General features: G+C 39.1%; 4 protein-coding genes and 1 pseudogene across 10 annotated transcripts in view; 2 read left to right on the top strand and 3 right to left on the bottom strand.

Moving 5' to 3' along the window:
* Popdc2 (popeye domain containing 2) overlaps nucleotides 1–1,516 on the bottom strand; it is a 19,210-nt gene extending 17,694 nt beyond the window's left edge. Inside the window, exon 1 of one of the 2 annotated variants that reach the window (XM_015478471.2) lies at nucleotides 614–1,516. In XM_015478471.2, coding sequence (XP_015333957.1) covers nucleotides 614–1,104 — 491 coding nt within the window. In that variant the 5' untranslated portion in view covers nucleotides 1,105–1,516. The remainder of the gene's footprint in view (nucleotides 1–613) is intronic. The other variant, XM_015478474.2, reaches the window with a different exon arrangement.
* LOC107136027 lies at nucleotides 1,315–9,537 on the bottom strand (annotated as a pseudogene).
* Nucleotides 9,538–11,004: 1,467 nt separating this feature from the next.
* LOC107136286 (cytochrome c oxidase copper chaperone) lies at nucleotides 11,005–17,681 on the bottom strand. Its single transcript, XM_015478470.2, has 3 exons — nucleotides 17,481–17,681; nucleotides 15,566–15,654; nucleotides 11,005–11,130 (listed from the first exon to the last, which is right to left on the bottom strand). Exons 1-2 carry the CDS (start codon nucleotides 17,585–17,587, stop codon nucleotides 15,570–15,572), a joined length of 192 nt encoding a protein of 63 aa, XP_015333956.1. The 5' UTR covers nucleotides 17,588–17,681; the 3' UTR covers nucleotides 11,005–11,130; nucleotides 15,566–15,569.
* Nucleotides 17,682–26,785: 9,104 nt separating this feature from the next.
* Cfap91 (cilia and flagella associated protein 91) lies at nucleotides 26,786–95,708 on the top strand. Of its 2 annotated transcripts, none has more exons than XM_015478469.2 (18): nucleotides 26,786–27,021; nucleotides 30,395–30,471; nucleotides 30,944–31,098; nucleotides 32,257–32,340; nucleotides 34,145–34,201; nucleotides 39,671–39,852; nucleotides 45,278–45,455; nucleotides 49,314–49,471; nucleotides 51,355–51,537; nucleotides 52,446–52,588; nucleotides 59,625–59,741; nucleotides 61,234–61,305; nucleotides 62,964–63,110; nucleotides 65,738–65,959; nucleotides 68,617–68,765; nucleotides 69,331–69,422; nucleotides 72,309–72,470; nucleotides 92,620–95,708. In XM_015478469.2, exons 1-17 carry the CDS (start codon nucleotides 26,904–26,906, stop codon nucleotides 72,467–72,469), a joined length of 2,295 nt encoding a protein of 764 aa, XP_015333955.1. In that variant the 5' UTR covers nucleotides 26,786–26,903; the 3' UTR covers nucleotide 72,470; nucleotides 92,620–95,708. The 2 variants fall into 2 exon arrangements, with proteins under 2 accessions (XP_015333955.1, XP_048659216.1); XM_048803259.1 differs by lacking the exon at nucleotides 92,620–95,708 and adding an exon at nucleotides 74,936–76,159.
* Nucleotides 95,709–105,930: 10,222 nt separating this feature from the next.
* On the top strand, nucleotides 105,931–143,808 carry Nr1i2 (nuclear receptor subfamily 1 group I member 2). Of its 5 annotated transcripts, none has more exons than XM_015478465.2 (9): nucleotides 105,931–106,267; nucleotides 133,232–133,453; nucleotides 136,373–136,506; nucleotides 136,976–137,163; nucleotides 137,970–138,244; nucleotides 140,304–140,446; nucleotides 140,649–140,727; nucleotides 141,081–141,186; nucleotides 142,678–143,808. In XM_015478465.2, the coding sequence occupies exons 2-8, from the start codon at nucleotides 133,320–133,322 to the stop codon at nucleotides 141,157–141,159; spliced, it is 1,032 nt and encodes a 343-aa protein (XP_015333951.1). In that variant the 5' UTR covers nucleotides 105,931–106,267; nucleotides 133,232–133,319; the 3' UTR covers nucleotides 141,160–141,186; nucleotides 142,678–143,808. The 5 variants fall into 5 exon arrangements, with proteins under 5 accessions (XP_015333951.1, XP_015333949.1, XP_015333952.1 ...); XM_015478463.2 differs by having other exon boundaries at nucleotides 140,649–140,765; XM_015478466.2 differs by lacking the exon at nucleotides 142,678–143,808 and adding an exon at nucleotides 141,271–141,659.
* The last annotated feature ends 371 nt before the right edge of the window (nucleotides 143,809–144,179 follow it).

Below are 144,179 nucleotides of genomic sequence, written 5' to 3'. Positions count from 1 at the left end.
ACCAATCCTGACTGAGAACATTGCTGCCAATGTCCATTGTTAGTCTTCTTCAAAGGAGCAGATGTCTCCACCAAATCCCTGATGACACATACGTGGGCATCACTAATATTTTGTCAGCCTAAGGTGCTCAGATTTACAGTACTTGACTTCTTGGTCTGCAAGAATCTCAGTTGAACAACAGGGTATTGAAGAGTGGACAAAGGGTATTCTTGCTCCTTACCTGGCTGTACACAGACTAGAGTTGGTATAGAATATTCCAAACACAAGTGGGGCTGTTCCCTTGATGCCCTGGCAGAGAATAGGGGTACAGGAACCCCCTCCATTTCTGGCCTTGTTCCCTATGCCTAGTTAATGCTTAGCAAATATCGAATGTATACAGAAGGAAAAATTAATCTTTCTTTCCAACCAAGAAGATGCCTCATGATCTAGTTTCCTCTTGGAACATGTTTTTAAAAAAGGAAGCAAACTCACTCCTAGAAAAATCTATTTTGGGTTACTCACCACATCCTTCCCTCAGTGAAAGGGAACATGAAATGGAAAGGGACACTAGGGAAATGAGAAGTGTGGGCTGGGGAAAGAAGTTCTGGGCAATGACAATGACAGAATAGCTTACCGGCCAGAGAGCAACAGGGACAGGCGGTTGATGGGTGTCTCACCCTCTACAGCATAGGTCTGGTCTGTGGCCAGAGTCAAGACCTGCTCTTGGCAGCAGTGAACAATCTCCTTGTAGGTCTGCAGGGGCACCTGCAGGGGCAGGCACAGCGTCTTGTAGAGGAGGTCAAACTCCTCAGGCAGGGTGTTCATGCGCAGGCGGTACACCAGGTGTGCCAGCTGGAGCAGGCAGGCCACTGCCAGTAGGACGTTCCAAAGGACAATGTCTAGCCCACAGGCATCAAGCCAACCCCATAGCACACAACACAGGTAACCAGTACCCAGGAAGCCAAAAAGGTAGAAGCATCCATATACCCCACTGCCTCCCATGAATCCCAGGAGCAAGAAGCAGTTGGCTAGGTGGTAGACAGCCCCTTCCGGATCCTGTTTCCAGCTAATGCACACTGGCCCTCGCCAGAGGAGCTGTCCCACCATGCTGCTGTTGGCGCTCATCTTTGAGGTGTCACAAAGACTTGCTGGACTCTGATATTGTCCCACACAGGAAACTCAGGAAATGAATTAATCTGTCCTCCCAGGTATCTTTTCACCCCCAGCTTCTCACCACCTACTCTACCTTTGCTGGGAGGAACGCTTCCAGTGGCGTAGAGAATGAATGCCAGAACATAGTACACTTCATGGAGAATTTTAGAATTTTCTTTTCTCTTTCTCTTTCTCCCTCAGCAAGGCTCTGGCTCTTTCTGTAGAGCTCTGGCAAGCTTCCTTGGCTTCAAGTTTCTGAGGACAGTCTTCATATTTGGTTCTTAGCCCAAAGCCTAAGTTGTCCCAAGAGAAAGGACCACGAGACTGAAAACTTCAGCGAGGGATGAAGTGGCCACATCCTGCTCTCTGCTGTTCCCAAGCAGAATGAGGAGAGCCCAGCATGGGAGGCACACTTGTGTTCCATTTGGAATGTGTTGTCTCTTGGCACCGGAAGAAAGGGTGACCCCAGAGGGATACCATGTTTGGAATTGGAATCTAAGAGGTACTGGCAGTGAGAAAAAACAGGCCAGGCATTCAGGCAGGCTGGCAGAGCACTTAGCATACCTCTCAAAGGACAAGATAAGACCTGGGACAAGACAGGCAGGCAAGGAGGGATGAAGGAAAAGTGAGCATGGAATTTACCTCAAAGCCAAGCAGAACACTGTCCCTAGCTCCCTGGGGAGAGGGATAAAAAAAATCAGTGGTGGGGCTGGGGTTGTAGCTTAGCGGTAGAGGTGGAGGACACATCAAAGGAGAAAAGGGTGGGTGTATTATCTGAAAAAGTCCTAGCAGTGAAAGCTGGAAAACCCCTTGAAAGTTTTTATTAAGTCACACTTAGATATGATTAGATGTATGACATGCATTCAGCAAAAATAGCTCTGTAAAGCAACTTTTTCAATTCTAAGTTGACTCTCTCATGTCTGTATCTGGATCTAGTAATAGTTTAAAAATGGTAATAAATTGCCCAGATCACCATTCCACTCACCCCAGCATTTTTCAAATTATAAATATATACCTATTTGCCTATTTACTGGCCAGAGAGCAGTAGGGTCAGGTGGTTAATGGGTGTTTACCAATTAAACACCCATTAAGTGCCAAACCTACATTAGACATTTTATATATTTATTATTCAGTCACAAAAACAATCTTCCTTCTATATCTGAAAAAAATGAGGCTCAGGGAGGTAATACATACCCTCAGGGAGTTAAGAGGCAGAGCTAGGATTTGAACCCAAGACTATCAGACTGAATACTGTGTCCCAAAAGGTTTGCACAGTAAGTGGACATGCAGGAGTAGATACACATCTCCCAGCCCAAACTTCCTATAAGTCTGATGACTTTTGAGAACTTCTAGGTGAATTTGGGGATTTACTATGGGCTTCCAAGAAATAAATCTGGAATATGTAAACATTAAACTAAGAAATGTGACTGTCTTCCAAATGACTCTTGATTCTTTGTCCTGGCTACTAGGTTGGTAGTATCATTTTTTAAAGCCCCTGAAGTACATGTCGTGGTGCTCAATGACCTCCCAGAACTATCCAAGTGCTCAATCCACACAGACTTGTACTATACTGCTGTAATCTAACATTGAGAAGAAATGTCAAATATGCTGAGTAGAAGTTTTCAGCTCAACAAATATTTATTGAGTGACGACCTTGAGTCACGTTTCACTCTATTAAGGGAAAGAGGCCTCAAAAAACAATGGCAATTCAGGGTGTGGAGTACAGTGACTGCCTGTGTTAAGTTTAAAGAATAGTGGCAGCTCAGAAGGAAGGGTGGCATTGGGAGAGAAGACTTACTAGCCAGTGTTTGATTTGAGGTGCAGGAGTTAAGGTAGGCAGAGAGAAAACAGCATTGCTAGTGGTGTGAAAATGTATGGCATGTTGAAAGAAGCCAGTTTTTAATTTAATTAAAATCAACTGACCAGTAAATGTGTATCACATTTCCTTCTTTCTGAAGTAAAGAGGGATAAAAAAAAAATCAGTAGTGGGGCTGGGGTTGTAGCTTAGTGGTAAAGCAGTTGCCTAGCATGTGTGAGGCACTGGTTCGATCCACAGGACTAAATAAAATAAACAAATAAAATAAAGTTATTGTGTCCATCTACAACTAAAAACAAAAATTAAAATAAAATTGCTGGTAAAGGAAAAGGCCTGGAGTGCTGGAAAAGGATATGCCCCCATGCTCCCCCCTTGTGGAAATGACTTGGACCCATGATGTCATTTGAGCAGTGGAGTTTAGGGATTTCCATTTGTTACTTTTATGTCACTTGTCTGCCTCCCAACCACCCCACCTACTTTAATGAGTAGCAGCTGCTCATCTGTCTACCTTAGTCATGCACCCCCTGAGCTTCCAGAGTAGGTGTCCCGGCCAGCTGTAAGCAAGGAAGTCAGAGCACAGAAACAGAGAAGAAACCAAGGCTCTACCCAGATGGAATTTCAAATCGGGTCATCTTTCCCAGCTTGCCCAATGGTTTGGCCCTGACCCTTTAAAGAAACAGACAGACCCAAGGCTGAACTCAGTCTGCTTCCTTGTCAATCTGCATGCACTTATCTCAGCAGAGGCTACTAACCTTTATCAAGCAGCTGTGGTTTCCTCATGTCATCCCAAGATATGTTTTTTTTGTTTTTGTTTTTAATGGAAGAAACAGTTTCCTTAGGCTAAGGAATTTTCCCAAGGTCACAGAGCTAGTATGTGAATAGGGATGAAAACCTAGGTCAGTGTGAGTCTAAATTAGATATTCTCTGTGCTATACCATCCTACCAGGTTTTTATTATTATTGCCACAGGGTCTTGGAGTATGGGCGGCATACATACTAGAGAATCATGCTTGCAGTGATAGTAACATTAATACCCATAGAATAGGACCAGTGATGAGATCACAGCAATGTAAAGTTGTATCTTATTTGTTTTTAGAACTAGCTTGGGGCCAGGTATGGTGGTACACCCCTGTAATCCCAGCTACTTGGGAGGCTGAAGCAGGAGAATTACAAGTTTGAGGCCAACCTCAGCAACTTGGCCAGACCCTGTCTCAAAATTAAAAAAAAAAAAAAATGCCGGAGACAGAGCTCAGTGGCTCAGCACCCCTGGGTCCAATCTCCTGTGTCAAAAAGGTATATTATTATTAAGTAATTCACAAACATGCAAGCAGGAAGTATAGTGGGAAATATTTGGGTAAAAAGAAAAGAAATAAGTAAGTCACATCATTTGTTGAGTTGGCTCAATTAGTAAGCATTTATTCAGGACAAACTGTGCTGGTAACAGGGGATATAAAGATGAACAAGCAATTACCACCTTTAAGGAACTTTTGATCTAGTAGGAGAGCCTGACACATTAAAAAGTAGATCCAGGATTCAAAGGAAAAACACGGATGGAGGCATGAAGAATTTGGGAGACAAATACAGGTCTAAAAATATGGTGGGTGTTCTCTAGCTAGGGGAGGGCATTCCAGAAGGTGTAACAGAAGTCAAGTCCAGGAATAAAACAAAACAAAAACAAAATGCATATTCTATATCAGAGAATAGCTTGTCATAGATAGATAGATCCAAAGGAGCATCAAGCAGGACACAAAGCAGAAGAGGCAGGCTAGGGTCAGATTATGAAGTCAGCTGGCTACACAGTGCCTCACAAATGTGGCCTCCCCATTGGTTACTGGTCCATACTGAGATAAGGGCAGAAACTTAGTGTGTTTAGATATTCTTGTATTGTTCTAACAGAAACATATACCTGTTAATTAGTATCAAAAACTATGGGCTTGTGCAGTGTGTGCCTCTTTGAAGTGTATTTTTTAAAATTCATTTTTCTACTATGGGTCTGTGATGAAATTGGGGAAAAAAACCTAGTTCTTCACCACATACAGTTTGAAAAACACTGGATTTGAGATTAATGCTTTCCTAATACAAATGTTAAAATAGAACAGAGACATGATTTTTGGCTTTGGACATGTATTTCCAAGTTGATCTTAAGCAGACACACAGGTTATATTCCCATATCTATTTCCCCTTTTTCTTTAGTTTATGGAACTCTGATTTTACTTGGGCAATATGGTAAGGAAAGTGGGCTTTTCTCCCAGTTACCAGGACCTACAAAAAGATTGATAGACACCAAGCACAATATATCTTTACCGTGATGGCTTACGGGTGGGCATGTGTCCAATGAGATGAAAAAGGAAGGATGCAGGGAACTCCTGGGAAAAACCATATACCCTTACAGGCAATAAGGGGGCCTATGACTGTTCATCCTGCTTGAATACAACTTTGTGACAAATGTGACACTTGAAGTTACCATGGCCACAAGAGATGATATGCCTAAGGATGAAAAGCATGAAGAGTGGAAAAACAGAACAAGCCTAGGTTCTTGGAAGCATCACTGAGCCAGAACTGACACAAACCCAGAACTGACAATCTCCAGACTTCACAACAGGAATAAATTACATTTCTGTACTGCTTATGTTGGTGTAGTTGGGCATTTTGGTACTTGGAAGTAAGTAAATCCATTCTGACTCAGATCCCCCTAAGGATCTCCATAAGGACTCTCTTCAGGGAACTGTTGTCTGAACATTTGCCAATTGTCTTATTCTATAAAAACTAAAATCAGACAATTCATGATGTTCTACCAATTTCCCCTTTATAGTTTGAATATACTATGAGAGGACTCGCTCCTATAAACTCAATTTGACTATTCAGGATGACCTGGTTGTTAGGTGGACAAGACAGTGTAATGGAAAACTGGTTACATACTCAAGATCCATTTACTTCTTCTTAAGACAGTTTTAGTTCTGTCCAGGTAGCTAAGATCAGTGGGAGGTTGGATCTTGTTTATACCAATTAGCATAAGATATGCTGCTGTCAACTATGATTACATAAAAATGCATGTAATCTGATATGGCTCAGACTAAAAAAAGAGACTAAAGAGTCCATGTCTAGGGAATGGTTTTTGTGTCTTCTGTTGGACAAGAAAGCCTGTGTTTAGCCTCATCAGTCCTGGAGGGGAGAGCTCTAAGATGAAAATAACTTGGATCTTGGATGGCATCACTGAGCCTATGAATACAACTGCATCCAGAGGTTGCCCTAACCCTTGACTTTCCGTTATCTCAGAGTCTTCCTTGGTGAGAATTTTAATAGCAAATATTATTTGCTATTAAAAGCACCATAATTGACATAGATGGAACTATCTCCTAAGTTTTAAACAGCTAAAGAAACAGTGGGCAGTCACACCTGAACTCTTCTGAGAAAAGTTATCTTGAAATATCCATCATAGCACTGAACATTCAATTTTATATTTTTATGGTTTATATTCATATATCACCAGACCATAGTTCTTTGAGAGCAGTCCATGTCATATAAATCTTTGTATGCTACTTAGCACATGGCTGGCATATACTGTGCCCTCAGTAAATGTTGAACCAAAGAGCCTTATCTCCTGGAGGACAATATATATATATATATATTTTTTTTCCACAATACCCAGGGCCATTTTTGCATGTAATCAGTTTTCCCTAAATATGTACTGAATGAATAAAAAACTATAAATATGTGGTGCTTATACTACAAGTCTAATATACACCATTAATAACTTTGAGCTTGAAAAAAAAAATTTGATCTTGAACTCTAGTGACCTAAATTCCCAGATTGATCATTCCCTTGGCTTCTCTGCACACCTATACTCATCATAAAATGGGGATTATAATATCTCCATCAGCCTCACATCCTACCTGTGAAAGTAATCCTAGGCTACTTTTTACCTTTGAACATGGCAAGTTAAATAGTTTAAGATTAGAGAAAGGGAACTATTAGAGACAAAGTGTGACTATATCTATACTAAGTTTAGGAATCATTATACATAACAGAGACATAGCAAAGAGATGTGTTAGAATGTAGTTTTGCCTACTGGGAGGTCAAGTTCTTCATTACTTGGTAATGAAGATGTTCCTGTGGTAACATCTTTTTAATATTATTACTGAAATGCTGCTCATCATCTTTGGGTAGACTTACACACTAGGAAGGACTAACAGTTTGTGAGATCTATTTTCAACAGTGGCAGAGGTCAAGAAGGGTGCTTTCGTTCTTTACAAATCAGTTAAGCATAACAAACTTGCAAAGGTTAAAAAAAAAAACTCTATCTGTTGCTAAGTAATATGGGGAATAGGCACCTTAAGATATTAAGGTACAGAAAGATACCTCCTTTCTGGAGGCCAACCAGGCAGTACTCATCCAAAACCCTGAAAACATGTATAGCTTCTGGTCCATCCTTAGTTGACTTTTACACTTGCAACTACTTTCCTATGCAGTCTTCCATTATAGTGTCATTATAAAGTAGTCAAAAGGCAGGGTCGGTAGAAATATTATGGAGTACTCAAAAGGCAGGTTGGTAAAGTGTATATGTGCAGGCACAGATGTATGAAAAGGTCACCAAAAAGCAAGTGATTTCTTCTTTATGTTTCCATAAAACCAAGCAGAAAGCCAAAATACAGAATTTTAATCAGAAAAATAATCAGAATTTAGTGATTTGGTATGTATCCTGTCCCAGAATGAGATATATACAATTCCTGGAGAGGCATCCAACATAGATGGCACCTTACAAAATATTATGGTAAACCAAAGAATGAAGAAATACAAATGCCATTGTAGAACTACACTCACAGATGATAAAATTCGATAAGGGGAAAAGACAATATTATACTGTAATTGAAAGTATGTAGCATAGGAAAAAGATCTCATTTTTTGTTTAAAAATGTATTAATGAGGGGTTGAGGTTGTGGCTCAGTAGTAGAGCGTTTGCCTAGCACATGCGAGGCACTCACTGGGTTAGATCCTCAGCATCACATAAAAAATAAACAAATAAAATAAAGATATGGTGTCCATCTATAACTAAAAAATATTTTCAAAAAATGTATTAATAAAACTTTAGAACAGCATAAATCAAAATTAGCATTAGGTGATAAGGTTATGAATTTTTATTTTCTTTTTTGTAGTCCCAGGGCATATTAAAGTAGAATTTGTACTGGGTGGGAAGTTAGTTTATACTTGACTTGGGAATCTTAAGATTCAAAAAAAATATATTTTTTTGCAACAAAAGATGTTTCTTCAGGATCAATCCCTTAATATACCATATTAATATTAATATACCTTATATGTCATATATGTAATAAATGTAATCCCTTAATATACCATATATGTAAAAACAAGCATGTTGGTGTGACCTCCTTTTCTTCCCTTAGGTGAAGCATTCACACTGACCTCCTTTTCAGATGTTTCCTTCAAACTCCTAGAATGCAGAAGGCAGGGGTCACTTCTTGGCAGCTTCTGCCTAGGCTGCCAAATCTGCCTCCCTTCTGACAGCCAGGAATGTGGCTTGTTCCTTCTGAAAGACTGCCAGTTCTTCCACATGGGGGTGAATGCTCAGGGAATAAACAGGCAGAGTCGGGATGGAGCTAACAACAGAGGATGTGGTACATCCTGCAGGGCAAATGCATCATCCTAAGCTTTGACATGGGCAATCTCATGTGTTTCATCAAAGTCATCAAGCCTGCCACCTCTTTTCCTGGCAGGCTCCCTTCTCAATCCTAGCAGCTGCCTTCAAGAAGTAGGAAACAATGATTTTCCAATCTTGATTTCAAAGATCCTGTCAGGCTTCACAAAAATTTTTATAGGCAGAGGAATGCCTTCTTTGATGCCTTTTATCTTCTCATTGAATTCTTTTTTGGGGGTGGATACCAGGGATTGAACTCTGGGGCACTCAACCACTGAGCTACGTACCCAGCCCTATTTTGCATTTTATTTAGAGACAGGATCTCACTGAATTGCTTAGCAGCCTTGCCATTGCTGATGGTGACTTTGAACTCCTTCTGCTCAGCCTTCTGAGCTGCTGGGATTACAGGCGTGCGCCACTGTGCCCGGCATTGCTTGAACTCTTTTACAAAACTGGTTGATAGAAATGTCCTGTTGACCCGGAATGGGGCAAGTGGGGGCTGGGCACGGCCTGGTCCGTGAGCAGGATGGCCCAGATTACTCCACTTCGAGCTTCCTGAAAGGCTTGAGTGGCCCAGCTCAACTTTTGACAGGATGCAGGGCTTTCGGTCTTAGTTCACCTCAGGGCAGCACTAAGAGCCAAGATTCTATTTTTTTTAAGATATTAATGAACCTTTATTTTATTCATTTATTTATATGTAGTGCTGAGGATCAAACCCAGTGCCACACACGTTAGGCAAGTGCTCTACCATTGAGCCACAACTCCAGCCCCATGATTCTATTCTTCATGTAGAAGAATTCTCTGTAAACTATACAATGCTGACTAAAATTATTATATCCAAATGAATATTCAAGTAAAATCATTAATACAGTATCAATAGAGAAATGCAAATATAACACTAAGTGCTAGATGCTAAGTGTTTTATTTACATCATTTTTCATCAGTACTCACAATCTTTTTTTTTTAAATATGTATTTTTTAGTTGTAGTTGGACACAACACCTTTATTTCACTTTTTATTTTTTTATGTGGTGCTGAGGATCGAATCCAGGGTCTCGCATGCTCCATCGCTGAGCCACAACCCCAGCCCTCATAATATTTTTTAAAAATATTTTTTCAGTTACCGATGAACACAGTATCTTTATTTTATTTATTTATTTTTTAATGTGGTGCTGAGGATCGAACTCAGTGCCTCATATGTGCTAGGCAAGCACTCTACCACTGAGCCACAACCTTAGCCCTAGTACTCACAATCTTTTAAGTTAGCTATTACTTGTTTCCTTTTTTCAGATGAGACACTATGACTTATTTCACATCTCATAGCCAGCTGTTCAACCCAAGAATGTCATACTTCAAAGCCATTTTCTTAATCAATTAATTAAGTAGGAATCCTAAGTAATTACTTAGTTTGGTTCTTTTATAAAGGAGAGAATTTTCCCATCCCATATCATATGAACTTTACATATCTTCTTAGTTATGTTCTTCAGTTATCTTTTCAGTTTGTTTTGAGGTTTTTAAACTCAATGTTATCAACTGCTTCATTAGCAATTAAGCAGCTAAGAGGACCACAAGGTTGCTATACCAACTGATATTCAGCCTTATTCAGGCCCAGAGTACTGGAGTTGGCTGACTATGGGCTGAACCTCTGAAATAGTGAGTTCAAAATAACTTTTCCTCCTCTAAATTGTTCAAATCAGGTATTTTGGTCACAGGGACAAAAAGCTAACACAATAACAGATAATTTTCTGGTCCTGAGGCACTTAACTCCTGATCCTAATCCATGCTACAATGTAACTGGTCACACACATATTAATTATGCCAAACAGTTGAGATTTCTCAAGCCAAACCATCCTAACTTGGTCTAAAATTTAACATACTTTTCCAAAAGATGTTACTGTAGTAAAGAACAATAACAAACAGGTGTGGTGGTACACACTTGTAATGCCAGCTACTTGGAAGGCTAAGTAAGACAGCAGAATCACCATAAGTTTGAGGTCAGCATGGACAATTTAGCAAGACATGTCTTAAAATTGTAAAAGGCTCTAGCTCAGTATAATTCAGTGATAGAGCACTTGTCTAGCATGTACAAAGCCCTGGATTCAATCCCCAGTGCCATAAATAAATAAATAAATAATAAAATCAATCTAAAAATACAAAATATAAGCCTTGAATGAGATAATATGGCTAACATACTCATTCTGAATTGGTAAAGTGAATTTCTTACTTGCATGTAATTTTGAAGATTTCACTAACAAAGAGAAGTATCTGTTTTCTCTTAACAAACATCCCACGGTTCCCAGAATGACAAAATAATAAGAACAAAAGAAACCCATATCACAAAATTTGTTACTAGAGGAAAAACAAAATGCAGCTGTATGTATGGAACACAAAAAGAAACACACCTGAAAATCTTTGACCTTTTTTTTTAATAAATTATAAATACTTTATCCATTTATCAAAGTTCATCAAAGAACTTTCAAGAACTGTTTAATCTTCTTCATTCTTCAGGGATTATTCATTCACAGAGCAGGCCACCTACAGAAGAGATTTATTTTAGAAAGTCAGATTTCAAACACCACACCAGATCTATGGTTTTAGGGAATTATGACCACTAAAAATGAATGCTTCAGTCAAGTATTATCAATTAATTGCCACAATTATTCTAAATCAGTCACAGAATAAAATAAAGATCTACATTACAAGATTCTAGTTGAGCCTAACTAAAAACATCACTGAAACTATTCAATTCATAACATCACTTAATCTTTAGAAGCTTTTGTTGAAGTCAAAACAATAACTTTTTCCTCAAAATTATCTTCCAAACAAGGTTAGCATTTTATTTTTATAGATATTCAACATGAGAGATCTACAAACCCCTCTTTTTGCTGATTCAAGAATGTTTGGCAAAGACTCACAAAGTGGAAGGCAGAAGGTTAGCTTAGTACACAAGGCACTTCCTGTGGAAAATTACTTACTTAATCCCAAGGGCAAAATAAGGGCAACTCTTTAATTAAATCAGGCTAGATAACTCTCCAAGTCTAAAGCCTCATCTAATGGGTCCCTTCATTTGGTTTAGATAAGTAGCTTCAATAAGACACAAACTATAAACTCTTTTCTAAAAATCCCAAAGAAAGAATACATTTAAGGAAAAGTTTGAGCAGGAAAGATAACCAAAAGTGAAGCCAACCATAGCACTGTTTTCTCCCTGATACTGATTATAAATTGGAGGCTTTCCCATAGAATCTCAGTTACATTTCAAGTGTAAAGTCCTGAGAGGAGGGGCCATCTTTCTCATTTTGAAAATTTTTAGGGTCTTAATAAATACCTATTTTTAAAAAATGTTTGTATGATAGAAATAACTTTTTTCTATTATCTTGGAATCATATTTTCATACATAATCAGTTGCTTATTTGTGTGTATGTAAAACTGATGTGTGTAGGTGTGCGTGTGTGTGAGAGAGACAGACAGACACAGACACACACACACTGGAGATGATCCACATCCTCTGCCCTGAAACTGGCATACTTGAAACACCCCAACTATTAAGATCAATTAATAAATACTGAAGATCATCACTACTCAAGTGCTGGTTCTTTAATTTGATTGTAACCTCCAAACTGGGTTCTCCAGGTTTCTTCTGATTTCTTAAGGCAGAAAGATGCTAGCCACCCATTGTTTTACATTTCTACTTAAGTTTAGGGTTTGTCTACTTTCTTTTTTAATTCATATTAAAAAAAAAAAGTGGTCATAAGATAAAATTGTCTGGAATCACTATCATCAAACCTATTTTGTCTTAGTAGTTTTCAAGTCTCTGTCTTTGCTACTATTAAATCATAAAAGATAGTTTATATTTAGCATATTCCCTATTACTTTTTGTAAACTTAGGTCAGTGGGTGTTAAAGAAATCACCTAGGAGTTTCTGAGTCAACAACTGCAGTCCAGGGCCCAGAATTGTGAATTTGGAAAATGTTTGAGGTTCACATCTGAGTAAAACCATTGACTGAAAGAAAGTGGTCATAATTCTTATATTTTCAAAGAAAATATAAGAGGTAAAATATACTTACTATTAATCTACTGAAAAGGTACAATTGAGATCTACTTTATTTAGGAACAATATTAAAATCTACAAAGGTTTTTTAATTAAGCAACTTTTATGATCATTCCTGGAAAGATCTAAGTTTGCAAGATATTTTTTCTTTGATACTATTCTCAGAAAAACACAGTTTAATTAGTCGAAGAGAAATCAATTTAGTTAATCTCAGAGCAATGCAGATGCTACGCTGGATTTTACTCTACAACCAATAGCCCCGTTACTGAGTTGCATGCACCAATGCACTTCAGCAATAGGTTTTTCTAATTAGCATTCATAATGAAGTTTTAAAATTGACAATTAAGATAATGTGAAATCCTAAAAAATGAGTATGTTGGCAATAAAATCTTAACTGGTGCAAAGAATGAAATGTAAAGTGCCTATTAATTGGAGAATATTATAAAAGATCTGGACACTAGCTTTAATTCTACCATTATCTACCCTTCACTTGAACAAGTCTTTTCTGACTTCCCCATGCCTCAGTTTCCCCATGGAGGTTGGGGGAATAAAGACACCTAGGACCAAGTGGGATCCAAATATCTGTTTGTCTTCCAAAAGTATACTTCATTTTCATTACACTGAAAATGAAAACATGACAGTGTGAATCCCTAGTAAGGCCCCCCCATGGATTCAGATTGTTCTTCCACTAACCAGGATTCAAAATTACATAATCAGGTCATACATTCTATAGTCCTAAAATGAATATCTGCTATCCATAACTCCCCAGGTATGAGCTATTCTGTTCTGGTTTCCACTTTATAATTTACAAAGCATACACATACATATATCACTTACTCACTGCAATAGTTCTATAAGGTAGTTTGGGTATGTACATTTATCTCTGGATGACAGATGGGGAAACTAATGTTTAGAAAGTGAAGAACCTATCCAAGACCACATGATCAGTTAAATATTAAGTTTTATTAAGTCCAAAGCTTTTGTATGTTCTTTTACATACAAATGAAGAACATAGCTACTGCTCTTATCTCTGCCCCCAAAACACAAAGAAAACTATAATATCTTCCAGTCTTTCTGAATGTATGCTACTTTTAACAACTGTACAACCTTTATGGTTCACATGAAGTCAAGTGAACTTTTTTTTTTTTTAGTTTTTGATAAGACCTTTATTTTATTCATTTATTATATGTGGTGCTGAGAACGAATGCAGTGCCTCACACATGCAAGGCAAGTGCTCTACCACTGAGCCACAAACCAAGCCCAATTTTTCTCCAACTGTCCTTTGTTATAAAGGCAATAGCTTACACAATTGACCAGTAAAAGAGAATATGAACAAGGAAGCCATATACAATGAGATTCTGTCTTTAAAAGTAGCTAATAGGTATATTTTTTAAGAATACATCTTGCCCCAAATTTACTTATTTTACAAAATGATTTACTATGGGATTTTTAAAAATAATTGTCTAGTCTAAAAGCCTCTTAAGTATATCATATATACACAGTAATAGATTTACTGTACTATCTATAAACACAAAATATATTATGGCTCAAAGTCAGAGAGGATTAATATTTTGACAAAAGTTCAACCAGTTGAAGCAAAAAACATGTTAACCTAGACCTCAGGAGAGTAAAAATGAAGCCTCAGGGCTTTCAGTATAGACTGTTTTCTACTATACAGTCAAACTTTTTATCAACTATTGGAAAGTTCCTTATCCCTCCTTTTTATACATCAAAGAGTAAGACTGGCCATATGTGAAATTCCAATGAGGCAACAAAGAGGTGAAAGGGAAAAAACCCAGGCTCTCTATCACTATTAAGTTGACATGTGGCTCTGGCATTATCTGTCAGCTATCATTATAAAGCTAAAAGTGCCAGTGTGGTGTAGCTGTTAGGGGAGGGGCATAAAGGACAGGGAGTTGGCCTGGGCACCAAGGTTCCAGTTCTGATCCTGCTTAACTACCTCAAGAACCTTCTCATAACTACAAGTCTTAATTTCCTCATTATCCTTTATTAAACACCTCCTATGTGCCAGGCAGTGTTATAGGTGCTGGGGATATGGCAGTGAGTAAAAGAGAAAATTCCTACTTAATTTTCAAGTGATAATATTAAGACAGCCACTAGGCTCATGTGCCTAGTAAATATTTTTAAAGCTAAAAATTCGGTTCCTTAGTCTCTTTAGCCAAAATTCAAGAGCTCAATGGTCACATAAAGCTAGTGGCTAGCATACTTGAGAATGCAGATATAGAACATTTCTGTCATTACAGAAAGTTCCTGTTGGACAGGGATGAGACAGAATGATGGGGAAGGAATGCTAGTTAACTTGAGGTGTTGAGGGAAAGCCTTTCAAATAAAGAGACTTTTAAATAGAGACCTAAATGAAGTGGAGGGGTAAGCAAAGAGCTTCCAAAAAGGAAATCATTTATTTGTAGTATTGTTGAATATTTTATTGAAATATATGGAATCAAAGGTCTTCCAAAAAAAGGTCTAAGGTTTTAGTTTTATTAGAATAAAGCATGTTACAAAAGAAACAGCAACAATTCCATTCTCTTTTGCAGAAAGCAATGCTGCCATTTACTAAAGATCCACATAAGACAAAAGAAATGGATAACATTTTCTGTTTCGTTCATTTAACTAAGAAAATGGAATATTTTGAACTTCCTACAGCCATGAGTTCCTCTAACATAACTAAAAGTTTTTGTGAAACTCTTTCTTGAAAGCTTCAGACTCCCCTTCTCAAATTCACAATATAGCTTTAAATTCATTAGCATCATTTACATTCTACACCAGAAACTGAAAAGTTGTTATTTTTTTAGTGATACTTATGCATTTCTATTAACCAGGTAAACAACCTTTCAAATAGAATGCTGCTCAATGGCTGCTAAATCTGTAAGTTAATACACATATTTGAAGCAATATGCTCACCATTTCATATCTTAAATCCCAGGGCTCTCATGCACTCCTTGTGGGCCTCAATTAGATGTCCACAATGTTCTTCTCCTTTCTCAATGATGCTGTAAAATAAAATGTGCTTGTTATCTAACACAGAAGTTTTTAATCACATGCTAGTTATAAGGCAGAAGATGAGTATGATGAAATGTAGCTGCAATTTTTAAAAAGATGCTATTACACCAAACAGATTTATTTTTATTTGATTTTGTTCCACGATTACAAAGATGTTCCACAGAACTAGTTTTCTGGGGGAATCTAATTAGGAGAAATAATTACAGATATCAAATATCACCATTAGTTCACATCCAAGGAATAACACTACTGTTAAATAAAGAGCAGACTGAACAGTTTACTTTTTCACCTATTATGACAGGGGAATTAAATCTGTTTGTACTCTACATTCAATCACACCTGTTTAATCTTCTAATTGTCAGATACCCAACAACATAAACATAAAAAAAAAAAATCTGGTAGTTGAGAGCAGCAAAATCCCCCTTTTGATGATGAAAGAGCTTTTCACTGGTAAGATTCACAAAGTAAAGACTAGGACCACAAAGTTTAATTTCTAGGGCCTGAAAATGTAATATTATCACATCAAGTTAAGCCAAATTCAATGACAAGAAATAAATGACTCATGACTATAGATATTTAAAGAGAAGCCATAGAAGGCTGAGGTGACCCATTTGAAAGGAAAGTTATAGAAGGAAACAGAGTTCTATTTCATCAAAATCCTACTTCCCAATAGCTCCAGGCCTGCTGCAAATGGGAGAGGCTGTTTAGGAAAATAAATTTCTTATTAAGTGATCATCATTAGCATTCAATGATCATTTTCAAATGTTACATATACTGTGCTTGGCACTTGACCTGACTTGTACCATTAAACCTTACAGTAATCCCAGAGGCAGATATATTAGGCTCAATTTACAGACATACGAAGCAGACATGTTAAAATAATTTGTTCAAGGTCATCAAATTGGTGGATTAAGATTCAAACCCTGACTCTGTATCCCAGACTCCTAATCATGAGGCCAAACTATCCAAAGGTTCCACTGGATCACTTTTAGCATCAGTATATAATCTTTCAATTCTCCATTTAGAGTATTATTTGCAAAGTAGTAGTATTAATCAAAGCAGAGCTCCTGCATTCTTATTATCAATTACGATTATAGTAGTATGTGAATTTTGTCAATTATGATTTCTCTTCTTTTCATATCTACTATCCCTCAACTTTCTGAAGTCAAAAGGGACTACTAGGAGGAGGTTCATATTGGCCGTATCTGTGGACTCTTAATGATATCTATTCTACCAGAGGCTATATGAAGTGTAATGGGGGAGGGGCTTTGGTGAATTGATAACCTAGATTAACTATTCTGAATACTATAATGTCACCTACGTTGTAGACTGGCTGATTTTTAATTTTTGCTTGCTTAAAGGGAGAACGCCTCAGAACTGTAAGGAATGTACCCTTTGTCCTGCTCTTTACATTTTGTAAGAAATACTTGGAGATTACCAGAAACTTTACTCTTCGTTTCTGTCAAATCTACTATAGCTGTTAGCGGGTGGTACAGCTATCACTAACATGCGTCTCCGTATGTTTTTAAAGTCCTCTAAATGATGTAGCATCTTTAGGAATTTCCACATCTCCGGACCTAACGCAGTGCTTAACATGGAAGATGCTCAAAAATAATTTATAGAAAGGAATGTACGGGTGACGGGAGCCTCGGGCCAATTTGACCTCTCTCCTCTCCCGGGACAGAACTGCGGGCTTGGTAAAGAGAGCAAACCGCGAAACCTACGGGGCGCTCTAACTCTCTAGGGAGGGCAGAGGGCTTCGGTGGCGGAAGGTGTGGGCCGCGCGCCGACGCCCCCTCCCCGGCTGCGCACTGACCACGCATCGCGCGCCTTCTTGGTCTCCGGGCAGGCGCAGCAGGGTTTCAGCGGCTTCTTCTCCTGAGACTCAGACGGGGCTGGGCTCGCGGCCGCCAGACCTGGCATCTTCAAAGCTGAAAGCAGCTACAGGAGTAGACAGGCTTAACTCTCCGGCCGTTTCCGATTCGTCCGCAGTCACTTCCGGAGTCGCTCTAAAAAGTACAGGAAGTCCTGCCTCTCTCGGGGTGAGGGGGGCGTGGGGTGCGGTAACAGGAGCGCGCCTGCGCAGGAGGGGCGAGATTAGGGCTTCTGCGAGGCGCGCTGGTCTAGCGCCTGCGCAGAGAGGTTGGTGTGAAGGTCAAGGGTAATGTAGGTCGTCTTGGGTACGACTCGTGACCGCGAGATCTCCCAACCTTTTTATCCCCCAAGAGTGTCTGCACTGAAGCTCAGGACAGTGAAATGACTTGTCCGAGCTAAACAAAAGAAACTATTAAGTGAAAGCCAGTTCCGCTGAGTAACAGACTTCTTTCTCATATTCCTTGCCTGGGCATTCTCTGTCTTATTGAAGTGCCCGCCCTGCTTGTATTGTTTTTCATTGACCTAGAGAAAAATGAGTAGAAGGACATTTGAACAATCCAGTCCACTACTCTTGGGGAAAACAGGCCTTCTAACGCCTTATATCTCCTAAACACACAGACACTAAATCTTCAATTAATTTGCGTTTAGAGTCCCCCTCCAGGTGATTTCAGTTTGAATCAGTCATGTTTATTAGTATACCGATTAGTAAAACTTTCCTTGGCAATTCTTGAATTGTAGTTTTAAAGTAAACTAGTGTCATATTATCTGAAAAAAAAAAAAAAAAGAACATAATCATTTTTTTTCTGCAGAGAATTATTGGAAAAAGGGAATTAATTCACATTTTAAAGGAGGACACCAAGGCATTAAAAGCTGCTTCGTGATATATTTTTGGGGTAATCAAACTTGTAATATTACCTAACCAAAGTTTGTTTCTGTATTTCAGAAACTCAGTCCAAAGAATCTATAAGATGTGTCTGCAAGCTGGTGCTATAAAAATGTAATTCTGCATATGTACTCTCCAAATTATTAAAATTATCCCAATTTGTCATTTTTAATAAGTATAAATAAAATAAATAAATAAACTATCCTACTTAATTTGTCAAATTAGTAAACTTTTAATAAGTATGTTTTTTATTTCATAGTGAATTTATGTGTTTAGTAGAACAACATATTATCCTAATATTCTCCTAACTTCACTTTCATCCACAATCATCAATTCTTTGAACTAGGCATTCACATGATTTAGAATGTTACTACTCAAATAGTGTTTCTTGGACTAGCAATATCAGTATCACTTGGAATGTGGCTCCACAAATCAATGGGGAAAAGAAAATAGGCTAACCATTTGGAGAAAATTAAACACTACATCAAAAGGAAGGGCTCCAAACTGGATGCAGTGGCACACACCCATTATCCCAGCGCCTCAGCAGACTGAGGCAGAAGGATCAGGAATTCAAAGCCAGCCTCAGAAAAATCGAGGCTCTAAATAACTCAGTGAGATCCTGTCTCTAAATAAAATACAAAAAAAAAAAAAAAATAGGGCTGAGGATGTGGTTAAGTGCCCTTGAGTTGAATTCCTGGTACCAAAAAGGGGGGGCCAGAGGAGTGGGGAGCTCCAAAGACACTAAAGGCCTACACTGTGAAAGGTTAAACTAAGAAGTTGAGGTAGATTATTGAAAAGCATGTAACAGTCCCAAGGTATGGGGAACAACTTTACGTTTCAAAAGCACAAATTGTAAATAAAAATATCAATGAAGTTAATTACACCAAAATAAAGGCTTAAAGCTTTATATAGGACACTGCAGACAAAGTTAATAAATAGATGACATATTAGGAGAAAATACTTGAACTTCTAAATATTTTTAAATATTTTAAAAATTAAAAATTTTTAAAAGTTGAGTTAGAAGCCAGGCACAGGGTCTCACACCTATAATCCCAGCAGCTGGGGAGGCTGAGATGGGAGGATTGCGAATTCAGAAGCCAGCCTCAGCAAAAGCGAGGTGCTAAGCAACTCAGTGAGACCCTGTCTCTAAATACAACACAAAATAGGGCTGGAGATGTGGCTCAGTGGTGGAGTGCCCCTAAGTGCAATCCCTGGTACCCCCCTGGCCAAACAAAAAAGCTGAGTTAGAATGCAAATAGTTGAAGCAACATAATCTTCAGCCATAATTGCTTCCTTATATAGGGCTTTTGAGTTTGTGAATCATCATTTGTGGCATAGTATATGGTCTATTTTAGAGAAGGATCCGTGTGCTTCTTCGAAGAAAGTGTATTCTCTCATTGAAGGATGAAATATTCTATATATGTCAGTTAAGTCCAAGTTATTAATTGTATTATCGAGTTCTATAGTTTCTTTGTTCAGCTTTTGTTTGGAAGTTCTATCTAGTGATGAAAGAGGTGTGTTAAAGTCACCCAAAGTTGTGTTGTGGTTTATTTGATTTAATCTTTACAGTCATATAATTTACATTTATGTATGAGAACAAATTAGGGTTCAGAAATGTACATGATTCACTCAAGGTCACATAGCTTTTAAGTGACAATCCTAAAGTTCAATATCTTCTCCTTGTATTCTAGTTACTATCCTACTTAATTTGTCTAAATGCAAATGAATGTTTCTTATTTTAAAATTAATCACTGAACTGTATTTATTTGTGCTACTGAATTTTTTTAATAAATGAAGGAGGAAGGAAAATGAGAGATATGTAAAAGAATTTAAGGGATTAAGAGAACTGAGACAAGTTGTTAACTGAATAGTTTTTATTAGAAATTATTAGAGATTAAATTAAGAGTTCTAGAAGGCAAATGGAGACCAAATAGTAAAAGGTCAACCATTTGTTTCACAAAGGATATCCTGAAGTTAGTTTATTAGTATTGCTTCTCAGTTCTGATTTTAACCAGCAATACTTTACTCTTTCAAATCTTTAGAACTCTTTGCTATTTCTATAATTGCTGAATTAGCAAGCAACAAGCTTCAAATAGTCACTTGAGTGGACTTTTTCATAGCACAGTGAATATGTTTATTGTATGGGATTGAATGGGGCTATGAGCCACAGATAGTACCAAACAGCCATTCTGTGGATGGGAAGACAGCCCTGGTAATATAACAAGCAAGAATGAAGGAAATGCTTTATAAATTGTTTCCATGTATAGGAATTTAACCATTTTTTACACCTAACCAAACACAGGTGTGCTGAATTTACTGAGGGTAGATTCTTATGGAGAGTGGAGAAGGAGTGACACCATATGTTGAGAGAGAAGAACTACAAGGCTTAAATTCTCATTTGCCTAGTATTTACATATCTGCCTTTTGTTGTTGTTGTTGTTGCCTAGTATTTACATATCTGCCTTTGTGGGGGGGAAAGCTTCCCAATTTCCACAAGTAAATATATGCTGCTTCTAACATTCTCTATAACTTTTCAAGTGCCTGAAACTCTGAAATTTTACTTGTCTGCTGCTTTCATGAATGCTAGTAGAAACCATCAAACTACTGGGTCATAGATAAAGGAAAATTTATTACTTACAGCAATAGCAGAAAAGTATCAGCACTTTTGTGCCAGTTCCCTGAGCCCTCATCCTAACAGGGTGATGTGAAAAAGGCCAAATAACTGAGCCTGGTGATGTGTGCCAGTAATCCCAGTGACTTGGGAGGCTGAGGCAGGAGGATTACAAATTTAAGGCCAATCTCAGTAACTTGGTGAGGCCCTAAACAACTTAGCAAGACCTTGTCTCAAAATAAAAAGATAAAAAGAGATGGGGATGTAGCTCAGTGGTAAAGTACCCCTGCCTGAAATCCCCAGTACTCCCACTTCCTGCAAAAGAAAAAAAAAAAAACCACCAAATAATATCTGCATGCAAATTAGGTTGCATACAGGAACACTTAGGTAACCCAAATCTTTAATAATGGGCAGTACAGATGTCTGTTTTATTCTCTTATCTTCCATGGTTATTTCCTACACAAAGAAACAAAGGCAGACCCTTGCCTCCTGCCTCACAAGGCAGAAGGTTCTTGTTCAGAACGCTCATGGAGAACTAGCATGACCAAGTATAACTTCAATATCAAAGTTTCTTTTAAATAAGTAGACTAAATGACATAGAACCTAATTTCAAGAAGATCATGTATCAGTCATTTACGGTTGTTACTACAGACAATGTTTATGGTCCCCTGAAATTCATATATGAAGCCCTGATCCCCAGTGAGATGATATTTTGAGGTGAGGAATTTGGGAGGTAATTAGGTCATAAGAATGGAACTCACACTAAAGAATCAGTACACAAAAAGGGCAAGACCCAAGGTACCCCTACCTCCATAACTCTGCCATATGACACTAAAGCAAGAAGGTAGCCATCTGCAAGCCTGAAAGAGGACTAGATCCCTCACTAGGAACAGAATTGATCAGCACCTTGATTTTAGACTTCCTAGACTCCAGAACTGTGAGAAACAAGTATCTGTTGTTGTTTAAGCCATCCATCTATGGCATTTTGTTATAGCAATCCAAGAAGACTAAGACAGCCATGTAACATTGTTACCACAAACTTAGTGGTAATACACATTTATCATCTCACATTTTCTGTAGGTCCAGAGTCTGGCTTTAGCTTAAGTGGCTCCTCTGATTAAGGTCTTAGAAGATTTCAATCAAGACTATTGGAGGATGTAGTTTCATCTGAGATTCTAGTGGGTAAAAATATGCTTTGAGTCTCTTTCAGTTTGTTGTCAGAATTAATTTTCTTGTTATTGTAGGACCAAGGGCTTTGGCTTTTTGATTGCTATCAGTTGGAGGTCATCTCAGCATTTAAAGGTCACCTGTATAGTTGCCCAACATGTTTACTTCCTTCCTCAAAGCCAGTAAGGGAGAGAAAGAATAACTCAGCAAAATGGGTATTATAGTCTTTGTAAGAGAATCACATAAGAACATATAGTCCATCACATCTGTCATAGTCTGTTGGTTAAAATCAGTCACAATACTCAAGGAATGAGTATCACATCAGAGCATGAACACCAGGAGGACAGATCCTTAGGGCTATCTTAAGAGCCTGTCCACTACAGGTTGACATGTAGAGATAAACCCAAAACAGACTATATGGAACTTATCCACAAATGAAGAGAAGTTGGTGAACTATACAAAAATCAAATGCCTGTCTTTTTGCCTTTGATTCCTGGTTGGAGAGAATTTCCTCATTTCCATACCTGTGAGTCCACAAACCAAAATTCAGAACAAACTCCAATAAAACATTATAACACTAACCAAAATCAAATGCTACTTTAAAAAAACCAAACTATAAATTAAAAATGTCTCTCTAGTGATCCAGTTTAAACTGGAAATATTGTTTTTAGATACCATTTGTTTATTCTTTCTGATTGAACCATGATTTCTGAAATTACTACCATAAGACATGTATCTTGAATATGTATGTAAATATATAAATTATAACTTTACCATCATTCCTTTTCTGTAACCAGCTCTACATTTGTCCCTTGAATGCTCACAGACTTTAAGATGAATATCAAATATTAGCCCTTGGTAACAGGATACTGATGATGTGCAATGACAGAATTGGAGGAATTGGAAAGATAGTTGGATTTAGGAAAGAATGGTATCCAACATTTATTAGGCACTTACTATCTACCATATTCTGTTCTAAATCCTTTGTAGGTATTATCTACTCTAATCTTCCCTGGTATTCTTGCTATGTATCCCCATTTCAGTGAAAAGGAAACTAATGTACATGGATATTACGTGATTGCCAAGGTCATATGAACAGTATGTTTCAGAACCATGATTCAACCTAGGAAGTTGAATTCAAACACTCACACAGTTCACTACTGTACCAGAGTCTCTGCAGTAAAAGGAAATGTTACAATTTTACTCAGGAAAAATTGAGTTTGACTAGTTGACGCTTGGTCATTTGAGAAGAAATGTCCAAAAGATTGTGGAGATATGAAATTGGCAGTGGGGTAGAAATGAGGGTCAATGTTGGCATGCAGATAACTAGATGAACAGTCAAGTAGACCAATCATTCAAATGGTTTCTTTATTCAGCACCTGCTTTATGCCAGGTGCTGACCTAAAAACTAAGGATGGCTCATGGTGAACAGGACATTTGAAATGTCTGATCCTACAGGACTGACATTCTAGTGGGAGAAGATAAAGAAGTATACAAATAAATTTCAGGGCTATAAAAAATCAAGATAATATAATAGTGTCTTCAGATATGTTTGTGGAGAGGCTGGCTGTTGTCTACTTCTGACAATTTATCAGATCAGTGAAAAAAAGTCTCCCTGAGGAGATAGCATTTTAGCTAACCTGCAATGATGAGGAATCTGCCATGAGAAGATGGCAGAGAGGGGCAGGCAGGAATGAGGAGCATTCTGAGAAAAAGGAGCAGCAAGTAGGATTCCCTGAGAAATGTATAGCCAAAGACAGAAAAATGTTATGCCTTTATACAATTGTATTTTCTTTGTTTCAGTATCTCCTTTCTCCAGTATTCAGTGAACTGTACAAATTATCTCAGAATCTTCAACACCATATTATTTAGTAGACACACAGTGTGAATTTGTTCAATACATTAATGGATTGATTCATTTAGCAATCATTTTATTAAGCCTTCATTCATGTACCAGGTACTTCAGAGATACAAAGATGACCATGTGAAAGCCTGAGTCCTCAATGAATTAAAATATGTGGGGAGCAGAGTTGGAAATAATTAAAATTCAAGATGGTCAATACTATTGGTGCTAGCACAGCATTAGAAAAAAGAATGAGCTGGGTGCAACGACACATACCTATAGTTACCAGCAACTTGGGAAGCTGAGGCCGGAAGATTACAAGTTTGAGTCTAGCCTGTGAAACTTAGCAAGACGCTGTCTCAAAATAAAGTAGAAAGTGTTGGGGATGTAGCTCAGTAATGGAATTCTCCTCGGTGCATTCCCCAGTACTGCAAGAAGAAGAAGAAAGAAAAAGACAAAGAAAAAAACAAAAGACAGCTTACTCTTTATTTGGTGGGGGGTGATTTGGGGAAATTGCTTATGCAGTTTCAGATGACAAAGTTACAGCTGTGTCTTGAAGATTAAGATAGTTGGGGGCTGGGTGTAGTGACACACACCTGTAATCCCATCGACTCAAGAGTCTGAGGCAGAAGGATAGCGAGTTCAAAACCAGTCTCAATAAAAGCAAGGTGCTAAGCAACTCAATGAGACCCTGTCTCTAAATAAAATACAAAATAGGGCTGGGGATGTGGCTCAGTGATTGAGTGCCCCAAGTTCAATCTCCAACATTTCCTCACTACCTAAAAAAGGATAAGGGATGTTAAACAAACAAACAAACAAACAAACAAAAACCCAGAGTGTATTCAGTACTACTGTGACAGGTTTCAGAACCATTGCAACAGGGTCTTGCAGTGGGGCAAAGAGATCGAACTCAACTTCAGTTGTGAATACAGCAAAGGCAAGTGGGAATTAATAGCCAAGGAGCAGGGCAGGCATCTGTGGATGAAAAACTATTAAAAAGGAACATCAAGGAGGATTCTGCCTAAACCAGTTTACCCGAATTTTTGCAGGGCAATGTTCAAACTCATTTGAACTGGGGAATGGTGGAGTAATGGACCCAGTCAGATATGGATGGTGATCAGAAAGTGAGGATGAGGGTGAGGGAGGAAGGATCTTGTCAAACTGACTTAGAAGGGCTCTTTACTAAAGCTAGATTTTATAAGAAAGTTCACACATGGGCCTAAGACAAGGTCAGGATGATGCCTAAAGTTCAGCCAAGCAAAGAATCTTAGGGGCGTAAATAAGAAAAGGCATTTTAGGCAAAAGGATCAGCTTGAGCAAACATTTGAAGGTGACAAAGTACATATCTGGTTTCCTAAACCCCAAGAAGTCTAGGAGTAGATACAATAAGTGAAAACTAGTAGTATGTGCAGAAAGAGTAGTAGCAGTCAGCAAGCTTAGTCAATAACTATCTGTAAATCATAACAAACAAAAACACAAAGAAGCCACTTAAAGGAGTGCCACTAGCCTAATGGGATGATTTCAGCATCATAAAGAATCATCATTATAATGGATTAAGACAACAGAAATGTAAAATGCATGCATTCATAATGATACTAAACAAACAAAAAATTTTGTGGTTAATATTGGAGTTTGCTAGGGTACTGACTCATTTCTCTGAATTTTATACTTAAGAGAAAAACACTCAGCATTTATCTAGTCTCTTCTCTATGAGCTTTATTTCAATCCAATGAGTTGGTTTGAGAAAGTTCTTTTTTGGAAGAATCCCCAAGATAAAGAATCATTGAGAGTACTAGAAATCAACTGTTCTAAAATAAAAGACTTAATATAAATACCAAAAAGCAATGTGAGGACTTTTTTGAATCTTGAATAGAACTAACTGTAAATGACATCTTGGACGCAAGCTGGGAAATTTAAATACATAGTATTAAATTACAGGAAGCAATTAGTGTTCATTTAGATACAATAATGGAGCTTAAACATTTTTTTAAAATCTGCATCACTTTGAGATACAGACACGATTTTAAGAGTAAAATAATATTATATCTGAGATTTCTTTTAAAAAGGAGAGAAAGATAAAACTAGACTGGGGAAATGCTAATAAAATTTGATTCTGGGTAATAGATACTTTATTAAAAGTGGGCTCACTTTTGACCATCTTCAAATTTTGCTATTATAGTTTTTAGAAGGCCTACAGCCCTTCCTCCTTGATCTAATAATGCCCAGGCTGAGTAGGGGGCAGCAGTCTGCGGATTAAGTTATGGAACTAGCCCACTCTAAACGCTGATGCGGTGGGGCGATAGCCAAGGCCTAACACTGAGGAGCCTGAATTCCTCATCGCTCTCTCACAATTCCCCTGGAAAGGGACTTTCTGAAATGAAAGCACCCAACCATTCTAGAAGGTTCTGAGACTTCCCAGGGATTTCCGAAAGAGTTTACAGGCTATAACTGGCAAATCGCTGTGAGACTGCCCTTTTCCTTAGCTCCTGGCGTTGACCCTGCGTGGGACGCTAAAAAGCTGCGGGCCACCTCTAGCAAGTTTACTGGGATTGAGGCTGTCCCTCTCCCATCCCTTCCCTCCCCACTCTCCTTTCCTCCTTTAGGTTTTCCGCACTAACCCGGCTCCAGGATCCTCACACCGGCGCCTCGCCTCGCCCCGCCCCTCTAGCGCCTCGCCCCGCCCCTCTAGCGCCTCGCCCCGCCCTGCATCCTTGTCCGGCCCCGCCCCTCCAGAGCCTCGCCCCGCCCCTGACCCGCGCGCGCCTTTTGCAGGGGAGGGGTAGGTTACCATAACTACGGTGCACACAGAAACTGGACCTCCCTAGCTGTCCCTGGCTGGCCCGAGGAAAGAGGCAGCACCATGAGCCGCGTAGTGACCATCGAGAAGTCCTCGACTGACCGTCAATTATCTCAGCAACTGTGTCGGGAGAAGTCGAGGGGCTACTTTTCCTCCAATCGAACGTACGATTTCCTTTATGGTAAGGCTGCCCCAGAACCCGCTCCTGGGCTGTCGATTCTTGGGCCAGATTGACCTTACAGTTGGTAGGACCTTGCCGGGGAATGGTGAACGAAGGATGAACCTCTGGATAGACTCCCTGCCCAAAGTTGTCTATTGTTAGGCTGGGGCAGCTATGAAGCTCTTCAGATGGCCGCTCGCTCAGGTGCGCCATGCCAGGTGCACCGCGCGGGGACACCTTACTCTTTGTCTCTCTCCTGGGATCATTTGCTCAGATCTGAGCTATCTTTCTGAAACCTACTTCGGCGGAAAAGTATGGAGAGATTTGCAGATTTGGGTATTCATGTACACAATGTTCCCACATTCAAACTGCATACAATGCCCAGCAAAAATGATGTTCCAGCTCTCATTTGCTGGGCAGCTTCAAATTCTGCATTATAGATAAAGAGGCTGCAGTTTAATCTCACTTTTGATTTTAGCGTTTTATTTTTCATTAAACGTTTTCTCTTCCATTAAAATACTGTTTAAAAACTATGTTCCTCTAGCGCCAATAAAGCTCCAATTTATTTTAATTCTCCGACTTTCCACTTGTGTTCTAACTCTATTGGACCTCAAAGTCCTGTTCTATATATTCTCAAAATCTATTTCAACGCTGGTACATATGCTAGGTACTTCAAAATGTTAATTCAATTACCAAATTTACTGTTACATTTGTTACAACAGTCAAACATGATTTTATTTTTTTCCAGTTTTGTTCTCAGTATCTCTAGGCTTTGGCCTGAATCTAGCATTGTTTCCAAACATATGGTGTTGCCTTTGGGATGCCCAGAGTCTTCTTTGAATGGGATCCTATAGGGTACCCATTTCCTGGATAGGAGCTATGTAATGATTGCTTACATATTCTGGCCCGGGATCTTTATTCACGCTTGGTTTCATCTTTTAAAATAAATCTAGTAAAGTCCTGTAAACATATCTCTATGTTGCTTTCAAAGGTAATTTGGGAAGGAAGATAAACATCTTCAGTAAAGACAAGCAAAGAATTTATTAAGCTTGTTGGTTGTTTTACCTCTAAGTGTCTCTTTTGCAGAGATTGCTAAATGTTTCCATATCCCTTGGAAAGAACAGAAATCCATTCATAATAGGTCAATTGAAAGTCTGCATTGTTACAATAAAACTGGCAAGCTCATGCAGCTAGTCATGGACAGGAAGCAAGGTATAACCAGGACAGACTAGAACCTGGACAGGAAAATTAAACACTAATGTGACATGCTTTCCTGCTTTCTTTCTTTGACCTTACAGTCTTTTACCCTGTTAATGTTGACAGATTTAGCAAATAAAAATAGAGGATGTACAGTTAAATTTGAATTCCAGATAAAAAAACATAATATTTTAGTATAAATTTTTCATCCCATGCAATATTTGGGACATTTATATTAAAGAATTATTAATGGCTTATTTGAAATTCAGATTTAACTGGCAACTCTAGCTATCTGTATTTTATCTGGCATGTTATTGTTTTCTATGTGTGTGCTTCCTTTTTCCATTTGACAACCACTTGTGTATGGATTTATCTTACTAGAACAGGGGCTGGGGTGGCACTCTACATAACCTCTTAATCCTAAAGCTTACCACCAATTGTATAGAATAGAGTTTCATGTATCTTAGTTGAAGATTTAAAATAAATAACATTGATGCTGACCAGCTGGTAAGTTTGTTGACCTTGGGTCTGGTTTCCATCTGTAGGAAAAAAAAAAAAAAAGAAGTGACGGATTAGGTATGGGGTCAAAGGTACAAATATGAACACCTCTAAGCTCCTTAACTGTTATCTAAGAAGCCCTTGGTTATTTCCTTCACTTTTAATGTATTATTCTTTGCATCATTCTATTTCATTCACCCTGGTCTCTGCTGTTCTCCAACATATCAGTCATGCTTTCATCTTAGGGCCTTTCATCTAGTGATTTGCTCTCCTAAAATGTTCTTCCTCCAGATATTCATATAGCAAATCCCTCACCTTCAAGTTTCCTTACATGTTATGTTGTCATGAATTTAAAATTTGATCCCAGTCTCCCTTACCCTGATATCTTTTTTAATAGCACTTATTATTCTCTAACATATTATATAATTTCTTGTTTATTATTTTTGTTGTTTAATGTGCTTACCATGAAGTCAGTTTTTAAAAATCTTTTTGTTGATGTATGTAGTCCAAGCATATAGGACATAATAGCCAGTCAAAAACACCTTGTTGTGTGAAGGAAAAAGGGAGCCTGAGCCCCTTGCAGCTTTTCAAATGTTGGTGGAAATATCAGATAACTACATCCAGCAGGTTGTTTTTTTGGGGCAACTACAGAGTCGTTAGGTTTTAAGAATTGACTCATTCAAGTTCAAATGAAACTTATTTCTAACATTACAATACCAGTTTACTAATATCTATGAAGAAATATATGTCACTCAGTTGCCTAGACTAGCTGGTCAGGGTATTTGTTTCCCCAGAGATAAGTCTACTTGGGAAATCAAGTGTCTCTCTGAAGACTGTTTATGAGTTCAGTGTCAAATCAGTTCATTTTAATGGGTGATGTAATCAATCACTAATATTCTTCATCATTAAAGATATACCTAATAAATAAGTTCTTATAACAGCAGGTTAATCTTCTATGGAACTTCAGAGAGATAACTTAGGCCCATCATCAATGTACAGTACTTATAAACGTAAGGAGTACATTCTGAAGATAGCTGACCTTATTTATTTCTTATTAGAAATTGAGAGTTCCTTACCATGTCTACCAATTCTGAGGAACTTTGCTATTTGCCTCTTCTTAGTACACTGAATATAGAACTAGTACCTAAATTTATTGTTTCTTTCTCTTGTAACTGGGCATAGTACATATGTATATATAATATCTTTTCTCTTAAAGTATTTTCTGGACTACGAAGGACTTCATAGGAAAGAAGAGAGCTATTTAGGGTATTGTGCTTGTAAAGATGCTGGTCTTTCTTTTTGCATTCCATTTTCATAAACTGACTTGGAATATACAGGAAAGAAATGTATCTAACAAATTCTCACTGGTAGATAGAATCGAATAATAGGGCCATCAGTTGCTGCAGAGTTAGGCAATATCTAAACTTTCTAATTTGTTTTCAAATTGAGAAATTACAAGGCAGACATGGTGTTACATACCTATAGTTCCAGATACTTAGTAGGCTAAGACAGGAGGATGGTTTGAGCCCAGGAGTTTAAGGCTAGTCTGGGTAACATAATGAGACCTCCATTTCAAAAAAAAAAAAAAAAAGAAAAAGAAGAAGAAAGAAGAAAGAAAATTATATTGCTTTGCTAGTGTTCTCACCCTAGGAGAATATTCTTTCTACTCCTTATACTACTTTATTATGTTTTTTCTCAGATCCATTGTTTATTGTGTCAAGCGCAAAAGACCACACACAGGCATATATTCAAGCCACCCTGATTCGAAGCCGACTGGTATGTCTGATTCATCTACTAAGGCAACCTAATGAATCTGAACTGTCTAGCATGGCTAACTGCTTTAATCAGATTGACAATCATCAGATCTCTACTGGATTTTAGGGTCTGCAGAAATTACTTTGCTATGATTACTAGGGGGCAAGGCATCTCAATACTTGTGATACAAGAGCCATTTGTTAATTTACTTTGATGGAAAAGATACTCATGCCTGGGTTGGAAGAATGCAAGCAGTATGAAAGCATATACAATATAAACTAATTCTAGCCCTGCCATGTAAATAGTCACTGTCATCAATTTCCTGAGTGTCCTTTTAGAGATTGTCTATGCATACAACAATTGTTTTCCCAATATTCGTTGTCTTGTTCTATTTTTTTAAAGTTTATAATATAAAGTGCTTTAGAAAATCTGATATTTTATATATGTATATAATTATGTTCTTTTTCTCCATTCATCCCTTTCCTAACATTAGAGAAAAGTTCCCAGATTTAGAAGCATGTTCAGTAACCTGATTCATTATCCAAGATATTCTCAGTATTGGAGCAAGTCCGATCCTCTCCCACCATTTATCAGTCGAGAATGGAGGGGACTTGAGAAGCATAAAGAAGTCCTCTGGCAGCTTTCCACGTAAGTGTCAGATGGCTCCTGACACTAAATATACTTGTGTATTTTTATTTTAAAAAATTTTAATGTATTTACTCTGCATTATTTAAAAAATGTATGGTTATAATGTTTACCTGGACCAAGTTCTCTTGTTAAACCCCTTCTTCCAAAACAAGCTTGATTAAGGAGCAAAGGTTATACATTTATTGGTTAGTAGTTTTCAGAAGGTTGGCATGAAAAAAATATGTAAATTACTAATCCACAAATTATTATTTGTGAGAAACTTCCTTATGGAAATATTTTTATGCTGATTTTTTTTCAGAGAAATGTTAAAATTCTTTGTGTGTGTATGTGTGTATGTGTGTGTGTGTGTGTGTGTGTTTTACGTGGTGATAGAACTTAGGGCCTCACATATGCTAGGCAAGCATTCTACCACTGAGCTCAGTGTCTAAGCTTAGTGTCATATCTAAGAAATGTTAAATTCTTAACTAAAGCATACTCAATTTCTAGATTTTGGGGAAGGATTCTTTAAATTAAATTACTGGGAATTTCAGAATGTCTTAGGAACTGGAGAACTTGCTGGGGCTAATGACCCCTGAAGCCCAAGTAGTTTTTGAAATCATAGCTTGTTTGTCATCTGCAGGGAAGAGACTGGTATGCCTGCTAATAATGACCTGAAGGTTGCAGAATGTGTATACATTTATTGAAAACTTGCCACCAAAGATAGGAATGACTGCGTTTTTGTTACTTTGATCCATCTTTAGAAATTGTAAGTGCTCTTTTCTGCTAGTGTCCAAAATATTTTTTGGAGACTTACAGCCAAATCACCTTACTCTTGAAATCATTTTTTAAACTACAAGTTAATATTTAGTAAATTAACAAATGATAATGCTTTTGGAACTTTGTTATTCTCATGTGCTTTTAATTAAAAGTGGGCATTTTTATATACAGGATTTCACAAATATATTCATTTCTGAACTCTCACTCCCTATTACTAAGTTCTTGTTTCCTGGCTTACAGGAAGTAATCATGCCTAGTTTAAGATGTAGGACAGCTAAATGCATGATAACGAAGACTTCCCTGTTACTATGAGATATTCAGGCTCTATAGATGTAGAAATGTTAAGTAGAAATTAGAGGTGGAAATGATACACTTGAATAATGTTTTCCTGCTTCATTTTAGAATGGGCACTTGTTTTCAGATGCCTAAAGAAGTTTATGAAAATCCCGACGTTACTGGAAAGAATCGCTATAAATACTTTGACAGGTACAAAATGACTAATGAACATTTCAGTCTTGACATTGTTAAAAAATCTCTTTACATCAATGATAACAGCTATCATTTTAAGTGCATGCAATATACCAGGCACCACTTTAAAGTGCTTTGCATACATGCTGTCTAATCTTCACAACAGAAATGTAGCATAAGATACATATTAGCCCCATTTTTCCAATAATGAAGCTGAAACTGAGAGGAAAAGTAGATTACTCAAAATCGATGAGCAAGCTAGCTTGTGACAGAGCTGGAATTCCAACTAAGTCTGCCTAACTTTAGAGGTACTAATTGCAACTAAGAATGTATATTTGCAGAGATATCATGAAATTGTAGAGCAGGGAAAATTGTTAAAAAAGTGTTCAAATGGTCATTTGCTCTCTGTATGAACATTGTCCAAACCAACACATTAAAAAATTTACTTTATTTCATTTGAGACTAATTTCATGTGATAATTATATACCTTATTAAAATGAGATGAGAATTTTCCTGTAGGTGTTATGTAGGTTAGAAAAATAGTCTTGATATCACATCTGCATAAGCTTCCTCGAGAAAGTAAACTTCTAATCCATGTTATTATTTATGAGTAACTGCCTTATGGAGCTTTTCTGATATTAACTCAGGCATATTCAATTCCTAGACTTTTCTGGGGGGAAAAGGGGATGCTTTAAACTTTAAGTCATTGGGATTTTCAAAATGTCTCAGGGAGCTTGAGAACTTACTTTACTTTCATAAACTAAAGAAGTTTATGAAAATCCTGACGTTACTAGAAAGAATCGCTATAAATACTTTGACAGGTACAAAATGACTAATGAACATTTCAGTCTTGACATTGTTAGAAAATCTCTTTACATCAATGATAACAGCTATCATTTTAAGTGCATGCAATACACTTCACAGCTAATGGCTGGTGAAGCCCAAGTGGAGAACAGTTTCTGAAATCATGGCTTGTTTGCTATCACAAAGAAGATACTGGTATGCCTTCTGAAAACGCACATTCATTAGCTGTGTTCTACAGCTATTAAGTCTTCTGGGCCAGACTTGGGAATGTGCATTTTAAACAAGACCTTCCTCCCTCCCCTCAGTGATTTTATATATGCCAAAATTTTAGTATTTTTGTTACATGAGATATTTGTTGTGTGGCAGATCCCTCAGAAAACACACTAAGTCCTAGTTTTGCCCAAATTGAAGAGTATTTAGCCAGCTATACTGCTCCCCACAGGACCCATAACTGTCTCTGCAAGGAATAGCCCCATGCCTGAGCATTTTAGGATATTTAAAAGCAAAAACCACATCCGGGTTGATGTAGCTGCAGGCAAGCAGGTACAGAAGCTGGATTGGGCAATTAGCGAGACAATGCAATGGGTACATTGGTGTTTCCCACAGGATTTTCCAGGTTGGCATAGCAGCAAGGAAGCAGAAGGGAAATTGGTCAAAATGACCCTAGTTCAGTACAAATTAAGAGAATGGTTACTAATGTCTAGACAATCAATCTCTGACAAGGTACATTGCCAAAGTAAAATGGAAACAAAGGAGAACAATTTTACATTGTATAAGAATTGGCTATTTTGTGTTGCCAAGTCTAGGTAACTATTAATGGGTACAGAAGAGGGGCTTTCCCATGGGAGAAGCTTTTCTTACATGATAAGGAGTCTCAGGGAAAATAGAGTCTGTTTGGTCATTGCCCAGATAGCCTGGTCCATAATATATTCAAAGATTTTAAGAAACACATACTAAAATTAGAAGAAATGCAAAATGCAAAAGTCCCACACATCTGTGTTTTTCTTTTTCATCCCAGGCCCTTCCTTCCCTTTTATCAACAGATGCCACTCAGTGTTGTTTTTGCAGCAACCAAGTAAGTGACCATTATTTCAAAACACTCTTTTGATTTGTTATTTCCTTCCATATTTGCTTTTAGAAGATAGTTCTCTAAATCAATATTTTTCAAACTGTGGATCAAAACCAGTAGAAAGTGTGAACTTTTCTAGTGGGTCATGAGCAGCATTTTAAAAAACAAACAACAATAGAAAATAACCAGAGTATCAGACATATTGAGGAAGAGTTGTTTTTTGGTATACCTTTTAAGATGGGTATATGCATGTTTTATGTATATAATGAATTATGATAAAAATGTATTTCTTATTATGAGTTGTCTTAGTCTAAATATTGTAATAAAATACCATAGAATGGGTAATTTATACATAATAGAAATGTGTTTCTCTGGGCTGGGGATGTGGCTCAAGCGGTAACACGCTCACCTGGCATGTGCGGGGCGCTGGGTTCGATCCTCAGAACCACATAAAAATAAAATAAAACCGAAAACTGAAAAATAAATATTTAAAAATTCTCTCTCTCTCTCTCTCTTTCTCTCTCTCTCTCTCTCCCTCTCTCTCCCTCCCTCCCTCCTTNTTAAAAATTCTTTCTCTCTCTCCCTCCTCTCTCTCTCTCTCTTTAAAAAAAAAAGAAATATGTTTCTCATAGTTTTGAAGACTGGGGAGTCCAAGATCAAAGCACTAACACTTGGTGTCTGGTGAAGACCTTACATGGCACGGAGGAGCAAATGCTATGTTTTCACACAGTAAAAGGTGAAAGGGCAAAAAGGGCCTTTTAACTAATTACCTCCAGCCCTTTTGTAAGGCACCAAATGCTCTTATGAGGCTTTATCACTTCCAAAATAGGCCCCACCTCTTAATATTATCAAAATTGGAATTGAGTTCCAACATGAAGTTTGGTTAAGACATATATTCAAACCATAGCAGTTATGATTAAGAGAAAAAAGTTTAATATTCTTTAAATGTCTTCTTTTGCTTCCCTGAAACTCACACTTATTTGATGATGACTCTTCAACATTTTATCCGAAAAACTAATAAATTAAGGAATATTTTGGAATGCTAGAATTTTATAATTTAATAATCATTTAACCTATACAAGGCAATGTGATTTACAAAGATAAGTAAAATATAGTTTTTCTTGCACAAAAAATTGAACCACGATGAGAGAAGTAAAATTCAAGGGCTGAATCTGGTATAAATGTCTTCCATTTTTTAGGGCCAGGCAGCAGTTTATGTAGAGCATTACATTGAAAATCTAGTTTTTTGCAATACGTTTTCCTGTTAACATACCTTAATATTTCTCTGTGATTTCAAGGTATTCATGAAATGTTCAGGAAAAGATGCCTTTTTTAAAGTCTCAAATTCTGAATAGAAATGTGTTTAGGACTGGGTTTCAAACATGCATTTAAATGATGTAGTTATTCTTAATGATATACATATATAGCATCTTGTGAATAAGACATATGTTGTAAAATATCTATAATCCTCAAAATAAATGCCAAATTGGATCTTACTTCTTCCTTGATTTTTTTTTTTTTTAAGGCTTGAGATAGAGAATAGATTCCCTGCTCTTCCCAGATGGAGCAATTTTCTAAGGTGCCAGCTTATCAAGGAGAGATGCAGACTTGTAGGAAATGCTTTGTGTGAGCAAAGGGGGAGCTATGAGATGGGTGGATCCCTACAGATCTCCTGGCAATTCTTTAGAAGCAGGCTCATGGGATTGCCTACTTTGGAGGTCATAGTTACCTCCTGTATAACCATTGTTAAATTATAGGGAGTTCAAGGCCTACAGTGATTAACACCATGCTTCTCCTGCTCCTACCTAAGTAACAATGACATAAGGAATAAAAATTCTCCCCAAAAGTTAGACCATGACATTGGCATGCTACAAGTTTTTACTATGGAAGTTTTGAAAGAATGAATCAGTATTCCTAAGCAAAGCCAACTCTGGAATCCGGTCAGGTTTGCGTTTCTGAGCAGGGAAGAAAGTGCCACCTGTATTAGTGGGAATGGACTGTCTCGGGAGCAGCTGGCCTTCTCCAGCCACAGCCTTTTCATGGCTGGTTGTTGGATCTTTGGATTCTGTGTAAACATCTTGGCATTGAGAAAAAGGAGTTAAAACTCTGAAAACATTCAATGAAATCTCTTTGTATGCAGCTCTGTTGGATGAGGGAGGGAAAATTCAGAAGATGGGTGAGGCAGATAGTGAGGCCCCCTGATACCTGGGCTGTGGCAGAGGGAGAGTATTTGACCATGAGAATGGGCTGGAACAGATCAGGGTCAGGTCTAACAAAAAGTAGGTGGGGAGATTTTGGGTCTGAGTCTTGAAGGAAGAGGTTTGTTCTTTCTCATTCATAGTTTACTCTCCCCTAAAACCAACTGAAATGGGAGGAAAAGCATAGGTTAGAGAAAATAAGTCATGCTTCTCCTGTTCTTTCCGAAGTAACAATGATATAAAGAATAAAAATTATGAATAAGTGTAGGAGTTCTATCAAAGTAGCATTCCTCTTTTGCATCCTTCTCTTGGGCACTTCTTTAAAAAAAAAAAAAGAATACAAACAACAGTAAGTATTGTCAAGGATGTGGGGGAAAAGGCACACAAGTACATAGCTGGTGGGACTGCAAAGTGATGCAGCCAATATGGAGAGCAGTTTGGAGATTCCTTAGAAAACTGGGAATGGAACCACCTTTTGACCCAGCTATCCCACTCCTATAGCATACTATAGGGACACAGCCACATCAATGTTTATAGCAGCACAATTCACAATAGCTAAACTGTGGAACCAATCTAGATGCCCTTCAATAGATGAATGGATAAAGAAAATGTGGTATATATACCCAATGGAATATTATTCAGCAATAAAAGAGAATAAAATCATGGCATTTGCAGGTAAATGGATGGAGCTGGAGAAGATAATGCCAAGTGAATTAGCTAATCCCCAAACCTAAATGCCAAATATTTTCTCTGATATAAGGAGGCTCAGTCATAGTGAGGTTGGGAGGGGAGCAGGGAAGGATTAGAAGAACTCTAGATAGGGCAAAAGGGTGGGAGGGGAAGAGAAGGGATATGGTGGAATGAGATGGACATCATTACCTTAAGTACATGTGTGAAGACAGGAATGGTGTGAATATACTTTGCATACAACAAGAGATATGAACAATTGTGCTCTATACATGTAATATGAACTCTAATGCATTCTGCTGTCATATATAACACATTAGAAGAAAAAAAAAGACACTAATCCATCAGAAAACTTTGTCAGAAGAATTAATTAGACCTTATCATAATCCAAGACATTACCATAATTTGATAAAATGGTTCAAATGAACAATTATTTATTTTGGAATAAACATTCTCTTGATTCAAGCTAATAGTATGATAATATAATAAACTTTAACGTAATCTGGGATGATGTAAAGCTGGTTTGAAGTTATTTTCTCAACTGGAATTTAATAGTAGAATTGTTTCTGCTGAAAACATAAGAAACCATAAATACCTGTATTGTCTACATATGTTAGAAATTCACAGCAACTGCAGTAAAACTGATTTCAAAGTATTTGTTCCATCACAGGTTGAAACTCCAAATAAGCACTCCTTTCTAAACGGCTTGAAATGCATTTTTCTTAATCTGTTGTATATACTGTACTACCTCTGTTCTTTAAAATGGAAATATCTTTTTTTGTTGTTGTTTTATGTGTGTAGTGCTGGAGATTGAGCTCAGGGCCTCGTACGTGCCAGGCAGGCCCTCTACCACTAAGCCATACCCTTAGCCCCTTGCCCTTATCTTTAGTTATTTATTATTTATGTAATTTAACCAGTTCTTCTTCTACCTGGGGGGGCTTTTTTAATAATTAAAGTGGCTATAGTTTTTTTCTTTCTTATTTTAAAACAAATACACACACATGTTCACATATTAAAGAAGAAAATTTAGAAAACTATAAAGATGAAAAAATTCTCTCCGCAATTCTACCAAGAACTAATTACTATTTTTTTGCCATGAAAGCAATTTTTTTGTTCTAATTACTATTATTGTGTTATATTTTCATCTAGTCACTTCTCTGTGTGTAAAATTCCAGTTTTTAAAAACATAAAAATGGAATTCTACTATATACTCTGTTTAATAGTATCCTTTTTCCTGCTTTTAATGAACCACAAATATTTTTGCATATTTATAATTATAGATTGCAGTATTATTTTGAGCAGATGCATAAATTTCATTATGGATGTTCCATAATTTAAAAATAATTTTTCTTTTGCTTGTAATCATTTAGGTTTCTAATTTTTCACTCTTTTATGAAGCTTTATGAACATGTGTGCATATATATCTTTGTATACTTGTACACTTGTCAAATCATTTCCTATAGTAAATTTCTAGGAGTACAATTGCTGAGGCGAAAGGTATTTAAGGGTTTGATATATATTAATAAAGTACCTGTCAGCCCGTTGTACCTGTTTGCATTTCCAACAGTTGTTTTTAAACATGCCCATTTTTCACAACCTCATCAATGCCAGCTACTTTCAAGTTGTTTAAATCTTTGCTTGCATGATAAAATAGCTTCTCTCTGTTTTAATTTACTTTTATTTGATTGCTATTTATGGTTCATTATCTTTTCATCTGCTAAAAGTTTTATTTTTTGTTTTGTTTGTTTACCACTTTTCTATGGAGTATTCAATTTTATTATTGATTCATAAGGGCTTTTTATGCAAAAGGCTGCTTAGCTTTTTATTATGTAGGTTGCAAAACCTATTTCCAAGTTTTTCATTCACCTTTTAAAATTGTGACATTTTGAGATATAGAGGTTTAAACTTACCCTCAGTGCTATGATCATTTCTTGTACAGTTTCTGATGCTTGAACCATGCTTAAAAAAGACCTTTACTGAAGGATGATATAAATATTTTCTTAATCTGTCTATTAGTACTTTTATAGTCTCATTTTAACTTTACATTTTAAAATGATCAGGAGTTAATTTTTTGTGTAGGGGATTAGGTAGTTTTCCCACGTTAGCCAGGTTATCCTGGCATTAATTATTAAGTCATCCATCCAGAAAGAGGCTGACTGGCTAGCTTGCTTCCTTTTTTTCTCAGAAAACATCCCTTCTCTCTCTGTTGCTCCTGTATTTCTAGAGAGAAATAGCTGAGACTGGTGTGTGTGATTGAAAGCAGAGAAGAAACCAGGGAATTTAAATTCTAAATAGGTCTAGAAGTACTGTACAACATCCCAGAATCCACTTCTGATAGTTCTATACAATTTTGTGAGTAGACCAACATGTTTATTCCCACTCAGTTTCTAGGTAGAAGTGAGAATAAGAAGATAACTCTGTCAAGGTTTGGGAGCATAATCCTGGTTTCACTGGATTTATAACTTTGTGCCTATCAGCATTAAAGGGGTAAATGGACTTAGTGAACCTGAAGAATTTATTTCTTCATGATTATATAGTATTTTAAATGATCATATTAAGTCTCAATTTAAAACTATTTTTCTCCTTTTAGGACAGAACCATATATTTTTCCTCCTGTTCCTTCTAAGTACCCAGTCATCCCTTCAAAATCTACTGTGGGCACTCAGACTGACTATAGGGATGCTGATGTTCAAACAGATCCATACTCTCCAGAATATGTAGTATGCCAAGACACGATCCCTGAGCTCTTAACCCTGGCTACTCTGACTTGGGGTAAGTTAGTAATTCTCTTGAATATTTGAAGATGACAGTACAATCACCATTCATACTATTGAGTTCTTGAAAATTACACACATACAGGCAACTCTGGTTTATAGAGTGAAGAGATAACCCACAGGTTGAGAGAAAATATTTATAAATCATATATTGGATAAAGAGCTAATATTCAAAATATACAAGGAACTCAAACTATTTAATAACTAGAAAATAATAACCCTATTAAAAAGTGGGCAAAGAACTCTCTATATATTTCTCAAAAGAAGACATACAAGTGACCAACAGATATGTGAAAAAAATGAAGATGAATTCCAGAATGAAACATGCAGAGGTAAAGCAAGGAAAAAGAGTCATGGGAAATGGCATTATAAGCTTCAGAAAGTGAGAACAGAGGGAATGATAAAGAAGCAATGCAGGAAAAAATAATGGCTCAGAATTTCCCAGAACTGCAGAAAGATATGATCCCTCACAAAGAAAAATTACATTGAGTATTGAGAAGGATAAACATTTAAGAATTCACATCTACTACTTACAGAAGAAAAAAAATACAAAAGCTATTAGAGAAAAAAGAGAGATTATCCACAAAGGGATAAAACCAGGTTGATATTTTGTAATATTAATATTCAAGATATGGTAAGCAGATAATTATAGGTCTAGAACTTTTTACCAACCAAAATATTATTAAGAAATGAAGGTGGAGGGGCTGGGGATGTGGCTCAAGCGGTAGCGCTCTCGCCTGACATGCGTGCGGCCCAGGTTCGATACTCAGCACCACATACAAACAAAGATGTTGTGTCCACCGAAAAACTAAAAAAATAAATATTAAAAAAATTCTCTCTCTCTTAAAAAAAAGAAATGAAGGTGGAATAAAGACTTTTTCATACATAATAAAACTATTTTATAGAGTATTACGAGGATTAAATAAATTCATTTATGGAATATGCTCATGCCTACACCCAGAAATTTCCTAGGTGCTTATCAAAGAAAAGTGAACACATAATTTTAATAGAAATCCATGTGTGTTCACCAAAAGACATGTACCAAAGAGTTCATGGTACACTATTCATAATAACTCCAAAATGAAAACATTCCAAATGTCTGACAACCATAGAATGAATGAATGAATGGATAAAATATAGTACATTCTACACAATGGAATACTATATAGTAATGAGAATAGAAAGTACAATTATATATAACCACCTACGTGAATCTCTTATATATAGTGCTGAACAAAATAAGTAAGATGGAAAAGAGCACCTACATTGTGATTCCATTCACATCAGACTCAAAACCAACCACAACTAAAGTAAGTTGTTAGGCATGAGGATGGCAGTTCTCTTGGGGCAGGTAGATGCTGGGAAGGGGGTCTGATGGGTACTTTATACGGTTTGGGTAATATTGCATTCCTTGATCTGGGTGCTGGTTATATGAGATGCTCATTTTTCACCTTTCTGTACTTGTGATATGCATTAATAAAAAGTTTATAAGAAGATAAATGAAAGAAAACATAGTGAAAAAGGATATCCCTAAGGACAAAAACTGAGTGCTTATTACTATGTACCAAAAACAGTGGCAGGTGCTTTACATTTCTAACTTATTTAATTCTCACGGCTTAAGTAAATAATGAAGTTAAAATCAGAAATTAATAATACAGAGCTTTAAAAAAGGCAAAAGAAATGCTTGTTGGGACCATAAGGGAATTTTTTGATAAAGTCTAATAATATAGCCAAGCCTCTTGTAGGAAGCATCAAGGAAAATACAATGCAAATACAGAGTGTTAGATTTGAAAGGGAGACATTACTACGGAGTAAATGATGTAAGAAATGTAAGATAATAATAGGAATATCTTTTGCTGTGTTTTTAAAAACAGACACAATAATTAAATAAAATATAAATTACTAAGTTGATTTCAAGAATAGATGAGTAACTAAAGAAAATACTTGCTAAGAAGGAAAAAATATATTTTTAAGAGCACCAGGCCCAAAGAGTTTTGCAGGTATTTGCCACTCTTTCAAGGATCACATAAACTCTTGTTCTTGCAGATTCCTCGTCAAAGAGAGAAAGAATAAAAGTTAATTTATTCATTTTATGAAGCTAGTTTAGATTTGATTTGAAAATTGAATAAGGACAGTACTGGAAGGGAAAATTACAGCCAATCTTAGGTATAAAGAAATATGCAGAAAATTCTAGATAACATACCAGCAATCAAATTTTGCTATATTTAGGCAAGGTGTGATGGCACATGCCTGTAATACCAGCAGCTTGTGAGGCAGAGGCAAGAGGAACACAAGTTCAAAGCCAGCCTCAGCAAAAGCGAGGCACTAAGCAACTCAGTGAGACCCTGTCTCTAAAGGAAAAACAAAACAGGGCTGGAGATGTGGCTCAGTGGTCAAGTGCCCCTGAATTCAATCCCTGGTTATACCCACCCCCCCAAATTTTTCTGCTATATTTTAAAAGGGTCACTTCATAACCAAGCAAAATTCAAGTTTTTGCAGTTTCAGAAAACCAACCATATTATTTATAATTTTAATAGAAAATATAGGAAAAATGCTTCATTGGATGCAGAAAAAGTATTTGATGACATTCAGTGCTCATTCATGATGCAAACTCAAAATAAATTGGGAGCAGAGGAAATTTAGAAATGTAATAAAGAGCATCTACTGCAGCCTTTAGTAAACAAAATACCAAAGGCAAAACTCTAGAAGCTTTATTCTCAAAGTAAAGAAAGAGGACACTCTATCTCCACCATTACATAGCAATGTGTAGAGAAGATCCTAGCATACAGTTTAGCGAGCTGGGCTATGATCCCTCCCTACCCAGGGACATTTAGAAGTATGGGTGGCATTTTTTTTAATGTAATAATGATTAGGAAGTGCTGCAGGCATTTAACATATGGAATGGGCTGTAGAAGAAATTTAGCACTAACACTAAACATCCTGTACCTCATGGGATTGTCCCATACAAGAAGTCATTGTCTGCCCAATCTGGCAATAGCACCCTGATTGAGACGCAAGGAGTCAATGCAATAAGGTAAGAGAAAAAAGAAATCAGTTATGAGGATTTGAAAGAAGCAGCAAAACTATTATTTGCAGACAATGTACTTGTTTGGAAACCCTAGTAAAATCAATGATCAGAACAAGAAGAGAGTTCCATGAGGTAGCTGGTTATGAAATCAACATACAAAGACAAGCAAGCTTCCTGTATGAGAATAATATCTAATTGGCAAAATTATTGGGAAAAAATCACATTCATGAGAGAAACAAATGACAATGTACCTAGGAAATTATTTAATAAATATATTAAAGCATTTACAGAGAAAATTATAAATTGTTCTTTAAGCTCAAAAACAAAGATTTGATTACAACAGAGACACACCATGTTTATGAACAGAAAAACTCATGCTCAAATAGATTTGATTTCTTTCTTGAACCATTTATACCTTCAAGAAATTCTAATTCAAATTCCTATTCCCAATATAACTGTAAATGTAAATTTACATTTTTCTCTTCTCTTTCCCTAAATTATATAAAAGCAACAAGGACAACAAAACTCCCACAAACTCTGCTTTCAGTGAAAGTAAAAATTATATATACTCTATGAACTACTAAATATTTGTAAGGACTGCAAAAAGCAACCGAGATTAGGCAGAAGCAATGTGGGAGGAAGTGAGGAACTTGGAGTCGGGGAATCTCAGAAAGCATGAGCAAAAATATACTTCCTGTGGGTAAATTTGGCAGTATCCAGGATTAAAATGCTCATATTTTATGATTTGACTGCCAGACTCTAGCATTTCCACTTCTAAGAATCCTAGAGAAACTCACACGTGGGCACAAGGAGACCAGTAAGGAGTGCTTTCTGTGGCATTGTGCATAATCAAAAAATTAGAAGCAGGGTTGGGGTTGTAGCTAAGTGGTTGAGTGTTTGCCTAGCATAGGCTTCTATCCTCAGCACCACATAAAAACAAATAAATAAAATAAAGGTTAAGTTCTTAAAAAAATAGAAGCAATCTAAATGTCCATCAGCTTAAATTGTAATGAAGTCCTAGATCTCTGTAGATCAGTATGGTTAAGCCCCTAAAACAAAGTTGAATTTAAAAAAAAAAAAACATGTTTCAGAATGATACATCATGTAGTACAAGCTGATGTATATAAAAATTAAATTTAAAAGTAATATAAATTTTATTTATACATAGTTCATTTTTGGCTAATATTTGAGCCAAATCTGGTTTCTGGTTCATATTTGTTTTTTGTTGGAGAAAGAGTGCCCTGGAGTGCGTAAGAACATGAAGCTCACACAAAGCTTAGACTGCCGTCTTCAGATCCTCATTTCTGCTTCTTACCAGCTCTGATCTTGTGCAAGTTACTTCTCCTTTGACCCCTCAGTCTCTTCACTTGTAAGATAGGAGTAATGTATTTATATGATAGGGATTTATGGAGGATTACGTGAATTAAAACAGTGCTTGGTATATTTTAAATGCTTTTATATAGCAAGATATAGATATATAAATCTGAATACAAAATACTAAGATTGACTGGAAGGAGAGTCCCAGATTTCTTTTTGTGTTTACTCTGGGAAAAAGGCATTGGGGCTTGATATGTTGGTAAACTTTATTTTTAATGTCTTTGGCTAAAACAGGTAAAGTATATGAGACAAAATGTGTATGCGGTTGTTAAATCTGAGTATTTAAGGTTTTATTTTCATGCTCTTTATTTTCTAAATTACTAAAGAAAACTCCACACAAAATACACAAATTATATATTATGTGTATTTAAACATGTATATGTATAATTTTGCACATGGGTTTACTAGTTTCTTTATACACACCCATAAAACTAAAAATGAATTGATAATATATATACTCATTGTGATTTCTTCTAGAAATGAAGGGGCAGAAATATAGAACTTTATTATTTTCTATAATATCCTAATTTTAAAACCAAGAGAGAGTAAATTCACATATTACATATATACAAGTATAAATATAACAAAAGATTTGAACAAATAAAGCAGAAATTTTATAATAGTTTATTATATTTAGTAGAAATAGAACTTGTTATTTATTTCTTTATAATTGTTTTTAAATGACAATAAAACAAAGGTTATTGGGGTTCAGTGATCAAATAGGAAACTTGTTCTAGTCTCCATTTTCTTTATCAATTTTTGGTCCCAGAAAGATGATGGAGTAAATCATATTTAGAGGTGCTCTCCACATCTTAGGGCTCTGTTATGAGCAAGAGGCAATGCAGGGTACCAACAGCACAAGCCTAGTGGCACATCTAGAAGGCATTCCTGTGTCATCGGGTCCTGTCATAACCCTTGAATTTAGGGAAGAAGCTAGGAACTGAAAGGGAGTAAATGATACACTGGCAGAGCGTGGGCTTGCTCACTGGTTTCTAAGGTGGGATGTTTCACCCTCCAGGTCGAGGTCTCCCAGCAGGACAGGCTGAGGTGGAGATGATAGAACGAGCCAGGGAGAAGCGTGCTTGGGAGGCCACTCTTCCCCCTCTGGGTGACATCCGCCAGTTTGAGAAGAGGAGGAAGATGATGAATGTGATGGAGAGGAAGGAGTGGGCCTTCAGAGAGCAGGAGATTGAAAAGTATGTTACCTACCATCAGACAGCTACCCTGCACTGATGGAAGTTATGTTTGGACTTCTTTTAATCTGTAAATCGATTTCCCAAATGCCGGCTTCTAGAAGCAATCTCAACCTATGGAGATAAGAAATGGGGTTTCTCATTCTTTCAGGAGCAATCGCTGCCTCCTGATGTGGTGTAGGAGTTCTCTATAAATTTCTCTCCAGTAACATGAAAAGGTCTACCCTCCTGATGTGTGAAGTTCAGCATGGAACTCAGATTTCAGCAACTCCTTCAGAGCATCTCTGATCCTTCTTTCTTTCTTTTATTTACTTTTTTTTCTTTTTTGTATCTATCATCTAGACTGTTACAGAATGCCACTGATTTCTGCAAAGCATCTTTCAAACTATCCCTTTGCGTTCATTCATAGTGCCACTGTCCCTAGGCTTCTGCCCTATTCATATCCACTGACCAGTCTCCCAGGAGTTCTGTCCTATACTCCCCTGACACTGGATTTGCAGTCAGGATGCAAATAGGCTATAGGCATTTCTGATTTGAAAGGAAGAATTGAAATGCTTCTATTAAAAGATGAGCATACATGATGATATGCATAAACAACATTATGCCAAGGCACTTCAGTCATTTTAACTGACATAGTTTTGGTAATGAGGTTATTGCTGACATGTAGAAATGATGAGAAATTATTAGCACCAAACTCCCTAACAAGCAAGAAAGGAAGGGTACTTGCAAGTCAAGGGTGTCCTTCATTGTAAGCCATGCTGAAGCACTTACTGAAGCACTTATTCATAGCGATGCTACCAAGGCCCCTTATGTACAAGGGAGTTAGGGACCAGAAACCTAGGGAATCAGCTTGGTGGTAAACTCAAAATGTGTTGTTTTTTTTTTTTCTTCTGCAACACCTTCTTAATAACCCTGAATCCAGACTATGTGATGTTTTGGTAAAAGCTTGCAATTTAATAGAAAATAGTATTTGGGGGCAAAGTAGGTATCAAACTACCCAATCTTATCTGCAAAAACTTAAATTTATAGCTCTACTTTGGAAAAGAATGTCTTTTCAGAAGAAATTAAAAATATTAAAAATTTATCTGGCCAGAGTAAAGGCATCACTTGAGAGAAGGTAAGTACTTCTGTTATACTGAGGACAGTTTTAATAAACATATTTTGAGTCCCTCCTATGTTCTGGGCACTGTGCTATGAGATGGGGGAACAGAATGACTGGGAAACTGCTGGGCCCAACAGAGCTCCTTATAGTCTCCTGGGGCTAGAGAGGAGGAGTGTGGGCAGAGGATGAGACAAAAGATCTCAGATGGCCGGGCATGGTGGTGCATGCCTGTAATCCCAGCAGCTTGGGACGCTTAGGCAGGAGGATCATGAGTTCAAAGCCAGCCTTGGCAATAGCAAGGCACTAAGCAACTCAGTGAGACCCTGTCTCTAAAGAAAATACAAAATAGGGTTGGGGATGTGGCTCAGTGGTCTAGTGTCCCTGAGTTCATCCCCGGTACCAGGAAAAAAAAAAAAAAAAAAAAAGACCTCAGACCAACACCTCTCAGGTATATTCTACCAGTGATGTGCTTCCCTCTATACCTAGTGCTAGGGGAATCCACGTGAGAGAACAGTTTGTTGTGTTTGAGATGGGTGATTTGGATAAGGTAGCTGCTGAGCTGGGTGTTGAAGGATGAGTAGGAAACCATCAGGTGGATGGTAATGTCGATGATGATGTTGATGATGATAGTTAGAGAGCAAGTAACACTATATGGTATTCTTACAATGGGCCAGGCAGTGTTCTATGTCAGTGGTTCTCAAAGTGTGTTTTATAGATCAGAAACATCAGCATTACTTGGAAGTTTGTTAGAAATGCAGATCCTCAGGCCCCATCCCAGACCTACTGGATCAGAGGTGGGGCCAGCAATGTGAGTCCTACCAAGCCCTCCAAATTATTCTGGAGAACAATTAGGTTTGAGGACTACTCTTCTAGCACTTTGTAAACATTGACTCATTTAAAGCTCACAACAACCTTATGAGCTGGATACTATTATCTCCCTTTTGCACTTGAAGAAACTAGGTAAAGTGGTGAGGTTGAAAAGTGGACCTAATAGCCATGGAGTGCTTCAGTGTGGGAGGTATTCTGAGAAATGTGTGCTTAGGTGACTTCATCCTTGTGTGAACATCACAGACAGTGTTTAGACAAAGCAGATGGCAGGCTCATCACAGTGTGGCTCTTTGATGAAATCAAGAGAGGTGCTAAATGGGAGATGTGTGGGGATGCTTCCTGCATAGCACAGCATACGGTCTTACAGTAAACTGAGTTTTTAGAAGGAGTACACCTTAAACTAATGTTAAAAATATAGTAAGCACATAAATCAGTAACATCGTTGTTTATTGATATTATCAAGTCCTATACATAATTGTATGTGCTGTGCTTCTATATGGCCGATGCACTGTAGGGTTGTTTACACCAGCATCATTTAATATGTCGTGCTGTGATGTCGCGATGTCTGTGGCATCACTGGGTGATAGGCGCTTTTCAGCTCATTATGGTCCCATGGGAGCACCACAGTAAATGGGTTCATCCTTGACTTAAGAGTCGTTATGCAGAACATGACTGTATTTCTCACTCTAGAGAGAAAGGTGGCAGCTGGCGTGTGTCTTATTTTTAAAAGTGTCTGTCTCTCCATACTCATTTGTCATTCCTGCCTCACCCTCCCACATGCACTCACTCTAAGAAGCTCTGCTGGTTGACATGTTTGTGCTCTCTGGGCCTTTTGGCTGAGCCCTAGCTTCTCCCTTATCTACGTGGCAGACCCCAAACCTCATTTATCCCCCGTGCTCTGCTGCTGACTTGATACTTCCACAAGGAAGCCTTCCCATCACCCCTTTCTCGCCCTTGTTTGTCTTTCTTCTCCCCCAGAGGTCTTTTTATTCTTCTAGCCTGGAATTTATCTCCTTGTTGTACATGTTGGTTTCTAGGCCTCTTCTGGAACACAGTGCTTGTTGAACAGAATCTTGTCTTGCACGTCATTGTCTCTGGCCTCCTGTATGATGGGCACTTGTTAAATATTTGACAAATGAATGAAAGAATAATTTAATGCATGAGTTTTTAAGTAGGAGTAAAATGTGCTTTCAGAGCTCTGTTTTAGGAAAGTGAACCTTGACATCTATGTGGGACAAAGTTTGGAAGGAGGAGAGACTAGCTGCAAGGAGTCCCAGTTAGGAGAGAGAATACGAACACGAACAAGGGAATGGATGCAAAAATGGTTGGAGGAGGGATCATTGGCAGAGGGAAGAAGATGTGAGGAAAGGGGTAGATTTCTGGGGGAACAAAATAAGTACCTTTTTTTAAAAAATATAGTCAAGGGACAGCAGGAATTTAAGCAAAGTCTGGTTCAGAAATATCTGAGCAGTCATCTGTACAGAGTTGGACACTCTAGGAGAACACTTACATGCAAAGGGAGGGGAGCAGACTTATTGAGTACCTACTATGTACTGGACATTGGCATTTTCAGATTCGCACCTCATCTTCTCTCCACTCCCCCATTACTTAATCCTCCAGCAATACCACTCAATCTGGAACTGTCCAGACCTCTTGTTCCTGTAGGTCCATCTGCCCGGAGAACCCACCTACCATACTGTTCTTCATCCTTCATAACTATCCCCACGCATTGTGATTAGATTCACTCTTAAGTTCCTCCCCTTTTCCCTCAGGTCATTCATCACACTTTTCTAGAGTGATCTTTTAGAAAAGTCTATGAAGACGATGCCCATGGACAAGATCCCATCTGTGGCAACTGTTCATGTGCTCTCTAGTAGAAACACATATTTGGAATACCATGAACTTATTAATGCTCTGTAATTTATTTGAAGACTGCAGGACTTTCGCCTGGAAGTTTTAAAAGAGCTGCTGAGGAGGCGTGAAGAGCGTCAAAATGAACTGGACATGAAGCACTTGAATGCCCAGTGGAGTAAACTGCAGGAAGCAAAAGAAGCCAAACTAGCCCAAATCCATCGCACACATATATCAAGTAATGGTGTAGTATGAGGACGGGAGAAAATGGAAAGGGGGCTTTGCTCTCTGATTTAGCTATGATAAAGTTCTCTTTGCATCCTAGTGTTATCAGATAGGTAAGGGATGAGAGATGAGTTACATCAAGTGACGACATACTAATAGATAGTTAAGTTGTTGATGTTATAGAGGGGGTGAGTGTTGGTTCCTCATATTGATGTCCAAGGCCCTGGATCGAGAATCCTATTGCTCCACTTTTTTTTGTCATTATTGTCCCCTAAAAATGAACTTTAAGATACATTTTTTCCCTAATCACACCTCTCCAAGAAATTTTAATACCACTGACATCTTGAATATATGTTTATGTTCTACAAATGTATTTGTACTTCATGTACAAAAATAGGAAATGTACACCTTACTCTTTATTCAATGCAGAATTAAGAATTACTTGGGCTGGGGCCATGGCTCAGTGCCTAGCATGCATGAGGCACTGGGTTCTATCTTCAGCACCACATAATAATAAAATAAAGATATTGTGCCCACCTATAACTAAAAACTAAATATTTTAAAAAAAGAATAAAAAATTCAAGTGAAAAATTTTAAATTATTAACATTTAATGGTAAAGCTTTACTTACTGAAAAACTGTTAATGTCATTTATTAAAAATTCTATCACCTCCATATGCAAATTAGCAACTGATATATATATACAAGTAACAATCACATTTTAGAAAATAATTCAAAACTACTAGTTTTCTAACAAAAGTTAAACAATTACAAAAATTAAATTACTGCTTAAAATTATTTTGGTGAATTTAAATTCCTTTTTTTTTTTTTTTTTGTAGTGCTGGGGATTGAACAAGCAAGCACTCGACCAACTGAGCTATATTCCCCAGCCCTTCCCTAATTCCTTTTTTTTATTTTAAAAGAGAGAGTGAGAGAGATAATTTTTTAATATTTATTTTTTAGTTCTCGGTGGACACAACATCTTTGTTTGTATGTGGTGCTGAGGATCGAACCCGGGCCGCACGCATGCCAGACGAGCTCGCTACTGGTTGTGCCACATCCCCAGCCCCCCTAATTCCTTCTTGGATGTGGAAAAGTAACTTTTAAGTTACAACTAGATATTCATTTAGTTATTGTTAACCTTTTGTTCTTTTCAGTACTTGAATAACTAGTGAAGTATTTGACTCATTTTGTAGATAAGTAATAAAATATAAACTATTTTTACTTAATTCTAAAACTCGAAGTCCCACACAAAAGCACTAATGATTAAACAGACAATAAATATGCTCAAGGCAGAGACATCATATGATTTACACCTTGGGAGTGCACCTGGAGCCATTTAAAGGGAGTGGATCTGTGAAGAAAGGAAAAGATCAGGTGGAAGACAGTGAGCATGACCCCTGAGCTGAGAATTCTCCTAATGGGCACCGGTGAAACTTTCCCCTTTGACTGCCAAACAAGTCTGAAAGCTATTAACAGAGTCATCTTCTGGTTATTCTGATGTTAGCTAAGATGAACCTGTAGTCCTCTCTTTTAATTGTCTTGTAGGGGAGAGTAAGTCTCTAGCACTCACTGAACCTCTTTTCCATTTACTTTGGATTTCCCTCATTTAACAAACTTTTATGGAAAACGTCTTGGCCCAAATCTTTTAAAAGCTTGCAGTTATAAAAGATTTTTGATTAGTACGAGTTGACAACTAGCTGATTCGGCTCCTGTCACTCCTGCCTATCTCATGGCAGACCTGTCTTTAGTGTCACATTCTGGCTCTAGTGAATCATCCTGAAATTCATTCAGTTCAGTAGCTTTCCAATGAATAAAACTAGAATAGTTTACTATTTTTCATTTTTAATTCAGAACAATATTTTGGAGAGAGTCATGTAGGTATGTTTTATTTCAGCAATCAGAAAGCTTGAAGGAAAGGGAAAGAATATAGAAGGGAAACTGAAAAAAAGAGATATCATCAAGGATTATTCTGATTATGCATCACAGGTCTATGGACCTCTATCTCGCCTTGGCCGTTTCCCAGACAACAACTCAGAGGACTTTGTAGTAAAAAACTACTATCTCAACACCTATGAAGGTAAACAATTTGCATAATTATAAGTCTATTATAAGAGGGTTATCTTGGACATGTGGATTAAATATATAAATTTAGACTAAAAGCTAAACAATAAAAAAATATTTGTAGGAAACAGCAATGAACAGATTTAATGTGATTATTAATATAAATTTATACAAACCAATAAAAACTCTTAAGACACAAATGAATATATGGACACACTATAGAACATTTTAACAAGGTAAATTCAACTAGCTACTAAATGTTTGAAAATGTTTAATATTGTTAATAATCAAAGTTATGCAAAAATTAACTAGAAAAAAAACTTTTACAGCAGGTTTATGAAACAAACAAGACTTTCATAATGAATCAACCTGTAAGAAAGAAATGTCAGAAAACTAGAGGGCAAAGGGATGGGTAGTCAGGTGGTAAATTCACAGAGAGGATGGTTTCTTTTCTGAAGTTTAAGAGGCTTATTTAAATTGTTTAAATTTGAGTTGACAAGTTGAAGCATCGTGTGGCCAAGATCATGAGTTGATCATCACACTGTTGAACTTTAGCTCTGACTGGCCATTTCCAGAGGAGAATATGACAATGTGAGAGAGATGAACATTCTCTTTAGAGTGGTGGCAACATGTATTTTAGCATTTTTGATTTTCTGTTGATAGTAATGGAATTTATTGTTCCTTTGTAGGGTAACATTGTTATTTTAGAATATATTTCTTATTTTATAGTTCAAGACACTGAGAACATGCGTTAATTACACAGAATCGTGCTTACCATTTCAAGGGCAGTTCATTCTATTATACAAGTACAGCTCATCAACACCTCCAACAAAATCCGTTTTAATTTTACTAAAATTAAAAATATTCATTTGAAATGGTAAATTTAAGCACTAGATACTAAAAACGTGTGCTTCCTTCCCATAGGATTAATTGAACTTGAATCAAGTCTTCCAGATTTTGTGACACAACCGAGAATCAGAACTCCAAAACCAAAAGTCGGTACCACTAAATCTGGTTTTCTGAAGAGGGCAGCAAGACTGGACTATGAGTTGGCAGAGGTTCATAAGGTATCATTGTGATCTGGAAGACAAGAGGCTTCTAGTGAGAATTCTGCAGAAAAATGCTTTAGCCTAATTTGTACTTTGTTTGGGGCGGTGTTGAGCAGGGGGTCTAATGTAGGACCTCATGTTCTTTTCTCCTCGCTAGACTTTTCTCTTCTGGGGGTTTCCCCTGATGTGCCAAACCCATGTGCTTTCCTCCCCTCACTTCAAAATGAAGGAAAACTTAGAAGTTATTCTCCCCATTTAGAGAACTCATGTTCCTTTCTGAAAAATTTCAAATTTGGATCTATAAAACAAAATTTGACACTTTACTGAGGAATAACAAATTTCTAGGATTAGTAATAACTCTTGGTGTTAATAGTTGCAAAAGGCTCCATTTTCTCCACTTTATAATTGTTACCAGGGCATCATGAATATAAGGAGGCATCATGAATAAAAGCAGGCATATTCAACAACTTTCTCATTTAGATGAGAGAGTTTGATGGCCATCAAACTTTAGTATGCATCAGAACCATGTGGGAGGCTTGTTGAAACATGTTGCTGCCCCCCACCCCCCATTTCTGCTAGGTAGGTTGGGGTGAGGCTCCTGGAGTGCTGGCATTTTTTTAAAAAACAAGTTTCCAGTTGATGCTGATGCTCCAGGCCCAGGAAACACACTTTGGGACCCATTGGTTTATGATGTGCACCCATCACTAGTCCATGCATGTTTGTTCCATTGATTTCAGTAATAAGAGTCCATGGGAACCCAGGCTCAACATACAAATAGGACCTTGACAATGATGTATGTATCTATGAGGTTCTTTCTCATCTATTTCCCCTGTCTACTTTTACCTATGTAGAATACTGCGTTCACCATATGCTCACTTTCTATAAGAATGTGTTTTCTTTTATTAGAGCTTAATCATTATACATAGTAGTTGGGTTCATCCTGTCAAACTCATGCGTGCATGGAAATTGATTTCAGCTCATTATCCCCTCTTTTCTTTCCCCCTTTTCCCTCCCGTCCTTTCCCCTCTCCCAGTCTCCTTTCTCTACTATACCAGACTTCCTTTTGTTCATCTATTTATTTGATTGATTCTTTGTGTTATCCTACCCTTCCCTTGTTCTTCCCTTTATTTTACTCTAGCTTCTGCATTTGAGAGAAAATATTCAACTTTTGAGTTTCTGAGTCTGGCTAATTTTTCCTAGTACAATATTCTCCATTTCCATCTACTTACCTGCAAATGCCATAATTTTATTCTTTTATTATGACTGAGTAGAACTCCGTTGTATGCATGTATATATATATATATATATATATATATATATATATATATACACACACATATATATATATCACAGTTTCTTAATTCATCCATCTATCTATTAATGTGCATCTGGGTTGATTCTATAACAGCTATTGTGAATTGTGCTACTATAAATATTGATGTGACTATTTTGCTATATACGCTGATTTTACATCTTTTGGGAAAATAACAAGGAGTGAGACAGCTGGGTCATATGGTGGTTCCATCCCTAGTTTTTTGAGGACTCTCCATACTGATTTCCAGAGTGGTTTTACTAGTCTGCAGTCCCACCAACAACGTACAAGTGTACCATTTCCCCCCACAACCTCACCAGCATTTATTACTGTTTGTTTTCTTGATCATTTTCATTCTGACTAGAATGAGATGAAATTTTAGTTTAGGTTTGATTTGCATTTCCTTGATTGCTAGAGATGTTGAATATTTTTTCACTTATTTGTTAGCTGTATGTGTAGGTCTCTTCTTTTGAGAAGTTTCTGTTTCATTCTTTTGTTCATTTATTGATTGGGTTATTTGGTTTTTTGGTGTTAGGTTTTTTGTAGGTTCTGGATATTAATACCCTATAGGAGGAGTAGCTGGCCAACATTTTCTCCCATACCGTAGGCTCTTTCTTTTTGCTCTTAGTCATTTCCTTTGCTGAACAGAAGCTTTTTAGTTTGATGGCATCCCACTTATTGATTATTGGTTTTATTTCTTGTGCTTTGGGGGTCTGTTGAAGGATGGTTGGTTCCATAGTTTAGCTATTGTGAGTTCAGCTGCTATAAACACTGATGTGGCTGTGTCACTGTAGTATGCCTCAGTTTAGGTATAAACTAAGGAGTGGGATAGCTGGATCAAATAGTGGTTCCATTCCAAGTTTTCTGAGGAATCTCCATATCACATAATGGTTGCTCCCATTTGCAGTCACACCAGCAATGTATGAGTGTACCTTTTTCCCCATATCCTCATCAAGATTTATTGTTGCTTGTATCCTTGATAATTGCCATCTGACTGGAGTGGGATAAAATCTTAAAGTAGTTTTGATACGCATTTCTCTAATTGCTAGAGATGTTGAAAAATTTTTCATATATTTTTTGATTGATTGTATTCCTTCTTCTGTGAAGTGTCTGTTCTGTCCTTGGCCATTTTGTTGATTGAATTATTTGTTCTTTTGGTGTTGAGTTTTTTGAGTTCTTTATATATCCTGGATATTAGCGCTGTATCTGAGGTGTGTGTGGTAAAATTTTCCCCCATTCTATAGTCTCTCTCTTCGAATTATTGATTGTTTCCTTTGCTGAGAAGAGTAAGAATGTTTTTGTGGATGATTTTTGTGAGGTCTCGGAAGCCCCCATTTGTTCTTAATTTACTAAAGGTCTTACTGTGTCTTTGTTGAATTTTTTTCAGGCACTTATCAAATTTACATAGGTATTTTAAGCTAAACACTTCATTTAAAACACTGATTTCTGCTGCATTCCACTAGTTTTGATATGTAGTATTTGTCATTATTCTTATTCTAATATCTAAAAATGTTCAATATTGTTTTTGAACCTGTGAGTATTTAACAGTGTTTTAAAATGTCCAAATATGTAGGAATTTAAACTCATTTTTTTTCAATTAACTTACTCAATTGCACTGTGATTAGAGCTAATAGTCTATGTGATACCTTTTCTTTGAAATTTAGTGAGGGTTGCTTTGTGGACTAGTACATGATTATACATATAACATAATCAAAGTCCACCTTTAGATCCTACTATACCCCTCATGTGTGGGGCAGGTACCTTATAGCAGATAATTCCCATTTCCTGTCTCCCATCCCTGTGGCATTGCTTTGATTCAAAAGCTGTAATCACCCAATACATTTTTACTCTTATTGCTTTAACAGATTGTTATCTTTTAATGCAATTAAAAATTAGAAAAATAAGAAAAGATTTTGTTCTACTTCATTTGTTCTTTCGTTGCCATTCTTCAGTTGTTCATGTATCTACACAGACTTCTAAGTCTCCGACCTGAACAACTGGTTTCATTGTCTCACATGGTGCTCTGGCAAGCAGCTTCAGTGTTTGTCTGTCTCAAGAGTCTTCCTCCTTTACTGTTGTAGAGGGAGGGAGTGTAATAAACACACAACAGAAATCTGCCCATTTAAAATATTCAATTCAGTGTTTTTAGCATGTTAACAAAGTTGTGCCACCATCAACATATTTAATTCTGGAATATTTTCATCGTCCCCTAAACAAATGCCAGACCCACTAGCAGTCACTTCCAATCCCCTCTTCCTCATTCCCTCACAACCACTGCTCTGCTTTTTCATTATGGATTTGCTTATGCTGAGCATATTGTGTAAATTGAATCGTGCATTAAATGGCATTTTTAAATTTGGCTTCTTTCACTTAGCATAGCATTTTAAGGTCAGTCCACATTCCCATACATCTCAGTACTCCATTCTTTTTATGACTGCGTAATATTCCATTGCATAGATATACCACATTTTATTTATCCACTCATCAGCTGATGAATATTTGAATCATATCTAGTATTGGCTATTACAAGTAGTGTTACTGTGTACTTTTATGTTCAAGTTTCTGTGTGGACATGTTTTTAGTTCTCTTGTGCATATCTCTAGGAGTGGGATTGTTGGGTCCTACAGTAACTTATGTTTTACTTTTGAGAAACTGCTAGATTGTTTCCAAAGTGACTGGACTATCTTATATTCACATCAACAATGTATGAGGGTTTCAGTTTCTCCATCATTTATTATTGCCTATCTTTTTTATTATAGTTGTTATTCCAGTATGTGTGATATGATATCTCATTGTGATTTTGATTCACATTTCTCTAATAATTAATAATATCAAGCATCTTTTAAGTACCTGTTACTCATTTATATCTCTTTTTTGAAGATATGTCTATTTAGATCCTTCACCCATTTAAGAATTTTTTTTTTTAATTGTTGAGTTATAAGAGTTCATTGTATATTCTGGAGACTAGACCTTTATTAGATATGTGATTCACAAAATTTTCTCCCATTCTGTGGGTTGTCTTTTTCATCTTCTTAATAATATCCTTTGAAATACAGAGTTTTGATTTATATATATATATATATTTAGTTTCAAAGAGTGATTTTGCTGAGAATAGAATTCTAATTTGCTTTCTTTCCTCTTCCAACTCTTCAAAGATTTTACTCCACTTTCCTCTTGCTTGCATTGTTTCTGACTATAAATCTGCTATAATTCTTATCTTTGTTTCTCCATGGATAAGAGTATTTTAAAAAAATACTTTATGAGCTAAGTCATGAAATCATGGAGGAGAAATATTCAGAAAAGTGTAAAAGCATTGCCAAGTGCAGTATTTTCAGGCCATTTTGGTAGAAATTTAAGCTGGAATATATTTCTGAAGCTTTGTGAAAATGAGTTCTTTAAATTTGCCTTTTGAGCATATTAAAGTGTATTGTTTGATAAGAAGTTTTCTTTAATATTCTCATGTTCATGCATACTCATTCCCTCAGCTCCACTTTTGTAGGCAATTATGAGTCTGAGATTAAAGAAAATTGCATTTTTGTTTATTATTTTAATTGGATTTCCTGACCAAATATTTTTCTTTTAATTGTAACAGTTTTGAGAATTTTTTCTTTTCTTTTTTAAAAAAAACTTTGTATATTTTTCATTTTTTCTTGTATTTAAAATTAATTTGTTGACTAAGCAACATATTACATAGTTCAAAATTCATGAGTTATTTAAGAATATTAACCTAAATGTTTTTCTTACATACTTGTCTCTCAGTCATGTAGTTCTGTCTCTGGATGAAACTCATGTTATTAGATTCATGAATGTACTTTCAGAGAGATTTGATACAAGCAAATATCTGTATATGTTTACATATATGTGAGTGTATTTAAACATATACCTGCACAGAAGCATACATGTTCATGTACATTAGTACATTTTTAAATATGTTCTAGCAAATATGCCTAAACACATATAAGTCTCTTTTAGAATTCTTTATAATTCACATGTAAATAGATAAAGTGTGCTGTTCTATCCTTGCATTTTTACTTAATATATCTCAGAAATCAATTTATGTCAATATTACCAGAAAAACTTTCTTATAATTTTTCACACTTTCATGATATGGTATAAATGTACAAAAATGCATTTTTGATAGATATTTAGATTATAACTAATGCTGCAAACCAAGTATGGTGCCTCACAACTGTAATCCCATCTACCTGGGAGGCTGAGGCAGGAGGTTCAAGGTCCACCTGGGCAACTTAGCCAGACCTTGTCTTAAGATAAAAAGTAAAAAGAGGGGGTGCCCTCAGTGGTAGAGTGCACCTGGGTTCAACCCCAAGTACTGAAAACAAAAACCCAGACAACAACACTACACTGCAGTGAGTGATATTTTTTGCATATAATTTGGCACATGTGTGAACATATCTAGAAGATAAATTCCTTGACTTGGAATTTCTGGACCACAAATGTACGTGTACTTATAATTTTGTGGATATTGCCAAATGCTCTTATGTAAATGATTTATCAATGTTAGCTATATTCAAAAGTGCCATTTTCCCACATCCTTATCTACATAATTAGTTATGGATGATTGGTTTTGAAATAGTTTCATGTGGTATTGTTCAGGACTTTTCCCTCAAGACTTCATAAATTATTAATTGCTTTTAGACTGCTGCTGATTTCTGTGGAGTCCCCAGTTGTGGTTATTGATATATATTTGCTGTCAGTTTTATTTTGGGCAAACTCAGAGGCTCCATTACAACCACAGTTAGATGGTTTTAAATTTTATCCATAATTTGCATTTTTTTTAACCAGTTTCAGGTGTGTGTGTGTGTGGGGGGGTGTGGTGTGTGTGTGTGTGTGTGTGTGTGTGTGTTTTAAAACAGTGTTTATCTATGTTTTTAAGAAAAATATAATTTAAAGTTTATTATATGATGAGAAATTAACTGAAGTATGATTTTAAAATAACAAGCAGAATTTTTCCTTCTTTTAACTTAAAAATATTCCCCTCTGGTCAAAACAGAACCAATGAGCAAGATCTTATATTATGTGTTATTTGAGGACTTTTAGTGGTCAAAAATTTTAAAAAGATATGTCAAAATACAAACACACATACACTCTCTCACTAGGAAACAAGCTAATTTTTTAAGAATCTGAATGTTCAGGTTTCAAGGCCAAAGAAAAGATCTCTTCTCCACTTTGAGATAATTGCCATCAAATGTGCTTCAGTTTCCCTAGTAACAATAAGACATACCAAATATTTAAATCATTTGCTGCATAGCAAAATTTCCTAATGCTCAGACATTCATGTGATACAGCAAATTAGCTCATGTGGAAAAACAGGAGTTGGAGTTTTGCTTGTGTGCACATAAGACAGAACCTTTTAAAAACTCATAATAGATTGGGATTGTAGCTCAGTGGTAGAGCACTTGTCTAGCAAGTGCACGGCCCTGGGTTTGATACCCAGTACCACACACACACACACACACCAAAAAAAATTCTTTAAACCTCCCAAATCTTTTATTAAAATAGATACACTAAGAATATGTGCCATATTTATTCAGTGGTTACCCATTCCTTAGGAGTATCACAGCACCCCGTGGGAAATGCATACACCCCAGTTTGTACTTTCTCAAGCTGACCCAGCATAGCCATAGAAATATTGTTTCTGATTGATATTCAGATCTGCAGCCTCGATCTGTTAGTGGAGGAAAATACAAAGAAAAGGGATGACATTAGTTGGCATTATTTCAGGCACTGTTGGAAAAGAAGAGTAAAGGTCTGGAACCAAAGAAACCTCTGCGCCTCCTTCAAAGAAACCCCATACCTGAGCCTCGGCTTCCAACTCCAACCTTGGAAATGAGTTCCAATGTAAGTTTGAAACTTTTATTTGAAATGCAGAATTCAGTATTGTAATCAGTTCATTTCAGGATAGTTTGGGTTGGAAACAAATCTAATTTAACAGTGTTAGTTTCTCAAGCTCTGATTTTTTAAATTGATATTACATATTTATTAAGGCAAGGAACTATACAGAAAAAACACATTTGTTCTGTCAGTCTCTGATTTAAAGTTGATTTTATTTTTTAAAATTTATTTTATTTATTTATCTTTATTTATTTTACTCTTATATACTAAGCATCAGCTACACATAAAACTAAGCATAGTGAATGAAGTGAAATAAACCCAGTCTTTTTCAAGAATAAAATCAGAAAGAATGAAAGCTCTTCTGATGAAAATAGGAATCAGAAGGTAATCTTTCACATGCCAAGTTGAAAAAGAAGATTGAGAGATGATCAGTTACCCTACTGTCTCTCTTCCCACGTGAGTGGCCGAGGACTGTGGGAGTCAAGGAGGAAGGAAATGCTACAGATATCCTAGGGACAGACGGGCTTCTGGACGAGTCTCCCTAACCAGGACTACTTCTCATTAAACTCAACTTGGGCAAGATACCACAGTTGGTTAAAAAAAACTGCTAGAGATGCCACAGTGCAAAGTTATTTATTGAGAGAAACAGAACTGCCAGGTAGATTGGGCTCTCTCTCTGCTTGGCCAGCACAGAATCTCTGCGTGGAGGGCAAGTCCCCACAAAATGTCCACCTGTGTTCAGAAGGTGTGCTACATCAGGGTAGGGTTGACAAGAGATCTCATGAATGCCTGTCACCACCTGTGATGACCTGTGTGGCCTCCATGGAGGGACTGAAACACTCCCACTGACTGGCCCCTTTCTGGACGTCATGCAGGCCTTTGGTTGCACATCTTTGGGCTCTAGGTGTTTGTGCTCCCATCAGGCTGTTACTTTCTTTGACACTGAAAGGCACCTTGGTTAGATTTCCAGATCCTGATCTTTCTGCTTTTTGCACAGAATTATTTAAGGTGATTTTTGTAGATTAACTTATGCAGTATATTCTGAAATTTACCAGTTTAGCTAAATTCCTGTGAGAAGTACCTCCCTGCAACATGGACAACAGAGTTGTATTCTTTACTAGCTCATGATCAAACATGAAAATACTATGCTGAAAGGTTAATTCAAGCAATACTTGTTGCTTCAAGAAAGTTTTTTTTTTTTTTTCTTTTGGAAATGGCATCATTTGAAGGGACAGCATGGTAGTCTTATCATTTTGGGGCTTTAATATGATCTGGTAATGATGTTTATGATGAAAAAATAATAATGTTAATGATACATTAAGTAACATTGTTTGAAGTACTGCATATTCAATGAGGGCAGAGACTGTGCTTTATTTCTCTTTAAATCCTTCTGGCATCTAGCCTCATTTCTTGCTTGAAATCAATCTTCAAAAAATATTTGATGCTTGGACTGCTGCTCTTCTCAAGCTGCTTGGTTCTTCTCCCTTTGTTCTTTCAGGAAGAAGAAGACATAGAAATGGCTGTGATCTACCTTCAAAGCTTACTCCGGGGTAGAGTCGTTCAGAACATGGTGTGTAGGTCCAACTACAGGCCCTGTGTTTCTCCTTTGAGAATGAGACTTTTAGAATGCATATGTGCTAGGTTTGTTGGAGTGAATTCCCTCTTGCATCCTGCTACCCCGTTCAGCTGTCTTTTAATTCACCTACCCATCTCCTTCTAGTGCTGTTGTTTGTCCAGGTGGGTGACACAGTGTTAAGGAGTGGAAGGACATGACTACTTCTTGCCACAGTTGTAAATAAGGCAGTGTGAAACTTATTTCATCCCTCGAATTACTTATTCAATGAAATTTCTCACCTGAATTTTGACTGTTAAAGTATTACAAATTAAATGGCTTCCCTAATTTTCCACTGACTCATAACAGTTATTTGAATTTGCGTAGTTAACAATACCTGCATTATAAATGACATAGCTCATAGTGATAACTCCCCTTTTAAACTTGTTTCAGTCATTTTTTTATTGCTCTGACCAAAAGACCAATCAAGAACTACATAGAGGAGGCAAGGTATATTTGGGGCTCATGGTTTTATAGGTCTCAGTCCATAGACAGCCAACTCTGTTGCTTTGGGCCCCAGGTAAGGCAGACCATCATGGCAGAAAACTGTGGAGGAAGAAAGCAGCTCAGAACATGGAACCAGGCAGCAGAGAGAGACAGAGAGAGACAGAGACAGAGACAGAGAGACGGGGAGGAACAGAGACAGAGATGAGACAGAAAGAGATAAAGAGAATGAGCTCCCCTCATCATAGACAAAATATAAACCCCAAAGGCCCACCCTCAATGACCCACCTCCTCCAGCCACAACCTACCTGCCTACAGTTACCTCCCAGTTAATCCCCATCAGGACATTGATGCACTGATTAGGTTAAGGCTTTCATAACTCAATCATTTCATTCTAAACTTTCTTGCATTGTCTCACACATGAGCTTTTGGGGTCACCTAGTATCTAAACTATAACAGAACCCCTATTATATTCTGACATTGTATATTTTTTGTTCTGTTTTTGTTTGTTTGTTTTTCTATTAAGAATCTCATTTTACAGTCAAGTAATCTGAGTTTGAGATCGGGTTAGTTCCCTACCAGCCAGTTCACAACTCTGGTCTTCCTGACTGTAAAGGCTTAGCCAGATTATTGTGCAGCTGGAGCAGGCACACTTTACCTTAAAAAAAAAAAATAGGCTGATTTAAAGCTCCAGATAATTTTACCCCTAAAGAACTTTGATCCATGGAGTAACTTCAGGGAAGCTGTATGAGGGAGTGGTCTTGCATTCCATCGTATTCTTTACTCTCCCTTCAGTACTTCCCAGGAGGAGTGCTCCAGGTAAATTCACACTGCAGCCTGTCTTACAAATCAAGGGCACATTTTTGGAAATGAAAACATGACCATGAAAAGTGCTGCCCCCAGGTTTCTTAGGGAAGGAGCACCTGAAGTTGAGGGGAAGGCTCTAGTTTCTTACTGTGACCCTATATTTGTCACCTTGTCTTGCTTGCCTTTCTCTGTTTGAGCCCCTGAAGCATTGAAAAGGGAACCAAATTCTAGCTCTGTGGATCCCATCAGCCCAAAAGCCAGGAAAGAACTCTCTGCTCACAAGTTCCTCACATTTGTGAAGCTCCTAGTGCTGGGAAAAAAGGGATGGTAACCTGCCAGCTTGTCTTTGATTTGATTTGCCACAGATGTTTGAAGGAAAAGAAAAGCGACTGGAGTTGATCCAGGAGCTGCGCACCAGCCACGCACTCCAAGAGGATGAAAAACTGGTAAAGAAAGCCGAGAAGCAAGTGACCCTGGCCTTACAACGGCAGAGAAACTTGCACGAGCACAAGGTTCTTCCTTTTCTTTCTTGTTTTTATTATTGCACAAGTGATATTTTAATAATAATAAATGAAATGTTACAGAATATCCCCTACCACTCTCTCAGCATTTTAAACAATGTTGTTGTAGTTGATAATTTGGGATTATGCTCTCACTGAATTGAATATGGTATTTTTATCTTTATTTGCAAAAAAAGAAAGAAAGAAAGAAAGGGAGAAAGGGGGAGCGGGGGTAAGGAGAGAGAAGATAAATTCCTAAAACAAAGACAAATGCACTTTTTTCAACTTAAAGATTTTTTTCTTTCCTAAATATTGGTAACTACTGTATTTTAGTTGGTGAGGACCAAACAGAATAAATAATAAAAACAACATGAAAAAAGTGAGAAATGGGATTTTAAAATATCAGCACTTATTTTTGCATTTTGTAGCCATATACAGCACATGCCGGTTAAATATGTAACTACCTACTATGGTATTTGGTGACTTTCATCTGACCTGTCTCTCTGACACCTGACACAGCTAAGAACTGCAGCTCTAAACCAACAACTGTCAATTTTTTTCTGTTCTCTTCAGTGTTTGTCTATATACACATTTTTTAATGTCATTGACTTTAATATAGATGCACTTAATTCCCTTTCCCACTTACCTCTGAATCAATCTGAGAATCAATTTGCAAAGTTTAGTGTGGTAAGACTAAAGTTTGTTGTAAGCCAAGTTAACTTGACCCACCCTAGTAATGTACATAACTCTTGTGCTGTGTGGGAATTGAGCACAAATGGCAAACAGTTTGGAAGTGACCACAACTCTACTTCTTTTATATGACATTGGTGCCATAAATGGTTACTGAGCTTGGGAGAGCAGGTGAGGGGATTGGGAGGGAGGAAGTAAGAAAGTCACAAGCTGTGAGACCTCACAAAGGGACCAGAGAAAGACAAGGAGAATGTGGACACTGGAGCATCTGAATCGGGAGATCCTTGAGTCCTAGAAATATCCAGACATGAGTGCACCAAATCCTGAGACTCTGGGTGGGAAAATGGCCTCTTGGCCCTTCATGGTTTTTGATAATGGTGGACTTCCACAGAGGCAGCTAAGCCAATGGGCTTGTCAATTAATTTTCCCCATTTGGTGGATATATACATGGCTGATGAAGTCAGCTGAGAGTGAAGGGAGGCATTCATGGGGAAAGCTGTCACTTAGCCAAGGGCCACTTACAGTCAGCTATGCTAGGGAGATATATACCACTGATCTGCAGGGGCCCAAGGGAAGAGCACCTCACATATACCCTTTCCTCCTTCTCTTTCTGGAAAGCTGTCCAGAAAATACACAATTCCCAGTTGTGTGATACATTACATGCTATAACCACAGCAGAATCACTTTCTTAAATATTTTTTACTTAATTTCATATTAGATTGTCCTACCTGAGCATACTCAAATTTCTTGCTGAAGAAGGAGGCCAGACATGAACAGATAGCCATCTTAGGACCTTAATGATTGCATCTGCCTCCAGATGAGAGAGCTTATGTTTCTTGGAGACCCAGAATTTATTTGTGACCTCTGGGCTGAATGTTCAGTGGTTATGAATGAAGTAGTGAAATGTTCTAGTTATGTCTTTTCTTACCTTCACTCCCTCATGTAGCTCAAATTTCAACTAAGTGAAGTTGAACTTTGAGGTACAAGGTACGTATAGGCTAGGAGGTGGGTGAGGATGGGGATGTTAGGGCCAACAGCTACATCTGACTGACAGTCTCACCCATAGCCACATTGCCTTTGAGACCTGTGAGTATTCTTTCCCACAGATACAAACCAGGAGGGGAGCTGAGCAGAGGGAAAACTGTAAACATTAAGGCAGCTATGGCTGGAAGAAGAACACTTTCCCCTTCTACCTGAGGACCAGGGAGGGAGCAGGATGAAGTTACACAGGATAACTCATCTTAAACACTTTCTTCTCTGTGTGTCAAAACCAGGACCTGGTAAATAGGTACTGTGGGCACTCTGGCTTCCTCTGGCCAGAAGCTCCATGGTCCCTTGTTCTACCTCAGTGATCACACAGACATTCAGGCCTTTCCCTGGGCTGTTTCAAAGACGGTTGTTAATGGCTTTGAAGTTGTTAAAAAGACTAAAAAGTACCAAAGTTTTCTACTTTCATCTTATCTGAGATCTTAAAACTCCTCAAACTTGTGTGAAAGGATCAGACATTTAAAAATTAAAAGGTATCAGGAGGGAATTTCTAGGAGATTCTATTTTGTTACACTCCAGTTTTAATAAGAACTTTGACATTTCCCTTCATGTCTGGGAAGATATACTTGCCCTTCTGAATCAAATTGAAAGGAAAAATACATTTTGTGTGGTTGCTAACAGAAATGTTTCCTAAATCCTCTTCATAATCCAAGGACTGTGATCCATCAGTGACTGACAGAACAATCTACTTTCTCTGTCTGAGTCTATAATAAGTTTTCATAGTAAGGACGCTTGGGATGGGGTCCATTGAGAGATAACATTCCTAATAGAAACCAACTGCCTTTGAACAGTGAAGTGACTGTCAGAGTTCCGAGTAAACCAGCACTTCTGATAACCACATTCATAGTGGAATTTGTTGTATTATTATTTTTAAATAATAAAGTTGTATTATTACTTTTAAGGTGTCACTGGTTGAAAACCATTTGGCTGGGCTTGAAGGAAGGGCTCTAGCTGACATGCTAGACTTCCTGTCCAAAGAGCTGGTGAGACTACAGGAAGAGAGGAGGATCCATGCCTTTGCCATGTTGGCAGAGCGTCAGCGGCGGATGCGAGAAGCCGAAGAGAGTGGTCGTCGCCAGGTGGAACAAAGGCGCCTGCGTGAGGAGGACCAGATATTTAAGGAGGCAAGTAGGGGAAGCCCAGGGCATGGAAATCCCCCAGAAACAGCAAAGTTACACCAAAGCACTCCCATGACAAGAAATGGCATTGGGTTTTTTTGTTTTTCATTTTATTCAGCAAATATATACTGGGTTCCTGCTATATGCCAGGAATTGTGCAAAGACACTGTGGGGTATTTTGGAGGACAAAAGGCAGACAAAGGCCCTTTTCCCTGGAAGTTGAGAAACATAAAACATGCATATAAGTGTAGAATTAGAAAAATGCAGCAGTTCCATGAAGGAAGCAAATGGAGCCCAGTGACACATTTTAAAGAGGTTACTCTCTTGTTGAATGGAGAAGAGGTGGGAGGAAGGACAGAGTGGGAACAGAGAGACTGGGAAGGAAGCTGTTGAAGTAGTGGAGCCTGAGGAAGAAACAGAAATCAAGTATGGTGCCCAGTTTAGGGCTTAAGCAACTGAAAGGTGATGGTCCTCTTTTCTGAGGTAGGTGAGTTGAGAGAATAAGTTTAGGGGTAGAATCAGGACTTCAATTTAAATTTGCTCAGGACAGCTGAATGGAGTTATTTTAATAGCTGCATATATAAGATACAAAGAATCCTTAAATACAATCACACTTTTGCAGGTACATACAGAAAAAAATTCACAAAAAAATAACCCAGTGTGCACAATTAGCAAATACAAGGAGGAGCACACATGGACACATACATAGCCATCTGTGTTTCTTTATTCACTCATACACTTACAAGCACAACGTGTCCAGAAACGTACCTATTTATAAAGACACACAAGAACATATATTATTGTGAGAAGAGCACAGACCTTTCTACTTTTTTATGATCCAGCTGTCTGTTCCATATAGGTGTGACTTGCTTCCTCTATGAGAGCAAGCTATTGTATATTTGCTCTGTGCCTTCTCTAACAATAGCATAGATTCCCGGACCTACTAGACATTGAGCAAATACATTTTGGTTAGTTGGTCATTTGGTTGATACTATACTGAACTGTCACTGAGATACTCCCGTAGGGAAGGCCTAAGGGTTCAAAGTTGGTGTCATATAGGTACATGTTCAGTATCACATACTCAAACTTGTGCTGCAGTGCCTGTCAATAAACAGGTCCTGGGTTGTTACTGAGTCCTAGGCATTATCTCAATTCCAAAGAAATATCCAGACATGAAATAGAAAACTGCCCTGTCTCCAAAAAAACTCACAATCCATTGAGGAGACAGAATATATAACAAAACTCAGTATGTAGCAGTTGATGCTTTCCTGTGTAAATACCTGTCAAATAGGCCAAAAGGCATTGCTTATTGTATTAGTCAGATTTTCATCACTGACAAAATTTATTTCAGTATTTCATCAAAATACCTGACAAGAACAACTTAGAGGAGGAAAAGTTTGGCTTACAGTTTCAGAGACTCAGTTCATGATTGACTGACCTCATTGCTCTGGGCTTGAGAGGAGGCAGAACATCATGGTGGAAGGGCATAGTGGAGGAAAGCTTCAGCTCATGGCAGCCAGGAAACAGAAAGAGAGAGTGGGGAGTCAGGGACAAAATATAACCCCCAGCAGCACTCCCCCAGTGACCTACTTTCTCCAGTCATGCCCCAAGTACTGACAACTACCATCCAGTAATACATTCAAATTATTAATCCACCATGTGGATTAATCCACTGATGAGGTTGCAGATCTTATAATCTAACTATTTCACTTCTGAATATTCCTGAATTAACACATAAGTTTTTTTGGGACTCCTCATAACCAAACCATACACTTATGGTTGCGTGCTTAGGGAGTAAAATTACAAAGCATAGTAGGTGTTTACTAGGACAGTCATTGAAATGAAAAGGGTCTGCAGTCATGTCCTTCTGAGGTACTAGCTGTGACTACATCGACGCTGGCCTAACTCACCGTATTGTACCTATGTGTACTCTGCACATTTTAAAATCTGTACTCCATTTCAAGATTTCAAGAAAATTTTAAAAAGAAGGAACCCAAGAATGTTGGGATAGTTCAGTAAGTTCTTCAGAGACACAAGATCCTCCCATCTTTCTGTTATTTGCCCCCTAGGTTATGGCCCATGTAGCAATTTAAGGTGACTACCTATGTACCAGCATTATGTCCCCATGAAATAAGAAAGAAAAATAGAAGATAGAACTTTCCCTTTAAGAACTGTTTTTGGAAGTCACACACATAACTTCTACATATATTGTCTTAGTTAGAATTTTATCATATGGCCGTGTCCAGTTCCTATGGGTGTTAGGAAATGAAGTCTTTATTCTAGGTACCTGTTTGCCCAGCTGAAATCCAGAGGTTATGTTATTTAAGAGGAAAAACAGAAAGGATATAGGGAAATGTGCTAGCCTCTACTACAGTTAGATAGGTAGGTTGGCCATGTCACGCTGTTGATAAAGACAAAGGCAGAAACCAAACCAGGGTTATTGCGCTGAAGCCTATGATCTTCATGTGGTGCTATATTACCCACCCCCCAAGTAAGAGACATATTTCTTAATGGGTAGGGGTGAATGAGAAACAGAAGGAACTATTGACTTAATGAATGAAATACATGTGCTAGAAAACCATCAACCAATGTTTGTCTATTTTTTTGGTCTTTTTTTTATAATAGCTATTGTTTGTAAATAGGTATACTTTTGCTCTTTGCAGGTGGTTAAAGTTCATCAAAGTACTGTATCCTCATATCTGGAAGACATAATACTGAGTACTGAAGAGAATACTGCAGAAGAACAGGCCAGAAAAGAAATTGAGAAGATGGCTGAGGAAATCAATGACATTGCTTATGAAATGGAAAACCGGTATGCACCAAGAGATTATAGAATGGACAGTCCATTTGCTGGTACTCATGTAATTTTTCAGGAGCTTAAGATTTTGCCACCAAGGAGAAACAAATATATAATTTGTGCTTCGATGTCTACTGTTTTATCATCATGACTCTTTACAAGTCAACATGACTATACCACTGTATGGTGGGAGCATTGGAATTGAATTCTCAGTTACCCTCTGTGATCTGGGTTATTTTCATACTATGTACTTTTAGAATACTCAGAAGCATGAAAACAATGTGGACATGTGTGTGTGCAACATTATTTGGATTTAATCCCAAGGTTTTGGGCTTATATTTGTAATCTGTAGTTCTAACATTTTTGTCCTACCAGGCCAATAAATGAAGGACAGGGTCAAATCCAGATTTTCCATGGAATTAAGCTCATTAGGAATGTGGTATTTCAGATCATTCAGTCAAGGATAAGGTCATGACAGAATTTAGGCAGTGAAGTTGTTCATACATGCAAGGAAGATCTAAGTGCCATCAGCTCAAGTGAAAAACAAAGGAAATAGTTTAATTTTTTTTTTCTTTTTCAGTCGAACATATCTTCAGTCAGAGGAGATTGTTGCCGAGTTGGTTTATAGTTTTTTGATTCCAGAAGTGCAAAAAGAGTTTGTCAAAGAAAAAGGTAAACTGATACAAATGCTTCACTTTAGGATTTTTTTTTAAATGATGTAAATTATTTTCAAAATCCCAGAGATTTAGAACTTAACAGAGATACAGGGAATTTCTGAAGATGCACTGTTTTCTTGTTTCAGAACTCAATAAATTCTTTTCCTGTTGTCTGACTGCAGAGTTTAGTCACTTGTCATAGAGATAGGATACAGTTCTAACAAGCTTGACAGAGTATCAAGATCCAGCTTTCTTTAAAAGGAGGTTCCTAGTTCCAAGAAGTGTATTCTATGGCTCAAACTGTGATGGCCTTTTGTAGCAGGGAAATATAAACTATGGGTATTAAAAACTGGGGGTGCCCAAAAGGTCTGTATCTATTCTGCTACTCTGCCTGAGAGTATTACACTTAGATACTGTAGATACTGCCTGAGAGTATTACACTTAGATACTGTATTTCTTCTGGACCTGTACCTAAATATAAATGTCCCAATTTATCATATTCAAAAGTGGCATATTTGGGGGCTGGGGTTGTGGCTCTGTGGTAGAGCTCTTGCCTAGCATGTGTGAGGCACTGGATTCGATCCTCAGCACTACATAAAAATAAATAAATAAAATAAAGGTACTGGGTCCAACTACAGCTAAAAAAAAAAAAAAAAGAAAAAGAAAAGTAAAAGATTCTTCCAGAACTATGAGACTATTGGTGAGACGCCCGATCCTAGAGAGAGGGCTGCAATCAGGACAAGACCAATATTCAAGTGAAATAGCAATGCAGAAGCTTTTGGGATTATGAAGGGAACTTCTGGACAGATTTAAAGCAGAAAACTGTGCAATATTTGATTGCTTAATCAAGGATAGAGAGAATGGTAGAGGTCTAACACATCAGGACAAAGAGTCACCACATTTTCCTTCCTACAAGGTTGTTGTGTAATTTTAAAAGCAGTCCTCTCTAGTGATAGGCACTCAATGTTTCCAGTGTGGCTCTCTATTACTAACAGCGCTGCAACCAGTATATTTTATATGTTTCCTGGCCATGCTTCTGAGAGTCAATTCCTAGTGGTACAACTACTGGGAAACAGGGTACATGCATTTCGATAGATTCTACATAACTGTCCCACAAAAGGAGTGTTCTAATTTCTACTCCCAGCAACAGTTATGATAGTGCCATATCTATCTTCATAGTATATGAAGTTTAATTTTCAGACCAAGTAATGTGTATTTCTGTATCATCTTACATTATAAAAGGGACCTTAGGTTTTCTAGATTCTTAAGAAAATATATAACTCATTTCTACTTCACCCAGGTCCAAAGTGAGATCAGCCTGTTCAGAGCCATTCTACTTGGAGGAATTCAAGGACACAGGGAAAGAGTGGGTTTAATATTTACTAGTTTGAGATCCCCTCCTGCACCTCCTCCTAGGGATGAGGGAAAGATTTGGAGGAGGAACTTGAATGGAGGAAATGCTGTGGGCAAGTTGCCCAAGTCCTTAGTCTCTTCCCTATATGTTTATGCCAAATCGAAAAAAGCCAAATGGACAGTGAGTGTATACTAGGAACCTGTTTCTTCTTTCAAATAAGAGATTATTTATGCTCCTTACCAAATGTGTTAAATATTATGTTTACCAAAAGTCAAGGTACTATTATATAAAGGCCATGTTGAGATATTTCACTTTTAAAAAAGCTGATAAAATCAGAAAGACCTTAAAGAGATATGTATATAGATGTAAAATAACAGTAACTGTGACATTTTAAATGCATGCTAAGTTACAAAAAGCAGTGTACTAAGCATTTGAAAATGTATATTATCTCAATTTCTTGCAACAGCTGTGAAGGTATTCTAATTTTTCACGTGTTTGGAAACACATGACTTGCAGAGTTGAATCATGGTCTGTATGGCTCCAAAGCACCCACTCCTTTGGCCATACTACTGTGAAGTGTAGTAAAACTGCTGAATGAATTACCCTATATAAAGTAGCTGATACCTAAATAGCAAAAAATCCATAGTACTTCTTACTGTCCTGTGCTAGCAGTATGACTTTGGATAAAGTAACTAATCTGTCTGTGTCTATGTTTCTTCTGAAAAAGGAGGATATTAATAATATTCTCTTTTACAATTGTGGGAAAATTAAATGACTACTCATATGTCAATTTCTTAAAATAGTGCCTAGCAAAAAGTAAGGAAAAAGGCTAACTGCTAACATCATTGTCATTATCATCAACATCAACACCTCTGACCTTTCCAAAGGCCTAGGTGCTTATCATTATCTATACTAAGCCCTGATTACAAATATTCTTAGAATTTGGAGCTGGGATCACCTTCTATAGTCATGAGCCCAGACATTTATTATTAATAAGCAAAACTCCACATAGGAATTAAGGTTCAAAGAGAAGTGTGAGACAAGAGTCTCATTAAGACTAATCAATCATTTATAATGTTAGAAGAAAAGAAAATGTAACTCAAATGAAGTGCTTCAATGTTGATACAAATGCAATTGTGGGAAATGGCAAAAAAAAGGTCTGACCTAATCAGAGCAGACTTCCTGGGGGAGCTGGTACTTGAACTGGGTTTTGCAGAAGGTTAGGGTTTGGAGTGCAGTCTTTCCAAGTGAGAAAAGCTATGGAGGTATGACGTGGAGGCAAGTCTGCAGGGGAGGAAATGACAACTGAATTAAGAATGTGAATAGAGGGAACAGCAACAAATAAGGGATGGGTTTGCTTTACCTTTTACTTAGGAAGATGTCCTTTTAAAACAGAGAGCAGAGCATTGTTAGTAAGCCCAATCAGCCCTAAGTCAGAAAATATGTGATTCACAAAGTGATCATTTTTGTCACTACTCTCTTGAAAACATTTGGGAATGGTTTCATTCAGACTTTCAGAGAAAAAATTCTTCTGTCCCTTTTGCTCAGTGAGGAATGCACAGCGGAAACATATTCTTGCAGCCCATCAGATCATCCATCAGCACACAGAAGCCGTGGTCCAGCGGAAATTTGTTGAGCGACCAAAAGATGAGGTCTCAAATGCTGACAAGTTACCCGAGGAAGGAGCTCAAAATAAGAACAGCAGCTAAGGTGAGTTTGATTTTTCCATTTGGAAAAAGCAGAGGAGGAGCATCATTCAGCATTGTGTTGTGCTCTAACAAGCACAGTGTGAATAGATTGTCCATTGTTTAAGAAAATAAAGAGCTTCCATTTAAATTGGCACATTTCATCTAGGTTATAGTACCTACTGGCTGCAATTATTACAGTTATTATGACAGAATTTGTACTCTTGCAATCTAAAAAACAGGCCTCTAAATTCTTTTGTGGGTTCTTTTAACATGTAACTATACTTTATCACAAATAAAGTTACAGAACATGTAAGGGTTGTCTTTAAAAGCTTCTTCTGATGGAGAGGGGCGTGCTGTACCCTAATGCACGATGCTAACTGTAAGCACAGCACAAGGCGTGGAGCCTACCCAGTTCAGCCACTTCTGCAGTGTCTGCCAGGAGTCAGAATGAGCCTCAATTAAACATTCATACTCAGAAGACTAACTCAGGCCTCATTCGGTTGATTCTACACAGCAGAATATAAGAAAGGAAACAGCTTCCAGCAGGGCAACAGCAGACACTTCTCCTCCTGTAGTTCCCGCCATACCCACACACCTCTGTTTTATTTATATTTTATTAACATGCCTATTTTATTTAGTCCCCAGGTTACGAGCTCAGGTACAAGAACAAAGAGATTCAGGTTGTGGGGACAGGAACTGCCTTAGCTTATAAGCTTCACGAGGGTGGGGGTGGGGCAGGGACAGACTCAAAAGTCAATTGAAGAACAAAAAGAGTCAAGTGATATTTTCAAGTGAATGTCCATTAAAATAGAAGGATATTTGGAATAAGTCTGAGTGTGTGCTTATTTACATGGTTACTAAATAAAATATAACAAGTACACAGGTACATCTCTATTGTTGTCATGGAGGCTCCATGTTAAGGTAATTGCTTTGTTCATCTTGACCATCTAAAAATTTTTTCTTTGTTTTGAATATTTGTAAGGTTTTTAAAAGTTATCGTCAGTAAACTAATTGAAGCTATTCTTCTCTACTGGGACACATTTAAATTACTGAGTGTAGTACTGCTGCTGTTTGTTTTTCTTAGTTTAAAATGTAGGACTTGGTGTTTTAAAGGTTATTTATGGAGAAACTAAAACAGTTGCACAACTGACTGAAATAAAACACTTGGAATAAATTTAGTAGGGGGATCAGAAAGTACAAAAGTTTAACATTTTTTCTCCTAACTTTTAACAATTGATGCTTTAGTCTCTAAGAATTCTCACTACATACTATGTCCAGATTATAAAATACTTATTTTTAAAATGAAATCTCTATATTGACTTTCTTATCAATCATCTTATTGTACAATCAAAATTAGAGTTCTTTGGTTTGAAAACAACACATAGTGAACCTCCAGATAACTTTTAAGAACTTATTTAGCTTTGTGGGTGATATTTTCATGCAAATAAGTAAGGGGGGGATTTATATTTTGTAGAAATTTGGGATCCTATTTTAATGCTCTTTGTATTGCAGTATGTATATAGTGTGTTAAGTTCTTTAAGAATCTAGCCTTAAATTTTGAGGTTAATACTTTTGTGCAACTATGTTCTTTAATAAAGCCATGACAGTGTTAAAAACAAACAAAAAAGAGTCAAGTGAAAGTAAGTCCCATTCAAAAGGAATTATGGAAGGAAGATTGAGATAAGGGAAGAGATCTGAGAGAAAACAGATTCATGATTTTAAATGTCAATCTATGGTTGTAAATTACAGCATATAAGCTTTCGTCTTCAATTAATAATTCCTCAGGTGCACGTCCATGAAATAATATCTGAAATCAGTGAAGATCTAAACCATGTATTGAGGTATAATATCATCTATTATCTATTATCTCCTAAATATAAATTCAATGGCCAAAGCATTTTGCCAACCTTATTATTGTTAAAAAAAAAAGTAAGATAGAGGGTTGGGAATAATTTTTTGGACATGAAAGTTTAATATTAGCAATTTAAACAGTTTGAATTGAATAGATATATATTTACTTCTGATTTTGATACCTGCTCTGTGACATCCTATGGTGACCTGTGATGTCAAGTCAGAGGAGTAAAACAAAATCATCTTCTATCTACTTATTTAAAGTAAAATACATTTCATTTAAGCCTGTGTAAAGCATATATGTTAGTTATAAAAGCTAGTTGTAGCCCAGCACATGGCTCAGGAGGCTGAGACAGGAAGATCGCAAGTTCAAAGCCAGCCTCACCAATGGTGAGCAACCCAGGGAGATCCTGCCTCTAAATAAAATACAAAAAACAGGGCTGGGGATGTGGCTCAGTGGTCAAGTGCCCCTGAGTTCAATCCTTGGTACCAAAAAAAAAAAAAAAAGCTAGCGGTAAAAATATCTAGTTGATACTCTAATGACAAACACTCAGCAAAGATGGCCAACCAATAAATTAAATGTTGGATATGAAGCTTAACTGTCTCCAAATTATATATTTCTCCCTTTTCTTACAGGGAGGAGAGAAGGGAAGTTTTGAGATTATTTTATAATATATACAGGGAAAAGAGAAGTAGGCATGAATCACTGATTGAAAGCATATACAGAAAATAGGAGGAACTTCCGAGGGCCTAAACATGGATGCCTGAGGCATTCCCGATCCTGGGGCCTAAACATGGATGTCTGAGACACTTCTGGATCCCAGAGCCTAAACATGGATGCCTGAGGAACTTTTGAACCTGGGGGCTTAAACATGGACGTGCACCCAAGGAACTTCCGGATGCTACAGCCTAAACATGGAGGACTGAGGAACTTCCAGATCCAAGAGCCTAAACATGGATGAGCACCTGAGGAACTTCCGGACCCCGGGGGGGCCTAAACATGGACGCCTGAGGCATTCTGGATCCTAGAGCCTAAACATGGATCCCTGAGGAACTTCCGGACCCGGGGGCTTAAATATGGATGTCCACCCAAAGTTCATGAACTTCCGGATCCTGGGGCTTAAACATGGATGTGCACCTGAGGAACTTCCAGATCCGGGGGCCTAAACATGGATGCCTGAAGCTCTTCCAGATCCAGGGTCTTAAATATGGACGTGCACCTGAGAATTTCCCGATGCTACGGCCTAAACATGGACGCCTGAGGCACTTCCGGATCTGAGGGCCCAAAGATGGACGTGTACCTGAGGAACTTCCGGATCCAGGGCCTAAATATGGACGCCTGAGGAACTTCCGAATCCTAGAGTCTCAACATGGACATGCAACTGAGGAACTTCCAGATCTGGGGGCCTAAACATGGACATGCGCCTGAGGAACTTCCCGATCCGGGGGCCTAAACATGGAGAACTGAGGAACTTCCGTATCCAAGAGCCCAAAGATGGACATGCACCTGAGGAACTTCCAGATCCGGGGCCTAAACATGGACGCCTAAGGCATTTCTGGATCCCAGAGCCTAAACATGGATGCCTGAGGAACTTCCGAATCCAGGGGCCTAAACATGGACGTGCACCTGAGGCACTTCCGGATGCTAAGGCCTAAACATGGATGTGGGCCCGAGGAACTTCCGGATCTGGGGGCCTAAATATGGACGTGCACCCATAGAACTTCCGGATCCGAGGGCCTAAACATGGACGTGTCCCTAGAACTTCTGGGTCCTTGTGCCTTGATCCCCCCCAGAGACAGAAAATAACCCCACACTGCCCAAGACTTATTTTTAAGCTTTGGATTCTGAAATTTTCCTGCTGCCACCTTCTTTGTGAAGCCAGTTTTTCAACAGAGACAATATTCCAGGGAGAAAAAAAAACAAAACAAAACATGGAGTCAATCAAACCAAGCTGACATATCTGGTCCTCCAAGAGAAATCTGGATTCTCAACTGGCGAAATAATGAAGTTCCCTTGTCCTTATTTTGTGTAAGCAAAATAAAATAATCTGATGTTAATCATCAAATTATTTTTGATGAGTGCTTGGCTCATAGGAAAACTGATTCTGTTTTATGGAATGAAGTGTTACCTGATTTTAAAATTTAAAATGAAGCCAATTAGAATTGTTAAATTACACTGTCATAATTCTGTTCTTTGATAGCAGAAATAAATAAACCTTTTTTAAAAAGCATATACAGAAAATATAACACATATTATATATATTTTAAGTGACCTTGAAGGCAATGGAAAGCTAATAAAGTAGTGAAGAACTTGTGGGTCAAAATCTAGGAGAGGACATAAATTCAGAGTATTGGGTCTGGTATTTGGACCCAGTTTTTTCCTGGGTAAGTTCTAGAAAATGTGGCTGAGAAACTGAGCACTGCTTTTAAAAGCTTTACAAACTACTGGGAGAAAAACTTGAGTGAAGGGCTGGGGCTGGGGCTCAGTGGTAGCACACTTGCCTGGCATGTGTGAGGCACTGGGTTTAATTCTCAGTACCGCATATAAATAAATTTAAAATAAAACAAAAAACAAAGGTCTATCAACAAATAAAAAAATATTAAAAAAAAAAAAAACTAGATTGAAGGTTGAGACCTGATAAACCCACTCCATCTGGATTGGGTCTCTAAAAGTCCATGCCCTAGTAGTAAGGATGTAGAGAAGCAAGCTTTCCCTGCATGCTCTACAACTTAGCTTCTTTTGTAGATAGACACAATAACTTTATTTTATTTATTTTTTTATGTGATGCTCAGGATGGAACCCAGTGCCCACATGTGCTAGACATGCATTCTATCACTGAGCCACACCCCAGCCCAACAACTTAGCTTCTAATCATCCAATGATCCAAAATAAAAAAATTATCAATCTCTGAAATTGAATTAAGGATATTCTTGATTCTTATTATGTGAAGAAAACTGTTAGAAATAAAACTTAATTTTTATTTGGAGAAAATGAACAAGACCCTAGACCTCAATTTATTTTTACAAATATTTTTTATATATAATATCTAGAATGCAATAAATATCAAAGTACAGGAGGAGATACAACAACTTAAAGAAAGCAGCAGCAGAAACAACCTACAATGAAAACAGACCTAAATGGATCTAAAATATTGGAATTATTAGGTACAGGTTTTAAAATAAAAAGTGTCATATGTTTATTGCTATGGACTTTCAGCCTCCAGAACTGGGAGAAAATAAATTCTGTGGTTTAAGCCACCCAGTCTGTGTGTGGTATTTTGCTATGGAAGCCCCAGATGACTAAGACAGGCTTCTGGTACTAGGAGTGGAGTGCTGTTTTACGTCTCTGTGACCAATACACCCAACAGGAACAACTTAGAGGAGGGAAAGTTTATTTGGGGCTCATGGTTTCAGAGGTCTCAGTCCATTGACAGCCACCTCCATTGCTCTGGCCCAAAGTGAGGAAGCATACCATGGGGGATAGGCCTAGTGGATGATAACTCTTCAGCTCACGGTGGGGTCAGGAAGCAGAGCGAGAGAGGGGAGGAGGAAAGGGCTGTAGGGAGGATATAAACTTGAAGGGCACACCCCTAAGGATGCTTCCACCATGTCCACTTGCCTACAGTTATCACCCAATCAGTTTATTTCAAGCTAGGAGGAACAGATTAGTTTACAGGTCTCACAATCCAATCATTTTACCTCTGAATATTTCTACGCTAATATGGGAGAGGGGACACCTTATTAGCAGGAACCATTCATAGCATGTACTACCGTAATAAACACCTAAACGTGGGGGTGGCTTTGTAACGGGATATAGGTAAAGCCTAGAAGAGTTTTGTAGTGATGCTGACACTAAAGGTAATTCTAATGAGATCTCAGATGGAAATGTGCAATGTATTATTAGAAACTGGATAAAAGGTGACCCTTGTTATAAGGTGTCAAGGGACTTCACTAAACTGTGTTTAATGTTTTTTAGAAGGTAGAAATTTGTCAGTAATAAATTTAGGAATTTAGCTAAGGAGATTTTTAGCAAAATATTAAAAGAGTGTAGCCTTGATTCTTTTTCATTGCTTATATAAACACGAAAGGCAAGAGATAAATTGAAGAAGAAATTGTTAAAAAAAAAAAAAAAAAAAAGAACCAGAACTTGAGGATTTGGAAAATTTTCAGTCTTTCTATATTTTTTTAATTTATTTTTTAAATACATGACAATAGTGGAATGCATTACACTCATAATTACCCATATATATTGGAGAGAGAGAGAGAGAGAGAGAGAGAGAGTGCTGGGAGCCATTAGCCAAGTAGGTATGACAATTTCCTTGCCAGCGTACCCCATTGTTGCAGTGACATTGAATGTAGGTGACCTTGCTCAAGGACCAAGGCGGATTAGGGCGTTCCCGGTTTAGGTTCCAGGTTTAAGGTTTAAGATTATTCCTGCTGGGAATAGGGCGTATCCTGCTGCCTGAGTTCCCCTTGAGTTCTCACGGGATTCAGACAGTATATTTTGGGAGATAGAAGCCCGGTGGAGGTGAATTTGGGAGAGAACGTGGATTTGGGCAGAGAACGTGGATTTCCCCAGAACGTGTTTGTAGACGGCTGGTGTGAGTTCGGGAATAAAGAGTTGCTGTTTGAATCTACAAGCTGTGTGGTGGCTAGTGATTGTGTGCCCAGCCAGACTGCGGCATTTGTGCCCAGCCAGACTGCGGCAAGAGAGAGCGCGCTTGTTTTGATGAGAATACTAAGGATATTTAAACAATGTTGAACAACAATTTGATAAACATTTTATGAGATTATATGAGCAGAAACACTATCAGTTTGAACTGAAGGAGACAGAAACAGGATGAAATTAAGGAAGACTATATTGTAATTATTATATTATATTATATTATAATTCTTGGATTGGATAGTGTAGGAAAAGAGAGCTATTAGGCTATGACAATGCACTATTCTTCAAGAACAGAGGAAAATGACCTCATTTGGGACTTCCATAACAAAATACCATAGACCCAGGTGGCTGAAATCATAGAAATTTATTTTCTTACAGTTCTAGAAGCCATCAAGCCCATATCCGTAAACACAGTTATTTTTAAAGTCTGTGTCTAATGATTCCGATATTTTAGATCCTTTTAGATTTGTTTCTATCATCTGTTGTTTCTGTTGCCATGTCTTAAAGCTTACTTTTAAGGTATATATTTAAATCAGTGATTCATGCCTACTTCCCTTTTCCTTGTGTATTACTAAATAACCTCACAACTACCCTTCTTCCCTCTGTAAGACGATAGAGAGGAATATATACTTCTAAGGTAACTAAGCTTCATGTTCTAATCATTTGATTTATTGGTTGATCATCTTTTCTGAGCGTTTGTAGTTAACCTGGAAATGTATGATTCTGAGATCATCAAGACCATTACTTCAGTTTCAACAGTCCAGAGAGCCTCCAATCAGAGCCTTAGAGGTGGGACCTGCTAGTAGACCCTAGCTCAGAGAGCCACAGAGTGGGACCTCAGTCCAGAGGAGCTACAGGGCAGGACCCACACACACAGCCATGAACTGATATGTTACAGGACCCCCACAGAGAGTCAAAGGGCAAAGGCCACCCCACAAAGCCATTGGGACTATGGGTGTAGAAGACAGGGTATTGAGAAAAAAAAAAAAAAAAAAAGACTATTCTTGAGCCTTAGTATCCAGTGGAGTTTGCCTTATTACATTTTGGATTTGCTCGGAATGCATCACCCCTTTCTTCCTACAGCTTCTTCTGTGGGGATGGGAATATCTATGTTTTGCCTATCCCACCATTGTACTCTGGAAGTGCCTAACTTGTCAGTTTCACAGACTCATAGGTGGAAAGGAATTTTGCTTCAGGATGAATTGTACCTTGAGTCTCACCCATTTCTGATTTAGATATTTAATTGAGACTTTGAACTTTACATTTTATGATTGATACTGAAACAAGTTAAGATTTTGGGACTGTTGGGATAGAATGGATGTGTTTTGCAGGACATGAATTCTGGTGTGGAGGCTGAGGCAGAATACTATGTTTCTCTTCTCCCTCTCCCTCTCCCTCTCTCTCTGCCTGCCATGTGAGGACACAGTCATAAGGAAGCTGTTTACAATCCAGGAAGACAGCCCTCAATCAGAAATTGACCATCTTGCATCTTGATCTTAGACTTCTAGCTTCCAGAATTGTGAGAAGTAAATTTTCACTCTTTAAGCCACCTGTCTACAGTATTTTGTTATGGTATCCTGAGCATGTTTAAAGGGATGAATTGAAATTTTCAAGAGAACTAGAAATAATAGAAAAGATATAGCAGATCTGAAAAAAAAGAAATTCTAAAATTTAAACACACAGTAACCAAAATGAAAAACTCAAGTAGATTTAAAAGCAGAGTACTTACACCCAAAGATAAAACTAGTTAATTAAGAGATAGGTCAGAAGAAAATATTTGGAAAGAAGTGTTGGCGAGGATGTGGGGAAAAGGGCACACTCTTATATTGCTGGTGGGACTGCAAATTGGTACAACCAATCTGGAAAGCAGTATGGAGATTCCTTGGAAAACTTGGAATGGAATCACCATTTTACCCAGCTATTCCACTTCTCGGTTTATACCCGAAAGACTTAAAAACAGCATACTACAGGGACACAGCCATATCAATGTTTATAGCAGCACAATTCACAATAGCTAAACTGTGGCACCAACCCAGATGCCCTTCAGTAAATGAATGGATAAAGAAAATGTGATACACACACACACACACACACACACACTGGAATATTACTCAGCAATAAAAGAGAATAAAATCATGGTATTTGTAGATAAATGGATAGAGTTGGAGAATATAATGCTAGTGAAAGTAAGCCAATCCCCAAAACCAAATGCTGACTGTCTTCTCTGATATAAGGATGCTGATTCATAATAGGGATGGGATGGGGAACATGGGAGGAATTGACGAACTTAGAAAGGGCAAAGGGGAAGGAGGGGAAGGGGAGAGTATGAGCGTAGGAAAGACGGTGGAATGAAATGGACATCATTACCCTAAGTACATATATGAAGACACAAATGGTGTGGCTCTACTTTGTGTTCAACTAGAGACATGAAAAACTGTGCTCATTTGTGTAATATGAATTGAATTGCATTCTGCTGTCATATATAACTAATAAGAGTAAATAAAATTAAAAGAATTTAAGAAAAGAAGTACAGAGATAAAAAGGGAAAAAATATAGAAAGAATAGAAGAATAGATTTAGATTGTTATCACATAATGTTTTAGGAATGGAGAAAGGGAGAGTTGGCATGGGCCATTGATTCCCAAAATTTAACCGATGAAAGAATGAATAATATACTGGGAAGTTATGTGAAATACGAATTTTCTAAAACCAGTTATGTTGGGCAACTTTGTATTGCTGTGACAAAATACCTGACAAAAACAACTTAGAGGAAGGAAGGTTTATTTTGGCTCACAGTTCAGAGGATTAGTTCATGATTGACTCAGTCCATTGCACTGGGCCCAAGATGAGGCAGTACATCATGGCAGAAGGGTGTGATGGAGGAGACCTGTTCCATTCATTGCAGTCAGGAAGCAGAGTAAGGGGGAAGGAGCCTCAGGGAAGATGAAACTTCCAGGGCACCCCATCTGACTATAGTTACCACCCAGTCCATTCAAACTAGGATGAACTGATTGTTACAGATCTCACATTCTTATCATTTTACTTCTAAGCATTCCTGCATTAACACAGGAGATTTGGGGGTTACCTCATATCCAAAACATAACATTCCACCCCAGCTCCCAAAAGATCATGTCCATCTCACAATACAAAATGCATTTAGTGCATCTCCAAGAGTCCCATAGTCTTAACAGTTCTAGCATAGCCCAAAAGCCCAAGTCCAAAGTCTCCTCAGAGACTCAAGGCAAACTCTTGGCTGTGAGCCCCTGTAAAAATGAAAAAACAAGTTATGCATAGATATAATATAATATGTCATGGAGTAAACATTCCCTTTCCAAAGGGAGGAATTGGGGCATAGAATGAAGAAGCAAGACCTAAACCCAGTCAGGCAAACATTCTCTGTAACTGCGTTGAATCTGGGGCACATGGTGGCAGTGAAACTGGTCTTGAAAATCAGGATCAGGTCCTTGTGTGATAGTCAAGCCAAAGTGACTCCATTTTATTTTGTAACTCCATTTTGTATAACAAACATGCCAAGTAGAAGGATCATGACTGGGGCAAGTTGTTCTTTTCCTTTTGCTATAGAAACCCTTAAGAACACGGAATTACCTAACGGAGCATTGTTTCTATAACTAGGGTAACAGGGTTCTGTTTCTGTAACTGGGGTAACTGGGCTAATTGTGATTGGCTAAGCATCTGGCCCCCTGACTGCACTGTCCTGCTTCTGTAACCTGGCTTGCTTGCATTGGCTGGACCCCCAAATGTCCCTTTTGCGGTTTTCAGGCTTATAAGGAGCGCCCTTGCAATTGTTTGGGGCTGATCTGGGGAACAGCTTTATGTTCTGGTCAGTCACCACCGGTGTGCTTCAATAAAGGCTTGATTCAATTATATGTGAGTGGTCTGGAAGTCAGTTTATGAAACCCCGGGATGTTGCTTTAACTATAACACTTGTTCCCCTGATGTTTAAAATTAAACACCCAAGAAACACTGAGGCAAGAGCAAAAAGTAAATTGATTTAAAAGGCAGAACAGAGAAAGAGAGACTGTAATGCCAGATTTGTGGGACCCCAATAGACCTCCAGGAGCAAATCCGATGCAATCACACAAGAGTCTTTATTGCAAGCTGTAGCCTAGACTCACAACTGTTTCCGATGAAGGGGTCCCAAGGAGTAAGTCCTGACCCTTAGTTCAGTGAGGATTTATAGGTTTTGGGGGGATACTCTATGCGTCACAACATCACACAGTAAATCGTTCCACACTGTGGGAAAATCAAACAACTCTTAACATTGATTCGCACATTCACTGGCGGGAACAAGTTGGGTATGGGTGATTGGTTAGTTCAAGTGGTGGATACATTTGAACTGATTGGTTTAGGCCTCGAGGGGTTGCAAGAGTGTGTATGCTAAACTGCAGGGTGGCCTAATCATGTTATCAATCACCGAAACTACTGGGAGGGTCACCTGGCATTTCAGATATGTTCCCTGTCTCACTCTGATTGGTGGTTGTTAGGCGGTTGCTATGGGTCCTCACCTAGCCTAACTGAGTCAGGGACACCAGGCTCCTGAGATCTCTCCTGTTATTTATAAACAACTCAGGAGGGTGGGTATGTGCCTAGGAGAGCTCTGTGGGTTTTTCCAAGGACAAGGTCACACCCACTCCCTCTAGACAGGCCTTGAGGTAGTAACTGGTTTTTCAAAAAATGGAGTCACATCAGTTTCTCAAGACTTCTCCAGAGACGATAGGGTTCAGTGCTGGTGCCTAAGGGAGTGTGGCGGTATCTTGCCACTTTATAGATTTCGGGTTTCCTTTCTTCTCATCCTGCTTCTCTCATCTGCCTACATGGCCAAAAGGTGGGAATAACCAAAGGCAGGAAAGGAGCCACCCAGGAGGTGCTCATTAACATCTCCTTGCTGGAAGGAAAAATTCCCTGGAGACAGGTTACCTAGGCAAGAGGTTTTGAGGGGGAACATGTTCTGGAGGTTGTAACATTTTATTTCCTTTGAATTAGTCCCCATTTTCCTGACCCAATCATCCATTATCTACAACTGTCCTTTGCCCCAGTCTCAGCAAGACGTGATTTCCAAAGGACTTGGGAAGCCATGCCAGTTGCAGTACACATGGGCTATCTTTTAGCCTGTCTGTGCCACCAGGAGCTTTTCTCGGCAGACAGTCAAAATGACTGTCTTCGCTTAATTCTTAAGGTCTCCATTCTAGCTCCTGCTTCACCTTCCATTCTGGCTTCAGCTTCACCTCCATAGCTTCAGACATTACTCTCTCCTCTCAAGGGCAACCTTCAGGGATTCCAATCCTGCTGTACTTTGCTTGGCCTCCCAGTCCTTCCTTTGAAATTTTGATGGAAGCCTCCATCTTCTCTTAATTCCAGCATCCTGCAGAACCACAAGGAATACACCAAGATCTTCTGCCAGCTCCTGCAGTACCTGAGCCTCCAAGGTCATAGCGGCAGTGACCTCTGAGTGCCTGGGTTGAGAGACTGAGCAAGTGAAACAACTTTTCTGTGCAAACAGGGTGCCCTCGTGATTTTTTCTCAAAGGAATTTATTTACCCTCGACATCCTTGAGCCTACAATGGGTGTGGTCTTGCAAATTCCTGTGATACCCTCAAGCCATCTCTCTTACTGTCTCTGTGCAAAGTAGTTAGCATCTTTTTAGTGGATGTTATCTCTTTAACAACCACACCTTCCTTGGCCCCAGTTTTACTTTCACTTTTCTGGCCAAACTGCAAGTTTTTAAAATCCTTTAGCCTTGCTTTCTGCTCCCAATTTTTATAGTAACTTGACTAAAAGCTGGTAGCAATATCCATCCCACTGTCTGAATGTTGTGCTGCCTTGAAATTTTCTCTGCCAAATTAATTTGTCTATCACCTTTAAATTGAGTTTCACTAAAAGTTTCAGGACATGGACAAAATGTAGACAAGTTCTTTGCCAGAATATAATACAGATGGCCCCTTGCCATAATTACCCACTAAGCTCCACTTACAATGTTCTAAAACTTTTCCAGACTGCTTCTCCAAACTTTACCAAATTCTTCCTTCAGACCAGCTCCAAAGGCTTCAGAACTTCATGATTAGATTAGTCATAGCAATGACTCCACTTCTCAACACCAATTTCTGTGTTAGTTAGCTTTGCATTGCTGTAACAAAAATATCTGAGAAGAACAACTTGGAGGAAGGAAAGTTTATTTTGGCTCATGTTCAGAGATTGAGTCCATGGTCAACTGAGTCCACTGCTTTGGGCCCAAGGTGAGGCAGCACTGATGAACCCAACCTAATTCCATCCTAAGCTTGGGAGCCATCTCGTCACAAAGTCATGAACAGTTAATTTCTGTTTTACTATAAATTACTGTGATTTCTAAGCTTGCTTGGAATGCCTGCCCGTGCTTTGAGCTCACCCATGCCTGGTTTTCCCTGACCAGATAACAACCCTCTCTGAAACCTTAGCGGCACCTCAAAATTCTGGTGTTGGGATCTAAATTTATACTCTAACTTGGAATGCTGAACCATTTAGATTATTAACCTACTATCTGCCTTTGTGTTATGCTTGTCAAAATCCTGTTATCTGTAAGTTCTCAATATACCCCCCTTTTGCAGTTTTTTGTGCTATAAAATTATGCTCCTAGAGAACTGGGGTACTGTTCTCTAACCCAAGGATTTCAGGAGAGACAGTCCTGGCCAGAATTATAAGCTTGCTTTAATTTGATTTAAAATTGGAGTCGGTGGTCTTTTCTATGCGTAGTGGTTTAACAAGCACATTATAATGGAAGGACATGATAGAGGTTTTCTGCTTCATTCATGGCAACCAAGAAGCAGAGTGAGGGGGAATGAGCTTCAGAGAAATTGAATACTCCCACAGCAGCCCCCAGTGACCCACCTCCTCCAGCCACACCCCACCTGCCTATAGTTACCATCCAGTTCATTCAAACTAGGATGGACTGATTATGTTACTGTTCTCACAATCTGATCATTTCATCTCTGAGCATTTCTATATTAACACAGGAGATTTGGGAGAACCCTTTATATCTAAACCATAACATCAATTAAAGCTCAATGTTCAAGAATAAGTGAAAATAAAGTCATCCTTAGATCCATCTTAGTGTAACTGCTTAAACTAAAGAACCTTACAAGTATTCAGAGAAAAAGGATGAATTATCTTCAGAAGAGCAATAATAATTAAACTGTCCTGTGACTTCTCATTAAAAACAATGATAGCCAGAAAATAGCAGAATGATATATTTGATATGCTGACACAGTATTGTTGTAGGGACAAACGAGGCAAGGCACTGAAGATAGCAGGAAACAGTTTTATTTGGCTGCAGCCAGGTTCAGAGGGCACAGCTTTTGCTGTAATCAATTAATCCCCTGAACCCCGAGTTCAGGGAGTTTCAGAATTTTATACCCAGCATGTAAGGGGAGGGCCTCAGAAGTTCACAGTCTGCAGAAGTTCACCTAAAAGCAGCTTTTTCTTTCACTGTTTTGGGCAAGTTAACCCTTCAAGGACAACACCTGAGGAGGGGAGAGATTCTTCTCCCCTGTCTTTTCTCCCTCTGCCAGCTGTTACCATGATGCCCAATTGTAACTTATCTTAAAAATATAGACATCTCTGTGAAGCCCCAGCTCAAGGCCAGAGGACTTGTTTGCATATTTCTTCAAAATACTATACTGGATATGTTCGTGGAAAACTAGTTAAGGGTGTCCAGCACCTGGAGTGCTGGTATCGTCTCGGCCAGTGGTCAAGTAAAACAGGGCGACACAAAAATAGGAAGTTTATCTACATTGAAATCTTTTGCAGATATTCTTTTGCTGACAGTCCTAAAATCAGTCTGGGTGAAGATTTCTGGAGAAGTCCAGTTAAGTCTTTTTTGTGGAGAAAGGGTGTGCCACTTCAGTATAATAAAATAGGACTCTTTACCATATTAAAAAAAAAATATTCCTCATGAATGAAAGACGGTTTCAGGTAAATGAAACTGAGAAAATTTGTTGCTAGGAGATCTTACCAAAAGAAAGTATTAAATAATGTTCTTTAAGTAAAAGGCAGATTATCCCAGTTAGAAAGTTGGAAAACAATAACAAGAAACAGAAACATCAGGAGCAGTACAATTATATGATTCACATAAGGACAAATGGATTAAATTGTTCTAAGACCCTTGCATTGTCTGGAAGGAGGATAAAAAGTATCATCTGACATTATATTTGATAACTTGAGGACCATTTTGTAACCTTCAGAGTAACTCCTACTTGACAGTAAAGAGATGTATGATATCTACACCAATAGAGGAAAATGGAATAAATTAAAAAATGCACTCAATACAAAATGAGGATAAAAACGGAAATAGAACCAACAGAAAGCACTGAATAGTGGAAACTCCCCCCCCCCTTTCTGATCATCATGTGAGCTGCTTCCCTCCACCATACTCTTCTACCTTGATGTTCGGCCTCACCTTGAGCCCTAAGGAATGGAGTCTGCTGTCTATGGATTGAGACCTCTGAAACTGTGAGCCCCCAAATAAACTTTTCCTCCTCTACATTTGTGCTGGTTGGGTCTTTTAGTCACAGCAACAAAAAGAAAAAAAAAAACCTACTTAACACATAAACTAAATTAAATGGCTGGAAGATGTGCCATCTAAAGATGTGGCTGTTTGGCTACATAGGAAGAAGGCCAACAGAGCCAATAAGAAGAGCTCTCTGTCCCATAACAAAGCAATGGAGGCTCCCCCGAAGACACTCAGACATTGTATTTGTGTGACTCTGACATCCTGTGAAGCAGTGTGGCCAGTACTTCATATAGCAAGTGGACAGTTCAAGGGAGGTACCTGTACAAAAGTGCAGTTTGGCTTCTCAGGCCCTTGCTGCTACTAAAAGGCTGCAAGTTTGCAGACACACATACTGGACTGCTATGGACACATGCTTACAAAAAGGTCACACTGAAGGCAACCATACGTGGACTTCATATACTTGGCACCATGTGTAGCACACTCATGGAACACATCCTTCTGGCCACGAGGTGCAAAAACAGGCTGAGAATTTGTACATACATTGGAATTTCCACTTACCTTCTAACCCAGCTACAGCAGGATTGATTGTTCAAATGAATGGCCCACTAAAACAACACGAAACGTGGAAGATGGATCCTTGGCAGCGTGGACCAAACAACTATGGCTGGCCATAAGGACCATCAATAAACATAACTGCAGCATATGCCACAGTGCCTGCCTGACAGCACCATCTGGATAAAGATGAGGATGCTTAAGAGGCATATCTGCACTCACTGGGAACAGGGGATAATTTGTTGTTGCTGCTACGGCAGGACCTGCCACAAGGGACCCGTATAGTCTAGTGGCCATAGGAATGGCAAATAGAGACTTGATGGTGATGGTTTCCTAGGTCTATGGGCAAAGGGACTAGAATGAAAAACATACTTTTTTTTTTTAAAAAACTAGTAAGCCAAGATCTTCAAACCCTACAGAAAAGTATGTCATATTATTATATGCTTGTCTATCAAAATCACAGGACCACTGCAACAAGAAATATGGTTTTGTAAACCTAGGAATGGGCCACAAGCTTGTACTATTCTCACTTATAGTGATCAGGTTGTTTATGTATTGTTAGATAGTCAATATTTGCCTATGTTAACACCTATTAAAATATCTATATTTCATCCTTAGAGCTAATCTATTTACATCTAGAATGGCAAATGCCTTTGTGGAGATGCAGAACAAAATAGATTTCTGGATGGACAGTTAGCTGCCTCTGTCCTCCCCCACCAGTCTCCTTCAGTGCCTACATCTGGGACCTTGGTACAATAAAAATAAATGTCAAGCTGGAAAAACACCCACCACTCATGGACACAGCTCACCAACTGCCCTGTGGACTTGAATGTAAATTTACCTTCTTTTTTAAAAAAAATTTATTTTTTAGTTGTAGTTGAACACAATAGCTTTATTTTTATTTATTTTTTTTTTTATGTGATGCTGAGAATGGAACGCAGGGCCTCACATGTGCTAGGCAAGTGCTTTAATCTGAGCCACAACCCCAGCCCCAAATTTACCTTCTTTTATGGACATCAAATATGTCTTCTACTTAGTAAGAGAACAAAGAAACATGGCTAAGCCTTTGTTGGGGCACACCGCTTAATGGCTTGGGATGGCTAAAGTACAACACAGGTGAAAACGAGAAGAAAAATTTCTCTCCGTATAGAAAGAAAGAATGGCAGTAACACCTCTCCACCCTCTGTAAATATAGTTTGGACCCCTGTCGATCAGTGCAGTTTATCCTACTCAAAGACACTGACTACTTAGGGTGACAAAGCCAAGTTTGTGCAGGAGCACCTCCCCTCCCTCGTGGATGGTTACGGGCATCTGGCTCCCATGGATGGCCACATCTGCCTCATAACTGGATTTGCCCATAGACTTGGGGGGACCTTATACAGAAGCTGCATACTTTCCACTTTGTCTATGACTCCTGCTAATTGGGAACTGGTCAAAGCTAGACATAAAGAAACTCAAGCTGACTGATAACTTTATCCACGTGCTGTGCTTTCTCCACAAGCAACACACATTACCACTGAGTTCCAGGTTGAGGCTTTAGCTAACCGTTCTGCTGCTGCCTTAGCTAACACTCAGAGCGGGACTTTGCTTAATGAAAAAATGACCCAAATGTCAAAGGTGGTACTTTTGAACAGAATGGCAGAAGACATGCTGACTGTAACAAGGGAAGTACCCATGCTATCATCAACACCAAATGTGTGTGTACATCCCTGATCATTATTATAATGTGTCTTTGGGTCAGTTACAAACCCACATTACTGCTATAGGCAAACTTGGTGTTGATCCTGTTTCTGCTTAGTTCCCCTCTTCCTGCTAGCTCCATATAGGGTGTATTGCTTGCTCTTGTAACAGGGCTTATTACATTCTGCTGCTTTCTGTATAACCCTTGTGGATTTGGTTACAGTGTATTATTTATGTGCAGCCTAAGGCACATTGCAGAAGATGGTCAGGATAAGATTATAAGGATATTCAGGCACCTGGCAAGTGGCGTGTATCATCCTTAAAGAAAAGGGAACAGTAAAACACCATGTCTCCGAATACCCTCTTTCTGTTCTGCAAAACCTACCCAAGTTAAGAGAGCAATAAGAGCAAGTCCGTCCAGACACATATTATTTTTTGCAGGGCGCTGACTTTCTCTTATGCACGGTGAGACTAAGGCAAGTTAGTGTCATCTATAGAAAGCTGCTTTCTTATATGTACACCAGGAAGTTGTTCCTTGGGATGCTGGTCATATAAACAGACTACAAGTCAATGCTGATGATGTCACTGCTTCTGCAGCCTAACACATACAACCCCTCTCTTGGTGGCAACTGGTATGGAACTGTGGGCACTGTGGAAAGGATGTCACTCAGCCAGCCAGCTGCCATTGGTAAAGCACCATGAAGCCTGGAGGGTTTTTTTTTTTTTTTGTAGTGTATTGTAATGGGGATTGGAGGCACTACTTGTTAAGGTGCCAGGAAGGAAGAAGGTGCCACTGGTTCTGCCTGTCACCACTAAATTCTTCTTGGAGCTGTCACTCATCTTTTGTAAGCCCCCACCCCACTCCCCAAAACCATGCCGTGCCTGCTGTTAGCACTTTCTTTGGCCTTTCTGCAACCTACCCCACTTCCCTGGCACAACTGGCCTGTAGCTGTGATACTTTGTATGTTTCTCAAAAGAAAGCATACAAACAGCCGATGGGGGGCTGGGTTTGTGGCTCAGTGGTAGAGCACTTGCCTAGCATGTGTGAGGCCTTGGGTTTGAGTCTCAGTACCGCATAGAAATAAAATAAAGGTCCATTTACAACTAAAATAAATATATATATATTTTAAAAAAAACAGCCGATGGGTACATGAAGAAATGATCACTATCACTAATCACTAGAAAAATGCAAATAAATTTTAACCACATGATACCGTCTCCCATCTGTTAAGATGGCTGTGATCAAGAAAATGATTGATAAGCATTGGAGAGGATGTACAGAAAAGGGAACACTTTGCAACACTGTTGGTGGGAAATTAAATTAGTATAGTTGTCATGGAAAACATTATAGATGTGCCCACCCCCCGACCGCCAAAATGAAAATAGATCCAGCAATCCCTTAACTGGGTGGATATCCAAAGGAAATAAAAATCAGTATGTGGAGAAGACATCCATCCTCCCATGTTCATTTCAGCAATATTCACAATAGGTAATAGAATAAACCTACATGCCATGAACAGATGAATGGATAAAGAAACTGTGGTGTGCATACACAATTGATACTATCCAGCCTGAAAAAGAAGGAAATCCTGTCATTTATGAAAACATGGATGAATCTGGAGCATTTTATACTAAGTGAAATAAACCGGACACAGAAATACCAGAGTAATGCAAAGAGCCAAGCAAGAAGCATACATATACAAGTATGCATTGTCTTTCTTCAATGTAAAGTCTAACATAGTTGAACTCATACAAGTAGAATAGAAAGGTGTTGACTAAGGACTGGAGGAAGTGGTTGGGGAGGTGTTGGTCAGATAATAAAAAATTTATTCCAGAAGGAACAAATTCAAATTGTATAACATGGTGGCTATGCATAATCACAATGTACTGTGTTTTGAAAATTGCCAAGAGAGATTTTGAGTGATCACCCCACAAAAAATTCAAAGTATGTGAAGTAATGCACGTGTTAAATATCTCAAGTTGAGCCATTTCACATTGGCTACATCTTCCAAAATATCATGTTGTACTTGACAAGTATGAACAATCTTTGTCGATTCAAAGAATAAAATTGTAAAAGATACGAGCAGTAAGTCAAATTGAAATGGAAAGACAATCAGGAACAATATTTATGACCTCCAACATTTGCATATCCACTTCTCTCAAACAAAGTTTCCTCAGAAAAATACCCATTGGAACATTCATAAGCAGGCCTGCTCCTGATGTTTGCGGGCCCATGTCAGGAGTATATATTGAAGCTTCATAGTATATGAAAATATCTAAAAATTATAAATCAAGCTGATATGCCATTAGATAAAATATGTTCAACCCACTTGTTTTGACAACATACGTTCAAAATGATAAAACTGAAAAATTTATAAGTAGCTATGGCCTTTATGCGAAGGTGACAAAAATGAAACATGATGTATTTAATTATTATTGTGTTTGTATCTTCTGTTTACACACACACACACACACACACACACAGAGAGGGGGTGGGGGAGTAAAAACCCATATACACATTTATTTTGACTCAATAGATGCAAAATATTTCTGGAAGGATCAACAAGAGATTGGAAGTTCTTGTTGGTAGGCATGGAACCTGGGGATTGGAGGTGATATTGGAGGCAGGGAAACTTATTTTCATGTCCTTTTGTAGTTTGAATATTTCACAGTGTACATATATTGTTTTCAACTATAGCCTGCTCAATGTAAAGCTCTTTCTAAGTTCTAGAATTTGGAAACTGGGACAGTGAGGTAAGAAGCATTTGGCTCCACAGGGCTCATAAGTGGCAGAGTTAGGGTATGGCTGAGGCTGTCTGACTTCATTTCATTGTATTACAGTAATTTTCCAGATGCATTGATCTGGTAATTATGTTTGTGAAAGATGACATGATTTAAACATTTGTGTTGTTTTTTGCAGGTTATGATTTAAAAAAAATTAAAAGGAAGCTGTATAAATCATCTAGAGAATTCCAGCATCTGTGCTTCTCCCAAGGTGTACAGTTCTCGTGGGCTTGTCAACATGTGATTCCTGAGGAAAAAGATTTATTTTTCTTAAACTCCCAATAATTTAAAATAATTCTCAGTAACAATAATCAAGTGGAAGCGCTTTGTTCTCTTTGCTGCTTTTCTAGATGTTCTACTTGAAGAGAAAATTGTCACGTCTCATTTTCACATTTTACTCTGATAATCTCCTGGATTGTTGAATCAAACCAAAAGAAACATTGCTGAATTTTTCTCAAGTAGTTTTGGTTTGCCATGCGTAGGACAACTGGCATTATATACTGAGGTTGAAAATGTGCATCACCCCATCACCCAGCACTTCTCCTATTTAAATATACAACAGAAGACACGACAAGAATGTTCACAGAGGCACTGTTCATCACAGTCCCCAAACGTGAAGCCCACGTGTCCATCTCTACTGGAATGAAAAAATAAATGTTGATGAGTTTATACAACGGCACATCAACCCACCATGGAACTTTAGATCTAACGCATACATTCACACTGTGCCTATAGAGAGGGTGCTGCTGGAGGGCAGTCTTCCCATCCTTGACAAGCATCAGAGTTGATTGGCTCCCTCTTCACTCCAACATTGGCAAATAGGAAAAACAATACAAGAACCAAAGCATCAACAACAAAATCAACAGGAGCCTGTGTAGAGACTTTCCAAAGGACAACATAGAAGATAGAATAAGTCTGTCTTACAAAACATATTTCTGTAAGAAGCAAGAGAAGTTGAAAAACATTTCCTTGGTGTTTTTAGCAGGTGCCTAAAAGAATTGGCTCTCTTGGTGACAGAAGCAGGGAATAATAAAAACCACGAAGGAAAAACATGGGTGGCGGCAGAAAAGGAAAGAAAGAGAGATGAGAAAGAAGAAAAAACATGCAGAAAGTCTTTAAAAAGTCCAATGACAAAATCTATGTTCATTTGAATGTAGTTAAAAGAACAGAAGTATCACAACAGAGAATAAAACTGGTAATATCGTTGACAAATTTGTTAAATCGTCCAATATGGTATGGGAAGGAAAGGGCCAATGACAAAAAGGTTAGCCCCAGATGACCAATCCCACGAGCAGTAGAAATTCTGAAAAATAAATCAGAAGAAATAAAATAGGAGCAATAAGAAAAGTTGAATAAAAACGTTTCTGAACTAAAATACATGTCGATATAAAATTTAAAGACTTTATCTTGTCCTAGGAAAACTAGGACCTGGGCAATTTTTTTACTACACCAGTAAGGAAGCAACTGATGTTTTGTTCCTTAAAAAAAAAAAAAAAATCTGATCTAAACTAAGTACAGGTTATATTAATTCAGTTTTGAAAAAAAAATGTCACGAACACAAAATGAGAATTGGGTTAGAGCTTTTGAGGTAGAATGTGGGAGGGGATCCTATAGAGAAAGAATGGCAGACCTTCTATAAAGGGCCAGATTAACTATTTCAGCCTTTGCAGCTAAAAATGATCTCCAGTGCAGCTACTCAACTCTGCTATGTTAGGGCGTAAGCAGCAACAGATGGCATAAATGAATGAGCACCACTTGTGTTCCAGTAAAATTTTATTTTCAAAATCAGCAGACTAGATTTGGCTCATGGGCTAAAGTTTGCCTATCCCCACTATATAGTGACAAACTGAAGTTTAAAAATCAATAAGCTCTTTGAAAAAGGATTTAAAGTGGCTCCTTTTAAAGGATATAAATAATGAAACTTCAAATATGTCCTAAAAAAAAAACCTTTATCCTTCCTTAGTTTTCTACAACTGAGTTTTGTATTTAAACAGCCAAAGCAAAAAGGAAATGTAGTGTTGCCAGAGTCCTAGGCCAGGGGGAATGACACTTCAGTGAGGCTCAGTGTACCAGGTCCAGCTACTTGTCCCAAATATCAAGTGGGAAAAAGCAGTGGTGAAGTAGGTAGCTATACCAGAAAGACAAGGGACACCAAGTATCCTCAGCCTCATCTTTGGGTTACTGACATAAGCTTCTGGTTTAAATGGGAAGAATTGGGGCAGGGGTAAAAGTTATACACAATTAAGCCCCCTTGATCAAACTGTGGCCTTGTTGATCATTATCTCAGTTCCTGGTTCTATGAAAAGTCTATCACTTGAAAGGGCCACCCAGTTTCCATAGTGAAATGATTGCTTCTGTTTAGAGGAACAATCTCTGCTCCCATCATGGGGTAATGGATCCTGCGAAGGGGTGCAGTCTCATGGTGGAGTGATGTACCTGCAAGGCTCACTGTTCTTGGCAGGTTTAAGACAATGACAGAAGACTTCTAGATACCACTCCAGGCTTCTGGAACAGGACATTGTAAAAGCTGACAGTTGACAATCTGTGGAATATGATGTCTCTGCAAATCTTGAAAATACCTTAGTTACTCTTATCTTAGTGCCTTCAGCCTTGAAGAGGGACTAGAGTGGTTAGGTAAATTTAGGGTTAATCAACCTTGAATTACAAGTTTTTAGACAGACACTCCTTAAATGATTAACCATGCCTATGTGCAGAGTTGAGCAGGTCTGACCCAAAGTTTAAGGCAGCAAAAGCAGACACAATACAAAAAGGCCAGGATGCCAAGTTTTTATCCTGCTTTTAGTTACCCATTGGGCATCTGCAGGCTCAGAGTCTGAGCTTTTAGCAAAAGCAGCCTCTAAATCCCTATTAAAATTGGATTTTCATTGGTTAATTGAAGTTTGCTAGGATGGGAAAACCTTTTCCTGGTACCAGTAACCTTCTATTTTAATTGCTTGAGGAAAACATTTGCTCTTGAAAATAAAATACCTGTAATGATAAGAAAGACTTATTGATAGCTATGTGATCATGGTTACCAGTATTCTGTAGGGATTTGGGGCCAAACTAGTACAATCAATAGCAATATAAAAATCATATACAAATTGTGTGTGTGTGTATGTATGTAGAAATTCTGAGAAGGTGGAAATTCCTGTGCGTGGTGTGTGGTTGTGAACGCATCTTCAAATATATTGAATCCTTGCTGGTGCAGTGGTGCTCTCCTGCAATTCCAGTGACTCAGGAGGTGTTGAGAGCCACAGCCGAAGGGGCCCCAGCAAACTTCCAGCTGCCCTCCTGCCTCAAATACAGGGCATGTTAATATTTGAGATCTTGTCTCAGGATCCCAACTATCAACTNAACTGCCACCACCGGCTTTCCACAAGCCTCTCTCTCCCACACCAGCTTCTCTCCACCTCCCACAATCCTCCTGCTCTTGAGGCCGATTGGCTGGGTCACGTGGGCGGAGCCAAAAAAGTCCCCCAATGAGCAGCTCCGTGGTCTGAAAGGGCAGGGAAACAGCCCAATGAGCATCACTGCAGAGGAGCCAATCAGCTAGATGTTGCTGGGGCCGCTGTGAGCCAATCATCAGCCCGCAGCTGGAAGTTTGCTGGGGCCCCTTCGGCTGTGGCTCTCAACAAGGAGGCTGAAGCAGGAGGATCACAAGTTCAAGGCCAGCCTTAGTAACTTAGCAACACCCTGTCTCAAAAACTAAAAATGGGTAGTGGATGTAGCTCAGTGGTAGAACACTTCTGAGTTCAAACCCCAGTACCAAAAAAAGGTGAATCCTTGTATGTGGGGGATTGTTGTGGTGATTGTCATAGTGGTGGTGCTGGGGATTGAACCCAAGGCGTTTGCACATGCTATGGAAGTGCTCTACTACTGAGCTATACTCCTAGCCTCCCTCTGTGCCTTTAAAAAATTTATTGGTCCATAATTGCTATACTTAATATTAGGATTTATTTTGACATAATTAAAAATGTAGGGAGTATATTTTGCTCCAATTAAGTCCCCAATACTTACTCTTACCTTTCCCCTCTTCTCTCCCCTGTTCCCTTTTCCTCTATAGTACTGATCTATTTATTTAAATTTTTTAAAATTTCATGTCTTGTGGATAAACATAATGATGAGATTCACTATATATATATTCATATTTATACATATATGCCTTCCTCACAAATAATTAATAGATGAGTGAAGACAAGACATTGATAAAGTTATACAAGATTTGAACAACACTATAGACAGTCCCCGACAAAAGGGTACCTCAGATTTTGAATTTGCAACTTTCCCCAGGCTAGAATGCTCAGTATGATACTCTCTTCTGATACTAGGCATCAGCCACAACCTCATCGGCCACAAGATCACAAGAGTAAACAACCAACAGTCTACAGTGACTGCAATGGTAAGCTGTGATGTTCAGTAGGTTAGATCCATGGAATGCATCTTCAATTTATGGCATTTTTAATTTATTTTGAGTTTATTGAGACAACCCCATGAGAACTTGAGGAGAATATGCACACTAACTTCACCTAATACTAATCAGAACACTACACCCAACCACATAGGAAATATGTTCTTTTCAAGCTTATGTAGAACATTTACCAAGATAGCCCATATTGTGGAGCATAAAATAAATGTCCATAAATTTCAAAGGATTAAAATCTTATGGGATGTGTTCTCTGATATCAGAAATAATTAACTTAGAAATCATGGGTGGAAATTGTTAAAAAAAAATACAAACACATTTGGAAGTAGTACAACACATTTCTAAATCACCGCTGATAAAAGAAGAAATGACAATGGAAAGGAGAAAATACATTGATCTGAATGAATGAGAAAATACATCATCAAGATTTATAGGATGCAGCAAAAGCAGTACTTAGGGAACAATGTGTAGCTGTTTATACTCAGATTAGAAGGCTTGAAACTAAGTTCTCTAAATTCCCACCTAAGAAAGCTACAAAAAGCAAAGTAAATCCAAAGTAAGTAATAGGAGAGAGAGTTTAAGATAAATAAGAGCAGAAAGCAGTGGAACAAAACCTAAAACAATAGAGAAAGTTAACAGAGACAAAATTGATTTTTAAAGGGTTAATAGAATTAACCAATTTCTAGCAACGCTGTTTAGAAAGAGAAAAAATACAAATTATGAATATGGAGAATGAGGGAGGTGGACTACTACAATGAAAGAAGGCAAGTAGCAGACATGTGGGAACTACAGATCCTAAAGGCATGAAGAGGATAATAAGGGAATATTTTGAAAACTTTATGAGAGTAAGTTTGATAGCTTAGACAAACTGGACAGAGTCCTTGTTAAACAGAATTGACCAAAACAGACAGAAGGATAAATAGATGATCTGAGTAACCCCACATTTATTAGGTAAACTGACCTTTTTATCAAGAATCCTTGTTAAAGAAGTCTCTGGGCTAACTTGGTTTCAGTGGTGAATTATATCAAACACTTCAGGAAGAGATAATACCAATCTTATCCAAACTCTTGAGTAATAAAGAGGAAATACTTCCCAACATGACATCAAATCTAACAAAAATAAGAAAGTAAAATTTAATCTATAGATCTCATGAATATAGATGCAAAGGTCATTAACAGATGTGACCAAATCAAACCCAGAATTGTATATTAAAGTAAAAAGGGACAATATTTGGGGGCTAAGTGGATTCATTCCAAAAATACCAGGTTGCTACAGCATTCAGAATTTCATTGTAACTCACCATATTAATAGGAAAAAAAGGATAAAAGCATGTGATCTTAATAATTTAAAATTTTAAACCCAGGAATAGAAAGGAACTTCCCTATTCTGACAAAAGCATTTATGAAAATCTAGTGGTGAAATATTGAATGTTCTCCACTCTGAGATTGGGAATAAGCCGAGACTATCCACCTCCACCACACTTTATTCAGTATTGTATTAATGGTTCTAATTGATGCAAAAAAGCTGGGAAAAAATAGCATAAAGATTGAAAAAGAACTAGTAACAACACAACTATTTACATGAAACATCCTAAGTAATACCCCTGCACTGAAAACTACAAAGTACTTCTGAGAAAACGAAATGATCTAAATAAATGGAGAATTATGCCATGTTCATATATTAGAAGATTCAATATTATTACAATGTCAATTCTCCCCCAAAATGATCTGTAGATTCAATGCAATCACACTAAAAGTGCTGACAGATGTTTTACTAGTTGATTCTAAAATTTATATGCTAAAGTAAAGGACATAGAAATAGTCAAAATTGTTTTGATAAAGAGCAAAGTTGAGCTGGGTGCAGTGGTGCAGGCCTATAATCCCAGTGGCTCGGGAAGCTGAGGCAGGAGAATCGCAAGTTCAAAGCCAGCCTCAGCAAAAGCGAGGCACTAAGGAATTTAGTGAGACCCTGTCTAAATAAAGTACAAAATGCGGCTGGGGATGTGCCTCAGGTGAAGTTCAATCCCCAGTACCAAAAAAAAAAAAAAAAAAAAAAGTCCATGCTACATTACTTTAATATTTGCTATAAAGCTTCAGTGATCAAGACAGTGTAATATTGGTACAAGAACAGGTAAATAGCTAAATGTCACAGAATAGGGGGTCCAGTTATAGTCCCATGTAAGTACAGCTAATTGATTTTTTTTTACTAAAATGCAAGAGCTATGCAGTGTCCAAGGAAAGTCTTTTCAACAAAATTAATATTTTATTAATATAATACTGAATAGAAGTGTGGTAGAGGTGATATTATTCTCTTATTCCCAGTCTTAGGGTTGAGGACAGTCAATATTTCACCATTTCATTTTCATAGCTACTTTTGTTAGATTAAGGAAGTTTCTTTCTATCCTTGTTTTTAAAAATTCCTTTTCAATAAATTTCACACTGAAAGAACTGAATAAAGGAAAGAGGGGGAAATGAACCTTGACACCTACTTCATACAGAACCCAAAAATTAATTTGAAGTGGATCTCAGAATTATGTTAAAAGCTTAAGCTATAAAGCTTCTAGAAGAAAACACAGGAGAATGTCTTCATAACTTATTTGCACAGGCCCCAAAAGCACAAGTTGAAGACTGAGAAATACCTGTAGCACCCACCAAAGAGAGGACCATTATGACCAATGTGGGTAGAAGGCCCAACACAAAATGATCTTGGACTTAGAATAGGATTTGCTTGTGTTTCTCACTTTCCTCAAAAGGAAAACCTTACCATCAGCTACCTGCCTCATCTCCTTTTACAAAGCAAGGAACCGAGACATACAAAGAAAAGATGTTATCCACTAGCATTTTTTTTTTTTAATGGTGCTGGGGATTGATTGAACCCGGGGCCATGTGCATGCGAAGCAAGCACTCTACCAACAGAGCTATATCCCCAGCCCCTCCACTAGTATTTTTGATCTCAGCAAAATGGCAGAGTAGGCAGCTCCAAACTCCTATCCCTCATCCCTCCACAGAAACATTGAAAAACAAGTAGCAACTATAAAATCAACTTTGCTAGAAAACAGTCAGTTGGAAAAACGTCAAAGGTTTTTATCAACCAAGAAAATGCTGAGTCAAGAGAAAGACTGTTTCAAAATAGGAGAGTATTTACTACAATTTTAAAATGGGGGGAAGGAAATTGTAGAAAAGTTTTGTGGCATTTGTACTCTCCCTGGCCCAGCCTTCTTTGGCTCAGCAGCAGTCTTAAAGACTGTGTTCCCAGTCTGGGACCCTAAATCTTCATTCTGGAGGGAGCAGAAGCTGAGCTTATTTGCAAATTATTGGTTTGTTCTAACCTGTCTGGGGGACAACTGCAGGACTGATGAAAGGCATGTAACTGTTTTTCCTAACTTGGAAACCATGTGACAGAGGGGAGGGTAAGTGACAGTCATTGCTCAAAAACACTGTGAACAAAAAACATGCAGCACTTGGGGTAAAAGATTAAAGTTGAGACATACAATGTATTGCCTAAGGCCTGAGAGGAAAAGCCAGGGAATGAGTTTCTTTGGGAAATTAGGACAATTCAAAAGTATCTGAGTGCCCTGGAGAATTGAGAAAATGATATGCATGCCAGGGCAGAATACATGTTCAAAGCACACCTGAGAAGACCCCAAACAAGGCTGACCTCTAGTCTCTAGGGAGCCAAGGCACTTCTTTTAAACGACCTTCTTTTAAACGACCTTCTTTTAAACGACCAAGTGTTAAAGAAGTGCCCCAGCCCACAGCCAATCTACACAAACTAAGAGAAGGGTGCTAATGTTTATTTCATTTTGTTTTATTTAGCCTCTAGTATTGAAGGAAATCTCTGTCAAAACTCTGGCTAAACATAAGCTGAACTTCAACAACCAATAAAGGCAAACTTCGAGGAAGAGGTAGAATCGGACTTTCAGAGTCAATGCATTATATTTAAGTGTCTAGCTGTGAGTGGGTGGCATCAGCACTAGCCTGGAGAAGAAGAGGCTGGGCTACCATGCTCACTGCTCCATAAATATTCTGATTGAAATTGGTAGAAAACTAGGTTTTATTCAAAGCCAGCTTTGAAGAAAGAAACCTATTGTTTCAAAAATTCTATCTTCTAAATTCCGAAGGTGAGAAGAACTTTTAAAGAAGGGGCAGTGGTAGCAAGTGAGATTGTTGTAGGGACAAACGAGGCAAGGCACCAAAGATAGCAGTTTTATTTGGCTGCAGCCAGGTTCAGAGGGCACAGCTTTTGCTGTAATCAATTAATCCCCTGAACCCTGAGTTCAGGGAGTTTCAGAGTTTTATACCCAGCATGTAAGGGGAGGGGCTCAGAAGTTCATAGTCTGCTGAAGTTCACATAAAAGCAGTTTTTTCTTTCGCTGTTTTGGGCAAGTTAACTCTTTAAGGACAACACCTGAGAAGGGGAGAGCTTCTTCTCCCCTTTCTTTCCTCCCCCTGCCAGCTGTTACCATGGAGCCCAATCATAACTTATCTTAAAAATGTAGACATCTCTGTGAAGCCCCAGCTCAAGGCCAGAGGCCTTGTTTGCACAGTTCTACAAAGTACTATACTGGATATGTTTGTGAAAAACTAGTAAGGCGGTGTCCAGCACCTGGAGTGCTGGTATCTTCCCAGCCAGTGGCCAAGTAAAACAGGGCTACACGAAAATAGGAAGTTTATCTATATTGAACTCTTTTGCAGAGACTCTTTTGCTGACAGTCCTAAAATCAGCCATGGTGAAGAGGGCTTTTCTGTGGAGAAAGGAGGTGCCACTTCAAGATAAAGGGCAGGAAATGTCCATATGCAGAAGTTAGTCTGTGCTGCACAGGCCTGAGGAGGGGCTCTCTTCTCTCTCAGCTTCTTGGTATCCATGGGGCTATGGGGGCTGCCTTTGAGGCTTCATTCTCAGCAAGGGGGAGTTGTTCCCAATTGGGAGAACAACTGAATTCAACAACTGAATTGGGGGAACAACAAATTCCTCTGAATTCATACTGTGTCACAATTTTCAAAAAGCTCACAAAACATACAAGAAACAACTAGGATCCATTCAAAGGAAAGGCAAACAAATTGACCAAACTGTCCACGAGTCCAGACATTGGACTTAATAGACAAACGTGTTAAAACACTGGTCTTCTATACAATAAAAACCTAAAGGAAACCATGAACATGAACTAAAGGAAACCAGGAAAAACCATGCCTAAACAAAATGAGAATAACAATAAAGAGAGAGGAATAATAAAAAGAAACCAAGTAGAAATTATGGAGCTTTAAAGTATGATAACTGAAATGAAAGATTCACAAAGGGATTCAGAGTATATTTAAACATGCAGAAAAAAGAATTAACATATTTTAAGATAGGACAGTTGAAATTATCCATTCTGTGGAGCAAAATGGAAAAAGAATGAAGAAAAGTAAGCAAAGACTAAGCTACCTACAGAACACCATCAAATAGATCAATATATGTATTATGGTAATCTCGGAAGGAGAATAGAGAGAGAAAGAAATGAAGAATTTTTGGATGACTGAAAAATTTCCCAGTTTGATTAAAAACATGAATCTACACATTATGCTAACTGAAATAAGCCAGACACAAATCATAAATATTGTATGATTCTACTCATATGAAATAGCTAGAATAAGCAAATTCAGACAGATAGAAAATAAATTAGAGTTTATTGGAGACTGGGAAAAAGGAAAAATGGGGAGTTGCTTAGTGAGCAGAATTTCTGTTTGTGCTGATGAAAGGGTTCTGGACATGGTTAGTGGTAGTGGTTGCATAACATTGTAAATGTAATTAATGTCTCTGAATTCTATTCTTTAAATGGCTAATTTTGTGTTATACACATTTTTCTTTGTTATACACAAATTTCTTTAAAGAGTGATAAATTGTACTTCAAAAAATATATAAACAAAATGTGACTAGCAATTTTAAGATGCTTAAATATTTAATTTAATTTACCGAATTCCTTCTCTGGGAGTTAGTGTTATGTCTCATTTTACACAGACAAAATAGGTCTAATTGATAGGTTAATAACTCCAATATTTGCAAATGTGACCAGTGTTTAGTTACCTTTCTAGGGACTAGTAATAATTATGAGCTCTTAGGTTATAGGTGTTCCCTGTATGATCCCTGAATTTACATTTTATTCAAGAGTTTCTATTATAATATTATGGAATAAAGAAACCCAATACTTACAACTATTAAGAGAAATTAATTAGCATATTAATACTGCTAGAAAGAGGAATCTGTGTTAGCAGATTCCAGATTTCTGACTTGGTTCCTTTATTCTTCTCATACATTATAGTGATTTGTTAAAAACAAGCAAACAAACATAAAATTCCAAATCACTTCTTAGTTTTTGGATAATCCCATATACATTTAATACCCAATTATCTTTTTGCTATCAAGGCGTAATTTGTCTACATTGTGACACTTGCTATTGTTATATTTAAATATTTTAAGTTAAAATTTAGGAGGTTTCACACATTTGAGAGGCAACTCATTTAATAATAAATTAAAGTTAAATATGCACTTCATTTAATGGTGGCATGAGCTTCAGGAAGATTCTCTCAAGAGACTTGTGAGTTGACTTTTTCTTCTTCTCAATAAAAGCAGAATTTTATTAAAGCAGTGCAAACAAAACCCACATTTAAAAGAATTGCTAAACTGACTGAGCAGATATCAGTGCAATTCATACAAGGTAAACGAAGAGACAGGTAAAAATTTCTGCTCTCAAGGAGATTGCATTCATCAGTTTTTCATTACTATAACAAATATCTGAGATAAATGACTTATAAAAAGAAGGGTTTACTTTAGCTCATAGTTTTGGAGGTTCCAATCTATGATCAGTTGTCCTGTTTGCTTTGGGCCTGCCATGAGGCTCCTAATAGTGCCATCCTAGGGACCATGAATTTAACACATGGGGCTTTGGGGGAACATTCCAGATCTAAACTATAGCAGAGTTTATAGCTAAGAATGAGAATAAATCACAGATATTACATCCTGCATTCATATATGAGGTGAAAACAAAGTATCCCATTCCAAGATTCTGAAATGGAAGAGACTGGGATTTCAACTGCAACAAGGGAATTTATGGAACCACGGAGTCTTATAGGGTCTGGAAAAGTGGGAGCTCAATTTTAGTGGTCCCTCTTTACCCCTGTTGCTGGAACCTGCCATTTCTGGGAAAGAAAAATTTGTCACTCACCGCTTCTATTGTAGTAAAATGGTACCACTTTCAAAGAGAAGTTTCTTGGGTACCTTGCTACTGCTTCCACCCAAGAACAAAAACGGAGAGGATTCCTCCAAACTGCCTCTTGGGGACCTCTATGCTCTTGCTCTTGTTTCCTGATCACACTCCAGAAGGACGCTAAGAGACTTTGGAAAGACCACCTGAGCAGCTGATAATACCTATTTTCCTCTGGCTCCAGCTGGATTTACACTATAAATGCATCACTATGTTAGCTGGTTCTCTTTTTTAAAAATATTTTTTAGTTATAGATGGATGCAATATCTTTATTTCGTTTATTCCTTTTTATGAGGTGCTGAGGATCGAACCCAGTGCCTCACATGTGCGAGGCAAGCACTCTGTCACTGAGCCACAACCCCAACCCCTGAGCTGGTTCTCTTGATTTTCATATTTTATTTATGTATTTTTATCCCCTATTTATTGATACTTTTTAATAAGAATATTCCCCAGAGAAGGGTACAACATTTCACATTAAGGAAACTCTGTAGGCTTATCAAATCTGCTTTCTGGTTGCTGTAGGAGACAGTTGTAGAATGGAGGCCCAGGGACTCCATTTCCTCCTACTTTCTAGCTGCCCTGGAGATGGACTCAGGTCCTCATCTGGGGGTATCAGCAAGCCACTCTTAATAAGTAGAGTGTATTTTCTGGTTTCAGAACAGAACCATGCCTAATATGAACACTGAAGTCCCACACTAAAGAGACCCAGAAGTCCTGCAGCAGACTCTTGTCTCTGGTCTAAGACCTCACAGCAGATCCAGAGGAAAAGACCCCTTCAGAGACCTGAGGATAGCTCCTTTGCCTCGGAGGGTTCATAACCCATTCTTAGTTCTCTATTTCTGCTGTCAATAATTCACCATTTTTATAAGTGAGATAAGACCAGGCCCTTGTGAGCCAGGAGAGATTGGAGAGGTGATGAAAGTTATGTGTTTTACCCATGATCCAAGGACTCCTGGCAAGCTGCCCTACCTGAGCTAGGGTTGTGCCCTGGCTGCAGAAATGCCTGTCAGTGCAGAAAGTCTTTCTTTTGAGCCTGGGAATAAAAGTCCCGGGGTGAGTTCTTAACCCTTTCCAGCCTTCCCACCCACTGTGGCTATGACTATCTGATTTGTAGTTTCTTGGGTGCCTCCAGACCCAGGACAGCCCCATGCTATTGTTCTCCCACCCCAGAGCACACTAGGTAGGCTGCTTCCTCTGGGACCTTATTCCGCAGAATAAATATTTCACTTTTTCCGGGTCCTCACTGTCCAAGGTCCAAGGCTACCTTCCATGCTGTGGAATTTATAATCCAATACTTCCCAGCCCTAGCAGGTTGGGAGGAGGGAAAGGACCTCAGAACTTTCCCTCTTATCCATTCTCCCTGCTCCAGGGCAGGCTTCTGTCCTGGAGCACAGGATTGCCTTGTGAACTGTACCCAACCCCTTTGTCTCACATCCATCCCCTTGCTCCCCATGTATCTGCCTGCCTTAGTTCTAGTGATTGGCACAGTCATAATTCAGTACTTTATTCACTTTCACACAAAATCACACTGTTCAGGAAAGTGGCTCAGACAAAGGAAGAAGCGTTAAGAGATCTAGATTCAAATGAACTTTCCTCCAGTGGTTACAGTACAGAGACCCTCAGACACATCAAATGTGCTCACAAATAGACAAGGCAGACACTTGCAATGTTCCTCCCTTCTGTGTTTTTCAGTGAAGACACAGGAGAAGAAAAAGGAGGGGGACATAATGACAGTAAATACGGTAATCTCTTGGTTTGCTAGTTCAAGTGCTGGACTTGGGACTTAGGAGTGCCAAATGGGGGCCACTTGGAACCTACATTGGACCTGGGCTGAAAGGCAGGCGAGAGACAGTTTAGCTCATTTCCGGGAACCTTTTAGCCTAAGATCAGCACGGGAAGGAGAAGCACTGCCCTTTCTTTAGCAGGAGCCTCAGCCTCTCCCTGTGAGCCCAGAGCCCAGCATTCCCTCCTGCGAAATGCAAGAGAGGAATACAATCCTCCTGTCTGTAACAAGGCAGCTGCTTCAGGTGTGTTGAGCTTTTGCTAGATCCTTCGCTCTCCTGACTGTTCAAAGTGGACCCCAAGGGAGAAGTCAGAGCAAACAGGTTGCAGCCTAGCAGGTATGTTTTTTCTTTTCTTTCTCTTTTACAGGGGACCAACTGCTCCATGCCAAAGGTGTGTGGGAACACAAATGGATCTTGCATTTGAGGTCAACATTGTAGCTGTGAATCATGTTGGTCTTGCTGATCTCATTATTTCCAGGTTGGAAAAAAAAAAATACATGTAGAAAATCACTCAATGGGGCTGGGGATGTGGCTGGGCTGGGGATGTGGCTCAAGCGGTAGCGCGCTCGCCTGGCATGCGTGCGACCCAGGTTCGATCCTCAGCACCACATACAAACAAAGATGTTGTGTCCGTCGAAAACTAGAAAATAAATATTGAAAAATTATCTCTCTCTCTCACACACTCTCTCTTTAAAAAAAAAGAAAAGAAAAGAAAAGAAAATCACTCAATGTTGAACCCTGTTGCCCCTGCCCCTTGGGCACATGCTTACCTTCTAAAGAAATAATCACAGTGGAAACCTCAACTTTGCTTGAATTATCATGAGGCAAATAAACAGCAAACCCCCTCTTTTTGACAGGGCTGGAGTCCTCTGATCCAGAAAACACTAGTTCCAAAATGTAGGGGGCCAGGAACAACTTTGCCCTAGTTCCTCTTGCCTTGCTGAGTTAGTGTCGGCAGCACCCCCAGGGCCAAGCCCAGTAACATGACAGTCACAAGACCTCACCTCATTCAGGGGTCCCTCAGAGCCATGCACAGCCCTGTGGCTGAGTCGACTTTGGACCACTGAGTTTCTACCTGAGCTTATATAGGAGGACCTTTTCCCAGAGGACCCACTCTTTAATTCAGGTGTTCAGTGCCACCAGGCCCTCCTCCTTCCCCACAGCACAGTACAGCCATACCCAGGGGCATTGCATTAAAGTCATTCTGCATCTGGGACTAGTCAGGAGGCCACTGAACCTAATTTGATGAGTCAGCTGTGACACCTCCCTTCTCCATGGATGGCTGTGTGACTGTTGCTGGGAAGGTCAGTGTTCACCACTGAGATGAAAATGTGACTAGATTATCTCCACAGAGAGGAGTGTTTGCTCTCCCACAATATGACCAGAGTCTAAAGTATTCTAAGCAAGGCCTTAGAGGCTATGGCTTATTTAATCAATTGGTTAATAGGGAAGGCGATTTTTCTGTACAAGAAGATACTTCGAAATGTTTTAGTTATATAATACACTTAGTCTAAGCCAGGAGTGGGCAAACTATGGCTCACAGGCCAAATCTGACCCTCCCCAACTTTTTTATAAATAAACTTTTATTGGCTGGGCCTGGTGGTGCAGGTTATGCCTGTAACCCCAGCGACTTGGAAGGCTGAGGCAACAGGATCGCTAGTTTGAGGCCAGCCTTAGTGAAACCATCTCCAAATAGGCTGATGGAGTGAGACTCAAATTAAAAAAAAAAAAAAAAGGGCTGGTGATGTAGCCCAGTGGTAAAGTGCACCTGGGTTCAATCCCGGGTATGAAAACAAACAAACAAACAAACAAACAAAAAACCCCAAACTTTTATTGGAACACAGCCAGGTTTATTCTTTATGCACTGTGTGTGGCTGCTTTTGCCCTACAACATCGGAAATTAATAATAGCAAAGGAAACTCTATGGCTCCTTAAGCGCAATATACTGCCTAACTCATCACAGAAAACGCCAACTCCTACTCTAAATGCAATCGACTTGATCCTAGGTTATTATGGAATATTCATAATAGACAACTACAAAAATGACTAAACTATTTTTTGTAGATAATCACTTTTTTCTTTTTAGTTATAAATGGACACAATACCTTTATTTTATTTGTTCTTCTTCTTTTTTTTTTTTTAATGTGGTGCCAGTGATCAAACCTGGTGCCTCATGCATGCTAGGCAAGCGCTGTACCCCTGAGCCACAACCCCAGACCCAATAATCACTTTTTAAATTATAAAACAATACATGATTACATGCTATTTGTAAAATGAAAATGCAGTATAAAACTAAAAATTCTCCTTTGGCCATCCTGCCACTCCTAAGTCCCTGCCCCCGACAAAACAGCAAGTGTGATGTGTTTAATGCAAGACCTTTTCTTTGCATTTGTATCTACTAATAAATATATTTGGCGTCACATCATTGTCATTCCGCATTTCCTCTCAACATGACTTGGAGACTTACATATCCATGCAGAACTCTTCCTCATTTTATGTCTGTTTATATAACCATTTCCTTTTTTTGATAGATGGTTAGGCTTTTTCCAATTTTTCAGATTTACCAGTGAATCTCAGTTTATGTCTGCTTGTTCAACTATGAAAGCGTTTCTCTAGAAGGTACTGAGAAGTTGAACCGCTGCACTACCGCATGTGTGGTTCAGTTTTTGATTCTGTCAAGCAGCTCTCCGCAGTGCTTATCCCAGATCGTTCTCCACTGGCAGAGGAAGGTGGTTTCTGCTCCTCTACACCCTAAACAATGCTTGCTGATTATTCAACAGTTCATTATTATTTTCCATTTGGATGAGTGAGAATGACAACCCATTATTTTAATATTTTAATTTCCCTGATTATTATGGAGGTTGGGCATTCTTTTTATTTAACTCTTAACCTTTGTATTTTCTTTTCTTGAATTGTCTGTTCATATCCTTAGCCATTCTTATGTTGGGTTTTTCCACACATTTGTAGGAGTTTTAATATTTATTTTTTATTTTTTATTTTTGGCAGGGGCAGGGTACCAGGGACTGAACTCAGGGGCACTCAACCACTGAGCCACACCCCCAGCTCTATTTTGTATTTTATTTAGAGACAGGGTCTCACTTAGTTGCTTAGCGCCCACTTTTGCTGAGGATGGTTTTGAATTTGTGATTCTCCTGCCTCAGCCTTCTGAGCCGCTGGGATTACCTGCGTGCGCCACTGCATCCAGTTGATATTTATTCTTGATGCTAATCCTCTGAAACATAAATACACATTTAACATTGTTACTTGTTTTTAAACTTTTGTTTGTGTCATATTTTTGCAGAAGTTTCTACCATTGTTGTAGTTGTTGTTATTTTGATGTTGTTGAATCTATCAGTTTTCTCCTTTTGTATTTTATTTCTGAGTCTCATTTAAGAAAGCTTTCTCAGCTTCCAAGATTATGAAGGTATTTTGGCATGCTTTTTTAAAATTACTTTTTTAATTATTTTTTAAAACAATTTAATCATTTAGAAAAATTGTTTTTTGACCCACCTAGAACTTATTTCAATAAATTATTCCAATAGCAGTTATTGAAAAGTTCATCTTTTCCACATTTACTTGAAATGTCACCTGTCTCATGTAGTAAATTCTCACACATTTATTTCTGGATACTCCATACTCTTATATTAATTGCCTCATCCTGAACCAGTTTCCACTATAGCTTCTATATTTTCTAATTGACATTTTTTCCTAATATGTAGGAAATCTCTTTGGGTTTTTGATATTTTATCTGGTTATCTTTCTGAATTGACTTTAATAGTTGGTGCTTATCCCAGATCATACTCCCACCCGCAGAAGAAGGGATCCTTTTGGAATTTCTGGATAGACAACTGTATTATCTATGCACAGTGAGAGTTTTGTTCCTTCCTTTCTTAGCTTAAATTCTTTTTTTTTTTTCCTTATTGACTTTTTTGTCCCTTGAGTACAATGTTGAGCATTAACTCCCGAGGATCATCTTAGGGCTGATGCATAAGTTTGCGGGTTGTACAGTGTATGACTCTAGGGAGTATGGTTCATAAAACTTAGATGTTGGGCATTATTGTCATGGACCCAATTTTAATCCATTTTTATCTCATACTGTGAACCCATGTTTCCTGGAAACTTTGTGCGGTTTTTTAATGTTGGAGTTGAAACTGCTTCCCTCCAGAAGATTTATATTTGCTTTTGCTAGGAGCCTGGGGACATTACCAACTGCAAGGATCATAACTTTGGGTTTACTGACCACACAAGTAGTATAAACTCTAACTGAAACCTACCTAATAATAGGCTTGTTGTTAGAAATTCCCCTCACCCCTATTTTATCCAGAACCAAGTCTGAGAAGCACATGGATTGCTGTGTCTCTTTCTGTGAGAGTCCTATTGAGGATACAGCCTATAGGGTGACCTGATCTTATGCTGAGCTCTTGATCTGACCTCCTCCTCTGCAACATTAGGCCCCAGGCTGTGTCTTCTGTTCCACCGTTAACACCCAGGCTGCAAGCCTCTAGGAGTCTAGATAGCCCAGGAGGATCCCTGGCTCCCCTTCTAACTTCCCTGGCTTAGCATATCTTATACATTTTGGCCTTTCTAGACCTCCTTTACTTTCCTATCAGCTCAGTCATGAAGTAAAAACAATATTTAAAACAACTCTCTGGTATTTTTAGGAGTGCTGTATCAGTACTGTATCTCTAAACACTTTCTCCATCTTAGTCCCAGGAATAAAATCTCTATTTTTAACTCTAATGAAGCTTATTCTAATGTTTTTATAATAAGATGTATAGTAAAACTTTTTGTTAACTATTCTGTGTCAAGTTAATGAAATTCTCTTCTATTCCTTCTTACTAACCAAGAGTTTTCAAATAATGAATAGGTATTGAGTTTTATTAAGTAATTTTCAGCATCTATTAATTTCCTCATCTTATTTTTGAATGGGAGAAAAAGAATCGTTTTTTCCCTTCAACCCTCTTGAGGTTGTGCTGGGAGAATCCAATAAGACGACAGATTAACAAGAGAAAAACAAGCAAGTTTATAAACATGTAGTGTCTATGACCCAGGAAGAAAGCAACTCTCTCTGGAAAGTGATGCTCAAAGCAGTAGCTAGGAACTCTGCCTTAATATTTCAGCAAAGAACAGTGACATCTTAGAATAACAACAAGGCAAAGGGGCGAGCAGTTTCAGGCTTCCAATGATGAGAAAACTGTGGGAAGGAGTGAAGTCTGTTCCCATATTCCTTTTGCCCTGTTTGTGTGTCAGAAGTGCTAAGAAGTGTTCTCCAGTAAAGGAGGATTTAAATTCTATCTGTAGGATGGAAAATGGGGAAGGAAGGGAGAAAGACCTTTTGTCTTAGTAATTGTCCTGTTTTTAGGCAAACTGAGCGAAGCAGAACATCTCCCTTAGTTTTAATTGTCTTCAGCCCAACAATCTTCAACATTTTGGGGAGACATGTTTTGGTTTCTTTAATTTTCATTGTGAATGGACTCTTAGATAGCTAATCCAGGTGTTATGGAATCAGAGATAACCCAGTAGCCATTAGGACCCTTGGAAAGCATCACACATGATTTTCCCATTAAAAAGAGCAATGATTCAGAGAATGGAAACAACATGAATTCAAATCCTTAATTTGGTTGCCATGCTGTGAATGCATGTGCAGCCTCAAATTCCTCATCTGGAAGTCTTGCCACACCCTGCTCAATTGGGAATAAGCCTTGCTCTGCCTCACAAGCACCTCCACACAAAATCATGACTTCAAAATCATTCTGTAAACAACAAAGCTTGTGTAAATGTGAGTTAATGAATTTACCAATCTTCTCCCTTTATTGGATAAAACTAACAGTTTTCAAAGCTTCACTTGCCAACCTCTTAGAAATTCAATGTTCTTACATGATTTGGTCTGATTTGCTTTTTTTGTCTTCATTATACACATTAGGGCATATCGGGCCCTTTTAGGTGTGATTGAAGGAGATTGGGAAGAGCTTATTGCTACCCAATGCCTGCTCATCCACCACCACTCCTTCTGAACATCTGCTGAACATTGGAATAACACTGAGTCTCCAAATAAAAACTGGAGAAAGAGACATATCCAGATCTCTTATGTAATACATAAAATAATTCTTCCAGGTCATTATGAATTCCAAACAAGAAGCCAAACTATAGTCATTAATAGTAGTCCACATGCACTGGTAAGAGATTGGCAGTTAAATCAGAAGCCACTGTGTCCTGTTAAATATTGGGAAGGGGTACAGGGTGTACTTTTGAACGGATGCCAGTTCTCATCTCTGATCTAGATGGAGTAACAAGCCTTCTGACCTCTGAGATCTGATGCCCGAGTCCCAGGAAGGTCAACTTTCACTTAGAGCCACCTGATCACAGCAGCTGATCTCTCCTATTTGATTTCATAAACTGTGATTTTTGCTCTTTGTGTTTTCTCTGGAGGCTTTCCCCATGCCAGGGCAAGGAGGAGGAGAGTTTTGTTCACAATACTTGAACGGTTTCAAAAGAATTTTAAATATGTGGATGAATTTCATGATGATGATAATAATCAGAATAAAGGAAAAAAGAAAAAAAGGTTCCATCCCTGCCTTCTTAAACTTGGACTTGTCTCAGAGCCCTAATTTCCTCATTTGTAAAAGAGATAAAAAGTCCTGCCCTGCCCTGTCCAACCGGGAATAAATTCTGCTCTGTCTGCCTCAAAGGCATCTCTATGTAAAGTCATGATTTTGAAATCACTTTGTAAACAACAAAACCTATGTCAATGTGAGGTAATGAATTTACCAACCTCCTTTCATTGGACAAAGCCAACAGTTTCATACGCTGCACTTGTCAACTTCCTAGATATTCAGTGTTCTTACATTGTTTTCCCTCTACTTGCTTTTTTTCCCTTTCTCCCTTTTTACATTCTGGCCAGTTCTGCAATTTATGTCTACATATATATGTGCATGCGGTATCTATATATCTGCACCCTCCAACACATATAATTGCTTCCAATAGTTTCTGTCCCTACAATCTTGTTTCTTGCCATTTCCTCCTTTCTCTAGACTCTGTTGCTTCAACCCCAAGTTGCCTACTTTTCCTTTCCCATTATCTCAGTGAGCTGGCTTCAAAGCTTTGAGAGGTGACTCATTTGAAGAATAAATATACCTGCATGTCCTCCCCACACCTTTTCTTGGGAAGGGATTGTCTCACCACCAAATGTATATTGACTTTAGAAACAACAGTTTATGATGTGAGTCATCTCACATGTCTGCTCGATTATTTCCTCTATCTTCTAGAATCGGGAAAATGTTCTTTTTTAAAAAAAATTTTAATTTTATTTTTTATTGTTTCTTTTCAGTATTCTCCTCTCCTCCTTTTTGGGTAGCTTGTTTTCTGTCTGGTTAGTTGGATTTCTTAGGTACTTGGTACTTCAAGTGTGGACTGAAGACTTGGCACCATCAGCATGACTGGGAGCTTGTCAGAAATTCAGAGCCTAGGACTTCCAGACCTGCCAGATGGCAATGTGCATTTGAAGAAATTCCCCAGGGGATGTGCATGCATAGTAAAGCTGGAGAATCACTCTCTTGTAATATAAGCCCAGGCTCTAGGTTACCTTGAACGGTGGGAATTGCAAAGCAGACATGGGAAAGAGGAAAAGTAAAAATCTCAACTGTGCAGTCCCTAGCCGCACAGGGTTCAAACATCATTCAAAGCTTAGATTGTTCAGGATCAAATGTGGCTTCATCAACATGGCTCTCTTTGTATTCTTTTATGTGGTGCTTTTAACTCCTCTTGCTGCTGTCCATTTCCTTTCTGCTGCATCTCTTCCTCATAGCTTCGGCTTCCATGCAGCTGTCCCAGCCTCATGGCTTTCCTGTCCTACCTTCTCTCTAAGTGTATTCTGGCCGCCATGTTCAAGGCAAGACTGAGATTGTAGATACTCAAACCAGGCTTATTTTTTGGTTTCCTTTCTTTAAGTATTTGATCAACATTTACTTGAGGATTTAAAAAAAATACTATTTTTTAGTTGTAGAGGGACACACAATATCTTTGTTTATTTATTTATTTTTTTTATATGATACTGAGGATCGAACCAGTGCCTCACATATGCTAGGCAAACATTTTGCCACTGAGCTATAGCCCCAGCTCCTATTTAGAGATTTTTTTAAAAAAATTAAAATGGTGGTAAATTACATATAAAATCTTACCACTTTAACCATTTTTAAATGTACTGGGTGCTGTAATGTTAAGAATATTTACATGGCTATGCAACAAATCTCCAGACCTTTTCCATTTGATAAGATTGAAACTCTATACTCATTAAACAACTCGTCATTTTCCTTCCCTTTGCCATTGACCATTCTACTTTCTGTGTCTGTGAGTTGACCCCTCATATAAGTAAAATAATACTTTGTCTTTTTGTGGTTGGCTTGTTTCATTTAGTATTAGGTCCTCAAGGTTCATCTGCTATAGCCTATTACAGAATTTACTTCCTTTCCAAAACTAAATAATATTCCATTGTATTATGTACTACATTTTGTTTATTCATTCATCTGTTGGTGGATATTTGGGTCGCTCTCATCTTTTGGCTATTGTAAATGATGCGCCTGTGTACTAATATCTCTTTAAGACCCTGATTTCTAATTTTTAAAATATGCATACCCAGAGTGATTGCTGGATCATATGGTAATTCTATTTTTAATTCTTTTAGGAACCATTATGCCATTTTAATAGTGGTCACACCATTTTACATTCCCATGAACAGAGCACAAACATTCCAATTTCTCCATATCATTGCCAACACCTTTTATCTTCTGTTTTTGTGACAGAGCCATTCTAATGAATGTAAAGTGATACTTCACAGTGGTTTTGCTTTGTGTTTCCTTGATGATTAGTGACATTGAACAACTTTTCAGGTGCTGTTTGGCAAATGATGTCTTTTTAATAAAAAATATGTACCATGTTTTTTATGATCAAAATACGTGATTTATTTTGTGTAATTTTCCAAATCCAGCAACTTCTTAGAAGATATGATCAAGTGTTTAGATAATAAAATAGTCCACTCATTCTCTGCAAACAGCCGTACACACACTGCTCTGTCTCTGGGTCTGTCTTCTGATTTTAGCGAGTTGTCTTCAGGGTTGGTGATTGGCAGGAGTGGCCCTGTGTGACAGAGAAGTGCCCTGAACACTCTGGAGTCTAGTCTGCACTGTCGAGGAATATCTCTACCTTACAGTGATGGCTGCCTTAATAAGAAAACAAACAATTTGTGGTTCTCATTTCTGATTTGTTCCAACAATGTTTTAGTGTCTTTGAATATGGCAGTGGCTAGGCAGCAGTCCAGCCAGCCAGCACTTTAGTTTGGCTCTCTCTATATGCATCTGACATTGAGACTCCCTGGGAGATGATCTGAATGGGTTACTGGATCACTGGTCCTTGGGAGAGATCAATGTGCCATCCCTCTTGGGCCCCGGGATGCCTGTGGATCCTTTCTTCAGGCACCTGATTCTATCAGGAGCCCCTCTGAGAAAGTTGGGGGCAGGTCAACTATAAAGCAGTGTCCTCTGTCAAGTTCAGGCTGAGCATGTTTCTGAGTCTCCTGGACAGGGACAGAGACAGAAGGCTGGGGACACTCAGAGGTAACACCATATGTGCCCTCAGGCAATTGCCTCACAAACTTTGACAGCTAATCTGACACACCCCTCTTCTGCTGGCCGAGGAGAGGAAGCCCCACCCTAGTCTATACAAGTTTTCCTGATCCCTGTCCTAGAAAGAGCTTTTCGATTGACCTCTTACCCAAATCACAGGTCTCACTTTTACTCCCATCCTGTGGCCCACCCTTCTCTTCTTGTCATTGTCCACTCTTCCCCCTTCAGAGTTGCCTGGTGACTAGGGAGGCTGAGGCAGAGGATCCCAAGTTTGAGACCAGCCTCATCAACTTAGCAAGGCCCTAGCATCTTAGCAAGAATATGTCTCAAAATAAAAGCAGCTGGAGATGTAGCTCAGTGGTTAAGCAAACTTGAGTCCAATCCCTGGTATTCAAAAAAAAGCAGAGTATGTGTAGCAGGGAGGAGGGCAAGGTCCCCTGCAGGCCATGCCGTCCCACTATCCCTGTCAATGGAGGCTTTCTCTGGAGGCTCCAGGCGAGAATCAGCTTCCTTGCCTTTTCCAGCCTTTAGATGTCCTTAGCTTCCATGGTTCATGGACCTTTTTTATATTTTCAGAGCCAACAGCTTATCATGTGACTCCCTTTTCATGTCAGGTCTCTTTTTCTGAACAAACCCAGAAAAGTTTCTCTGATTTTAAGATTGACAGGAGTAGTTTGAGTTTCCCTGGGCACTTCAGGGTACTCTCCCATCTCCAGGTTTGTACCCTCATCACATCTGCAAAGACCCTTTTCCTATACAAGGAAACACATTCACATGATGGGAAGGTTAGGAGGATTTATGATCTTGGGGGATCATTATTCTGCTGACCACAAGGACACAACAAGGAACAGTATAGAGTCATGCCATGCAAATAACTAACTATAATATTACGCTATTTTTCAGGATTTTGTTTGTTACTGGTCCTTTTAAATATTTATGACTTATCATGATTTATTTTCTCATTCGTTCTCACAAATACATATTCTCTTCGACCCCTCATTTTGCATTTGCAATTGTGAATTCTGTGTCTCCAGGAGAACTCCTCAGATTGGTAAGCTTTATACCCTACATCAGCAGGGGACCTCTTCTGGCTTATTGACTAAACGGAGCACCCAGTGAAATTTCTCTTGCAAACACCACTGGCGAGGGAGTTGGCTTCCGACTGGGGTTGAGTCAGCACACAGGCCAGCAAGTGAGCCAGGGAAGGGCAGAAGTGGAGATTACCTTGGTCTCAGCGACCAGCCTTCTCTCTATGATCCTGAAGAGTCCCTTACCTGGGCAAAGTGCAATGCAGCAGGCTATAAGGGGCAACCTGAGTAACAGAAAAGCTATGTGAGCCAGGGAGAACAGGAGAGCAGGCAGAATAGGGTAATGAAAGTCCCTGAGCCATTATGCTGTCGACTTCCTTAACCTCCTGCTTTGGCGCGGACCACGAATCTCTGGTTCCCCCAGTCAGCTGTTTATGAGGACAGTACTGCCCTTATCAGCCTGTCTTTGTGCTTCTTCCCTGTCCATCAGCTGCCACTCTTCTTTTCTCATGCCACCCTAAGGATTAAGCCCATCACTTTGATTTCTCTTGGACCCCTTTGGCTGCCCTCTAATCTGTTAACACTGTCTCCCCACTCCCACTGGGGAGGGGGTCTTCCAGAGGGTCAAGGCTAATCTCTTCCTTGGCCTTACATTCTGTCCTTTGACTCTAATCTACAACTCCATCCTCACTCTCTTAGTTTTCTCTCTTCCTTCTTCTCAAATGACCACTCCCTGACCAGGGCTGCCCTCCTATTGAGCATTTCTGTTCCAGTGCTCACTCTTCTTGTTCTAGTGGGAATTTTCCCTTCCCCGTGCATCTCTGCTGAACTTCCCAACCTAAAAGGCATCTTGCATCTTCTACCGAACATTTTATATTGTCTTGCACTAAGGATTTCCCCTATCTATACTAGATTCCCGGCCCATTGGCCCAGATGTATCCGCAGCACCACTCACCTTTGTTCTCATACAATATCTAAATATTTGACTCCAAAGTTTACTTCCACTATCTTCCACTCTCTCACTCAAAACTCCAAAGTTTACTTCACTCACTTCCACTTTCTCACTTTTCCTCAGGGTACAAAGTCTCTTCCCAGCACCTTACCTTGATTCCTTCCCCTCTTTGTGTTCCATGATTTTTTTTAAAATTCTAGTTTGAAGTCATGATCTATCCCATTGAATCATCTGAGATTATTTAAACATTCACACTGAGTGTGCTATGTCCCCTGGCTAACTCCTCTGTTGATCAGGAAACCCTGGGTCCCTGGAACTGAAACAGGTTTCATTTAGTCTCATAACGGAGCCTGAAATTGCTGGCTGACTCCAGCACCAAGGTAGGGGCCCTGAAAGTAACTCTGGGTTGAGCTTCTGTGCAACCTTTGCCCCTCTGTTGGTCATGGCCCACAGGGGGATGCCATTGAATTCTAACCCTTTAAGCCTGTCTCTGCATCCTTTCCTTGTTCCATATATCAGCTTTGAGTTCTCTCAAGTCTTGTACTACACTTCCTTCTTTCCTCACCCTTTGAGCACTGTTCCTTTCCTTCTGACTTACTCCTGGGGATTCTTTACTCCTTCCATAGCAGAAACTTAATTGTCTTCACAATCCCCCTCCATGGAGTCACCTTCTGGCCAGCTTCAGAATGGTGTGTGCCTGCAGGATGCCTTATAGCCTCCTCTTCCTTCACTTCTTGCCCTGTCAGGTCTCTGTATGACAACATTTCCTCTTCTTCTCCATGCAAAAACCAATCTTCTAGCAGTTTCCATTTTGTTGAATGGACACTGGGTATTGGATAGATTAGGGAACAGAGCGAGTTAGTCTAACACCAGTGGTGGGTCCAGAACCTGCCTCATGACTGTTAGGGTAGCTGGTGCAAATATCTATGAGAGTCAGGTCCCTGAGTTCAAGCAAAGGTTTATTGACAGAGAATATCTGCCAGGCTGCCCTTCTGCAAGGTACAGCAGCCAGAGTCACTTGAATAGAGGTTTATGTATCTTTTAACAACAAACAAGAGCAAGGGAGACATGACCTTGGGTGCAGGTGGTTGGGTAACAACAGATTTTTGCATTTAGGGGCCTTGAAGTGGGTGGGTTATGGGAACAAGGTATCTTAAGTTTCTTTTTCTTGGCAGTTTCTAAGTTTTGGTTCCGGGTTAAGATGCAGTCCCAGAATTAAAATGGAGTCACTAATGTTTAGGGACCTAACAGTGACAATGAGAACAAGATGATGCTCACTTCATCTCCAGCTCCAGGTACCAAAAAACAAAGTCCTCTGACTTCCAGAAGAGTTGCTGGGTCCTAAGGCAAATTTACACTTAACATTGTAAGTAACTCAAAATATGTTCAAATTTATGTTTGGATTTAAGGTAACTGAAAATTGTAAAATGGTATAGCTATTTGACATTCCTACCAGCAGTGAATGAGAGTTCATTGTTCCCAAATTATCACCAATACTGGTTATCTGTTTTTTTTATTATTGTTTGCTTTTCTTTGTTGCTTTCTATATATCTTTAATAATTAATGTTTTTGAGCATATTTTCATGTGTTTATTCATCTTTATAGTTTCTTTTTTCCCCTCCTTCTTTTAATTAGAGCTTTATAGTTATACAAAGTAGTTGGGTTCATCCTGACAAACTCATACACACATGGACATCAATTTCAGATCATGATCTCCCCCCTTTTCCCTCCTGTCCTCCCTACCCTCTCCTATTCTCCTTCCTCTACTCTACTAGACTTCCTTTCACTCATCTATCAATTTATATTTGATTGGTTCTTTATGTTTTCCTATCTTTCCCTCCCCTTTCCTTTATTTTACTCTAGCTTCTGCATATGAAAGAAAACATTCAATCTTTGAATTTCTAAGTTTGGCTTATTTTACTTAGAATGATATTCTCCATTTTCATCCATTTACCACCAAATGCCATAATTACATTCCTTTTTTATGGCTGGGTAAAACTCCATTGCATATATACATACACCACAATTTCTTAATCTCTTCATCTATTGATGGGCATCTGGGTTGATTTGATAATTAGCTATTATGAATTGTGCTGCCATAAACATTGATGTGACTGTATCACTGTAGTATGCCTATTTTAGACCTTTTGGAAAAATACCAAGGAGTAGGATAGTTGAGTCTTATAGTGGTTCCTTCCCTAGTTTTTTTGAGGAATCTCCATACTGCTTTGCAGAGTGGTTGTACCAGTTTACAGCCCCACCAACAATGTACAAGTGTACCTTTCTCCCCATAACCTTGCCAGCACTTATTATTGTTCATTTTCTTGATAACTGTCCTTTTGATTAGAGTGAGATAAAATGTTAGTGTAGTTTTGATCAGCATTTCCCTGATTGTTAGAAATGTGAAACATTTTTTCACTTATTTGTGGGCTATTTATGTTTCTTCTTTGAAGAGTTTCTGTTTTGTTCTTTTGCTCATTAATTGATTGGGTTATCTGTTTTTTTAGTGTTAAGTTTTTTTGAGTTCTTTGTGGGTTATAGACATTAATACCTGTTACGGTTTAGATGTGGTGTCCCCTGAAAGCTCATGTATAAGACAACACAAGAAGGTTCAGAGAAGAAATGATTGGGTTATAGAATAAGCCAAATCAGTGAGTTAATCCTTGATGGGATTAACTGAAGTGAAAGACTGTGGCTGGAGGAGGTGGGAATTGGGGCATGCGTTTAGCATATATATTTTGTATCTGGCCAGTGGAGTCTCTCTCTCTGCTTTTTGATCACCATGATGTGAGCTGCTTTCCTCTGCCACACATTCCACCATGATGTTCAGCCTCCTCTAGAGCCCTGAGAAATGGAGCCCACCTTTTATGGACTAAGACTTCTGAAACCATGAGCCCTCAAATAAACTTTTCCTCCTCTTCAATTGAGCTGGTTGGGTCTTTGAGCCACAGCAGTAAAAATGCTGACTAAAACAATACCTGATTGGAGGAGTAGCTGGCCAACATTATCTCCCATTCTGTAAGACTCTCTCTTCACTTTCTAAATCATTTCTTTTACCATGCAGAAGCTTCTTGGTTTGATGACATCCTACATATTGATTTATTGTTTTACTTCTTGTGTTTTGGGGGTCTTGTTAAGGAAATCAGTGCCGGCACCTATATGATGGAGTGTAGACCCTATGTTTTCTTCTAGCAGTTGTAAAGTTTCTGATCTAATTCCTAAGTCTTTGATTCATGTCAATTTGAGTTTGGAGCAGGGTGAGAGAGAAGGGTCAAATTTTATTTTTCTATATATAGCTATCCAGTTTTCCCAGGACCATTTGTTTAAAAGGCTATCTTTTCTCCAAGATGTATTTTTGGCACCACTGTCAAATATTGACCTTGTGCTTGTGAATTATTTTAGTGTATTCTTACAGTATTTCCACTATATTTTTATATTTTTATCTTCTCAAATTTTAAACTAAATTTTGCTGTGTAATCTTGGCTGGAAGTTGTTTTCTTTTAGGGCTTGGAATATCTCATTCTAGCCCCTCCTTGATTTTAAGGTCTGAACTCAGAAATCAGTGAGACTTATTTGTTTGCCTCTAAATGTGACCTGATGTTTTTCTCTTGTAGCTTTTAATATTATTTCCTTATTTGCTGTTAGACATTTTGATTGTGATATGACTTGGTAAATTTTTTATTTGATTAGTTATATTTGGGGTCCTGTAAGCCTCCCATATGTTGATGACTATCTCATTTCTGATATGGGAAAAGTTTTCTGTAACTATCTCATTGAAAACATTATTTATGCCTTTAGCATTCCAAGGTCAGGGTCAGTGATTGGTCTCAGGGTCAGTGGTCAGTCACACCCCCACACGGACAGGCTCTGGTACCTGGAGAGGGCGGGGATTAGCTCCCACACAGTTTGGCCAGAACGCCTCACACCCAATCAGGGAGGTGCCCAATCACATTCGAGAATGGCTTCCCACATCCATGTTCTCTTCTATCCCAGTGATTTTCAGGTGTGGTTTTTTAAAGTTGTCTCAGAGTTTTTGTATATTCTGTTTACATTCTATAATTTTTTCCCTTTATTGCCCTCCATGTACTCAAGATCATATAGCCTGTCTTCAAGGTCTGAAGTTCTGCCTTCAAGGGCTGAGGTTCTATTTTTAACTCAATCTAATCTGTTAGTGATGTCTTCAATTGCGTTTTTAATTTGACTGATATTTGATTGATTGTCTTTCATTTCTAAGAGTTCTGCTTGTTTTTTTCAATATTTCTATTTCTTTATTAAAGTGGTCTTTCATCTCCTGAAATTGCTCTTTTAATTCCTCCCTTGGGTCTTCTTTTACGTCACTGAACATTTTTTCATATATTTATTGATTGACCATATTTCTTCTTCTGTGAAGTGTGTGTTCAGTTCCTTTGCCCATCTATTGATTTTGGAGGTTATTTGTTTTTTTGTGTTANTTTTTTTTTTTTTTTTTTTTTTTGGTAGTGCCGGGGATTGAACCCAGGCCCTTGTGCATACTAGGTAATCCCTGTACCAACTGAGCTATATCCCCAGCCTTCATTGAACATTTTAATAATCAGTTTTTTATAATCTTTCTTTCTCTGGACTTTTGTCTACTTCAGTATCACTGGGATCCTTTACTGGGGGATTGTGTATTTTCGGGGGAGAGATTTGTTAGCCTGTTTTCTCATGTTTTTAGAAGTTTTGGACTTGTGTATCAATTGCATACCACCTATTTTTTTGCACATGTCCTTTTTTGTGTAGTTATCTTATTTGTTCTGAGACTTCTTTCTGTTTTTGATGTATGTGTAAATACCATGGAATGGGACCTGAGTTCCCTCTCTGATTGTTTCTCTTTGGGAACTTGTTATTGGTTTGGGGCTTTTGTCTCCTCCCTTCTTTGAATTGGAGTAATGTCAGGGAAAGTTCAAAAGTTAGAGCATCAGTCTCTAACCTTTGAATTTTTAATGTCCCCGTAGGTTCCCAGCACATCACAGAGTGAAATGAAATAAAAAAATAGTAACAACCATGACAAAAAACAAACAGTATTCAGTGTAAAGTAAATACCCAGTTCCTACTATAACATCTTCAACATTAATTGGCACCAATAAATAAGAAAGGAATAGAAGACACAGGGAGAAATCCATCTAAATATAGTTATCTCATACTAAGCAAAGATGCGAAAAACATACATTGGAGAAAAGACAGCATCTTCAAATGATGCTGGGAAAAATAGAAATTCATATGTAGCAAAATGAAATTAAACCCCTATCTCTCACCCTGCACAAAACTCAACTCAAAGTGCATCAAGGACCTAGGCATTAGACCAGACACCCCATACCTAATAGAAGAAAAAGTAGGACCCAATCTACATCATGTTGGCTCAGGAACTGTCTTCCTTAACAAGACTCCTAAAGCACAAGAAATAAAATCAAGAATCAACAAATGAGATGGAATCAAACTAAAAAACTTCTTAACAGCAACAGAAACATGATTATCAAGAGAGAGCCTACAGAATGTGAGAAAATCTTTGTCATCTGCACCTCAGACAGAACATTAATCTCCAGGTTATACAAAGAACTCAAAAAACTTAACACAAAAAAACAAATAACCTCCAAAATCAATAGATGGGCAAAGGAACTGAACACACACTTCACAGAAGAAGAAATATGGTCAATCAATAAATATATGAAAAAATGTTCAACATCTCTAGCAGTTAGAGAAATGCAAATTAAAACTATCCTGAGATTTCATCTCAATCCATTCAGAATGGCAATTATCAAGAATACAGGCAACAATAAATTTTGGTGAGGATGTAGGGGAAAAGGTACACTCATACATTGCTGGTGAGAATGCAAATTGGCACAACCATTATAGAAAGCAATATGGAGATTCCTCAGAAAACTTGGAATAAAACCACATTTGATCCAGTTATCCCACTCCCCAGCATATACCCAAAGGACTTAAAAATTAGCATATGATAGTGATGCAGCCACATCAATGTTTATAGCAGCTCAATTCACAATAGCTACTTCTGTTTATTTCTCTAAGAGAAAAGAAAGAGTGATAGGAGTTCTATTTTCAAAAACATAACCACAATTTTTAAAAATTAATGAATGATTCCCTAAGTAATTTTTAATATAATTTAATATAATCAGTAAACAAATTTCCCTAATCAACTCTTTTTTTTTTTCCCCTAATTGACTCTTTTTTATTTTTGGTACTGGGGATCGATACTCAGGGGTACTTAACCACTGAGTCACGTCCCCAGCGCTTTTTTGTATTTTATTTAGAGACAGGGTCTCACTGAGTTGCTTAGGGTCTCTCTAAATTGTTGAGGCTGGCTTTAAACTTGTGATTCTCCTGCCTCAACCTCCAGAGCTGCTGGGATTTCAGACCTGCGACCACCTACACCACTGTGCTTGGCCCTAATTAACTCCTTTTTTTTTTTTTTTGGTGCTGGGGATTGAACCCTTGAACTTGGGGCCTTGTGCATGCACGACAAGTACTCCATCAACTGAGCTATTCCCCCAGACACCTAATTGACTCTTAAATGCCTTTATTGATTTGCTTGGGTCAGAATCCAAACAAGTTCCACAAATTGTCTTTGGATTATAAATCTATAAATATAGATTTATATAAATATAAATATATAAATATAAATATAAAGACTTTTTACTCTATAAGAGCCCACCCCCCAACACACATACACACACCCTTTTTTTTGTCCTTTGTGAGTTCTTTGTCAGGAAGATTTAGTTCCTTGTTCCGTAAACATGTTCACATTCTGGATTTGATTGATTGTATTTCCAAAGCATTTGCTACTTCTCTAACTCTGTACTTTCTGTAGTATGCTAGTTAAACCCAAATGCTTTAATCCCTTAGCAGGAATAATTCATAAGTGGTACTTTGTTCTTCCAGTTGCAACACATCAGAGGACACGTCTCTTTAGATCTTTGTTGATTTGATAGCTGAAGGTGCTATATTATTACTACTTATATATATATTCTTTGATTATTAGTAAAGTTGAACAGCTTGTATGTGAAACAGTATTTCATTTTATCACGAATTGTCTCACTGTCCTTTTGACTGTCATATCTGTTACACACTTTTCCTTCAAAGTGTCTTTGATTTCCTTTTTTTTTGTCATTTTTGACAAATAGTTTTTGAATTTCTGTATAGTTAGAATCATTATTCTTTGTTGTTATGATTTCTACCATATCTTTTTACTGACAGCACAGCCAGGGAGGCTGCCTGGACTAGATTCAGCCACCTGCCTGCATAATAAATGAGCAAACTGTGTAAAAAAATAAAAATGAATTTTACACAGATTGATCAAACTGGGAAGACACAGCTAGTTCCTTTCTTTGAAGGCCCCATAGAAGAAGTTACAATTCATAGGAATGACATCCATATGTAGATTTTGCTAGGCTGTGCTTAGCCAGAGAATATGTCAGTCTTAATTTCCTTGTCCTCTGTCTTCTGCATGAAGAGGTATAGAATGCAGAAGAGCATTATGGGAAGTTGCTTTTAATTTCAAAGGGGGGTCTGTATGTATATCTCCATTCAGAACATAGATATTTACAGACATTTTCTTTAGTGCTTAATTGTTCTGTTTTGCTTTTATCTCTTACACTTAGTTCTTTTGAGACTTACTATGATGAAAGTGGGAAAGCAGGATTTAGATGGATTTTTTTCTCCTACAACTATAAGACTAATTGTTTCAGTATCAATTATTGAATACTTCTTTCACTGATTTGTGAGGATTAACTCATTGTATTACATTCTTGCATACATTCTCTTTTATTGAGAATTTTTAATTTTTATTTCAATTTTTACGAGAAATGACTACTTTGATTAATAAAGATTTTACAATTTAGTAGGATGATTACTTTCCATTTCCATCTTTTTTTAATATTTATTTTATTTTTTTGTGTGTAGATGGACACAACACAATGCCTTTATCTCCATGTGGTGCTGAGGATCGAACCCGGGTCCTGCCCATGTTAGGCGAGCACTCTACCGCTGAGCCACAATCCCAGCTCCTCCATTTCCATCTTTACTATTTCTTTTAAACAAATTGCTTTAGTTGTTCATGTCAATTTCCCTTCAAATGAAGACCTGATTTTTCGAACTATAACTAAAATTAAATTGAAATATTTTTTAGAATTGCATCAAATTAATAAATTAATTTGAAAAAATTGGACATCCCTGAGATCCTTCATCTTAAGGGTCTCTTTCTATTTCTACCTGTCAAGAGTTTTTTTTTTTTACTCTTCTCTCGGGCATTTCTTATTAATATTTCCAGGCATTTGCTTTTGCTTTTGTTCCTATCTCATATGGTTCTGTTAAATTCATTTTTTTGTGTGTGGGGGTGGGTACCAGGGGCACTTGACCACTTAGCCACATCCCCAGCCCTATTTTGTATTTTGTTTAGACATAGGGTCTCACTGAATTACTTAGTGCCTTGCTTTTGCTGAGGCTGGCTTTGAACCTGTGATCATTCTGCCTCAGCATCCCAAGCTGCTGGGATTACATGTTATATTATGATTATTTTTGATGGCATAATAGAAGGGACTAATTTGTATGCTTTGTCTTGCATCTTTCACTTTACCAAATACTAGCCAATCATCAGAGTTTACAGCTGGTGTCTAAGTGCTGCTGATTTTGTTTGCTTTGTAACAGTTACGCCTTATTTTTTGTGTCTCATGTTTTATGGCATTAAGCAACCCCTTAACTATTTATTAACAACACTAGTACAGCAATCATTTTATTTTCCTCCTGATTTTACTGAAGATAAAAGTACTTTATCAGGAATAGCATACTTTACAAAGTATGCTATTGGTTATTAGTAAGACAGATTGTCATTTATTAGAAAGAATCATTACATTCTTGACTTTTAAAAGTTTTGCTATTGTTGTTTGTTTTTAATCAGGAGAGATGTGGCACATTGTTACCAGTATCCTGCTTACATGTAGAAAAAAACACACACACATACTGCTCCACACAGGCAAAAGGCAGCTGCCTCTTTCTTTGAAGTCCCCTCCAGGCCTCTCAATGTGAATTTTCTGCTTGCCGCATAGTTGATATTCTCAGTGAGATGATTCCCAATATACCCTTTCAAACTTGGTACAAGTCTATCTTCTCTGAACTCTGATTTGTATTACATTACAAATGTTCCTTTCTTTTAATTTACCCTAAACATATTTGATGACATAATTTAAGTGTGTTTAAGAAATTTGGGATTTAGAAACACACCTCAGCCGGATACAACCCCTGTTGCCCCCACACAGCCCTGAGCCTCCATCATCAAGTTTTCAGCCAGCAGGCTGAGGGACCATCCTGAATGTATTGCTCACCCCAAAGCTCTCCAAAGGTCAATTGTGACAAGATTGAACTGGTATTTTTAGGGGCTTAGTAAAAGGCCCAGTTGATGAGGAACAAAAAGCAAAGTCTCCAATGTACAGAGGCCCAGAAGCACCAAATCAGCAGAACACAATGGGTATCAGCCCCAGAGAACTTGCAGGTGTTTTTAGACATATGGTCATCTGCTTACATCAGCCTTGCTTTCAAAATCAAAGCTGTCTACAGCCTGAGTGTTGGCACAAGTCTTTAATCTGTGCTACATGGGAGGCTGAGGCAGAAGGATCACAAGTTTGAGGCTGGCCTGGGCAATTTAGGAGGAACTTGTCTTGAAATGAAAAAATAAGGACTGGGGGTATAGCTCAGTAGTAAAGCACCCCTGGGTTTAATTCCCATTACTAGGAAAAAACAAAAGATGTGGAACACAGGTGAAGCCTCCCTGTACTGGCCAAAATCCCATGGATGACCATCACAACCTTGAACAACATTCCATTGTGAAAGAAAAAATCTGCAGACTTTTAGAAGGCATGAGACAACATGCCTCTGGATATGGTTCAAGTAAGTCATTGAGATGGCAAGTAAAGAACTGAAGACCTTGGGGAATTACCTGCTGCCCAGGAACAGAGAAGCACATCAAAGAATCATATGACATGGAGGGGCTGTCTGAACCACCTAGGAAAACTTTGCAAGCTATTGTGGAACTGAAGGAAGTTTAATAAATGTTTTGCCTATTCAGAAACAAATCTTATGAAGGATGCAGTGTAACGTTGAATTAAGAATACAGGTTTTAGAGTCCAACTGACCTGTTTTCAAATTCTGGTTCCACCTCCTTCTAGCTAAGCAATATCAACGAATCGTCAAGGATGTGTGTGCTTAGTGCAGCTCAGCAGTGCCCAAGCACCAGACGTGCAGAAACACTTGATTTCCTGGTTTATTCACTCATTTATTGATGACTGTTCCTTGCTGAGAGCATAAACATCTCTTTGGTATTCAGTATAAACCCCGGATTTTGCAATTATTTTTGCAAAGGCCCTATTGAAATATTTCACTGTGGATGAATACAGGAGACCATCATTTTAACCCTCTTCTGGCTAGATTTCACAGATTACTAAGCACAATGAGGAGCAGGTGCTACGCTCGGAAACAAACACAGCTGTATTCGATTAAAAGTACACATCTAATTGGTCTTATGAAATTCACATGAAAAAGAGAGCTGTTGGCACATACCAAAGGGCTCATTACTGTCATATTCCTTCCCGCAGGGCACCATTCTGTAAAGAAGACTGATGTAAGAGACGCGGGAGCAGGGCTATTGATGCCAGTTGGCAATCCACCCACCCCAGATCAGATCTGTTTCTAACAAAACTCCAGGGGTTCTGTTCCCATTATCTCTTGCCATGTAACAAATCTCCCCTAAGCTTACTGGACCATTTATTTTCTGTTGATGGGGAAAATTGGGGAGTACAGCTTCACATGACCTTGGCTGAGACTGTCATATGAAGGCCGGGCTGGACCAGGAAGCCTGTGGGTTTCACTCCTGTGCCTAGAGTTAGATGAGGTGGCTGGGAGGCGGGGCTGTTAGGCCTCACCCAGCTGAGGGATCTCAAGGCACTCCCTCCTCACACAGCCCTTCTGCACCAGTCTCTTCAGCTGGTCACTCAGCAGGGTAATCACATTTTTCTCACACAGTGGCTTAGGGCTCTGCAAAAGGCAAAGGCAGAAGTTACTGGGTTTCTCATGGGATAGGCCCAGACTAGCACAGTGTCATTTCTCCACATTCTACTGGTCAAAGCAAGTTACAGAATGTCCTAGATTCCTCTGGAAGGGGACTACAAAAGGATGTGGCTATGGGGAAGTGTGGCTCCTCAGCAGCCATATTTGGAGAATAGCTGCCATGGGTTCGATAACCAGCTTCATGAGGATATGAGCTAACGAACTATGGAATGTCCCGGAGTCTGCCTGTTTAATAGTCAACATGAACAAAACGAGTTCTACGAATCCTAGGGAGTGGGGCTCTGGCACTAATTCTAATACCTCCTCATTAAGGAACTGGTGAAAGTGTTAATTAGGCACAGTTTAAGTGAATATCTTTCCTTCAGTCCTTTGGTGACATTTATTTTCTTGATCTACATCCTTTGCTGAGTTTCTCTTGTGATTCATATCATCATGTTGTAATGGTCACTTCCCTTGTGGGGAATGGCCTTTGAATTTATTGCTGAGAAAGCTCCATTTCACTATCTTCAGTTGTATAAAGTTCACAATTTACGTACAGAATCTCTGCCGACTGTCCCTGTAGCCACAGAGGCTGCTCTTTCCAGGGGCTCCTGAATAATGCTGAAGACTTAAGGAAGGGTATTCTCCAACGTGCACTCTGAAACTCTACCCTGCTAATAAAACTTTCTGTAGCTATGCGGCTCTTTGACTCCAGAACACTTCAGAATAAAGGTCTTATATTTTTGCCCAAGAATGACTTCCAAGTTCTGAAGAACCTGGAAAACATATAACAGAGTATGCAGTGTGTAGTAGATGTGCAGCATGTTTGAAATAGATAGATGTTCTGATAGTCATCCAGAGGAGTAAGTTAGTGCTGTGCTCTGAGTGCCTCATATGCTGAAATCTTCACCCCCCAAGGTAATGGCACTAGGAAGTGGAGTCTTTGAGAGGTGATTTCTCATGATTGAGATTAATAAAATCCTGGAGAGCTAACTAGGTCCTTCTACTATGTGAAGCCACAGGGAGATGATACCATCTATGAACTAGGCCTTCATCAGACACTGAATCTGCTGATGCCTAGATCTTGGACTTTGCAGACTCCAGAACTGTGAGAAATATATTTCTGTTGTTTATAAGCTGCTTGGTTTATGGTATTTTGTTACAGAAGCCTGAATGGACTAAGACAATGGACCTGGAACACTGTGAGTTTCAATAATCATTAGTTACCATTTTGGTATCTGCTCTAGCCGTTGTTCACCAATACAAAGTTGGCCCCAAAATACTAATCCTGTAATTTTAGATTGCCCCAGTCATCTGCTAAAACCATTTTTCTTGGTGTTTTTGAATGAGAAAATTAAATATATTTACATTTAACTATCAACTTATTGGATATTTCTACTATCTTTAAAAAACTTTTAATATATTAATTGAAACACTGTTGTACATATTTATGGAGTACAGTAAAATAATTCAATCAACTGTGCAATGATCAAATCAGGGTAATTAGCATTTCCATCTCCTCAAACATTTATCATTGAAAACCTTTGGACTCTTCTAGTTACTTTGAAATATATCATAAGTTATTGCAGAATGTAATTGCCCTATTGTGCAATAGAACACTAGAACTAATCCTTCCTATTTAACAGTACTTTGGTACCTTATTTAACCTTTCTCTATCCCTCCTTTCCACATCCCTTCCTAATCTCTTATGACCATTGTTATCCTTCTTTTTTCCCCTGTGAAACCAATTTGCTTAGCTTCCAAACAACATGCCACATTTGTCTCTCTGTACCTGACTCACTTTACATAGCATAGTGTCCTCCAGTTCTATTGATGATGCTGAAAATTGTATCACTTCATTTTTTTATGGCTGAAAATACAACATTGTGCATATATGACACATTTTCTTTATCCATTGATGAATACTTTGGTTGATTCCATATACTAGCTATTGTGAATAGCACTGCAATAAACATGAGTTAATAAGTTGATTTCATTTTCTTTGGATGTACATCCAACTGTAGGATAGCTGGGTCATTTAGTAGATTGATTTTTACTTTTTCAAGGAAATTCTATATTGGTTTCCATAGGGACTGTACTAATTTTATCCCCACTAACAGTGTATGAGAGTTCTCTTATGTCCAGATCCTCAACAGTCTGTGTATCTTTTTGTAATAGCCATTCTAACTGGAGTGAGATGCTTAGTAATATCAAGCATTTTAAAATATACCTTTTGGGCACTTGTATGTCTTCATTGAGAAAGATCTACTCAGATCATTGGCTTATTTTTTAATCATGTCCCCCTGCCTTTTTTTTTTTTTTTTTTTTTTTTTTTTTTTTTTTTTTTTGCTATTGTTTTGAATTTCTTGTCTAGTCTGGACATGAATCTTTTGTCAGATGAATAGTTTGCAAGTATTTTCTCTCAGTGTGAAGGGTGTCTCTTCACACTATCATTTCCTTTGTTGTGCAGTAGCTTGATGTAATTGCATTAGCTATTTTTACTTTCTGTTATTTTGGGGGTCTAGTCCAAAACAGAATCTTTACCTATACCACTGTGTAGAAGCATTTCTCCTGTATTTCTACCACCTTATCTTGTTTTTCCATTTGTCTACCCTTTCAGTTTCTTTTATGTCTCTAGTTGGCCTCCTTTTTGGCTTTTTAAAAATTCCGCTTTCCCCTTCCTTTTGGCTTTCAGTTTATACATTCTATGTCTACACTTTTAGGATTACCCTAGACATTTAAACAAGCATACTTTCCTATCAAAAATATAAGGTATGTTCTGTCTTATTTCCTCAACATGGGACCTTAACAAAGCTTTCCTTAGGATTATCCATCTCCTGACTTACATAATGTTGCCTATTTCAGTTGTGGTTTGCTTTTTCTAACTTGTAAAACATTGTTATTAGTTTGTGTAATTGCTGTTTATTCCAATTTTATAGATAATGTTCATTTATTTTTCAAATCTGCTCGCTCAGTTTTGTGGCCTTGTAACTTACATCTTCAATCTCGTCTACTGTTTATTTAAACATGTTTTGGTTTTGATGATTCAGGAAGTCTGTGCATGTCTAATTCTGCTTTAAGCTGTTTTTGTTGACTCTAGCTCATGATATTTTGTTAGTCTTTGACACATGATTTGTGAATTTTTGCTCATATTTATTAGAAATTATGTGTGTAATTATTTATACTGAGGTAGAAAGTGGAAAGGTATCTTCCAGATACCTCTCTGGGTATCTGGAAGAACTACTAACCCAAGAGCTTTTGAAATCAAATCCTGGGCTTGAGGTTTTTGTGAACACCAAAAATATATCTTTTTTTTTTTCCTGCAAGTCTGTATGAGGTCAGAATTGTGATCTGAAAAATCAGAGAAGACTCTCATCCCACCCCCCATACCACACACATATGCACAGTTCAAGTTTCTAGTCAGCCTGTTTTGTTCAGTTTTCTGGAGAGCCAAATTCAGGAAGAGATTAATTGCCCATTCATTCCTATATGTGAAATAGTTCAGTGTCATCTGTCAGGATGCTAGAAACTGAATTTGTGTGTTTCAATTTTACTCAGAATTTTATTTATTTTTTTTTTGGAAAAGGCAACATCACTTGTGCTGTGGTTGCTCCCGGCAATCAGTGCCTAGACAGACTTTTGGAGAGCACAGTGAACGGGGTCAGTCCCTGATTTCTACTCACCATCCTCTGCAGCTGTTTTGAGTAGAGTTCAGGTCAGCTGCCTGGGGAGGGCATCTTGAGTTCAGCTCTATTGAGGGGCACAGATTCTTCGCCATCTACACACACACCAGCTCTGCCATGATGTAGGCCATTTTCTTCCCGCATCATGATCTTGGCTCCACTCTCACTGTCTTCCCATCTGCCAAGTGAAAGCCCTCTTTCTGCTAGCCTTTCCAGGGCTCTCTGGGAGGCTGAGGACCACCCTCCACATCTGAAGGACCACCCTCCTCTGGAGCTCCTCAATCCTGGGAATTATTTAGTGGTCTGTCCCATCAGCTGTTCTCTGCTCAGGTCTTGACCAACTCATGGCCTCCTAACCTCGACTTACTCAAATACTGCTTCCATGATCCACTCTAGCCCAGACAGTTTCTTTTTCTTTTGTTTCCTTTTTTTCTTCCTCTTCTCCCCCACCCTGCTTCTTCCAGTGGTGGGAATTGAACCCAGGGTCTCATTCATGCTAGGCAGGTGCTTTACCACTGAACCACATCCCCAGTCCAGTCTCTTCTTATTTCTTTTCATCTTTTCCTCCCCCTTCTCTCTTCCATGTTTTTTTTTTAATATTTATTTTTTAGGTATAGATGGACACAACACAATGCCTTTATTTTTATGTGGTGCTGAGGATCGAACCCGGGTCCCGCCCATGCTAGGCGAGCGCTCTACCGCTGAGCCACAGTCTCTTCCATGTTTTTGTCCATGTGTTCTACTCCAAGGCCCTACAACTGGACACAAAATATCATGGATAATAACTCAAACCCCCCTGCCCACATTCTTTTCATGAGAGGTCAGTTCTGAGGTCCAGCATTGAACCGAAATGTAAGCAAAGCTCAGAAGGGACAGAGTGTTACTTCTGCAGCTTTGGGACACTACTGTTGAGCCCTTTCATTGACTATTGTTTTTTCTTTTACTTATAGTCCAAGAGGTTCAGAAGCAAACCTGGAGGTGAGACCTGAAGAAAGTTGGAGCCATGCTGACCTTGAACACTTCAAAGAAGCAACTTCTATGTCTGAAAAGCCCACCACCAATTTTGCAAATGAGGAAGATGGGGGTCCCCAAATCTGCCGCGTCTGTGGGGACAAGGCCAACGGCTATCACTTCAATGTCATGACATGTGAAGGATGCAAGGGCTTCTTCAGGTAGTCACCCATCAACCTTCACTCATTTGCCACCACTGATACACTGGGTCACATCTAACGGGAGTCTGCCAGTAACCCTGCAGGGCAATGTCTCAGGGACTCAGTTTGATCTGTCTTGGGGGTTCAAAGAGTAGGCTGGTAGCCCACCCAAAGGCTTTCTAATTAGTCTTGAATGAACCATTTATACCTCAGAGCAATCTTCATCTCTTTCTTCCAGGTTCTACCTGGAAAAGATCCCCTTCTATTAAGATACCATTTTATGTATTCGTCAATGAAAGGTCAGACAGTGAAAGAGTCAAGATTTAAAAATCCAAAACGCAAAGTGTTCAAATCAGTTTTATAGGACAGTTATTAAGAGTGGCATAAAATAAATAAAAAAGAAAACAAGCTCACCTAGAATAGACAAACAGGGAGAATTAAAAAACAGAGGACTATGGTACTGGGATTGTGGCTCAGTGACAGAGCACTAACCTTACACATGTGAGGCACTGGGTTCGACCCTCAGCACCACATAAAAATAAATAAACAAAATAAAGATATTGTGTCCATGTAAATCTAATATATATATATATATATATATATATGATTATTATTTTTAATGGAGGACTAAAACATCCCAGCTCACAGCAAAGCAGGCCTGGACAGAAGGCTCACCTTGTCTAGCTGATGAAACAGAAAGACCAAAGCCAGCTCAGTGAGGGCACTCTCAGCAACAGGGCTCATACCAAGAGGGAGAGAAGCAGATTAAGATAGGAGGGGAAGGGAGGAAGGAATGTGTGAGGAAGAGCACCCAGTCTACCCTCAGAAAGGGAGAGGGCATGCAGTGTCTTGGGATCCTTGTACACTTTCCAGATGGTGAGACTGACTTGGCCCTTTGTAGAGTTCTTCCTGGTGGCTGGATATTCTAATGGAAATGAATGTCCCCAGAGCCAAGGGCTCACTCTGCAATCCCAAAGATGGGCTGCTGGTCAGCAAGTCATGGATGCAGGCTCAGCTGTTTGCCCCCAGAACACATGGGAGGACTTCCAGGCCTGGATGATCCCAGGAAAGCACTGCTGCAGCCTCTGTTAAGACCAGTTCAATGAGAGTGGAATGAAAAAATCCCTGCTTCAGGGCAGACACAGCCAGGCCTGAGCAGCTCTGAGGTTGCATGGGGGTTAACTCCAGCTGGGGGAGGTCTGAAGGCATCATGTTCCAGGGAGAAAGGAACATTTGTGTATGGACTATCACAAGTGAGACACAGCAGCAGTATTAGGTTGTGTTCAGCTACAAGTCACAGAACACTTTAGGAAAACGTGTTTCCTCTCCTAAAAAAAGTCTAGACAAATGCTTTCATCTTAGTGAGTCCTGAAGCTAAGTTCTCTGTGTTTTTCTCTTCTGCCGTTCTACCCAAAAGCTGTGATTTCAGTATGGAGGTACAAAACTCCAGGGTTCCCAGGCAGTAGCCATGACATCCAGCAGAGAAACAAAAAGGCTATCTCTTCTCCTTGTGAGAGCAAGAAAACCTTTCCCAGAAGACCCCCTAATGCCACACAGGCTAGAGATGGCCCTGAACTACTCCTGAACTGTTTACTAGCAAAGAGTCCCGGAGAGATCTCTGAGCTGGGCAGGTGAATACATGAAGGCAGGAGAACATCAGAACCAGATCAGGATCCTTACAGAAAAGAAGAGGATGCCTGGAGCATCTGTCCAAGCAGCATCCATAGATTGCCTTGGGGTGCAGGGATCCTCTGCCCTCTTCTCCCCAATTGGGTGCTATTCCTGGGACTCCCAAAGGGACATGACATATCATAGTGGCTAGGAGTTTGTATTGGTATTAGGCAGACCTGGACTCAAGTTTCATGAATTAGCTGGAAGACAGGTGGTGATCTATCTATCTTCTCAAAGCCTCAGTTTCCCTCATCTCTGCCAGGTAGATGACAGGATGAATTTTATAGGATTTTGAATACTAAATTTACAGAGCTTTGCAAAATATCAAGCCCAGCATGTGATGGCATGTTCTAATAAATGTGAGTCCTTCCCCACAATCCCCATTTACCCATTCTGGATGTACTTTGGAGTAGCTCCAAGGGTCTCCTCAAGGGTCTTCCTTAGCCAGACCAAGGGAGAACTTCTTTCATTCTATCCGGCTATGGAAACGAGGAGAAGCAAACTTGGAGCTGTACTGATAAGGTCTGTCGTGGGAAGTTCAGATGCCTGGGCTGTGGAGACAGTGGCTGTGCAGGAGTCTTCAACAGGCATTTCCCACTGCCTGCCTACCTGCTGAACCTATACAAGGGCCTGAGGACCAATGCCCACACACTCTGCTCTTACAGGGCTCTCCTCTTTGCCCCCTATGTCAATCAGAAGAACCCATTTTGCAATGGGGAAGCAACTTTCCAGTGAGGTAGAACAGCTTACTGATTCCCTAGACTGCTTCTCAGCCCCCATTCTAGGATGAAAGCTGGGGACAGAAGGGGATTTCTTATGTTTCTTATCCCCCAGAGATCAAGTTGCCTCTATTTCCCTCTTTGAAGAAGGAGGAATCCAGGAAGAGGCCCATCTCCATGGAAACACTGCCTTAGTAACAAGGGGGAAAAGGAGGAGGGAACACATACTTTGGGAGGTAGAGGGGGGTTGGAACTGGAGTTGAAGTGTCCCAGAAAGTGGCTTCCAGCTGCAGAAACCCCTAAAAAGCACAAGCCCTATTTCCTGTGGGAATGCTGCAAAATAGATCTTCCCCGCTCCTCTAGAGAAGACCCTCCACCTGTCTTCCCTATAGTACCTGATTCAACTGGGAAGGCAAAGATGAGGCCCATAGAGATTTGGGTTAGTGTGTCCCATCCGCGGCTGGGAGGGGTAGGAGAGGGGTGATATGACCTGGAACCCCTGGTCTAGTGGGCCCCATGCAGCCTGCCTCCTGCATTTTCTCTCTCACAGGAGGGCCATGAAACGCAATGTCCGACTGAGGTGCCCCTTTCGCAAAGGCACCTGCGAGATCACCCGGAAGACGCGGAGGCAGTGCCAGGCTTGTCGCTTGCGCAAGTGCCTGGAGAGCGGAATGAAGAAGGAGAGTGAGCGCCGGGCTGCTCGGGGCGGGCTACCCAGGCCCTGCACGCTCCGGGAGGGTGTGACCAGGGGCCCTGTAGGATCCTTACAGAAAAGAAGAGGATGCCTGGAGCATCTGTCCAAGCAGCATCCATAGATTGCCTTGGGGTGCAGGGATCCTCTGCCCTCTTCTGGGCAAGTGCGTGAGCGCGTGTAGATGTGCACCCAGAGCGGGCGCGTGTGCTCGTGTGCACGAGTGAGCTGTGTCCCTGTGCTACAGGCAGCCATCTGAACCGAGAGCTTGCAAGAGGGATTTGGGAGCTACAGGGCATTTTTATTTTTTGCTCTCTGTCAGGGGTATGTCCCCCTTTTTCCTCTCAGATGCTCCTGCAAGCTTCTTTTTGTCCCCTTCTTTCTGTCCTGGATTTGTAATCAAACTGGGGAGGGTTAACCTGTGGGGACACGTGTGCTGAGCCTGCTCCACTGAACCTTCAGTGATCATGTCCGATACCGCGGTGGAGCAGAGGCGGGCGTTGATCAAGAGGAAGAAAAGGGAACGAATCGCGGCTCAACCGCCGGGGGAGCAGGGGCTGACGGAAGAACAGCGGTCCTTGATCAGGGAGCTGATGGATGCCCAGAAGAAAACCTTTGACTCCACCTTCTCCCATTTCAAGGATTTCCGGGTAGGAGGCTTAGAGCTGTCTTGGCTCCTGAGCTAGCTGCTCAACATCCCCTGGAGGCTCATTCCCAGGGTTTCCCATAGTGTGGTTCTGGGGTCAGGAGTCAGATTCCCCTGGGAATTTGCTAGACATGCAAATTTTCAGGTTCTCCCCCATCTTCCGAATTCCTGGAGTAAGGCATACCCCCAGCTGATGCCCTCCCAGGCTCATGTTGGAGAATCTCTGTTCTCCTTCTGCAGCAGATAGGAACTGGGTCTGAGTCATAAGTGGAAGCAGAACTAGGTTTTAGGAGAACAGAGTCAGGATCTCTTGGGGGTGTGATCTTTGTAAATCAGTTCCTTAACAATCCAGTGTTAGCTGCATCTCTAATCCCAGTGCCCTCCCTTCCTGTGTGCTCACAGGTATCTCAGGTGAGGTGCCCAGCTTAGAGAACTTATTATCCCCAGAGAGCACAGTGTCTGCTCTTCCCATCTGCAGCTCCCTAACCCTTCTGAGTCTCCTGGGCCTAGTAGCAAGAATGCTTGTGACACACCAGGGTAGGAGGTCCCCCTCGCCCAGGGATGTGTGCATCCATTAATTCATGGATCCAGAAAGTACCCCCTGATGGGAGACAGCAAGAGAGAAGACACAAGTGCTGTGTGTGTGTGTGTGTGTGTGTGTGTGTACGTGCACACGCGTGCAGGGCCTTGAGCACCTGTGACTGTGTATCTTCTCAGGCTGCAGCTGGCTGTCTGGGATGTGTGGGGACCTGTTTATGAAAACACAGGCATTCTTTCTAATCTCCACCTCCTTCCTGTCTTGTGTTCCAGCTGCCAGAGGTGTTTAGCAGTGGCCATGAGATTTCAGAGTTTCTGCAGACTCAACCGGGGGAAGACCCTGTCAATTGGAGCCAGTTCAAGGAAGATCTGTGTACCATGAAGATCTCTCTGCAGCTTCGAGGGGAAGATGGCAGCGTGTGGAACTATAAACCCCCAGCCAACAGTGACGGGAAGGAGATCATTCCCCTGCTGCCCCACCTGGCTGACATGTCGACCTACATGTTCAAGGGTATCATCAACTTTGCTAAAGTTATCTCCTACTTCAGGTAGGACATGGGACTGTGTGGATGGGTGTGGAAGGGAAAAGGAAATGACCAAAAGGTCATTGAATTTGAGGGATGTTGGTGCCAAATGACCCTCCTTTGTCTCTGCCTCTCAGGTCACTGGTGCTGCAGGGAATAGGTTTCTAGCGGTATGTCTCAGTGGCTTTGTGGGTGTGGGTCTGCGCTGTGATCCAATGGGTCTCAGCCTCTCATCTGGAGATAGGAGCTAATAATACCTTCTTTGTAGGACTACCAGATGAAATTAAAAAAAAAAAAACCAGATGAAGATCACCCAGAACATAATGGAAATTCAGATAGAAATTCCTTTCCCTATTTCTCCCATGATGGCAGGAACCATAGATGACCGCTTCAAAGGATGAGTTGGAAGGAAAAAGAAGTCCAGAGAGAGAAGAAAGGAGCGAGAGGAACAGAACAGATGCTGGTCCTATAGTGGAGATATTACCCAAGAGATATCTGAGCAGGCCATGGAGAACATGGACCCATGGTTATGAAATTCAAAGGGCCAGGACTCCCCACAGCTAGGCATAGAGGCAACAACTAGAACAACTGGGGTCAGCAAGAGACCTGGAACCCCTTAATATGGTGGGAGCCACAGCCCATAATATATAATCTGTAGGGCTACAGATAGTGCTAGGTATGTTTTCCCTTGGGCTGGCCACCTTGCCTTTCTGAGCCTGGTCCAGTGGAGCCGAAATACACAGGCAAGGAACCCAGATCTCATCAGCAGGCGGAGGGCAGGTTATATTCCAGGAGTACAGGTTCCCTTTGCCTCTATGTGACACACAAGATTGGCTCAATGACATTAGGATAGCAATGACCTGGAATAGGGGGCAGACTGTGGCAAATTAGTTTGAGGGAGCAGGAAGAAAAGTCTACTTACTAGTGTGAACTTTGGCAGATTCTTGCTGGGCATCCAATGAGCCATAATTTAATTGCAGGGAGGTTACTACCTGCTTCTCCTGACCACCTTTGAGAACAGTGACCCCAGGCATCACTGTTACCTTCTTTTTAGAAACAGACTCACTGTTGGTAAGAAACTTGTAGAACTCATCAGCTGATCAGTGGTGGAGGGCATATTTGGAAGTACAGGCTTGTAGAGAACAGACTTCAGAGCCGGCTACCTCCCAGGGACTGAGCTGGTCTCTGGGGAGACACAGAAGAATAATGTCAACTTCATGGCATTTGAAGTGCACTATTATGGATCAAAAGAAGTGGTATGTGTGCGAGTAGTGCAGAGCCTAATGTCCCAAGGAGACCAAAGTCAGGGACAGGGCTTTTTTTAGGAGTTCTCATGAACAGCCTCAGTTTCCCAGCCTCTTCCTTTTCAGGAACATCTTCTTCAGGGAGGAGTTGGGGGTTCCTCTCAGTTTGGGAGGAAGAGGTCCCTCCAGGATGAGCCCACCAATACCAGAGGTTTATAAAGCAGCCACTGTGGTTAGGCCTGTGTTCAGTGCTAGGATTGTGGCTCAAGGCATCCAGGTTGCCTGGAGAGAAACAGTAGAAATATGTAAATATTAAATTCAACATAGACAACAGGTAGCAAATATCCTCACCATGGAGCGCATACCAAGAGGAATGGCATGTGCTGAAGAACTCCACACTCTGGAAACACTTCTGGGAGGGGCAAACACATATCTTGGCTTAAAGAACTCAGGATTTACTTAAATGAAGCTAAGCAAGCACTCAAAGTTGGGAAATTGAGGCAGAAGATATGAAAACTAAGGAGCAGGAGCCAAGGTATCAACTAGGTCAGTGGCTATGTAGGGAGTTGGAGGAAGTGATTTAGGCTGTAAGGGACCTGGATGCTAAGCTAAGTGGGTATGGAGAGTCCACAAAGGTAGGAGGAGATATAAGAGAAGAAGAGTAACCTGCTTGGCTGGATGTGATGGGGAGAGATTAGAGGAAACCAGGAAGCAACTGCTGTGGTCCTCAGAGGAAGGAGCCTGTCCTACCTCCTCCCTTAACATCTGGGTTATGGAAATGGGTACCAGCTTGTGGGCAGCTACCCTGGGAGCTGTCATCTCACCATCTTTGCTGCCAGGGACTTGCCCATTGAGGACCAGATCTCCCTGCTGAAGGGGGCCACCATTGAGCTGTGCATACTGAGGTTCAACATGATGTTCAACGCAGAGACTGGGACCTGGGAGTGTGGTCGGCTGGCTTACTGCTTGGAAGACGTTGAAGGTGCTCAAGAGCCCCTGCCTGCCCTGGCAGAGGGAGGGACACATGATAGTTTTGGGTGGAAGGGAACCACATCAGGACATGCAGGTCCTGGGAATGTAAGGCAGGAAGACTGGGTGATGGAACAAAAGACCTTAGAGAGGGAAGATTTGTTCTTGGGTCAGCTTCTCAAGATGCCACCCATCCATCCTATACCCACCCACAGGTGGCTTCCAGAAACTTCTGCTGGATCCTATGATGAAATTCCACTACATGCTGAAGAAGCTGCAGCTGCATAAGGAGGAGTATGTGCTGATGCAGGCCATCTCCCTTTTCTCCCCAGGTGATGGCCTTCCCCAGGCTGTAAACACCCCTCACCATGATTGCAGGAGGCAGTAGCCCCTCTTCTGCCCTCCCTAGGGAAGGTCCCAGCTTACAGCCTTGTTCCCTCCTCCCTGCACAGGCAGGCTAAGGATGGGACTCTAGCTGGTTTCTCCTTGGGTCAGTGGGGTGATGTAGAACCCTAGTCCTCCTTTACCTTCAGGGTGACTTTGGCTCAGGAAGTGGCTGGCCAGTAGTTACCCTCTCTGGGCCAGACTGAGCCTGTCTTTGCCCCTTCCCACCCTGGCTGGGACCACTCTGTCTTCCCTCCCTGTAGACCGCCCAGGTGTGGTGCAGCGTGGTGTGGTGGAACAGTTGCAGGAGCGATTTGCCATCACTCTGAAGGCCTACATTGAGTGCATTCGGCCCCAGCCGGCCCACCGGTGAGCATGAGCAGAAAGGGCTGATGCTTGAGGGTGTGAGGGGTTCTCCCTGAAGCCTTGCCTAACTTTCAGCCTGTTCTCTAGGTCCATGCCTCCCTGGGTCTCTATGGGACTGCAGACCAGAGCTGTGCCTCGTGTGCTCTGATGACCAGTACTCTAGGGCCATTTTCTGTGACCTCTATTGAGGCATATTGCCTGAAGAGCTGTCATCTCAGCTGGTCAGCCTGAGCACCAGTCCTGTTACGGGGAAAACCCAAGGGGGGGCTATGGCTGTGCCCAGCTGAGTGGACACTTGTCTGCCAGGGCCTTCCATCCTCCTTTCATCAAGAGGCCAGATACTTTCTTGTGTTTCCTACAGGGTCTTCTAGAATGGCCAATAAAAACTATAATGATAGTAAAGATTAGAATGACACCAATAATGAAGATAATCAGAAGTAGATTGTAATAGACATCATTTGTTGGGAAGTGCCAAATCTGGTGCCAAGTTGTTTATATATCTTGTCATCTTTAATCCTCAAAACACTCACATGAGTTGGGTATCAACACCATCCTGCAAAGGAAGCCAAGACACAGGGCAGTTGCCTAGGGTCCAGACGTATGGAGGCTGGCAGTGGACCAAGCCAAACCAAGTCCAAATCTCAAGCTCTTGAGCATTCCCTAAGAACTTCCCAGGAAGAATCCAAACACACTTGAGGTAGGGAAGTCCTTACCTTGATCTGATCATAACTCAGAAGAGGAAGGCTGCTTGGGACTTGGCCCAAACAGGGGTTTCCATAACTTCACTGGTCCTCAGAGTCCCTGTGACCTAGTGACCAGTCTAATGCCCAAAGGCCTGAAGACAAGGACAAATTTGAATTTAGGAGAACACAAACCCATGACGGTTAAGGCCAGCACTAGCTATTATAGTGTGAACTTGAAACTCAAATTCTCACTTGGTTTACACTGCTTTCTTTTTGCTCAGCATCTTGGGATGCTAGGGTGGCCATGACTTTATTTGCTCAGTTGTTCCCTGTATGGAGCCAGCAGGCTTGAGGTGCCAGCTGTCATCATGGAGAAACTGAGGCATGTGGTGTGTATAGACATTAAATCCAGAGCTGGATCCAGGAAGGGATTCCAGCCTGCAGTCCCTAACCTCCACAACTATTCTGCTCACTTCTGGGCCCTGGACATTAACCAAGATAGTGACTCCCTTTACCCCCAAATTAACCTAGGCATATGGCATCCGCAAGATCTGGATTTTCCACTGAGATCTCTATGAACAAAGACTCAAAATCCATAGATGAGGAAGGAGATTATGGCTCCCAAGTACCCGCAGACTACTCTGCCCTTCTTGTGCACGGGCTGAAGGAATTCAGCCAAGCCTTGCCTCTTGGCTGACCTGAACCTGAGAAGTCCTGAGAATAAACTTGCATGCCCTCAGAACAGGGCTAGGGCTGGAGGGTCCAGGAGAGGAATGGCTGCATCCCAACCTCTCCTTTGGCTGGTCCACAGGTTCCTGTTCCTGAAGATCATGGCTGTACTCACCGAACTGCGCAGCATCAATGCCCAGCACACCCAGAGGCTGCTGCGCATCCAAGACACACACCCCTTCGCCACACCCCTCATGAGAGAATTGTTCAGCCCCACAGATGGCTGAGTGGCTGCCCTTGGGTGGAGCCTCGGTGGGACAGTGAGACCAGAGCTTGCCAAGCTGCCATTTCTGGGGATAGACAGATGGACACCATAGCTGGTTAGCATTCCTCAAAGAGGGGACTTGAGTCTCCCAGTCCTCAGTTCAGACTGTGGACAGGGAAGCCATGGACCCTATGTGCAGCATGAGCTGGCCTATTTAGGTCAGGACTGTTAGAGGCCAGGCTGCCCTTCCCTTAGACAAAGTTCTGTGGTCCAGTAATAAATCCCCAAATCCCACTAAATCCCTTGAAATATTGTGGTGGGTGGAGGGGAAGGAGCTAGAGGCTGGGTTTCCATCAATACCCCAGTTTACAGGCTTGAGTCTTTTCACTGCTACCTCTAATAGTCCTGCCTTCCACTCCCTGCTCATTCCCATCCTCAGCCTCTTGCCCTGAGTTGCCAGGTGGGTTCCAGGCCTGTGCTCATAGGCAGGTGCATGTCTGTGGTGTCTTTGAGAGAAGCTGAGAAGCCTGCACTGAATGTCAGAAAATGGTCATAACCTCACGCTGAGCACGTCATTCTGTGTCTCTGCATCTACCCAAACCCATCATTAAGCACCAACACTGTGCAGCCTGCTGTGGGGTGGTGTACAGTGTTGATTTAGATGTCAATTCTGACCTTGAATAGTTCATATTTATGACAACAAAAGCTGAAACACCAATGATGCAGACCAAAAGGACAATCCACACATAAGAAGCACGAGGAATATTTTTGTGTGGATGCTGAGCTGCACTGAGATTTTGTGGGCACCTGGGCTCAGTGAAGACTCCCTAGGATGTGCTTATGGAAAGAAGGGATGGGAACTGTGTCTGTGGGTACCTGTGTGTGACTTAGCACAGGTCTATCTGCTCCCCATCTGACTGGGCCTGGGTTTGCTCCTGAGGCTGGTTAACACTTGTGTGCTGTCACAAGGCTACAGTGACAGTGAATAAATGTGCTAGAGTAAAACCACTTGCACGCACTCGTATTCCTGTGTCAATATGCTGTTCTCCAAACTGAAAAATGTGGGAGTGTCAGCCTTGTTATAGCTATTTGTGAGTAAAACTGTTTGCATTGTCACAAGTTTAATTTTACATAAGGCACTTAATACATTATTTACATTATTATCTTAATAAGATAATAATACATTATTATCTTATTAATTTAATAAGGCATTTAATAGTTTTAGCAAATGTGTTCCTGGTTTAATGGCAAATCAAGGAAAAAGGTTTGGCTAAAGATGTAAAAAAATGTTGGCATTCTAATCTGGGGAAGAAAGAAATGTGGGAGTGAGGAAGTAGAAATAAAAATACAGACACACACATATATACATTTTTTCACTA

This window comes from Marmota marmota, unplaced genomic scaffold (genome assembly GCF_001458135.2).
Source record: "Marmota marmota marmota unplaced genomic scaffold, marMar, whole genome shotgun sequence".
Classification (NCBI taxonomy): Eukaryota; Metazoa; Chordata; class Mammalia; order Rodentia; family Sciuridae; genus Marmota; species Marmota marmota.
Note: the sequence above shows the minus strand (reverse complement) of the source record. Positions and strands in the feature narration are given on the sequence as shown.

Bases quoted from the DNA above. Each gene is read 5' to 3' on its own strand.
- Nr1i2 (XM_015478463.2), top strand. From the start codon at position 133,320: ATGTCTGAAAAGCCCACCACCAATTTTGCAAATGAGGAAGATGGGGGT. The intron at 137,164-137,969 runs GTAGGAGGCTTA...CTTGTGTTCCAG, and splicing joins CCCATTTCAAGGATTTCCGG to CTGCCAGAGGTGTTTAGCAG. The intron at 140,766-141,080 runs GTGATGGCCTTC...CCCTCCCTGTAG, and splicing joins CATCTCCCTTTTCTCCCCAG to ACCGCCCAGGTGTGGTGCAG.
- Cfap91 (XM_015478469.2), top strand. From the start codon at position 26,904: ATGAGCCGCGTAGTGACCATCGAGAAGTCCTCGACTGACCGTCAATTA. The intron at 31,099-32,256 runs GTAAGTGTCAGA...GCTTCATTTTAG, and splicing joins GTCCTCTGGCAGCTTTCCAC to AATGGGCACTTGTTTTCAGA. The intron at 69,423-72,308 runs GTAAACTGATAC...CCTTTTGCTCAG, and splicing joins AGAGTTTGTCAAAGAAAAAG to TGAGGAATGCACAGCGGAAA.
- LOC107136286 (XM_015478470.2), bottom strand. From the start codon at position 17,587: ATGCCAGGTCTGGCGGCCGCGAGCCCAGCCCCGTCTGAGTCTCAGGAG. The intron at 15,655-17,480 runs GTCAGTGCGCAG...TTTATTTTACAG, and splicing joins AAGAAGGCGCGCGATGCGTG to CATCATTGAGAAAGGAGAAG.